Here is a 144179-nt window from a genome sequence, read left to right as displayed (position 1 = left end):
CATTTCATACGATCCATTTGTCCGTAATTGTCCCTCCCCGAATCCGCCACTGCTCCTACTGGACCTGTTCCTTCTCCTAGTTGCCAGCAAACCTGCCACCACCTCCAATTCCAGTTTCCCCTTAATTGTGCACTTTTTGGAAAGTTAGATTTGTCTTTAAGAATCTGGTCTCCTTTCATAATTTTTTTCAATCTTTAATTTACCATAGTTACAGTGGGCCCCTTTTGTTGCATTTTCCTGGTGGGCCCTTCACGCCCAAGTCCGATACTATACAGTATGTGTGTGTGTATACAGTATATGATACTAAACAGTATGTATGTGTGTGTGTATATACAGTGTGTGTATATATATATATAATATTTCATATAAATGTTTACATGTGTGTATGGTGGGGTGCTAGCATCAGCAAGTGTGTACATATTTGCCGAATCCAACAGCGATAGACTGACGGTGGGAGCCATTCGGCAGCATAGCCCTCGCTAACGATGCCGCCCGTCGGGCCTGCATGTAGGTCCTATGGGCAATGTTGTGCGGGAGTGCGCATCGTCAGCGACACAGCGGGTACACACTAGACAAAGTGCCCAATATGTCGTCCGAGCTGGCCGGACTGGATGTCATATTGTCTAGTATGTACCCGGCATAAAATTGGTGGTGGGATTATCTACTAGGGGGCACCAGCCAAAATTTTGCCTAGGGCACCAAAATGGCTAGGGCCGGCTTTGGTGGAGAGATTGTGCGGGTTGGAGGAGGGATTAGCAGTGGGGTAGTAGGACCATGGTGGGCTAGAAGAGAATGCGAGTATAGTAGTGGGAGAGGAGAGGGAGGAAGGCAGACAAAGGAGGGGAGATAAGGGAAGGAGAAGGTGAAGTAGGAGAGGGGAAAAGGTTAAAGGTGGAGGAAAGGGGCAGAGCAGAGGATTAGGTAGACACTGAGTGAGGGTGGAAGTGGAAGAAAACATGGTCATAGCGAGGTAGAGGTGGTTAGGCGGAGGAAAACTGGAAGAAGGAATAAAGTGTGAGTGACAGTGCAGGTAATTTGCAGAAAATCACGTCTGAATACAGTGGGTAAAAGGTGTCTGCATAATAACAAAAGTTTATTATTGTTTATTAAAAGTTTATTGTTTACTAAAAGTTTATTATGATGAGTGAATGTTATAAAATATACCCACACCTTGGAAATAAAGATATACAGAATATATATGTAATTTGATGACAAATTATTCTCTGCCACAATTCATATACATTGCAAAATATATATCCAGGGATTACCTGGTAATACATGTGGGGAACAGTGGCTAATTTTATTTTTGTCACAGAAAGAGTTGAGATATCTGGAGAACAATATATAACAAAGGAGATGACCTAAGGTTAATTAGTTACTACCATAATATCTACCTGTCATCAACATCCATAAAAGTATTTTATTACCTTCTGGTGGTCAACACACTATTACCACAATGTGAACAAAAGTGATTCATAATCAGAATAGACACATTAGAATATTTGGATGTGAAAGTGTAATAGACTATTCAACTACCTAGGTGTGTCATCATCTAAAACATATTTTTAATACCATCGTTATTTACATACATATTTATATATATGTGTTATAAAGCTCTTAGATAGTCAGATGAATAAGAGGAGATTCCTCTTAGTACTACCAGAGGTGTAGCATGTGTCCAGGGCACCCGGAGCACTTGCGTGCTCGGCCCCAGGGCTGCCATCAGAAATTTTGGAGCCCGGTACTCACAAAAAAGGCAGGCCCCCCCCTGGCGGAATGGGGGAAGAGGTGGGTGGAACTGTGAATAATATGGGTGGAGCACCAGCGGGGTGGGGCATAAATTGGTGCATATGTGGGGGGTTGGTGTTATTATATGCGTCAATCTATCATAATTTATGAAACTATACTGGGGCACAGGGCAGGGATGTTCACGTCCGCTTGTCCCGTAGAATCCACTGGGAGTACCTGGAAAAAAAATACTCAACTACATCCTGGCGCCGCTCTCTGTAGCATCTCTAGGTATTGGCAAATAAAACAAACAGAGTGACCCAGACCAGACACTACATTACTACATTAGCGGTGTATGTGTGTGACCACATACACTGCTAACCGGCTCCTGAATGCTCAGTGTGATCTGTCAGATGCCGGCAGCCAATCAGTGGCCGCTAACTGTACAGCTGATTGGCTGCTGCCGGCTCCTGACAGTTCACACTGAGCAGTCAGGAGCCAGTTAGCGGTGTATGTGGCCACACACATACACCGCTAATGCAAAGTGTCTAGTCTGGGTTAATCAGTTTGTATTTTTGCCAAGACCCGGATATGCTACGGAGAGCGGCGCCAGGATCTAGGTGAGTATTGTTTTTTTTTTTCAGGTACTCCCAGTGAATTCTATGGGACAAGTGGACATGAACATCTAGTAAGTATGTGTAAGTGGGATAGGTGTATGTATTAAAGTTATACTGTATATGATGTGTATGTACTGTGGTTATTTAACTATTTATTTTACAATGGGGGTACAGGTGCCGGCCGCCTGCTGGCACTTGTAGTTCCACAAGTGCAAAAGGGCAGGCATGCTGGAGCCTGTAGTTTCACTGTAAAATACAATGGGCCTGATTCAGACCCACTCGCGAGCGGCTGTCCGCTCGCAAGTGGGTCGATGTTATGGACTGAGCATGCGCACGACGGAGGGAGCTCCGTCGTGCGCATGCGCCAGACGCGACGAGCGAAGGAAAGTCCTTCGCTCGTTGTGTCCGATCAAAGGGGGCGTGCTGTCAATGTTGATTGACAGCACGCCCCCTTTGGTGGGCGTGCCGGGGGCGTGCCTCCCTGACGGGGGCGTTCCCACGGGAACGCCTCCCATCAAAATCCGGCCCACTGACATCACTAGTGATGTCAGTGGGAGTGATTTTGGCTCTGATAGAGCCAAAATCACTCCGGAGCTTGCGGTTGAAAACCTCAACCGCAGGCTCCGGCACGCAAATTTGATGGTCACGACCATCGCGGCCATCACAATGCACGCTCGTATAGCCTGTGGGTGGTGACCCACAGCTATACGAGCGTCCAGGAGGACGCTCCATTTTCATGGAGCCCGTCCCTCATTCAGAGCGTGCGCTCTGCTCAGAGCGTACGGCTCTGAATGAGGGCCAATAGTTTTTAACAATGTCCCCCATTATTACCCCCATACCCACAGTCCAGGGGTGCGGGGAAGAGCCCTGGGCTTCAGCCTAAGCCTGGGGTTTCGGGAGAGGGTGTACCCCTTCTTGGGGGGTCCCCACCTCCCCTGAGATTCCCAGCTTGGGCTGACTGGCTTAGAGTGTTAATGCTTTGGCCCTGGAGACTCGGTGATAGGGTCTCCTGGCTGTGGCATTACACCCCAGTCAGTTTGGGTCCGGTGCTGGTTTTAAATATAGGGGGGCCCCTATGCATTTTTCCCCTTATATTTAAAACCAGGACTGGCCCTGCAGCCAGGTGCTGGTTTCTAAATTACAGGGGAACCCTACTTGTTTTTTTCCCCGTAATTTTAGGAACCAGAACTGGCTGAGCAGCCCGGGGCTGGTTATGCTTTTGAAGGGGAGGGCCTACATCATATTTTTTTTTAAAATGAACCCTTCATTTAATATTTACAGGTAGAAACATACATGGATCACACTGATCTGTATATGTTTCTGCCAAACATGCAGCTCACAGGCAGGTGAATTGATTTCACAAATTATTATAGAAGTATTGTCCATTCTCATGAGAGTTTAGAAGCTCTCATCTTGGTAAATTCCCGAATCCTATCTTCACTAGTGATAAGTTACTCGAGTGTGGCCGATGGTGAAGTGAAGAGAGTTTGCTAACTCTCCAGAATTTTCCCGTTGCAAAGGAGATTTCTCTCCCGAGTTTGACATTAGTAGAGTGAAAAAAAAATGCCCAAATTCCCCAGAGAATACTAATTCAACCAAACTCGAATCTTAGTAAATGTACCCCTTCATGTAGGAAATCACATAGTCTGGAAGATGCCTGTTTGTGTAGGAATGTAACCAATGTCATTATCATACAACAACCCCCTGTCACACTAGCCCCCTCTCTCTTCAGCTCTGTCACACCCGGGTTGTGTATAGACCCCCTTCAGTAAAGGCCCCCATACATCAGCAATTGATTGCAGCAATCGTGCAATCGATTGAAAAAGAGAAAGATTTTTATATACAATCGATTGCAGATTGCATATGTGCCACAATCGATTGAAAAAGGGAAAAATCTTTATACACAATCGATTGCAAATTGCACGATTGCTGCAATCAATTGCTGATGTATGGGGGCCTTTAATGTACCTGGATGTGACATGGAGTGAGGGCAGAATTGCGGTGACCTTAAAGCGACTGCGACTCGTACATCGATGGCAAAGAACTATTGACTCTCTGTCATCCATGTTAAAACTATTTGACATCGGCCATAAACCATCAATGATTTTGAATCATCAATGGTCGATGGCCATCCCTAGTCTCACTAGAACAGCAGGAAGGCAGGACTGGAGCTGCTGCTCTATCCACACTTCCACAGCTCCTGCCAGGCTGGACACAGACCCGGCAGGCTGTCAACTATTTGACAGCTGTTTCCGGAGACTGACTTCAGGGCGCCCTCTGGCAAATTCAGAGCTCGTGCTCCGGTGAAACTGCCCTCCCTATGCCCATGAGTACTACAAATGGATAGACTTTGATTCAATCTTGGAATAATTGCTAAAATAAGAAAATAAACAGCACCGTCTCTTTTGTAATATTTTTCTTTTTTTATTGTCATTAGGAGAGTATGTAGGTAGTGCATAGTTTCTTTTAATCACAACTTTTTTTCTTCACATTCTTTCTTTCCATTTTATTTCACTGGATTTTACATAGTTGTAATTTTTATAAGAACAATAAAAGTTAGGTTTTAGAAGATTTACATTTGCACTGCTTAGGACAATTCTTCTTCTGCTCTTCTCAATTGTTATTAGTATTTAATTGTCAGACACCCCATATTGGAACGTAAAAGCATTTGTATTGATTCCAAATCAGGGGTTTGGACACAATAGATTACAGTATATCAAAACAACTATGCCAGTGCAGTTGGCAATCTATACAAATCTATTCTGATGTAAACATGCTGTGACCGTGTCATTCACAAACAACAAACAGGCCTGGAAAGGTGGGTACAGTAGGCCACAAACATACTTACCTACTATTTAAATGGCTCCTCTGGGAGATCCTGGATGGGGACATCCAGGTAGGGTTACCAGATCATCATTTTAATAGGAATATGAATTACACAGGTTCTGTTACTGATTAAAACTAGGTAATTGGAGAATTGAAGTCAGACAGCCACAGAATCTAAGTAATTCAGATGTGTCCCTTAAAGGGATGAGGTGACAACCCTACACCCAGGTGGGTGGTGTCAAGAATCACATAATTATGGCCCTGCCCCCACTGTACAATGCTGCCATCACTACATCATGCAGCAGGGCCACACTGATGCGATTAATGATAAATCACGGTATTAAGCCCTTGACCCGCCCACTTCATGGGATACTTGGTGGGAACCAGGAGATTGCTATAATCTCCCAGGAATCCAAGAGAGCTCCCCGAAATTATAGATTTTTCCGAACAATCTGGAGAGTAGGCAAGTATTCTACAGAGTCCTGGGTCCATGGTGACTGCAGGTGTGTCAAGTTGCTACTATGCACATAACTAAACATTTTTTCTCGGAACAGTACATACCATATACACGGTATTGCAATGCGCACGTCATAAAGCATTCTAGATCAACATTGTTAAAGAGTCTTTAATCTATAATTTCAGCCCAGTGAATAAGTTTTATAAAAAGAATACAAACTATTACTAGGTTAATTACTTTCAAAATAGAAAAATGCCCCCAAACTCAGTATGTCACAAGTGGTGTGTCTCTGGACCCCTGTATTTTCTGCAAATCATGAAGAAGAAAAAATTAACCCTTCTAACGATTGTTCTGCAGCATCAAACCAAAATCAATAAAGCTTATACCAAGCCACATATGCACAGCAGTTGTTGAAAAAGGCCGACATGGCTCCGCACACCACTGATCCCATCAGTTTTATAGACAGAGCACACAGCGTTAACTAACTCTGATGAATCCGGCTGCGCAGCATTAATTGAGAGCCCGGGGGACTAGCGCCCAGCTGAGACCAATTAGTTCCACCATATCTCAGCCTCGCACATTTTCCCTTGAACCGATTTGCAGGGAAGAAAGGCGACAGGTACGTGACAGCAGCAGAGGAGGGTGAGGACGGGTTCCAGATTGGTCTTGCAAAGAAAATACTTTGCATTTTCCTATATAAAAAAATAGTATAGATAATATGTTTATATATAAATAATCACATTGATAAAGATTGAAGTCACTAACCTAGCATTACCGGGGAAAACACAGTACTTTTAAAGGAAGAAAGTCCACCTTTGCCTGTTAACAAAATATACATATTTTACGAATATAAATAACGATCTCACATTTATTGTACACTTACTGTATTTTGATGTGTATAAGTCTACAGATCATTCTGTCCTGCAATTAGCAGTCAGCCAAAGTAGTTGTGCGACATTACAAATGGTTGTGCAACTTTTTTTCTTCATATATCAATCAATAATCTGCTTTGAATTCCAGATACCTGTGTTTGCATGTGGTCCTATAATATACACAAACTTATTAATCCTTTCCCTACTCCTTATAGAAAAAAAAGTTAGCATTGCATTGAATAATTGCTCTTATGGAATACTAGACTAAATAACAACTATAGTTAACAATTCTTGTGTGTATAACGGTGTGCTAGATTAAAGAAATCCATGATAAACTTCCACCATGCAATGTATTCCACAGCTACTTTGATGTTTGTCCTAATGGCCATGTTATTCAGCAGCTACTGTACCTTTACATTAGCTATTTGCTGAGAGCTACATTCGTTACATATTCAAATCCTGCTATTTAGTGACAACAAACAAAGAGCTGGATTCAGAGGTGGATGCAATTTAATTGCAACGTTGATGTTCACATAGTTGAGACATTATTTGCAACTGAGTATATATAAAAAAGTCCTGAAAACCCCTAAGACGCATGCATTACACAGTGTACACACAGAGAAGCTACTGCCATCGGCTCAGGCGGTATCAGATATGGGGAAGCAAAGTGATGGGCATTCCTGGGCAGTGACTGGGAGGTGGCCTGAAGTGAGTGCAAAAAAAGTCTCGTGAGCATGTATTTTGAATATCATGGGCGTGTGTGAATGCGGCTGCATCTACAGAGGCCATGATCAGATGAAGTAATTGCACTTGTCATAGAGCTGGTGCACGTATCGATAGTGCATGCGATGGTGGCGTAAGGAGAATCATCGGTGGTGTAACTGCTTGTTTAGGACCTACTGTAATTTTACTTATAAATAACGTGCAGTAGTTACCAAAAATATGTAACAGTTTGTTAAGTCACTGCTAATATTGGTGACATTGTATATTAATTGTTAGCATTTTGCAACAAACAACAAAAGTATACTTTTTTGCACAGGACAGCATATTTGTATCTTATCCAACCTAAACACAGCTCCAGCAATTATAGAATGAATGTAAGTATTAGCATCCTCTTATCTCGTTATTTTGCCCTTTTGGCCTTCAGAGACACCCCTTGAGCAACAGTCACTTGGCATATATTACACTGCACAACCTGTCTGGACACCCCTCAGTGTTTCACCCTCTTCAATGTGTTTTGTATCTCCTGACTCAAGGGCTATTACGGGACTTTCCACTACACATCCGCTGCTCACTACCCGAGCTTTTGCCTTTCACCATCGCGACCCATCTTGACTGTCATCTTAATTTTGAAGTAATTGTTCCAGGATATAAAACTGGTCCCCAGTCTAACCATTGTGTCACTCTAGCCCTACACTTCACACCCCATCTCTACCTTTCTGACTCATCCTGATTCAGTTATCTCTCGCAAACTTCTTTGTGAGCAAGTTGAAACCACTTGCTGGTTCACTGGACCAACCTAAGTGCTCTATTCTGACGCCACCACCTGATACCTACATTGATCCACAGATACAAGTAGTCATGACCAGTTGTGAGGTAGTTCAATCAGCTTTTCACATGGAGCTCTCCAAAGCAATAGCTGAACTAAAATTTGACATAGCCTCTCTATGCTCTATAATAGATCAATTAAAAATAAAAACGGACAATCTTTGTTGCTCTCTAGGTCGTTAAGATAAGGAACTGATAAGACTGCATGAAAATATTGAGTCCCTCAAAAAAAAAAAAAAAAGATCAAGGTGACTGGTCTCGATGCAATAACCTTCACATTTGCAATGTCCCAGAATCTGTCCTTGGCTCCACTCTTCCCTCTAAGACCTCTTTCAATACATGGTCCTGGACAGGGTCCACATAGCCCTTAGGGTGAGACCTGCAACAAATCAAAACCCATTGGATTTTGTAGTCCGCTTACACTATTATAAGTCTAAAGAAAAGAACCTTTCTTCTGTTCGGGGGACAGCTCAACCACTCCATTTCAGAACATGCAACTTCAAATATTCCAAGACCTAGTGCCTTCCTATATTCAAAACTAAGACACATTCAACCTATTACTAAAATTCTTCGACAACTCTACATACTCGTACTATACCGCTGAGGTTTTCCCTTTCAATTCCAAATCTTTGTTGCTAACCTTGGACCAAGAACAAGAACTACTCTTTAAACTGGATCTTCTTCCCGAACTCTAATCTTCCCCCTTGGTGGTTCTCTGAAACATCAATGCCCTGAACTCCCTCATCCTGAATTGTCTCAAGTGACCAGCCATCATGATCAAGACTTTGACCCACCATGACCTCCTTCCCCTTTGAACTACCCATCATCATCTGTTCAACATGAACACCTATAATAGTAATTCAACTGGTACACCAACCCAACAGACTGTCTTCATATTCTGAGCAGACTTATGTAGACTCTGATGAGACATATACTTTTTCTGTTTAGCTTTCTGTTGTTAGGTTAGAGGTTTTTTTTTTTTTTTTTTTACGTAACCCGGATACTGATCCACATTTGCACTATGGTCTTCTTAAAATGTTTTCCTTTCCTATAAATTTATTCTCTTGTAGGCTAATGTTATTTACTTATCTCTTCGCATTGCGGCAATATCAAGCTATGTGGCGACCATGGATTCTGTGAGGGACTGGAAAGATACACCCACACAGAGAAGAAAAAGGATGTGACTACACCTAAGGGCTTCCTTGTGTACAAAGCCCAGGTGAGGCTGAGGAAACAGACCAGTCAGGCTGTCAGAATAGACAGTCTAAGTGGGACTGTGGCAGCTATATAGCCCAGTGTGCCAGGAGGCCTGTGAGGTCCAGGAGGCCACTTTCCAGACTGCAAAGACCACAAATCTCTGACTGTGTTTGTGTGAAGCTGTAGCAGTCAAGCTGCAGGCCAGTGCCCATATCTGTATGGGGCAGGGAGGACCATAAGAGAGACTTTGTGGCAGCCTACCCAGGCCAGGAGACCATGTCTATACCTGTGAGAGACAGGACTATAAGAGACTGTTATGTTTGCAGACTAGCTGCCCTGTTAATCAGGGTTCAAGCAACGAGGTAGAATGGGGGTTAGGTTTTTGTCATTTTTGTTCCTGAATGCTGACAGTAAAGCTGTTTTGTTTATTTGCTGCATGTGAACCCTTATTGTGCAGCTAGAAACTGCACCACGACCCCTCTACCGAGCTAAATAACACCTAGAGCATCAAAGCATGTATTTACCACTCATAGGCAAACGCAGGGGGGTTTTACCATCTGCCTGGAAACCCCCCTCCCCAGCAAACACCATGACCACAATAGAAATAGTAATATAACAGAATGTTACTAGTGCTGCATGTTCTTCTCAGTATCACAAATGAAATAATTAGCACCACCTGTGGATCGTTTAACATGTATCAGCCAGTATTAAATAACCTGTGCACAAACTAGGAGATCTGGAAAACATGCACTGTTAGGGATGCACTGCTATAGAGCCCAATATGTACATATATGTCCAGGGCGGGTGTGGTATAAGAGATAGACAAAAATTAGTTAGACAATGTCTAGATCAGTGTTGGCTAACCTTGACACTCCAGCTGTTGTGGAACTATATATCCCAGCATGCCCTGCCACAGTTTTAGCATGCCCTAATAGCAAAACTGTAGCAGTGCATGCTGGGTTATGTAGTTCCATAACAGCTGGAGTGTCAAGGTTAGCCAACACTGGTCTAGATCTACCCCAGTTGTTAGACAGTCAATAGATCGACAGGTACAAAAGGTTGACACACTAAAGGTCAACATGTAAGAAGGTCGACAGATACCAATGGTCGACAGGGTCAAAAGGTCGACATGGAAAAGGTCGATACGAAAATGGTCGACACATTTTTAATGTTTTTTTTGCGTAAATACCATTCGGGCCCTTGCGGGCTCGCTTCGCTCGCCACGCTGAGGGCACGGTGGCTCGGTTCGCTCGCTACATGGATTTATTCCCCCTTCATGCCCACTTGGATGGTAGGGAATGACGTTGGATGGTAGGGAATGACGTTGGACACTGGCTCATCTTAAGTGCCTAACCCTAAACCTAAAAAAAAAGAATACAAAAAAATATGTTGATAATTTTTGTGTCGACCATTTTCATGTCGACCTTTTGACCATGTTGACCATTTGTACCTGTCGACCTTTTGTACCTGTCGATCTATTCACTGTCTAACAACTGGGGTCAATCTAGACATTGTCTAACTAATTACTGTCTATCTACAGTCCGGCACCCGTCCAGGGCAGTACTAGGTTCTTCTGCTGCTCATCCAGGCTCCCAGACTTGCTCCAATAGTCTGTAATGGTGCCCACATTTAAAATAAAAACATTCAGCTCAGGCAGGATGGCCCTACTGCTGCATTTAATATCTTATTGTGATCGCTGGTCCTGTATATGCTGGGATTATGCCACACAATATACTTTGTATGACGCATTTTAAAGCTGGTTAAGTACTAATTATGCCCTCTTCATGGACTGGCCACACTCGCTCTAAAATCAAGCATTTGGAAACCCCCTTCGAGAAAACCTGCGTTTGCCACTGCCACTGATTTCTAACTTTGATGTTGGTTCACACTGATTGTTTACCATTCATCCCCCTCTCTTCTGTCTTTAACTGTGATAATATGTAGATGCAGTTAGTCAGTCCATCTCTATATGTCATCCCCGTAAGCTTGGTGCCTTCTTCCTTTTCCCCCTTCCTTTCTCCCTCCCCCCATCCATTTAATCTCTTCACATTTGTCTCTCTCACACATCACCACCCTTCATCCCTTCCCTACCCCTTACCACCACCCTGCTTCTCGCCCCACTCCCACCCTCTGCAGATACAACACATTTATGTATCTTTGTTTTTAAGCGGAATCATTAATATGTAAGGATAAATTTACTAAAGTGAGAGTTTTTAGAAGTGGAGATGTTGCCCATAGCAACCAATCAGATTCTAGCTATTATCTTCTGAAAAGTGCTAGTTAAATGTTAACTAGAATCTGATTGGTTGCAAAGGGCAACATCTCCACTTCTAAAAACGCTCACTTTAATAAATTTACCCCGTAGAGTCACGTTCACAGTCTTTCTGGTAATTCTCAATTATGCCATCCCCCGCACACCCTTACTTCTTATAGCATTCTTCAAGTTTGTTTACATTTGCAATTACCCCTTCTCTGTGCCATCCCTGTCAGTGGCTTTTTTGTATTTTCTTCTTTCAGTCTTTTCCTCTTCTTTTCTGGATGGGCCTATATCTCATTTTCTGCTACCTGAATGATAGGTTCTCTGATCGATAGAGCTGCCTTCTTTTCTCCCCTGTCTTGGATCTAAACTTTTATCCATTAATGTCCTGGGAGCCTGCAGGAGGGAGAAGGTGGACATAGTTGTTTTACAGGAGACCCACTTTACCGGTGTAAACTTCCAAACTGTGCATGTGTCAAGTGTCATTACTGTTGCAGCTCACAGTGAGGATTTATTCGCAAAGTGATTGACAGGCAGGAACCGTTTGTGGGCGGCAGCGGCGAGGCGGCAACTCAAACGCAGTCACGTCATGATCATTTTCATGGCGTGTCATTGCCTGTGACTGTGATCCCATACATATGGAAAATGTCTCCGGTGATACTAAAAAGTCCAATAATCAACTAATCTATGACCGAGCTGCGTTTTTCTATGCAGTCGCTCGGATATGCAATTCTGCTAGTAGGCATCCCATTACAGACATTTGCATATTTTCGCACAGCCACTGCGTACAAATTTGCAGCTGCGGTGGTATAAGTGTACATTACTGAATCAGGTTCTATAAACCTTATACAAACCTTTTCTTCAGATGCAAATTAAATTTTCTGAAGTGAAGAAATAAAAAATTTCCTTATAAATGATGTTAGAGGCTATCTCTGTGCTATCTCTCATCAGTACCGGGACCATTTAGTGCCAGAGGCACTGGAGTCGGGCAGCACTAGGTTGCATTGCCGACTTGCTAGATCTTGTGCGGCTAAGCCTAACATGCACAGACACACAGACAATTATTAGAAAACAAACCAATTGATTTTTATTTTTTTTCAGCTCCAGAACATGGGCCCAGAGCACAGATTTATGACGACTGGAGTCGGGCAGCACTAGGTTGCAACTTGCGTTGGTGGCTGGAACTTGTGCGGTAATGCGGTTAAGCCTAACACACACGCACACAGAAAAATATAAAAGACAATTTGATTGATTTTTTTTATATATATATATATATATATATATATATATATATATATATATTATTTTTTGAGTCCAGAACTTGGGCCCAGATGGACACAGCACCAGCCCAGATGTATCTGCAGTTCTTCACCAGCCCAGATGGCTACAGCAGACAGCAAAGCACCAACCCAGAATGGATCAGCAGCACCAGCCCAGGACACAGCAGACACCCCAGATGGATCAGCAACAGCCCAGATGGACACAGCAGACAGCACAGTGACAGCACCAGCCCAGAATGGATCAGCAGTCATCAGCCCAGGACACAGCAGACAGCATCAGCACCTCTCCCAGCCCTACACTACCCACCCTCCTTGTTCAGTCTCCACAGCCGGACTGAAATGGCGTCCGTCGCGTGGTCCCTTATATACTACATTGATCATAGAGACGAAAGCGAACCGCGAGATTTCGTCTCTATGGTTTTGTGTCGATTTGAGAGATCCGAGTAAGGCGGGAACATCCGAGCTGGCTTGGATCTGACTCGGATCTGCTAAATTCGGGTGGGCTCGGATCTCTGAAACCAGAACCCGCTCAACTCTAACTATAATGTCTATATACCATGTTGAAAGAGGTTTTTTTCCTTTCCTTTATTTCAACACGGTTTAGATATATAGACATTATAGTGTGGTATTGCTGTGTAATCTATAGAGCAATGTTTTATGCCAGCAGCATCTGGTTACTAAACCTAAGACCTGGTTAAGTTGTTAGTAAGTGGTCTGACCTCCATCACACACCGCTGGCACCTTTATCAACACCTAAAGGATCTGCCAATAAAGGAATCTATTTACCATTGGTAGCATCATGCTGATGTACTGGTAACAGTATAATGACCCCACAATTTAACTTGCAAAAACCCTGCTCCTCTGAGATGGTTTTTCTCGAGGGCTTAACAAAACCAACATAAGGACCAAATTATATGTGCATGCGCTTATCAAAGCCTCGTCAATAGACTTCTATGGTCTTTCTACCTATGTCTGTCTGTTACTACCCAGTTTATTTAATATCAATATATAATATTAATAATAATCTCCTTGACAAAAACCCAGACACTAATCCAGCTACCCTGCTGCATGACCACCAGCATTAATCAAGTAAGAACGGTGGAGCATATATAAATTGGGAATGTGTTTAATATAAAGCAAGAGTAACAAGTGTGAGGGGCCTGATTCAGAGATGCACACATGCGTCAAACACATGATGGAATAGTGATGGCAGTCGCAGAGAGGATTTATTTGTGAAGTGAGTGACAGGTAGTTGGCGTTTGGTGAGGTTACGGAAGATGGTTAGAAAAAAGCAGGTGTGTCAGGATTGTTTTCTGGGGGCGTGCTCTAGTGAAGCTCAAGGAATTCGCAGCTACAGAAGCCCCATCTTAAGGTGCATACACACTAGACGATATGCTCCCTGAGCGATATCGTCTAGTGTGTCCCCGGCAGGGTGTGCTCAATGTCGTTCATGACATTGAGCACAGCCGCTGAACGATATCATTAACGATATCGTTCAGCGCCGGGCTCTCTCCCCCATTCCCTGACATGCAGCAACCTGACGACATCGTCAGGTTGGCCTGCATGTCAGCCCGATGAATGATGATGACGAACGACCCGCGGGAACGCGCGTCGTCGTTATCGTTCATCTTTTTGGGCTTAAAAATGGACGATAAAGTGGACGACTGAACGATAACGATATCGTTATCGTTCAGTCGTCCACTTTATCGCCCAGTCTGTGCGCACCTTAAGATGAGCTGCTCTGTCTCAGACAGCATAGGCTTGCTCAGAAGTTTGATGTGCGACCAATGTTTCCAATGTTCTTGCTTTTGTGGGCAGCAGAAGTCAGACGCCAGAGGTGGGCGTCTCAGTGCACAAGATGCCAGCTGAGACCTTACCATATTTTTACAAGTCTACTGCGTATGAAATTGCAGTCGCGATGGGATTTGTATGCATCTCTGAATTAGGCCCATTATACTTTCTTGTTAAATACCAGGCAACTCATCCGTTGGGGTCACATTTGTGCCAATATACCATGTTACTGAAAAAGGGTGGCCTTCTCATCCTTAGTCGCCAAGGCGATAAAACATTTTGGGGCCTATGTTTCAAAGGTACATCTATACTTGTAATGGTTGTGTCTGTACTTAGAATTTTTTTTGAGAAATGTACTCCTGTGTATGAACTATGGAGACAAAAAAAAAATAAATCAGAATTTTTGTTTGTCTTTCTGACTGTTTGTTCCGGCATCACGCAAAAAACAATGGGATGATATTTGGATTTGTGTTTTCAATATTGTATAGCTTAGTGACCTACAAAGAAACTGAGGTATGTATTATCCCAATGCGACATCAGGGAGAGGAGTAATAAAGGAAAAACCAAACGCTTGATACTCGGCACAAGCAGTGTGTAGGCTCCTCAAGCCAAAAATGACTAGATGTATATAAATATAATTTTTGGGGGACAAATATCATTTTATGAACTATGGAGACAATTTTTTTTCTTTTATTGGAATTTGCACAGGCTCCTCAAGTTCAAAATTACTGTATGTATGTGTGTGTATGTATATATATATATATATATATATATATATTGCACACCCTGAATACAAACAGTTATATAAGTATGCATATAGAAATATATATATGAAATATGCCCGCGCTCAGTTTTGCCCATATCATACATGGTACCAGCAGCATGACAATATTAATGCCATAAATGTATACAAAACAGAAAAACTTTTGCTACTGGCGCTAACCATAATATACTGCAAATTTATGTGTGTGCAGCAAATAAAACAAAGGGGATTTTGTCATGATTTGATCAAAGCATTTAAGCCTGCAGCCCAGCATCAAGGGACCCCATTTTTCTGCCAGTCCCTAACACTAGAATATATGCCCAGCACATTTGTTTTATTTGCTGCACACACATCTATTTGCAGTATATTATTGTTAGTGCCTGTAGCAAAAGTTTTTCTGTTTTGTATACATTTATGGCATTAATATTGTCATGCTGCTGGTACCATGTACGATATGGGTAAAAGCGAGCGCGGGCATATTTCTTTTCTGTTTTGTTTCAAAATTTTGCCTTGTGCTATCATGGCAGCTTTCAAATAAGGCTATAATATAAAAGGCCTAGTTGGGTGTGCTAATGGTCAGCCCCTGTATAGATGTGCCCCTCTGTATCTAGGAGGTGAGTACATTTAACTGCAATGTAATGCTGTGCTGGGCATATATGCTAGTGTTAGGGACCTGCAGAAAAATGGGGTCCCTTGATGCTGGGCTGCAGGCTTAAATGCTTTGATCAAATCATGACAAAATCCCCTTTGTTTTATTTGCTGCACACACATAAATTTGCAGTATATTATTGTTAGCGCCGGTAGCAAAAGTTTTTCTGTTTATTAATATATATATATATATATATATATATATAAAATAATGTATTTCTATATGCATACTTATATAACTGTATTCAGGGAGCGCAATATATATGTGTGTGTGTATGTGTGTATATATATATATATATATATATATATATAATATGATTTATTTAGCAGGAAAATCCAACTATATTTTAAGTACTAACCAGACAGCTTATCTTGAGTCATGAAGTTGCAGTATACATGTCATTCCAGTAGATGTCGCACCAAGACAAATACTACATATCATAGAGCCGCTGCTCATGTTTCTTGCAACCTTTCAGTGTTACTGAATGTAGGTTAAGTAGCCTTTACATGGCTTGCTCACAAGTTAGGAGCCTCGAACATATTTTTGTGTTAATTCCTGAAGGAAAAACTGCAAATATTGTTTTAAAAGACATTTTGTGATATATGTCTATGATATAAATTTACATCACAATATTAGATGCCACTACTGTCTTTGTAAAATTAGTTCCGCTGAGCAATACCAGACATCCACATGACGAAGCTGCCGGCAAATGCTAGTGATTCATAAATCCAGAGAATAAAAACAGTCATGTTAACCAGATTTTAAAATTCTCCTTATTTATTAATGGATGCAATATTTGATGTCCTTCGCTGGGTAATTCCCAGCGGCAGACATCGCAGTGGCTTTGGTATAATAGCTTTCCCAACATGGAGAAGCTTGCTAAAGCATATTCAAGAAGAACAGTGTTGGTATCTGTACCTGTTACTTTACTTTACATAGGGTGTAATACTGCCACTGTTGTTGTTGTGTTGGCAGAAGCACAACAATCATATTTTACATTTCTACCCACATCTGGATGATTTGTAAATCATCCATTTCCATCTGCTAATAAAACCAAATATGGGTATAAATCACAGTTGCCCTTTATACATGTCCTAAACATATATCAGCTATGGGAAATGAAAAACTACTATCAGACACTGAAATACTTGGCGTTTATGGCAGCTTTTTAAAACATCATTGATGTATTAGGGGCAAAGCAACAAACGCCCATTTAGGGCTTAAAGGAGTCTAAGCTATCAAACCCCAAATAGGGGCAAGTGAATATGAAAGGAGCAATTACTGTCAACTGTGCAGTCATATTGCGCACACACCACTAGGATCCAACCAAGTCATACGTCCCAATAATTGGATATCCAGGGAGTTTGGCCTGTGGTCCCCGAGCAGCTGTGCTTCCCCCAGGCTGTCCAACACGCACTGTTTAGGCGTGGCATCTATTCACTGTTTCCCCGCAGAGCATTGGTGTTTAAATGCCCGCGGGCCACTGTAGCACATGGGTGAGACGGCAAGGCAGTGTCCAAAAAGTGTGACTGTCCCTCTGAAATTGGGACGGTTGGAAGGTATGCACTAATTAATGTTGATGTTCTACTATGAAGGACCACCATATAATGGCATTTACTTTATAGCACTGTATGACTCCATATACCCCCATATAATCTGCATACATATAATACTACAGTTGGAAATAAGGGCCTCATTCAAGTCTGCATTTGCACGCAACCAGAAGATGTTTGTGCTGTGTGCATGCATATAAGTTGCAGTGTGCGTGCGCAAACCGGTCGCTGTGATCGTGAATGCGAACGCACCGGCTACGCAGACCCATCCGAACTGATTAACGGGAAGTGCCATTTGTGGGGGTGTTTGAAGAAATGCAGGCATGCCAGTGCGTTTGAACGTATTTACAGGGGCATACATAATTAAGCCCCTACGATGGCATACGCAGCCTGAACTCAAGACACCGACAGGAAGTTTAGCAATTTCTGAGACAATGTTACCGATGCTTTTGCTGACTTGCGGATGTATGTAATGGAATGTGAGCAGCTTTATACAGTGGTTGGTGTCTTGGTATAATGCTGCAATCGTATAATTTCGCAGCAAGCGGGTCTGTGTGATTGCAGACTTGCAATCGGTGCTGAATGATGCCCTATGCTCACTAGGGTTACTATTCATCATCACTTATGTGCCAATTACACATGTGGAAACACTCATTTCCACATGTATTTATAAGTAATGGGCCTATTCATTATTATGGGCCTGATCTGTCTCCTCCATATTCAGCACACATCGAAAACTGAAAGTTTGTGGCGTTCACTTCTGGGAACTGACGTTATCTTCGGATGGCGTTAGTCCCCGATGGCCGGCTCCTTCCTTTTGAAGGGAGTACTGGAGTGCAAAATGGGATCCCAATGGATCCCTCATCCTCCAGTGGCACACATACAAATGCCTGAACTCACTGAGGATCACATTAATACAGTATGGGCCTGATTTACAGTTGTACACTGATGCTGCCGCGGATGCATATGTATACGCAGCTGCTATGTGAAAATATGCAAACGGTGCAGTGGCCAGGGAATGTATTGTGACTCCTGCAGCTTTGCGAATCCAAGCATGTTGCAGCATCTGCTTACAAAGACGCAGCATCGATCACACATCATTCGATTGTCGCTGTCCTCAGTATGCCTATGGTCCCACAGAATAGTCATGAGAACTGATACGCTGGAGACATATTTCTTATGTACGGGATTGCAGTCGCAGGATGTGATATGCCCCCAAAACGGTCATGAGACGCCTGCGTTCTTTGGTGTCACTCCCCATTACCTCCCCCAAATGCTCCCTGACTGTCAATCAGATTACGAGTAAATTGTAGCTGCAAGTGTCTATGGTAATGTACCATGACGCATGCGCTGTGCTCAACTTCATCTAGTCTTATTTAACTGGTGAATCCTCTTCTCCCTCCCTGTTGAGAAGCTACATGCCAGATTGTATCACCCACTGTCATCTTAGCACCCATAATCAGCTGTGCTTTCCCCTGCACTTGGCGTGGTTCCCCTCACTACAGCCTAATTACAACTGACTTAACATATACATTGAATTGCGTCATCATGGCCCCGCCCCTGCCCACAATGCCGGTAATCTTGGCATTGCATAGTGGGGGGGGCTACTATAGCTGAACCCCACCTCCATCCGCCCCAGACCTGCCCACCTCTGCTGAGCCCGCTCCCTGCAGTACTGACCTGGGCACTGCAGGGGTTGGCAAGTATGATATACATATTAATTACACTGAGTGGTTTCTCAGTGCCCACATACCCCTCCCCTTTATATTTATAGATGTTCATCATCCTCCACTCCACCAGGGCCTCATGGCTCATGAAGGAGAAACCAGCACCCCATTAACAATGCAAAATGTAAACTTTGATCCATCCTCATAGTAATAAAAAATACAAGCCGTCTGAATGCATAAAAAGCGTAAAGACACTTATAGATCCCAGGTTTTATAAGATTTACATGTATACAAAGCTCACAATTCTTTTTATTTTTTTTGGATGTTTTGCATAGTCTGTTTAAAATGAGGACTTTTCAACTAGTATCTTCAAAAAAGCTACTGATAAAAATACACTACTGCTGGCCTCCAGCTTTCATCCACAACCCCTAAAAACAGTTTACCATCTTCACAAATAGTTCGAGCAGTGAGGATTACGTCAGACAGTAATGAGCTCCCGGGGGCTCTTGATAAAGTGGGACATAATTTTATCATTCGGGGATATAACCAGAAGGAGGTCCTTGATACGATTAAGAGATGCCTTGATTTGGACAGGAAAGACCTACTAGCTCCAGCTTGCAAGAAAGATCACACTGTCTTTTGTAGCACTTATTTGATTGCAGCAGGAGCCTTACGTAAGGCGATTTTTTTAAACATTGGCACATTTAGCAATCAGACATAAAGCACATTTAATAACAGCTGAAGTCTCCCCTTGTTGATAGACACAAACGGGAGCCTGCAGGTAATTCATTGGTTAAAAATTTGACTGTACTATACAAATTTTACAGTGTTTAATTGATACGATTTAAAACTGGACAGTGAAGAACAATGACACTCTTCTGAAATACTAATATATCAATTTGTACCCTGTGCTTTGGGATCACCTTTTGCATACTAGGATTCTTACCATTTGTTCTTTGCTATTTTATTGCTTTTAGTATCTATGGGCCAAATGTAATAGGTAGTCTGTTTTAGTAACAGTACAAACTCGCACTTTCTCGCACTTTTAAAAAGTGCGAGTTTGTACTGAAACTCGCAAATTCAATAGCCGGCAAACTTTTCAGCTCGAGGCTACTGCATTTGCGAGTTTAGGACTATGTAAACTGACACCTTTTAATGCGAGTAGCATTAAAAGGTGCGAGTTTTAGAAAAGCCATCACAGATCAGTGAGATCCGTGATGGCTTCTGTGTGTGTGTAAAAAAAACAAACGGGCACCCCCTCCCCAAAAGCATAACCAGCCCCAGGCTTTATAAAGCCTGTTCTGGTTCTAAAAATACAGGGGCCAAAATGCGTAGGGGGCCCCTGTATATTAAGAACCAGCACAGGGCTTTGTTGAGCTGGTCCTGGTTCTGGAAAATCAGGGGACAAAACGAGTAGGGGTCCCCTGAAAATTCCAGATCCAGCACCGAACTCTTTCTAGCGGGGGATAATGCCACAGCCAGGGAAAACCTCTCACCGGTTTCCCCGTCCTGACCGTTAGTCAGCCCTAGCCAGGGATCCCTGGGAAGTTGGGGACCCCCCCCAATAAAGGGGTCCCCCTCTCCAGGTCACCCCAGGTCTAGACTGATAGCCCGGGGCTATCCCCGGCACCCTAGGGCGGTGGGTGCCGGGTTGATAGTGTTAGTGTTTAGTGTAAATGAAAGGGTTAAATATTCTCTTTAGTCGTGGAACTAAACGTACCAGCAAGCCTCCCCCGCATGCTGGTATTTGGAGAACTACAAATACCAGCATGCAGGGCATTACGGGCCCCCTGCACTTGTAGTTCCACAACTAAAGAAATACGTAAAAAAAAAAAACACACTGTGAAAGTAAAAGTTTAATAAAACATACCTGCACACTCACGCTCACACATACTCACCAAGCATCCGAAGTAATCCATAGGGGTACCTGGAAAAAAAATCCATACTCACCTCTCCTGTGCGTAGATCACGTCCACTTGACCAAGTAGGCATTCAAGGGGTTAAAACAACAAAACCAGGGTACCTGATACCATGCCGGACTGAGCAAAGGTATGTGTTTCCACATACCTTTACTCCACGCAAATGACCAGGGCACACATGTGCCCCGTAATTGAAGGAGCCGCCAGCCAATCAGCGGGCATTTCCGTCGGAGCAGCTCGCTGATTGTCTGTATGCGGTCAACGTGTCTCCCCATTGACTTCAATGGGGAGAATTCTCCATTGAAGTCTATGGTGGGGACTGCTACATTATCATTAATGTAATCACAAGGTTCACCTCAAGTACCAATTACTTCCTATAGTACTGGTTATTTTTGGTAAAGAATCCTACTAGCAGTGGTATTCACAGCTAAAATACACATATAGCTTCATTTAACTTTGGAATTAGACCTCAAAGCTGCATAAACTATCCTCATTAATTATAACCTAACCTATAGGCGCAGATCCCTGCTTTTGTATTTAAATGTTACAGCTACTGTATGTTCCATCACTGAGCATGGTAATAGTAGGTACAATGTAGCTATCAGAGGCGATCAGTATATGTGACTGTGTGGTACATACTAGAAAATAATAATCTTTGATGTAGTAATTTTTAGTTTATTATACTGTTTTAACAATGTATGAATTAAAAAGTTTACAGTATTTGCTAAAAATTTGGAAAAACACTGGGCCTGATTCAGAGATGGACGGATTTGCCCAGCTGCACACAAGTGGCTGTGCAAATCCATCCATCTCCAATGCAAATGCAGAAGGAGATGTCAGATACCCCCTTGCTGCATTTGCAATCCCTGCATCGCAACCGATGTTGTAAACTTGGATCACCATTGCAACCAATGGTTGCTCCTTTGGTTAGGCTGAAGCTTCGCGCAGCCTGACCGGGTGCTGGTCACGTAAGAGGCCGGGAATCAGCATCCGTTGACGCAGACCCTGGCCTCCTCCCTCCTTGGAAACGGGGGCGACACGCCCCCATTTTCGGGGGAACACGACCAGGCACCATAGGCAAAACTAGAGATCTGGTAATGGATGGTCCCAGTTTTCGCACCATGTCAGACATTGGAATGAAAAACACCAGTGGCATCCATCCCCATGGTGTCACCCGATGCGGCGAGGCATGTTGTGCATGTGGAGTAGTGGGGCACCGCCAAAACGGGGCATGGCCTCGTGAATAGGGGGCATGGTCACTTGAGAAGAAGGAATGGCCTCACAGCCCATACCCCAGTGGTCTGGTGTGTGGAAGAAGTATGGGTGAGCACTGTGCAGTGCCGGCTCCCTCACACTGTCAGGAGCCGAGTGCTGCATTTAATACTATAGTGCAGCATCCGGCTCCTGTCACCTTGGTGTCAACCCTAGGTGGGTTTTTGGGACCCCAGTCAGCTTGAAAGTCTTTTCTTACCTATATGGTGGTTTCACTGAAATGGGGAACCTCTGAGGAATTTGAGCCTCACTGGGCAGCGTCTTCAGCCGGTATTCACTATTCATGTAGGAGATAACATTGTCTGGAAGATGGCTGTTTACGTAGAAATTTAACCCATGTCATCATCATAACCAAATAACATATACTGTAGTAACAGAAGCTTTTGTGCAGGAAAAATGTGAATTTCCCTGATCAAACTTCTGTGTCTCTCCTGGCTCCCCTGTGTTACTCCAGACCCCCCAATGTCTCCATCCCCAGGCCCCACTGTGATTCTCCAGGCTCTCTGTGTCTCTTTATCTCCAGGCCTCCATGTCTCTCTATCTCCAAGCCCCCTTGTCTATCTCCATCCCCAGGACCCCCTGGGCCTCTCCATCCCCAGGACACCCTGTGTCTCTCCATCCTCAGGCCTACCTGTGGCTCTCAGCCTTATTCCACCAGCCCAGCCCCAGTGTGCGTCTCTCTGCCCCTTTCCCCCGAACCCAGTGTGCACCTCTCAGCCCCAATGTGCATCACTCTTCTCCAGTGTGCATCTCTCATCTCCATTCCCCCAGCCCCAGTGTGCATCTCTCTGCCCCAAGGTGTATCTAAGCCCCATTCCCCCTGTCCCAATGTGCATCTCTCAGCCCTAGTGTGCATCCCTCTGACCCAGTGTGTCTCTCAGCCCCATTCCCCCAACCCCAGTGTGTGTGTCTCAGCCCCATTGCCCCAACCCCAGTGTGTGTCTCTCAGCCCCATTGCCCCAACCCCAGTGTGTGTCTCTCTGCCCCAGTGTGTCTCTAAGCCCCATTTCCCCAACCCCAGTGTGTGTCTCTCTGCCCCAATGTGCATCGCTCTTCTCCAGTGTGCATCTCTCATCGCCATTCCCCCTGGCTCCAGTGTGCATCTCTCATCCCCATTCCCCCGGCCCCAGTGTGCATCTCTCAGCCCCATCCCCCCGACCCGAGTGTGCACCTCTCAGCCCCAGTGTGCATCACTCTGCCGCAGTGCGTCTCTCAGCCCCATTCCCCCGACCCCAGTGTGCATCTCTCATCCCCATTCCCCCGTCCCCAGTGTGCATCTCTCAGCCCCATCCGCCCGACCCCAGTGTGCGCCTCTCAGCCCCAGTGTGCATCACTCTGCCCCAGTGTGCCTCTTAGCCCCATTCCCCCGACCCCAGTGTGCATCTCTTAGCCCCATTGCCCCAACCAGGTGTGCGTCCCAGTGTGTCTCTAAGCCCCATTTCTCCAGCCCCAGTGTGCATCTCTCAGCCCCATTCACCCGGCCCCAGTGTGCGTCTCTCTGCCCCAAGGTGTATCTAAGCCCCATTCCCCCTGCCCCAGTGTGCATCTCTCAGCCCTAGTGTGCATCCCTCTGACCCAGTGTGTCTCTCAGCCCCATTCCCCCAACCCCAGTGTGTGTCTCTCTGCCCCATTGCCCCAACCCCAGTGTGTGTCTCTCTGCCCCAGTGTGTCTCTAAGCCCCATTTCCCCAACCCCAGTGTGCGTCTCTCTGCACCAGTATAATTCTCAGCCCCATTCCCCTGGCCCCTGTCTGTGTCTCTCAGCCCCATCCCCTCGACCCCAGTGTGGGCCTATCAACCCCAGTGTACATCACTCTGCCCCAGTGTGTCACTCAGCCCCATTCCCCCGACCCCAGTGTGCATCTCTCAGCCCCATTGCCCCAACCAGGTGTGCGTCCCAGTGTGTCTCTAAGCCCCATTTCTCCAGCCCCAGTGTGCATCTCTCAGCCCCATTCCCCCGGCCCCAGTGTGCGTCTCTCTGCCCCAAGGTGTATCTAAGCCCCATTCCCCCTGCCCCAGTGTGCATCTCTCAGCCCTAGTGTGCATCCCTCTGACCCAGTGTGTCTCTCAGCCCCATTCCCCCAACCCCAGTGTGTGTCTCTCAGCCCCATTGCCCCAACCCCAGTGTGTGTCTCTCTGCCCCAGTGTGTCTCTAAGCCCCATTTCTCCAACCCCAGTGTGCGCCTCTCTGCCCCAGTGTAATTCTCAGCCCCATTCCCCCGGCCCCAGTCAGCCCCATTCCCCCTGGCTCCAGTGTGCTTCTCTCAGCCCCATCCCCCTGACCCCAGTGTGCGCCTCTCAGCCCCAGTGTGCATCACTCTGCCCCATTGCCCCAACCAAGTGTGCGTCCCAGTGCGTCTCTAAGCCCCATTTCTCCAGCCCCAATGTGCATCTCTGAGCCCCATTCCCCCGACCCCAGTGTGCATATCTCAGCCCCATTGCCCCAACCAGGTGTGCGTCCCAGTGCGTCTCTAAGCCCCATTTCTCCAGCCCCAGTGTGCATCTCTCAGCCCCCTTCCCCCGGCCCCAGTGTGCGTCTCTCTGCCCCAAGGTGTATCTAAGCCCCATTCCCCCTACCCCAGTGTGCATCTCTCAGCCCTAGTGTGCATCCCTCTGACCCAGTGTGTCTCTCAGCCCCATTCCCCCAACCCCAGTGTGTGTCTCTCAGCCCCAATGCCCCAACCCCAGTGTGTGACTCTCTGCCCCAGTGTGTCTCTAAGCCCCATTTCCCCAACCCCAGTGTGCATCTCTCTGCCCAATTCCTTCGACCCCAGTGTGCACCTCTCAGCCCCACTGTGCATCACTCTGCCCCAGTGTACATCCCAGTGTGTCTCTAAGCCCCATTTCTCTGGCCCCAGAGTGCGTCTCTCAGCCACATTCCCCCAGCCCCAGTGTGCATCTCTCAGCCCCATTTTCCCAACCCCAGTGTGCGTATCTCTGCCCAATTCCTTCGACCCCAGTGTGCACCTCTCAGCCCCACTGTGCATCACTTTGCCCCAGTGTACATCCCAGTGTGTCTCTAAGCCCCATTTCTCAGCTCCATTCCCCTGGCCCCAGTGTGCATCTCTCAGCCCCATTTTCCCAACCCCAGTGTGCGTATCTCTGCCCAATTCCTTCGACCCCAGTGTGCACCTCTCAGCCCCACTGTGCATCACTCTGCCCCAGTGTACATCCCAGTGTGTCTCTAAGCCCCATTTCTCCGGCCCCAGAGTGCGTCTCTCAGCCACATTCCCCCAACACCAGTGTGCATCTCTCAGCCCCATTGCCCCAACCCCAGTGAGTGTCTCTCTGCCCCATTTCCCCGGCCCCAGTGTGTGTCTCTCAGCCCCAGTGTGCATCACTCTGTCCCAGTGTGTCTCTCAGCCCCATTCTCCCAACAATAGTGTGCATCTCTCAGCCTCATTGCCTCGACCCCAGTGTATGTCGCAGTGTGTCTCTAAGCCCCATTTCTCTCAGCCCCAGTGTATGTCCCAGTGTGTCTCTAAGCCCAATTTCCTTGGCCCCAGTGTGCGTCTCTTAGCCCCATTCCCCCGGGGCTAGTGTGTGTATCTCAGCCCCATTCCCCCAACCCCAGTGTGTGTCTCTTTGCCCCATTCCACCAGCCACAGTGTGTGTCAGCGTCATTCCCCAACCCGAGTCACCCCAGCCCTGTGTTAACTCCACCCCCGCAGCCCATTGCAGTCAGCTCCAACCTTCCTCCCCAGCCTCCTGTGCAGTCAGCTCCAATTCCCCCCTCAGGACTGTACACAGCTCCAATCCCCCCTCCCCTCTCAGCACTGTGCACAGCTCCAATCCCCCCTCAGCACTGTGCACAGCTCCAATCCCCCCTCCCACTCAGCACTGTGCACATCTCCAATCCCACCCCCCAAGCACTGTGTACAGCTCCAATCCCCCCTCCCACCTTAGCACTGTGCAAAGCTCCAATCCCACCCCCGTCCCCCTTCCTGCAGTCGCTCCGTTGTTTTGCGGCTTTTGGGAAGAGCTGCTGCAGGGTATGCACAGCAGCTCCCCCGTGGCCATTTTTTTTTATGAAACTGGGCTAACAGGGGGTCCTGGGGAAGGAGAGTGACAAGGGGGCTTGGAGATAAAGAGGCACAGAGAGCATGGAGAACCACAGAGGGGTCTGGGAATGATGACATTGGGGGGTCTGGGGTAACAGGGGAGCCAGGAGAGACACAGAAGTTTGATCAGGGAAATTCACATTTTTCTACTTCAGGGTCCATGGGGGGTCCACAGGGTTGACCTTGGGGATATAGCTGGATCAGGATCCATGGGCACCACACAGTTAAGCTTTTAGCTCCCAGGATGCACTTGGGTCCTCCTCTATACCCCGCCCCCGAGCCACAGGTACCTCAGTGTAAGTTGGTGCCCGGCCGGAGTCTGTCACCGCGCAGGGGGGCTGCAGGAGCAGCCCTTAGAAGCTTTTTATTTTCTAATAGATTTTATTTATTTTAGTTTCTCTTTTTACTACACACGGCAGCGAAGGGCTGTCTGTACAGACGCCCATGCTGCCGCTCTGATCCCCGACTGGCGCCGCAACGCCAGTACTGATCTGGGGATCGCGGCGGGAGGCCAGAGTCCGTACTAGCCGGACTCTGTCTACCTCCCAGGGCTGCTGCTGGAGTCGCCGGGGATTCAGGTAAGCCGCGCGTCGCTACCTAGCGGCGGCGCGCGGAATGCCTTAAAATGCAGTCTTTTAGCCTCCGGTCCTAGGGACAGATCGGAGGCTGCTGGCAGTGGCGGCGGGTCCCCCCCATAACCCGTGGGACCACTAGACCACCAGGGATAACCGGCAAGCGGGAAGCCAGCATCCCTGGGGTTAATGGCCAGCCAGGGGAGGAAGCCTTCCCTGTTCAGCGGCTCCTCCCCTCAGCTCAGCGCGCTTTTCAGCCTGCATGTCTAGCGTCCCTGAGCTCCAGTTCACTCGGCCACTCCTCCTCTGAGGTCTCTGGCGGCCATTTTTTTCTACATGTGGCAGCGCAGATCCCTCAGGGAGCACGCGGACCGGTCCCCCTGTGTACCTCTCCCCTGTTATGACAGCGTACACAGCACTATAGCCCTCCCAGACACTGAGAGGGGAATTCAATTAGAGGCGAAAAGCCATATTCGCCTGTTTTTTTGTGAAAAATTCGCCTAAAAAAAAATTAGCCAAATTCAATTCCAGGACAATTTCGCCTAAGTGGAAACAATTCTCCAAAAATGATTCTCCAATCAATAGCTGGTGAAAAGAAATGCAAAATCTTTACTTTGGGGTGCAAACGTGGGGAAACAACTCAGACCCCTTGGGACAGCCCCCCAAAGGACAAATACGCAAAAAAAACAGAAACTAAAACCTAAGAACACCCCAAAAAAGACATATCATTTTTGGGGTGTAAATTTCAAAAGTGGGGGGATAAACATTAAAAGTAGCGAAAAAGACTTCTTGGGGGTCCACAAGTATGGGTCAGGTGTTTTTGGGATTGCAGGTGCATGCAGCAGGTGGATTTTTCCCCTTTTTTAAAAAGTTCACTTTAGAGACATAAAAACATGCTTGTACCCATTTTCAAGCACCCCAAATTTGACAGGAATTCTTATTTTCACCAAAAACTACAGCTTTATGCCATTCTTCACCACTTTTACAAAGACGCTAATAGCAAGCAATTTACACAACTTAAGTACGCAAAATAGCTTTATTAGGGCTATTAGTACACATCTATACTGATTCCCTATGTTAGAGCGTCTTTTTCTGGGGTACAGAATGATTTCCCCAATTCTTTCAATACTTTTCACCTGTTCCGTATTCGCCTGTTTCCGTGTTTGCCTGTTTTGCCATTGAATTAGGCGAAAAGCGGGGACGAGCACGGAATAAATTTGCCTCTGAAACAGGCGAATGAAGCGAACAGTCGGACAGGCGAAAACTTCGCCTCTAATTGAATATGGCTCTGAATCTGGGCGGTTGAGTGTATTCTAAAGGTGCAGTAAGTATTTCTTCCTGCATGGTATGTGACTTTTGCTAGTGCTGCTGTCTGTATTTTTCTCTTATTACTGTCAGCTTATATCTATCTCTTTCCTTCTTCCTTAGCTCTACAGGTGTGGAGGAGGGGCTTTTCTACTAACCTCACATATATAAATCAAGTATTTGTAAGGTCTGTCACATACAGTTGTGTGCTACACAGTGCCATATTCAGGACTGTTGTTCAGCACACAGGGAAGTGCAATTCTTTTTTCCTCTATTGCCATATATATTTTGTCTGTACATTATATTTGGTCATGTCTGAGGGTGAAGTTGAGCACTCCGGGACTCCAGTGTTGTTTTCCTGCAGGCGCTGCTCTGCTGGATTACATAGGGAAGAGGCATCTCTGGATAGCCTTTGTGAGCGGTGTCAGGTGACTCCTGGTCAATCCAGACCCCCTATGACACAGGAGCCACCATGGGCTATGTTTTCACAGGTGCTGGTGTCTCTGGCGGATCGCCTTGCGGCTCCGTCTGCTGTCCCTACGAGGACTGTGTCCCAGCCTACCATTTCCCATTCAAGGGGAACCCCGCAATTATTGCAGAGTTCCTCTGGGTCACAGACTGTGGACCCTTATTCAGGATTGCCTATCTATTTCAGGCCACTCCTGCTACACAACAGTCTGTGGTGCCTTTCCAGGCCAATGTGGCAGCTCCTCCACCATGGGTGGACGTGCTCTCCAGTTCAGTCCAGAGTCTGGCAGCTGCATCTTCGAATTTTCAGTCGATGCTGCAGAATGACAGGTCTGCAGGGGCGTCTAAGCGTGCACATAAGTTGCATGCGGCGCAGATTTCGGACACTGAGGGGTCCTCAGATGAGGGTGAGGTCCAGGACGACTCCAATTCGTACACCTCGGCTCAGGAGGTGGAATCTCGGTCGTCTATTAATGTACGAGCTCTGGTTAGAGCGGTGCGTGCCATTCTCCTAATAGAGGATGAGGCACCTGCTCCTAAGTCGAAATTCGCTAGTTTTAAAAAGACTAAGGTGACTTCGGCAGTGTTCCCCCTGTCTGATCAATTAACGGATCATATGGCGGTGGCTTGGCAGACACCCAGTAAGAGATTTGTGCCTCAAGAGGTTGGCTTCCAATTATCCATTCCCGGAGGCGCATTGTAGGAAGTGGGAAGCTCCACCGGCGGTGGATTCCCACGTCACACGCCTTATTAGGAGTGCTACGCTGCCAATACCGTCAGTTTCCTCGTTAAAAGATCCCACGGACAGAAAGGTTGAGGCTTGCCTTAAGTCTATTTATTCCCTCTCGGGAGCAATTGCTCGCCCGTCCATGGCCATTTCCTGGGTGGCTAAGGTAATTGAGGGTTGGGCCAATGCCTTAGAGGACACTTTTCCTGAGGATACTCAGGAAGTCCAGAGGGCATTACTAGGACAGATGAGAGATGCGGCTTCTTATATTGGAGAAGCTTCCTTGGACGCTAGTCTGCTAACCTCTAGGGTGTCGGCTGCGGCTGTGCATGCCCGCCACTCCTTATTGCTGAGGTCCTGGAGAGCGGACGCTGATTCAAAGAAGGGCCTTTTAATGGGGAATTACTTTTTGGTCCAGACTTGGATAGGATCGTGGATAGACTGGCTAAGTCCAAGTCGGCCCTTCCTGCAGCTGCAGCATCTGCCAAGGTCCGGAGTTCGGCTTTTCGGCCCTTTCGGGTTCAGAGTAAGGCAAGAGGTCAGTCTTTCCCGAGGCAAGCAGCAGTTAAGTCAGCCTCCAAGTCCAAGAAACAAGCTTGGAGTGCCAGGCGTCCCTCTTCCAAACAAGATAAGCCTTCCGCCTGATGGGACGGGCCTCCCTCCGACTTCTTCAATTCGCACAGAGCTGGTTCAATACCACCACTGATGCCTGGGTGCGAGAAGTGGTCTCCCAGGGGTACGCCCTGTCTTTTCGGCGCAGACCGCCTCACCAGTTTTTCTGCACAAGTCCTTCACAGGACATAGCCAAGGCTATGCTGATCAGGGAAGCTATAGACTCCTTGCTGACTGCAGGGGTCATTGTACTTGTTCCACAATCTCAGCGTGGGATGGGATACTATTCTACGCTGTTTCTGGTACAGAAACCCAATGGCTCCCATCGACCCATTCCAAATTTAAAGTCTCTGAACAGGTTTCTCAGGATTCCCAAGTTCAGAATGGAAACCTTGCGTTCCATAATTCTGGCTATGGAACCAGGGGATTACATGGTCTCCCTGGATATCCAGGACGCTTACCTCAATGTGCCGATAGCAACGTCACATCAGAGGTATCTGCGGTTCGCTCTGTTGCACCATCACTACCAGTTCCGGGCCCTGCCTTTTGGGCTCTCCACAGCGCCGAGGGTATTCACCAAGGTGATGGCAGTTATGGCTGCCCACCTTCGGAACCAGGGGGTACGGTTGTTACCGTATCTGGACGACCTCCTATTGCTGGCAAGCTCTCCGGAGGTTCTGCTGCAACATCTCCAACTGACGGTGGCTTGTCTGCAGACGCACGGGTGGTTAATAAATTGGAGGAAGTCATCCCTGATCCCATCTCAGCAGATGGTCCATCTGGGGGCCCTCCTAGACTCTCGTCAGCAGCGGATCTTTCTAACTTCTGAAAAGGTATCTTCCCTACAGTTGCGGATATGCAGTTGCCTGGATTGTGCCAGTCTTTCGGTACACTCGGCAATGAGAGTGCTGGGGTCCATGGTGTCGGCATTCGACTTGGTGGAATTTGCCCAGTTTCACTCCAGGTGCTGCAGAGGCTGATTCTAGCAAACTGGAACGGGTTGCCTTGCCGGATCCGGTCCCAGACGCTGGTGCTATCTCCGGATGTACGACAGTCCCTGAATTGGTGGCGTCAAACAGCTCACCTCCTAGAGGGTCGCCCCTTTTGGATCCCGGACTGGGTTCTGCTCACGACAGATGCCAGTCTTCGGGGTTGGGGGGGCGGTGACAGGCTCCTTGTCACTTCAGGGTCATTGGACAGCAGAGGAAGCGGCTCTCCCCATCAATGTTCTGGAACTAAGAGCCGTGTACAGGGCTCTGCAGTCGGCCGGCACAGCTCTTCACGGAAGGGCAGTGCAAGTGCAGTCAGACAACGCCACCACGGTGGCGTACATCAATCACCAGGGAGGAACTCGCAGCCGGGCTGCGATGGCAGAAGTGTCTCACATCCTAACTTGGGCGGAGTGCCACCTTCCAGCGATCTCGGCAGTCTTCATTCCCGGAATCCTCAATTGGTAGGCAGACTTCCTCAGCCGTTACGACGTGCATCCAGGGGAATGGTCGCTTCATCCAGAGGTATTCCAACTACTCGTGGACAAGTGGGGACTGCCGGAGGTGGACTTGATGCCCTCTCATCACAAGTACAAGTTGCACGTGTACGGGTCAAGGACAAGGGACGAAGGCGCCAGTCTGGAGGACGCTCTGTCGGTGTGATGGACGTTTCAGCTGGCATATCTGTTTCCTCCGATATCCCTTCTGCCTTGGGTCCTGCGCAAGTTCAAGCAGGACGGAGGCACTCTGGTACTGGTGGCCCCAGCATGGCCAAGACGTCCGTGGTACTCCAACCTACAGAGTCTGTCCATCGACGTTCCGTACCTTCTTCCTCAGCGGCAGGACTTGTTGTCTCAGGGGCCCGGCCTTTACCCGGATCTGGGTCGTCTGTCTTTGACGGCGTGGCTTTTGAGACGGCCGTCTTAAGGTCCCGGGGCTTTTCTAGTTCCGTTATTTCTACCATGCTGAGGGCACGCAAGCCTGCTTCTGCAAGGATTTACCATAGAGTGTGGCACACGTACTTTCAGTGGTGTGAGTCCAGAAACTATGATCCTCAGGTATTCAGAGTTTCAAGGATCTGGCTTTTCTTCAGTCGGGTTTGGACTTAGGTTTACGCCTTTCCTCTCTGAAGGTGCATGTGTCTGCTTTATCGGTTTGGTACCAACGTAGAATTGCTATGTTACCGGACGTACAGACTTTTTTCTAGGGTGTTCTCAGTATTCAGCCACCCTTTGTGCCTCCGGTGGCACCTTGGGATTTGGCGGTGGTTCTTCGAGTTCTGCAAGGACCTCCCTTTGAGCCTCTTGAGTCAGTTGACCTGAAATGGTTAACGCTTAAAACTGGGTTTCTCCTGGTTATTGCTTCAGCAAGGAGGGTTTCCGAGTTGGGGACACTTTCATGTAGTCCCCCCTTCTTAATTTTTTTCTCCAGGACAGAGCAGTGCTTCGCACTTGTCCTGAGTTTTTACCTAAGGTTGTCTCTAAGTTCCATATCAATCAGGAACTGGTGGTCCCAGCCTTTCAGTCCCCTGATATTACAGCAGGGAAGACTTCGTTGGAAGTTGTCCGTGCTCTCAGAGTTTATGTTGATCGGACTGTTTCTGTTCGAAAGTCCGACTCCTTGTTTGTCCTCTTTGGTTTTCATAAGAGGGGTTGGCCTGCTAACAAACAGACTTTGGCCCGTTGGCTTTGTTCTGTTATTAGGGAGGCTTATATACGAGAGCATTTACCTGTTCCAGCCTCTGTTAAGGCTCATTCCACTCGTTCTGTGGGCCCTTCTTGGGCTGCTAGACGTGGTGCCTCAGCTGTTCAGCTGTGTAAGGCAGCCACTTGGTCTTCGGTTCAGACGTTTCTAAGATTTTATGCGTTTGACACCTTTGCCTCTCAGGATGCATCCTTCGGGCGCAGGATTCTCCTTTCTGCACAGGAGCGTCCCCGCCCTTAGTTGAACTGCTTTGGGACATCCCCAATGTCAACCCTGTGACCCCCTATGGACCCTGAAGTAGAAAACAAGAGATATTTTAAGAACTTACCTTTGCTATCTCTGTTTCTACGAAGTCCATAGGGTCCACAGGGCGCCCGCCCTGACGCACCTGGCTTCAAATGGGCTGTGTTGCTGGTCACCGGTGTTTCCGTCTCCCTTTTCTGTGAGTATGGTTTCTTGTGTGTTCCAGTCTTCCTTCTCTCTGTTCCATATTCTCCTCCGACCTAGGCTGCTTACCAACTGAGGTACCTGTGGCTCGGGGGCGGGGTATAGAGGAGGACCCAAGTGCATCCTGGGAGCTAAAAGCTTAACTGTGTGGTGCCCATGGATCCTAATCCAGCTATATCCCCAAGTTCAACCGTGTGGACCCTATGGACTTCGTAGAAACAGAGATAACAAAGGTAAGTTCTTACCAAATCTCTTGTTTTTCCTGCACAAAAGCTTCTGTTACTACAGTATATGTTATTTGGTTATTATGATGACATGGGTTATATTTCTACGTAAACAGGCATCTTCCAGACAATGTGATCTCCTACATGAATAGTGAATACCAGCTGAAGACACTGCCCAGTGAGGCTCAAATTCCTCAGAGGTTCCCCCTGTTGCAGGGAAACTACCATATAGTTAAGAAAAGACTTTCACACTGGCTGGGGTCCCAAAAACCCGCTGAGGGGTGACACCAAGGTGACAGGAGCCAGATGCTGCACTATAACATTAAATGCAGCACACGGCTCCTGACAGTGTGAGGGAGCCGGCACTGCACAGTGCTCATCGTACTTCTTCCACACACCAGACTACTGGGGTTCGGGCTGCGAGGCCATTCCCCATTTTCAAGTGACCACACCCCCTGTCCATGAGGCCACACCCATTTTTTCGCCGCTACGCCGTGCGCGCAACATGCCTCCCTGACACCATGGGGATGGACGCAACTGGTATTTTTTTTCCAATGTCTGACATGGTGCTAAAACTGGGACCACCCATTACCAGATCTCTAGTTTCGCCTCTGCCAGGACACCCTACGTCTCTCCATCCTCAGGCCCACCTGTGGCTCTTAGCCTTATTCCACCAGCCCCAGTGTGCATCTCTCTGCCCCATTGCCCCAACCAGGTGTGCGTCCCAGTGTGTCTCTAAGCCCCATTTCTCCAGCCCCAGTGTGCATCTCTCAGCCCCATTCCCCCGGCCCCAGTGTGCGTCTCTCTGCCCCAAGGTGTATTTAAGCCCCATTCCCCCTGCCCTAGTGTGCATCTTTCAGCCCTAGTGTGCATCCCTCTGACCCAGTGTGTCTCTCAGCCCCATTCCCCCAACCCCAGTGTGTGTCTCTCAGCCCCATTGCCCCAACCCCAGTGTGTGTCTCTCAGCCCCACTGCCCCAACCCCAGTGTGTGGCTATCTGCCCCAATGTAATTCTCAGCCCCATTCCCCAGGCCCCCATGTGCGTCTCTCTGTACCATTCCCCTGAACCCAGTGTGCACCTCTCAGACCCAATGTGCATCGCTCTTCTCCAATGTGCATCTCTCATCCCCATTCCCCCTGGCTCCAGTGTGCATCTCTCATCCCCATTCCCCCGGCCCCAGTGTGCATCTCTAATCCCATTCCCCCTGACTCCAGTGTGCTTCTCTCAGCCCCATCCCCCGACCTCAGTGTGCATCTCTCATCCCCATTCCCCGTGGCCCCAGTGTGCATCTCTCATCCCCATTCCCCCTGGCTCCAGTGTACATCTCTAATCCCCAGTCCCCCGGCCCCAGTATGCATCTCTTATCCCCATTCCCCCTGGCTCCAGTGTGCTTCTCTCAGCCCCATTCCCCCGACCCCAGTGTGCATCTCTCAGCCCATTGCCAGAACCAGGTGTGCGTCCCAGTGTGTCTCTAAGCCCCATTTCTCCAGCCCCAGTGTGCATCTCTCAGCCCCATTCCCCCAGCCCAGTGTGCGTCTCCCTGCCCCAAGGTGTATCTAAGCCCCATTCCCCCTGCCCCAGTGTGCATCTCTCAGCCCTAGTGTGCATCCCTCTGACCCAGTGTGTCTCTCAGCCCCATTCCCCCAACCCCAGTGTGTGTCTCTCAGCCCCATTGCCCCAACCCCAGTGTGTGTCTCTCTGCCCCAGTGTGTCTCTAAGCCCCATTTCCCCAACCCCAGCGTGCATCTCTCTGCCCCAGTGTAATTCTCAGCCCCATTCCCCCGGCCCCCATGTGCGTCTCTCTGCCCCATTCCCCTGAACCTAGTTTGCATCTCTCAGCCCCAATGTGCATCGCTCTTCTCCAGTGTGCATCTCTCATCCCCATTCCCCCTGGCTCTAGTGTGCATCTCTCATCCCCATTCCCCCGGCCCCAGTGTGCATCTCTTATTCCCATTCCCCCTGACTCCAGTGTGCTTCTCTCAGCACCATCCCCCGATATCAGTGTGCATCTCTCATCCCCATTCTCCCTGGCCCCAGTGTGTGTCTCTCATCCCCATTCCCCCTGGCTCCAGTGTACATCTCTAATCCCACGTCCCCCGGCCCCAGTGTGCATCTCTTATCCCCATTCCCCCTGGCTCCAGTGTGTCTCTAAGCCCCATTCCCCCAGCCCAGTGTGTGTCTCTCAGCCCCATTGCCCCAACCCCAGTGTGTGTCTCTCTGCCCCAGTGTGTCTCTAAGCCCAATTTCCCCAACCCCAGTTTGCGTCTCTCTGCCCCAGTGTAATTCTCAGCCCCATTCCCCCGGCCCCTGTGTGCGTCTCTCAGCCCCAATGTGCATCACTCTTCTCCAGTGTGCATCTCTCATCCCCATTCCCCCGGCCTCAGTGTGCATCTCTCACCCTCATTCCCCCTGGCTCCAGTGTGCTTCTCTCAGCCCCATCCCCCCGACCCCAGTGTGCGCCTCTCAGCCCCAGTGTGCATCACTCTGCCACATTGCCCCAACCAGGTGTGCGTCCCAGTGCGTCTCTAAGCCCCATAACTCCAGCCCCAGTGTGCATCTCTCAGCCCCATCCCCCCGACCCCAGTGTGCGCCTCTCAGCCCCAGTGTGCATCACTCTGCCACATTGCCCCAACCAGGTGTGCGTCCCAGTGCGTCTCTAAGCCCCATAACTCCAGCCCCAGTGTGCATCTCTCAGCCCCATTCCTCCGACCCCAGTGTGCATCTCTCAGCCCCCTTCCCCCGGCCCCAGTGTGCGTCTCTGCCCCAAGGTGTATCTAAGCCCCATTCCCCCAACCCCAGTGTGCATGTCTCAGCCCCATTTTCCCAACCCCAGTGTGCGTCTCTCTGCCCAATTCCTTCGACCCCAGTGTGCACCTCTCAGTCCCACTGTGCATCACTCTGCCCCAGTGTACATCCAGTGTGTCTCTAAGCCCCATTTCTCCGGCCCCAGAGTGCGTCTCTCAGCCACATTCCCCCAGCCCCAGTGTGCATCTCTCTGCCCCAGTGTGTCTCTAAGCCCAATTTCCCCAACCCCAGTGTGCGTCTCTCTGCCCCAGTGTAATTCTCAGCCCCATTCCCCCGGCCCCTGTGTGCGTCTCTCAGCCCCAATGTGCATCACTCTTCTCCAGTGTGCATCTCTCATCCCCATTCCCCCGGCCTCAGTGTGCATCTCTCAGCCTCATTCCCCCTAGCTCCAGTGTGCTTCTCTCAGCCCCATCCCCCCGACCCCAGTGTGCGCCTCTCAGCCCCAGTGTGCATCACTCTGCCACGTTGCCCCAACCAGGTGTGCGTCCCAGTGCGTCTCTAAGCCCCATAACTCCAGCCCCAGTGTGCATCTCTCAGCCCCATTCCTCCGACCCCAGTGTGCATCTCTCAGCCCCATTGCCCCAACCAGGTGTGCATCCCAGTGCGTCTCTAAGCCCCATTTCTCCAGCCCCAGTGTGCGTCTTTCTGCCCCAAGGTGTATCTAAGCCCCATTCCCCCAACCCCAGTGTGCATGTCTCAGCCCCATTTTCCCAACCCCAGTGTGCGTCTCTCTGCCCAATTCCTTCGACCCCAGTGTGCACCTCTCAGCCCCACTGTGCATCACTCTGCCCCAGTGTACATCCAGTGTGTCTCTAAGCCCCATTTCTCCGGCCCCAGAGTGCGTCTCTCAGCCACATTCCCCCAGCCCCAGCGTGCATCTCTCTGACCCAGTGTGTCTCTCAGCCCCATTGCCCCAACCCCAGTGAGTGTCTCACTGCCCCATTCCCCCGGCCCCAGTGTGTGTCTCTCAGCCCCAGTGTGCATCACTCTGTCCCAGTGTGTCTCTCAGCCCCATTCTCCCAACAATAGTGTGCATCTTTCAGCCCCCTTTTGCCTCGACCCCAGTGTATGTCCCAGTGTGTCTCTAAGCCCCATTTCTCTCAGCCCCAGTGTATGTCCCAGTGTGTCTCTAAGCCCAATTTCTTTGGCCCCAGTGTGCATCTCTTAGCCCCATTCCCCCGGGGCTAGTGTGTGTCTCTCAGCCCCATTCCCCCAACCCCAGTGTGTGTCTCTCAGCTCCATTGCCCCAACCCCAGTGTGTGTATCTCTGCCCCAGTGTGTCTCTAAGCCCCATTTCCCCAACCCCAACCCCAGTGTGCGTCTCTCTGCCCCAGTGTAATTCTCAGCCCCATTTCTCCGGCCCCAGAGTGCGTCTCTCAGCCACATTCCCCAAGCCCCAGTGTGCATCTCTCTGACCCAGTGTGTCTCTCAGCCCCATTCCCCCAACCCCAGTGTGCATCTCTCAGCCCCATTCCCCCAACCCCAGTGTGCATCTCTCAGCCCCATTGCCCCAACCCCAGTGAGTGTCTCTCTGCCCCATTCCCCTTGCCCCAGTGTGTGTCTCTCGGCCCCAGTGTGCATCACTCTGTCACAGTGTGTCTCTCAGCCCCATTCTCCCAACAATAGTGTGCATCTCTCAGCCCCATTGCCTCGACCCCAGTGTATGTCCCAGTGTGTCTCTAAGCCCCATTTCTCTCAGCCCCAGTGTATGTCCCAGTGTGTCTCTAAGCCCAATTTCTTTGGTCCCAGTGTGCGTCTCTTAGCCCCATTTCCCCTGGGGCTAGTGTGTGTCTCTCAGCCCCATTCCCCCAACCCCAGTGTGTCTCTCTTTGCCCCATTCCCCCTGCCACAGTGTGTATCAGCGTCATTCCCCAACCCGTGTCACCCCAGCCCTGTGGTAACTCCACCCCCCCAGCCCATTGCAGTCAGCTCCAACCTTCCTCCCCAGCCTCCTTTGCAGTCATCTCCAATCCCCCCTCAGGACTGTACACAGCTCCAAACCCCCCTCCCCTCTCAGCACTGTGCACAGCTCCAATGCCCCCCAGCACTGTGCACAGCTCCATGCCCCCTTCAGCACTGTGCACAGCTCCAATCCCCCCTCCCCCTCAGCACTGTGCACATCTCCAATCCCACCCCCCAAGCACTGTGTACAGCTCCAATCCCCCCTCCCCCTTAGCACTGTGCAAAGCTCCAATCCCTCCCCCGTCCCCCTTCCTGCAGTCGCTCCGTTGTTTTGCGGCTTGTGGTAAGAGCTGCTGCAGGGTATGCACAGCAGCTCCCCTGTGGCCATTTTTTTTTTAAGAAACTGGGCTAATAGGGAGTCCTGGGGATGGAGAGTGACAAGGGGGCTTGGAGATAAAGAGGCACAGAGAGCATGGAGAACCACAGAGGGGCCTGGGAATGGAGACATTGGGGGGTCTGGAGTAACACAGGGGAGCCAGGAGAGACACAGAAGTTTGATCAGGGAAATTCACATTTTTTCCTGCACAAAAGGTTCTGTTACTATAGTATATGTTATTTGGTTATGATGATGACATGGGTTATATTTCTACGTAAACAGGCATCTTCCAGACAATGAGATCTCCTACATGAATAGTGAATACCAGCTGAAGACAGTGCCCAGTGAGGCTCAAATTCCTCAGAGGTTCCCCCTGTTGCAGAGAAACCACCATATAGTTAAGAAAAGACTTTCAAACTGGCTGGGGTCCCAAAAACCCGCTGAGGGGTGACACCAAGGTGACAGGAGCCAGATGCTGCACTGTAGCATTAAATGCAGCACTCTGCTCCTGACAGTGTGAGGGAGCCGGCACTGCACAGTGCTCACTCGTACTTCTTCCACACACCAGACTACTGGGGTTCGGGCTGCGAGGCCATTCCCCCTTTTCAAGTGACCACGCCCCTGTCCATGAGGCAACACCCATTTTGGTGCCGCTATGCCCCGCACGCAACATGCCTCCCTGCACCGGGTGACACCATGGGGATGGACGCCACTGGTATTTTTTTTTCAATGTCTGATATGGTGCTAAAACTGGGACCACCCATTACCAGATCTCTAGTTTCACCCTACGTCTCTCCATCCTCAGGCCCACCTATGGCTCTCAGCCTTATTCCACCAGCCCCAATGTGCTTCTCTTTGCCCCATTCCCCCGAACCCAGTGTGCACCTCTAAGCCCCAGTGTGCATCACTCTGCCCCAGTGTGCATCTCTCAGCCTCATTGCCCCAGTGTGCATCTCTCTGCCCCATTCCCCTGACCCCAGTGTGCGCCTCTCAGCCCTAGTTTGCATCGCTCTGGCCCAGTGTATCTCTCAGCCCCATTCCCCCGGCCCCAGTGTGCATCTCTCAACCCCATTCCCCCGGCCCCAGTGTGCATCTCTCAGCCCTAGTGTGCATCCCTCTGACCCAGTGTGTCTCTCAGCCCCATTCCCATGACCCCAGTGTGTCCCAGTGTCTCTCTAAGCCCCATTCCCCCAGCCCCAGTGTGCATCTCTCTGCTCCAGTATGTATCGAACCCCATTCCTCCTGCCCCAGTGTGCATCTCTCAGCCCTAGTGTGCGTCCCACTGACCCAGTGTGTCTCTCAGCCCCATTCCCCCAATCCCAGTGTGTGTCTCTCAGCCCCATTCCCCCGGCCACAGTGTGTGTCTCTCTGCCCCATTCCTCCAACCCCAGTATGCGCCTCTCAGCCCCAGTGTGCATCACTTTGCCCCAGTGTATCTCTCAGCCCCATTCTCCCGACCCCAGTGTGCATCTCTCAGCCCCAGTGTGCGTCCCAGTGTGTCTCTAAGCCCCATTTCTCTGGCCCCAGTGTGCGTCTTTCAGCCCCATTCTTCCTGCCCCAGTGTGCATCTCTCTGACCCATTCCCCCAACCCCAGTGTGCATCTCTCTGCCCCATTCCCCCAGCCACAGTGTGCGTCAGCGTAATTCCCCAACCCATGTCACCTCAGCCCTGTGTTAACTCCACCGCTGTAACCTTCCCCCCTGCCCCTTGTGCAGTCAGCTCCAATATCCCCAGCCCTTTGCAGTCAGCTCCAACCATACCCCCCAGCCCACTGTGTAGTAAGCTCCAATCCCCCCTCCCTCATCAGCCCCGTGCAGTCAGCTCCAATCCCCCTCAGTCCTGTGCAGTTAGCTCCAACCTTCCTCCCCAACCCCCTGTGCAGTCAGCTCCAATCCCCTCCTCAGCACTGTACACAGCTCCAATCCCCAGTGTGCATCACTTTGCCCCAGTGTATCTCTCAGCCCCATTCTCCCGACCCCAGTGTGCATCTCTCAGCCCCAGTGTGCGTCCCAGTGTGTCTCTAAGCCCCATTTCTCTGGCCCCAGTGTGCGTCTTTCAGCCCCATTCTTCCTGCCCCAGTGTGCATCTCCCAGCCCTAGTGTGCATCTCTCTGACCCATTCCCCCAACCCCAGTGTGCGTCTCTCTGCCCCATTCCCCCAGCCACAGTGTGCGTCAGCGTAATTCCCCAACCCATGTCACCTCAGCCCTGTGTTAACTCCACCGCTGTAACCTTCCCCCCTGCCCCTTGTGCAGTCAGCTCCAATATCCCCAGCCCTTTGCAGTCAGCTCCAACCATACCCCCCAGCCCACTGTGTAGTAAGCTCCAATCCCCCCTCCCTCATCAGCCCCGTGCAGTCAGCCCCACCCCCCTCAGTCCTGTGCAGTTAGCTCCAACCTTCCTCCCCAACCCCCTGTGCAGTCAGCTCCAATCCCCTCCTCAGCACTGTACACAGCTCCAATCCCCCCTCCCCTCTCAGCACTGTGCACAGCTCCAATCCCCCCTCAGCACTGTGCACAGCTCCAATCCATCCTCAGCACTGTGCACAGCTCCAATGCCCCCTGTCAATCATTGTCAATCATGCTGCGGCTTGGGGGGTCTGCAAGCGAGATCGCAGGACCCGTTCTGCACATGTACGCAGACAATCGGAGATGTACGTTCAGAACTGTTTCTAAGGCAGGCCTGTGTGATTCCTCTTAGTATCTAGGCTAACTGCCACCGCTTATTTTATGCTGCAATCCATATAATAAAACTCATGCCATGCATATTTTCAGCCATGTCTATGTTTATATCTATTTTTATGTTATATAACAACACTTCCAGATTAATTGCTGGACGATGTCTCATCTCACTCTGGCAGTGTGTATGCTTTACAGCAGCCAAGTGTTTTGGCACTTCGGTATTTGCAAATGTGTTGAACACTTGTACTTTTGAAGAAAAATCTTAAGGATCGATTTATAAAGACAAACTGACATCATTTGCAGAGCCTGAATACAAATATTTGCATGGTGCGTGCATGCTGATACAGATGTATCCTCATGCACATACCCTTCTTGTTCTATATGGCGCAAGATACCTGGTGCTACTTATAGTGTGGCTCCCTTATATTGGTCCTTAATCTGTTTACTCAAGTTAGTCGCACACAGCATCTGGCATGCAATAGCAGCACGAGTATCGAGGGTACATTGTACTCTTGTTGCACACATCTGTATGCTACTATTTTAGGGAAAATACTGTATTTGTGAAGGTATAATTCTCTATTTATGTGACATTCGAATTGGGACTGCTCTGCTTGCAGCTTAAATCATTTTAGACAGGAGCAGGTGCTACAAGGTTACATAACTATGGTTGCAATACCTGTAGAATTAACTAGGAAGTTTTGTAACCAATGGTGCCACGGATCCTCTCATTTACTAAAGCTGGGTATACACTAGGTCGACTTGATGGCCAACTGGCCATTGCGCCAACTGAGTGGCCAATTCAAGTAAGTATACACACTTACCGATCAGCTGCTCGACATGTCGCCCTGACGTCACAGTGCTCGACATGTCGCCCTGACGTCACAGCTGGGCATGTATTTGTATTTGCCTGCCAGCTGTGATGTCAGTCCCTGCAGCAAGTGTACGGGTGGTCGGCAGACTGCCTGTAAACACAGCCAGATGCACTGATATATCTGTAGACCATCGGTTGTGCTGCACAGCTGACGCGATATGTCTGTGAACAACATTACTACCAGACTTATTGGGGTACACACCCGCTAATTCGCTCACGATATATCGACCGGTCAGTTGAACCCAGCTTAACTCAAATATTGCTTACTGTTGCCATACTTGTCGACTCTAAAATTTTATTGATCTCGCTGACTCCCTGGAGAATCTAGCATTCTCTTTAATTCTCCTCTGGTCCAGGTGGATGCAACACAATGATAATGTCAGCTGTGTACGTGTGTCTGTATAGATATATTATTTATATATATATATATATATATATATATATATATATATACATTAGGGGTGAGAGGGTTCGGATTTCTGAAATTCGAACCCCCCCGAGCCCCCCCGATCCGAGGCTGATCCGAGTCAGGCTCGACTTTTCCCGCCTGACTCGGATCTGAAATCGAGGCAAAACGTCATCATCCCGCCTTCCGGGTCTCGCGGGTTTTGGATCCTATATAAGGTACCCGCGTCGGCGCCATTTTCTCACTCGGCTGTGGACAGTGAAGAGGGAGGGTGGGAGTTAGGGCTGGCTGGGCTGTGTAGTGTAGTGTAGTGTAGTGTAGTGTAGTGCAGTGTAGTATTGTGCTGTGCTGTGCTGCTGTTGTCCATAGGGGCTGTGTACACTACTTCAAAGTCCATAGGGGCTGGCTGGACTGTGTTGCGCAGTCAGTCGTCCATAGGGGCTGTGTCCACTCCATAGTCCTGTGCAGTGTCCCAGACCTAAAGGGGTGCTGTAGTGTTGTCCAGGGGGTGCTCTGTCCGTCAGGGGTGCTCCCCCCAAGTGCAAAAAAAATATATATTTTTTCTGTGTTTGTGAATTGTGTGCACTGTGGCTGCACGTGCATCAACAAAGGAGCAGCGCCAAGCGTGCGCCTGTGTCCCATAAGTAAAAGGCCGGCTGGCTTGTCCGTTAAAGGGTGCTGTAACCCCCAAAGGGCACTCCAAACAAAATAAAAATATATATTTTTTTGTGTTTGTGAATTGTGTGTGCAGTAGCCGCACGTGCATCAACAAAGTAGTGCCAAACGTGCGCCTGTGTCCCATAAATAAAGGGCCAGCTGGATTGACCGCTAAAGGGTGCTGTAACCCCCAAAGGGCACTCCAAACAAAATAAAAAAATATATTTTTTTGTGTTTGTGAATTGTGTGCGCAGTAGCCGCACGTGCATCAACAAAGTAGTGCCAAGCGTGCGCCTGTGTCCCATAAATAAAGGGCCGACTGGATTGACCGCTAAAGGGTGCTGTAACCCCCAAAGGGCACTCCAAACAAAATAAAAATATATATTTTTTTGTGTTTATGAATTGTGTGCGCAGTAGCCGCACGTGCATCAACAAAGTAGTCCCAAACGTGCGCCTGTGTCCCATAAATAAAGGGCCGGCTGGATTGACCGCTAAAGGGTGCTGTAACCCCCAAAGGGCACTCCAAACAAAATAAAAAATTTTTTTTTTTGTGTTTGTGAATTGTGTGCGCAGTAGCCGCACTTCCATCAACAAAGTAGTGCCAAGCGTGCGCCTGTGTCCCATAAATAAAGGGCCGGCTGGATTGACCACTACAGGGTGCTGTAACCCCCAAAGGGCACTCCAAACAAAATAAAAAAATATATTTTTTTGTGTTTGTGAATTGTGTGCGCAGTAGCCGCACGTGCATCAACAAAGTAGTGCCAAGCGTGCGCCTGTGTCCCATAAATAAAGGGCCGGCTGGATTGACCGCTAAAGGGTGCTGTAACCCCCAAAGGGCACTCCAAACAAAATAAAAAAATATTTTTTTATGTTTGTGAATTGTATGCGCAGTAGCCGCACGTGCATCAACAAAGTAGTGCCAAGCGTGCGCCTGTGTCCCATAAATGAAGGGCCGGCTGGCTTGTCCATTAAAGGGTGCTGTAACCCCCAAATTACACTCCAAACCAAATAAAAAAAATATTTTCTGTGTTTGTGAATTGTGTGCACTGTGGCTGCATGTGCATCAACAAAGGAGCAGCGCCAAGCATGTGCATGTGTCCCATAAGTAAAGGGCCGGCTGGCTCATTTCTTAAAGGGTGGTGTAACCCACAAAGTGCACTACTCTCCAGCAAAAATAAAAAAATATTTTCTGTGTTTGTGTGCGCCTTAGCCGCACGTATATATCAATATAACATAAATGGAGGACCAAACTTTCTCCGATAAAAATAAAATAGGGAAAGATCAAGAACCACTTCCTCCTAGTGCTGTTGCTGCTGCTGGGAGTTGTTCATCATCCCAGAGAGGAAGTAGGAACACCACCACTTTTACTAAACAATTGACCCTCCAACAGTCCCTAGCGAGGAGGATGAAGTACGACAGCAGTCATCCTGAAGCAAAACGTATAACTGAGGCCTTGACTGCTATGTTGGTGTTAGACGTGCGTCCGGTATCCGCCATTGGTGCAGTGGGATTTAGACAATTGATGGAGGTAGTGTGTCCCCGGTTCCAAATCCCGTCTAGATTCCACCTGCATCCTCAAAGCAGCAGCGATAAGCGTGCGTCTGTCTGTTAAAGGGTGGTGTAACCCTCAAAGTGCGCTCCACAAACAATAAAAAAATTCTTTTTTTTTCTGTCTTTGTGAAATGTGTGGGCTGTAGCCGCACCTGCATCCTCAAAGCAGCAGCGACAAGTGTGCGTCTGTCTGTTAAAGGGTGGTGTAACCCTCAAAGTGCGCTCCACAAACAATAAAAAAATTCTTTTTTTTTGTCTTTGTGAATTGTGTGGGCTGTAGCCACACCTGCATCCTCAAAGCAGCAGTGACAAGCATGCGTCTGTCTGTTAAAGGATTACATCGGTGACAGCATCCAAGTAGGCATGTCAGACAGTCCGTACCTGTACTGGCAGGAAAAAGAGGCAATTTGGAGGCCCCTGTACAAACTGGCTCTATTTTTCCTGAGTTGCCCCCCCTCCAGTGTGTACTCCGAAAGAGTGGTTAGTGCAGCCGGGAACCTTGTCAGCGAAAGTTGTAGGAGGTTGCTTCCACAAAATGTGGAGAAGATGATGTTCATAAAAATGAATTATCAACTCTTCCAGGGAGACCAGCCTCCAGAACGTACAGAGGGACCTGTGGTTGTGGATTCCAGCGGGGACGAATTAATACTCTGTGAGGATGAGGATGTACACAACACTGAAGAGGGTGAGGAATCGGTGGATGAGGAGGATGAGGATGACATCTTGCCTCCGTAGAGCCAGTTTGTGCAGGGACAGATTAATTGTCAGCTTGTTTTGTGGGGGCCCAAACGAACCAATCATTTCAGCCACAGTCGTGTGGCAGACCCTGGCGCTGAAATGATTGGTTTGTTAAAGTGTGCATGTCCTGTTTATACAACATAAGGGTGGGTGGGAGGGCCCAGGGACAATTCCATCTTGCACCTCTTTTTTTTCTTTGCATTATGTAGTGTTTGGGGCCTAGTTTTTCAAACTGCCATCCTGTCTGCCACTGCAGTGTCACTCCTAGATGGACCACGTGTTTGTGCCGCCCACTCGTGTCGCTTAGCATAGTCATCCAGCTACCTCGGTGCATCCTTTTGGACATAAAAACATTATTGTGATGTGTTCAGAATAGACTGGAAATGAGTGGAAATTAAGGTTATTGAGGTTAATAATAGCATAGGAGCAGAAAAACCCACAAATTCTGTGATTTTAGCTGTTTTTATGCTTTTTTTAAAAAAAAAATACAGATCCAAAACACAAAACCCAGAACCCAAAACACGGAAGGGTGGTTTTGGCAAAACCAATCCAGATCCAAAACACAAAGAAAGATCCAGATCCAAAACCAAAACACAAAACACGAAAAGTGGCCGGTGCACACCCCTAATATATATATATATAGTGTTTGAATTGTCCGGCACTCAAATGATAAACTCAACTGTCCAGGTGCCCCTCCTGCTGTAGTCCAAGTGATACAGGTATGGAATAGAGATAAAGGAATGGATGGCACTCCGGTGTAACACCAATAAATCAAACCACGCAGTGGTGGGTAGCCAACGTTTCAGAGGCTTTACCTCTTTTATCAAGACATCACAAACAAATACACTGAACAAATGAAATATATGGTCACTCACCAACGTGCATCGCTAAGCCTCACTCCCCGTCCAGGCGCCGATGACGTCATCAATCGCGGCAACCCGCTGGCATCACGGCAACCTGTGGGGGGCGTGGCTAAACCTACGTGCCCATCACCTAGACAACAAGATAAACAAACAGGACAAGAAGCTGGTATACAGATGTACAGAAATGCGCATGCATGTCATATGGAAACATGTACAATGATGCATTATAGTAACCTGATAAATGCAAATCTTCATGTCCAGCAGCACAATATCAGCGAATGGAATCATGGACATCACTGATAGAAAAGACTAATAGGCTGTAAAGGGGTCATGGGGCAAAACCGTGCCCTTCATTAAACGACCAACACTACCATAAGTGCTGACACATTAGAACAGGCTGTGTCAACTACAAAAAACATGATAATGACAGCATCTCATTAAGGCCGGATGGATGCACCGTATTCAAAACGTGGATCCATCTTGCCTCTTTCTGCAAAAGAATGCGGCCCCTATCCCCACCCCTCAGGCTGGGGGGACCCAATCTATCATCTTGTACCTTAAGGTACTCAAACCGTGTTTGGCATCACGAAAGTGCCTCGCCACAGGTTGCTCAGAGGGTTTGCCGTCTATAGCTCCTCTTATACTAGACCTGTGGAGCGCCATGCGCTCTTTTAATTGTCTCGTGGTCTTACCCACATAAAGGAGCCCACAGGGGCACCTAATGTAATAAACCACAAATTTACTCGAACATGTGAGAGGGAACCTTATCTGGAACTTTTTGCCTGATCTGGGGTGCACAAAGACTTCTAAATAGCTGCATGTAATGCAACCAATACAACGATAATTCCTTGCTTTACGAGTAAGAAAATGACTGCTTTTGGGGGATTTGAAGGAGGAGATGTCATTATGCACTACCAGATCTTTAATATTACTGCCACGTCTAAATGCTGGCATGATGGAAGTATTCTTCAGGACTTGTAGGGAGTCATCACCAGTCACAATAGGCCAAAGTTCTTTGGCTGATTTCATCAGCTTGCCACTTAAAGCCGTATAATCTTGTGTCCACACAAAGCGCTGGTTCCTGTTCTTAGTTTTGGTGGCAGGTTTCAATGCATTTATTCTGCCAACTGTCAAGGCTTTATTCATCGCTGATTTTAGGATTTTTGGGTGATAACCTCTAGCAAGGAATTTATTGGTCATCAGGTCCATCTGTATAATAGCATCATCCCTGTTGCTGCAAATTCTTATAATCCGCAAAAATTGAGAAAATGGGAGACCTTTTTTGGACGCTGAAGGATGATAACTTGAAGCATCTAGATATTTGTTCCTGTCAGTGCTCTAAGAATAAATTGAGGTTTCAATTTCAAAATCATTGTTAAGCCTGACCGCTACATCCAGGTAATGTACTTCCTTGAAACTGTAGTCAACTGTACTATTTCATCTCAAAAATTGTGAGATGATATAGTATAATGAGTCCCTTGCTGCAATGATCGGCCTTCCAGGAGGATTAGACGGATTTTTATGTAATTTCGGAATACAATACAGCACCGGTACTTTTGGAAAATCGATGACAAGGGAATCCTTAGTCTTCTGGGAGATGATACCTTCCATGACAGCTTTATGCAATATAGCATCCAGCTCAACTTTATATCTCATGGTAGGATCTGAAGCCAGTTCTTCATATACATTGATGTCCGATAATTGTCCATAAATTTAATTTTTATAGGTATCCAGATCCTGGATGACCACGCCACCACCTTTGTCGGTGGGGCGTATCACAATGCCTTGATAGCTGGCTAGGTCTTTCAATGCCTTACGTTCAGATAAGGACAAATTCGAGATGCTGGGATTAAACTCTGCATGTAATTTATCAATATTTTTGTCCATGCGAGTTTTGAAGAGTTTAATGGCCTGATTTGTGGACTTCGGTTCGAAGGTGGAACGTTTAAAACATGGTGTTTCTTTGACATTAGGGCCACCGTTATTGCCAAAATGCTCTTTAAGTGTAATCCTATGATGAAATTTGTGTAGGTCCACTTTGGCAGTAAAAGCATTAGGGGTATTAGTGGGACAAAGGAAAGCCCCCTATTTAGAACCCTTAGTTCATCTGATGTTAAATTGCGGGAACAAAGATTGAATACTATATCCTCCCTTTGCGCCCTTTTCTTCCACGTCCTCGTCCATTGTCCACCCCTCCGGGTGCGTTTGATTTTGGGGACCCAACCTGGGCCCTGGTGGTAACTCCTAAAGGGGGCTTCTGTGCAGCCATTTTTGGAATACCACCAGCACATTCTGTGTCACTCGAAGATGCATCCCCACTGGAGGTTTCTGTTTCAAAGCGATGTCTGTAATCAGGTCTCAAACGGGGTTTTCTGCTGGGTTGCTGACCTCTGTTATTCACCCAGCTGTAGACCTTACCCTCCGTGTAATCTCTATTGACCGTGTCCAATTTAGATTTTTTGAATTTTATCAGATCGGCTCTGTATTTATCCAATTGACTTGATAGCTTATTCAGCCAATCGTTGCTAGTATCCTCTTTGAACTGATCAATATATGTCCCTTCAAATAATGCGTTCTTTTCCTTAACCACAGTAATCTCCCTGGAGGATTCAGAAATAACTAACAGCATTAAATCAAATGAGCATTTGTTAAGTATTGCTGCCGATTTCCGGCAAAAATCCAGATTATAACGGCCTATAGTCGGCACGTTTCTAATTCTGAATCCCCGAGGGATCTTTTTGTCCCTGAAATAATCAGACAATGTAATCCCATGTAAATGAAAGTCAATTTCACGTTTTTTAAACCGTAACCACTGTGCAAACAATTGTTCCAATGTCTCTACACCTGCTGTACTTTGAAGATTCTCTTTAAACAGGATTTCTTCTGCATCAGATTCTGAATATGTGAATTGATCACCAATAGGTAAGGTAATATTTCTAAAGCCAGCAACTTCATCTTTGTCTGATATAGTTGTCATAACAAGAAAGGACTGCTAAAATCCTGGAGCAAAAGTGTTCCCCAGAAATGACAAACAGGGACAAACACAGCAATCCAACAAATATAGTCTTATGCAAACACATAGAAAGATGCTTGAAGTGACATACACTTTTGGTGCCTTGACTGGTCGCAAAACAATTTTGGGCGATATGTTAATATAGTGTTTGGATTGTCCGGCACTCAAATGATAAACTCAACTGTCCAGGTGCCCCTCCTGCTGTAGTCCAAGTGATACAGGTATGGAATAGAGATTAAGGAATGGATGGCACTCCGGTGTAACACCAATAAATCAAACCACTCAGCGGTGGGTAGCCAACGTTTCAGAGGCTTTACCTCTTTTATCAAGACATCACAAACAAATACACTGAACAAATGAAATATATAATCACTCACCACCGCTGAGTGGTTTGATTTATTGGTGTTACACCGGAGTGCCATCCATTCCTTTATCTGTATTCCATACCTGTATCACTTGGACTACAGTAGGAGGGGCACCTGGACAGTTGAGTTTATCATTTGAGTGCCGGACAATCCAAACACTATATTAATATATTGCCCAAAATTGTTGTGCGACCAGTCAAGGCACCAAAAGTGTATGTCACTTCAAGCATCTTTCTATGTGTTTGCATAAGACTATATTTGTTGGATTGCTGTGTTTGTCCAGTTTGTCATTTCTGGGGAACACTTTTGCTCCAGGATTTTAGCAGTCCTTTCTTGTTATGACAACTATATCAGACAAAGATGAAGTTGCTGGCTTTAGAAATATTACCTTACCTATTGGTGATCAATTCACATATTCAGAATCTGATGCAGAAGAAATCCTGTTTAAAGAGAATCTTCAAAGTACAGCAGGTGTAGAGACATTGGAACAATTGTTTGCACAGTGGTTACGGTTTAAAAAATGTGAAATTGACTTTCATTTACACGGGATTACATTGTCTGATTATTTCAGGGACAAAAAGATCCCTCGGGGATTCAGAATTAGAAACGTGCCGACTATAGGCCGTTATAATCTGGATTTTTGCCGGAAATGGGCAGCAATACTTAACAAATGCTCATTTGATTTAATGCTGTTAGTTATTTCTGAATCCTCCAGGGAGATTGCTGTGGTTAAGGAAAAGATCACATTATTTGAAGGGACATATATTGATCAGTTCAAAGCGGATACTAGCAACGATTGGCTGAATAAGCTATCAACTCAATTGGATAAATACAGAGCCGATCTGATAAAATTCAAAAAATCTAAATTGGACACGGTCAATAGAGATTACACGGAGGGTAAGGTCTACAGCTGGGTGAATAACAGAGGTCAGCAACCCAGCAGAAAACCCCGTTTGAGACCTGATTACAGACATCGCTTTGAAACAGGATCCTCCAGTGGGGGTGCGTCTTCGAGTGACACAGAATGTGCTGGTGGTATTCCAAAAATGGCTGCACAGAAGCCCCCTTTAGGAGTTACCACCAGGGCCCAGGTTGGGTCCCCAAAAACAAACGCACCCGGAGGGGTGGACAATGGACGAGGACGTGGAAGAAAAGGGCGCAAAGGGAGGATATAGTATTCAATCTTTCTTCCCGCAATTTAACATCAGATGAACTAAGGGTTCTAAATAGGGGGCTTTCCTTTGTCCCCACTAATACCCCTGATGCTTTTACTGCCAAAGTGGACCTACACAAATTTCATCATAGGATTACACTTAAAGAGCATTTTGGCAATGACGGTGGCCCTTATGTCAAAGATACACCATGTTTTAAACGTTCCACCTTCGAACCGAAGTCCACATATCAGGCCATTAAACTCTTCAAAACTCGCATGGACAAAAATATTGATAAATTACATGCAGAGTTTAATCCCAGCATCTCGAATTTGTCCTTATCTGAACGTAAGGCATTGAAAGACCTAGCCAGCTATCAAGATATTGTGATACGCCCCACCGACAAAGGTGGTGGCGTGGTCATCCAGGATCTGGATACCTATAAAAATGAAATTTATGGACAATTATCGGACATCAATGTATATGAAGAACTGGCTTCAGATCCTACCATGTGATATAAAGTGGAGCTGGACGCTATATTGCATAAAGCTGTCATGGAAGGTATCATCTCCCAGAAGACTAAGGATTCCCTTGTCATCGATTTTCCAAAAGTACCGGTGTTGTATTGTATTCCGAAATTACATAAAAATCCGTCTAATCCTCCTGGAAGGCCGATCATTGCGGCAAGGGACTCATTATACTATATCATCTCACAATTTTTGGATTTTTTTCTTCAGCCTGTAGTACAGCAGGAATCCACCTGCCTGAAAGATACTACCACATTTTTACTAAAATTACAATCTATGTCCCCACTGCCAGCACAACACCTGATGTGCACCATAGATGTGGTAGGTTTGTATACCTGCATACCACACAATAGAGGATTGGAATCCATCAGGCGCATTTTGAGCAACAATACAGCCTATACGGGTCCGGATATTGATTTTTTTATCACTCTTTTGGAGTTGACCCTAGCTAGGAATTATTTTATTTTTGATAACAAATTCTACAATCAACGGTCGGGATGCGCTATGGGATCTTGCGTGGCTCCTTCTTTCGCTAATCTCTTTATGGTGCAAGTAGAAAGGGATAAATTTTTCTCAGACCCTCAAATTGGACAGTACATTAAGTTTTTTTGTCACTATATCGACGACATATTCATCCTGTGGTCTAATGGAGAAGAATCATTTCTGAAGATGACTAACATCAATGAGAAAGATCCTGCGGTCAAATTCACATTTGACTACAGTTTCAAGGAAGTACATTACCTGGATGTAGCGGTCAGGCTCAACAATGATTTTGAAATTGAAACCTCAATTTATTCTTAGAGCACTGACAGGAACAAATATCTAGATGCTTCAAGTTATCATCCTTCAGCGTCCAAAATAGGTCTCCCATTTTCTCAATTTTTGCGGATTATAAGAATTTGCAGCAACAGGGATGATGCTATTATACAGATGGACCTGATGACCAATACATTCCTTGCTAGAGGTTATCACCCAAAAATCCTAAAATCAGCGATGAATAAAGCCTTGACAGTTGGCAGAATAAATGCATTGAAACCTGCCACCAAAACTAAGAATAGGAACCAGCGCATTGTGTGGACACAAGATTATACGGCTTTAAGTGGCAAGCTGATGAAATCAGCCAAAGAACTTTGGCCTATTGTGACTGGTGATGACTCCCTACAAGTCCTGAAGAATACTTCCACCATGCCAGCATTTAGACGTGGCAGTAATATTAAAGATCTGGTAGTGCATAATGACATCTCCTCCTTCAAATCCCCCAAAAGCAGTCATTTTCTTACTCGTAAAGCGGGGAATTATCTTTGTATTGGTTGCATTACATGCAGCTATTTAGAAGTCGGAGATACCTTTGTGCACCCCAGATCAGGCAAAAAGTTCCAGATAAGGTTCCCTCTCACATGTTCGAGTAAATTTGTGGTTTATTACATTAGGTGCCCCTGTGGGCTCCTTTATGTGGGTAAGACCACGAGACAATTAAAAGAGCGTATGGCGCTCCACAAGTCTAGTATAAGAGGAGCTATAGACGGCAAACCCTCTGAGCAACCTGTGGCGAGGCACTTTCGTGATGCCAAACAAGGTTTGAGTACCTTAAGGTACAAGATGATAGGTTGGGTCCCCCCCAGCCTGAGGGGTGGGGATAGGGGCCGCATTCTTTTGCAGAAAGAGGCAAGATGGATCCACGTTTTGAATACGGTGCATCCATCCGGCCTTAATGAGATGCTGTCATTATCATGTTTTTTGTAGTTGCCACAGCCTGTTCTAATGTGTCAGCACTTATGGTAGTGTTGGTCGTTTAATGAAGGGCACGGTTTTGCCCCATGACCCCTTTACAGCCTATTAGTATTTTCTATCAGTTATGTCCATGATTCCATTCGCTGATATTGTGCTGCTGGACATGAAGATTTGCATTTATCAGGTTACTATAATGCATCATTGTACATGTTTCCATATGACACGCATGCGCATGTCTGTACATCTGTATACCGGCTTCTTGTCCTGCTTGTTTATCTTGTTGTCTAGGTGATGGGCACGTAGGTCTAGCCACGCCCCCCACAGGTTGCCATGATGCCAGCGGGTTGCCGTGATTGATGACGTCATCGGTGCCTGGACGGGGAGTGAGGCTCAGCGATGCACGTTGGTGAGTGACTATATATTTCATTTGTTCAGTGTATTTGTTTGTGTTGTCTTGATAAAAGAGGTAAAGCCTCTGAAACGTTGGCTACCCACCGCTGAGTGGTTTGATTTATTGGTGTTACACCGGAGTGCCATCCATTCCTTTATCTCTCTCTCTCTCTCTCTCTCTCTCTCTCTCTCTGTCTATATATATATATATATATATATATATATAATATATATATATATATATATATATATATATACACACTGAGAATTTCTGTGTGTTTTTTTTGGAAAAAATATTAGAATGTTAAGTGGTGAATTGCTTACATTTCAATAAAAACTAGAAAAATAGGGGTGTTTCAAAACTGTTGACAGGTAGTCAAAACTGTTTATACTGTTAGCCAGTCACATTATTAGCCCTCGGAGTAGGACCATATTCAATCTGCATGCATTTCAACACTGATATCTATCTAGTTATCTTTCATCAATCTAAATTTCTTTTCATGTAACATTTATGTTAAAAGAAGCCAACCTTAAACTGTGAGATGTCATATCAACAGATAACTGACAGCTCCATACCAAACAATGACTTTTATACCAATTGTGAGTGACATCACAAAGGATGTTTACAATATTATCCAGTCACATGATCAGCCCACTGAGGTGAAAAATCACAATCTGACTGCATTTCATTACTGATATATATATCATTTAAGTAAAAATTTGGCTTATCTTACACTGTGAGAGGTCATTATTAACAAAAAGATAACAGTGTTTTCAGAGCACTGGCCTGAGATATCATTAAAATATAACTTTTAATTAATTGATTAAAATATTCTGTGTATAAAAGGTGAAATATTTAAAATAAACTACTTAAGTAGTAAGTAGAAGGGATCTTTATTTTGTCCTCTACTGTTTTAAATGTAAGTAAAAAACTTACTAAAGTAGTATCTCAGACCAGTGCGCTCAAAACACTGCTATTTTTTGTTAATACTGCTGTTCGACTACAGTGAGTGGCACCCTCTCTATAACATGCTGAATTTGATCAAATTAATTTTGGTATATTTAAGAGAGGCAGGATCTGCAACTGGTGCGGCTGTTTCCTGTGTTGTACTATGAGAGGTCATCTCAGCAGATACAGCTGATAACTGACCGTTTAGTCCCAAACATTGACTTTAATATCAAAGTAAAGCTAAATGATGTTAGGTTTTTTTATAATGTCAGCTAGTCACATGTTCAGCCTACTGAGGTAATAAAACTCAACCTGCATGCATCTGAAATCTATCTTTCTATTTATCTCTATCTAATTAAAATATTTTTTATATAACATTTAGGTTCCAATAAATTTATCTTACACTATGAGATGCATACCAAGCAATGACTTTTATACCAAAGCTTAGTGATGTTTATTATGTTAGCCAGTCACATGATCAGCCCAGAGGTGATAAATCAAAACCTGATTGCATTTCAACACTGATATACAGTCAGGTGCATAAATATTGGGACATTGTGACAGCTCTTTGGATCTCATATTGAGAGTCGACAGCAACTGATTCCTAATGCAAATGTCACACCTAGAATCAACTCCAGACCTTTTACCTGCTTAATTGATAATGAAATAACGAGGGAATAGCCCACACCTGTCCATGAAATAGCTTTTGAGTTGATAGTCCCATTACTTTTGGCCCCTTAAAAAGTGGGAGGCACATATAGAAACCGTTGTAATTCCTACACCGTTCACCTGATTTGGATGTAATTACCCTCAAATTAAATCTGAAAGTCTGCAGTTAAAGCACATCTTGTTTGTTTCATTTCAAAGCCATTGTGGTGGTGAATAGAGGCCAAAATATGAAAATTCTGTCAATGTCCCAATATTTATGCACCTGACTGTATATCTATCTTCTGCTGGTATCTATCTTTACATCTTTCTACTATATATCTAAAAAATAGGCTTACCTTATATCTGAATGTGACTGTTCATAACATCTTATTGAAGGCCTGCATTACGGTTGGTCTGTTCAATGGTCCTGTCAAGTGTCCCTCAAGAGGTATAAAGAATACTAGAAAAAGTAAGAAATACTTTGAGAATAATAGTACAAAATTATGAAAATAGAGCATGAATGATGTTTATAAAATAGAATTACTTATTGAATTAATAGAATTAAATACTACAGTCAACACCTGTAAATGAAACACTATCACTGTTAGAATACATGTTCAATATTGTCAATCTAATTTATAGTGCCATGTTACTGCTATAAACTTTAAAATGAATGTTAATATGTACAGTAACAATGTACAAAAGGAGTACTACTAGCACTTAATTTGTATAATGTTTGAGATGTCATTTCAGCAGATAACTAACCAGTGACTTTTATATCAAAGCTAAATTATATCACAAACATTTTTATTATGTCAGTCAGTCATACAATTGGCCTATTGAGATAATAAAACTCAATCTGCATGTATTTTCGACACCGAAATGTATTTATTAGCTTAGAATTATTTATCTATCTAAAATTATTTTCATATAACATTTAAGTGAAATGTCATATTAGTAGATACAATGGATAATTGACAGTTCCACACCATGCTGTAATATAAAAGTTGAGTGATATCACTATGAATGTTTAGTCCCCAATATTAATAAGTCACAATCTGCTTGCATTTTGCGAGTGATTATCAATCTATCTAATATTTATGATCAAATAGGCTTATCTTACACTGTGAGATGTCAAATTAGCAGATACAGCTAGCAACTGACAGTTCTATACCAAGCAGTGATTTTAATCCCAAAGCTGAGTGATATCACAAAGTTTTTTTTTATTATATTAGCAAGTAATAGTATAAGCTTATTGAGGTGATAAAACCAAACTGTGACTTTTATTGCACAGCTGAGTGAAGCTTACCTTACACTGTAAGATATCATATCAGCAGATACAGCTGATAAATGACTGCTCTAAAACAAAAATCTTTTTAAGATGTTAGCCAGCCACATGATAGGCCTACTGACGTGTTAAATCACAAAATGCCTAAACTTCACCACTGATATCTATCTATCTACTATCTATCTATCTATCTATCTATCTAGGTTAAAAAAAAGTCTACCGTACACTGTGAAATGTCGTATCAGCAAAGCATTGACTTTAACACCAATGTTGAGTGGTATCACAAAGGCTATTTATGATGTCAGCCAGTCACAAGATCAGCCCACTGAAGTGATAAATCACTACTAAATAGTAAATCTACCTTTTGGGGTCTCTAATACTAAACAGAGACACCAAGGGGTAGATTTACTACAGCTTCTAAAACACACAAGTGGATGTGTTTGCTTATAGCAACTAATCAGATTCTATCTATCAATTTCTAGGATGCAATAATGAAATCATAGCAAAAATCTCCAACCATCACGTGTAAGCAGTACCCGCCTCCCCCCCTTGGTGCTCCTAATTTCTACTTATTTATACTAATTTTGCCAGTGAGTCTGAATGAAAATTACTCCTAGCAATACTCTAGCAGGAACAAGTGGTGTCTTACTGCTTTGCCTGTCAGTCCTGCATGAATCTGTTCACTGAAGGGTATATATACTAAAGATCAATGTAAAATTGATTAAAGTCGATTAACCGATGTTTTGTATTTCTTAGTAAATGTGTGATTTAGACCCAGAAACACAACACCGTTGTTGTTCAATTATTGTCGAATTTTAAGTCAAATCAATTAAATTCGACCTTTAATAAATATACCCCTTAGTCTTCCAGCTCTATTAGTTATATCAATAGAGTACCATAAAAAGAGCTACCTGATTAAGGTATGCTGTCTGTTACATCTGCCAGGTTGTCCCAGCATTTGTCTAAAGGTAGAAGGGGGATGTAGTTATGAGACTGGCGGATCCCGACAGAGGAAGCCCCGGATCCCGACAGAGGAAGCCCGACAAGGCACTTAAGATAAGCGTCAAAATACTGACACCTATCTTAATCCCGATGCCAGAACACAGAAGGACGGCAGCCAGAACGAGGTAAGTCCGGGACACCCTTAGTGTTAGCCACAGGGGGGGAGGGTTAGGTTTAGATAGCGTAGCGGGGTTAGCGTTAGGTTTTGGGGGGGAAGATAGGCTAAGGCACCCCTAAAGGAAAGGGTTAGGCACCACTGGGGGGGGTTTAGGCACTAAGGGGGGAGGGTTAGGTTTAGGCATGACGGGGGGAGACTTAGGTTTAGGCACTAACGGGGAGGGTTAGGCTACAAGAAGGGAAGGTTAGGGGGTGAACAGGGGAGGGAAGTATACCAACCATTGGGATGCCGCTGTCGGTATTCTGACAGGAGGCATCCCAACAGCCAGCATTACATATTGATTCTGTAGAAGGGAGCCTAACCACCATATACAACCAAATGCTGACATACATCTTACATCTGGTATGCGCACTACCTCAATGGTTGCCTAAATGCTCTATTTAGGCTAGTTACTTAATATTTTATATTGAATATTGTCTATTTTCCAACATTGTTTTCTTTTGTATCTGCTCAGTTTGAGCTGAATTCTTTCCATTTGCTCAGTTTGAGGCATAGACCTGTGTTTATATTCCAGTACTTCAATAAATAGTTTTAAGTATAACACACTATTTGAGGTTCCCCTTCTATCCCTGCATGGTATCACCCTGGAGAACCACTGACTGATTATGACTATGATATTCACAGATGAACCACATCTATTTGCTACATTCTGATGCACCTATTTAATTAAGGGAAGAATCTATTCATTTAATCAACTAAATTATTTTAACACCATGTGGATAACGCCAAGTGCACACTTCCAACTATCCTTATAGTAGCTTCCACACTCTGGACACTTCAGACCCTTATTTTATTCATTTCTGAAATTATTTCACCAATTTATTCCCATTTCTATAACTAGTTATACCAATAGAGTACCATCAGAAAAAAAGAGATATATGTCTACCTTAATTACTACAGCTCAATAGCACTGCATGGGAGACACATATCTTGGCATTGTGTGTGTGTATTACACAACTGAATATCTCAGCTGCTGAATGTTATGGTAGTGCATCTTGTCACTGGCAACAGGGACATACCCCCAAGAAAGGGAGAGAGGGGGTGTAGGAGAGAGAGGTGGTGAGGGGAGAAAAACAGAGGAGAGTGGAGGAAAGAGACAGACAGAGAGAGATGAGGGGAGAGAAAGAGAAAGAGGGAAGAAGAAATAGAGAGATGAGGGGAGAGATAGAGGTGAGTAGAGAGAGAGAGAGAGAGAAGGAAAGATGGAGAGAGACAAAGGAGGAAGAAAATAGGGGCAAGAATAGGGGAAAATGAGAAGACTAAGGGAGGAGGTTTTTTTTTAATAATCTATCACCAAGGGCATCATACAACATTATGTTAGTAAGCAGGGTGCATAATTATATCACAAATCTGCAGCTTACTAAAATTCATCCAAATCTGGAACGCTCATAGCTGCCTATTTAGTATCTCATTCCCATGTCAGTCACTCTAATGAACATGTAATCAGGTAGTTCAAGCATAATTACTCATAACACAATTACTTTAATCATTTTACCAAATCTGAACATTTCATTACCAATTCCCTTCACTTAGCATCATGCTAGAACAGTATCACATTTTACTGCAATTCAGAAGACAACCTCTATATTCATTAGGAACCATATATCATGAGATGTATTTAAATGTTACCCCAGTTAAAGGCAATACAGCAGGAGAGAGAATATAATAGATCAGGGGATCTCATGTACAATTCTCAAATACCACCAACATGACCTGTTACTAATACTTGAGAGTTGGAATTGAGAACCACTTTAATTGATAATAGAGGACTAGAAGAGATTGTGGGTATGGCAGCAGTTTTCTTGATGTTAGCTATAGATGTAGGTCCTGGATGACATGTCTCTATTAAATGTATAGCTTATGTCTAAATACATCATTTCATTTACACATATTGGATCATTTTGAACATTCTTAACTAATCTCCCAGAATGTCCACGAGGCCCCAAATTTCAGGAAGTTCTGCCGGACTTTCAGAAGAGCAGGTCACATTCCCATATTCACTGCAAATAATATCTTGGCCAAGCCTCAGCGGGGAGGTCATAAATGTTGGCATGTATGATTCAGAGGCCATGCGCATTAGAGTGATGCAAAGCTGTAAAAAGCATAATAAAGCGTTTTTCTCTTTTGTTCCCACCTTTTGCACCAAAGTACTGTCATTTGCATCACGGCAAAAAGCTTTAATAGCCAAGATGGTGGCTACTGTGAAAGTGCCCAGGATGGCTCTGGATGATGTGTAGGTTGCAGAATTCCATGCCTATAATATTTTAGTCATATAAATCATAGGAGTGCAGTAAATACAACACAAACATGAAGCATAAGATGATATATTAGATTAAGCTACAAGAGATAAAGATTGTGTAACCATAAATGTGCTCAAAAAACGGATGGTATAAATTACATTTGTCTGTAGATATCCATTTGCATAGTCTCGGTGCATAAAATGCACCTGAATGATGGTAAGTAGGAAATACAGCAATGCGTTTCAATTTTCAAACTGTACAAATATGATTCATGCTTGGGGGGAATTAAATTAGCAACGGATCTAACGCGATATAATGCATAGTTTCCAGGTCAAGTGTCCAGAGCTATGCAATTACCGTGCACAGTAAGACCATGGTCAGGGGTGTAACTAGACTTTAGGTGGCCTCATAGCAACATTTTCAAGGGCCCCCCCTGCTCTCTCACCTTCCAATCCGCACTCCCCCAAACTCCTTCCCTCCCCATCCATGATTTCCTCCCCATCTGTGATTTACCTCTGCTCCGTGGCTATGTACTCCTTCAGCAGTGTGCTGCGCAGGGCAGCCACATCTCCTCTCCCAGTCAGCTCCATATTTCTCCACTGACTGATGCTGGGAGGAGCCTTGCTGAGCCTGCTGAGAATCTCCGGATCATAGCCATGCCTCCTCCCAGTATCAGTCAGTGAGGAAAGATGGAGGCGGAGCCAACCAGGAGGGCAGATGTGCTTGCCCTGCACAGCGCAGCACACTGCTGCTGAAGGATAATGTGACGGCTGGCCTGGTACCATGGGTGCAGGGTAGTGGCGCAAGTTCATGCCAGGTGACCGGAGGCAAAATAGATGGTAGTGCCCCCCCTCACCCTGTAGGCTGCAGATTGCTACAGACCTAGCTGTGTGTCTCTAGCTATAGCCAGCCCCCAGTGTCTATCCAACCATCCCCCAGTGTCTCTCCAGTCAGCTCTCCTCTGTATTTCCTGCCAGCCTCTCTGTCTTTTCAGCCAGCCCACACTGTCTCACCAACCAGTGCCCCTCTCTGTCTCTTCAGCTAGCCCCCACTGTCTCTCTTTCCATCCTCCTCTGTCTCTCCAGCCAGTGGCCCTAGTGTCTCTCCAGCTAGCCTCCCTCTATATCGCCAGTCAACCCCCATTGTCAGGCCCCTCTGTCTTACCTGCCAGCCCCCCTCACTCTGTCTCTCCATGCAGCAACCACTGCCTATCCTACCAGTTCCCCCCTCTGTTTCTCCAGCCAGACCCCATTGTTTCTCCATCCAGTCACCAATGTCTCAACAGCCAGTTCCCAGTGTGTCTTCAGCCAACCCCCACTGTATCTCCAGACAGCACCCATTGTGTCTCCAGCCAGTTCCAATTTTTTCTGCAGTCAGCCCCTGTTGTGTCACCTGCCAGCCCCCCTCTCTCTGTGTCTACAGCCAGCCTCCACTGTCTCTCCAGCCAGCCCCTGCATCCCTCCGATTCCACTTACCTTCTCCTGGGTCTTCAGACTACATTTTCTTGCTCCTCTACATGCCATACCTTCTAAAGGCAGCGCCGGCAATTGGTCCAATAAAGATTTTTTTTGTTTATTGCAACTTGCAATAAACAGAACACTTTATTGCACTGCCACCAGCCACCGATGGTTGAGCCTGAAGAGGAGACAATGGCTCAACAGACCCCACAAATAGATCCACCAATAACCGCTGGCAGCAGTTATAGATGGATTTATCTGTGTGCCCATGCTGCCCCCCTGACAGCAGGCTCCACTGCCTCCGCGAGTTCCTCCACTACACAGTGCTGTGAGGCATAATGCTAACGATTACACCATCCGTACTGCTGTGTCTTTTATGAATAAACTTAAATTAACAAAAAATAAAAACCATACATCAGACAATGAATAGTTTCTGTTAATCAAAACCTACAATAAAATTAAAATAACTTACATCTTTGCCTTTAGTGTTGAAAAAAATATATATTTATTTTGGTAGCACTGCAGGTGTATCTAATCTATCATAAAGACATCATTAGACTACCATGCTCTTTAAATATATCATGACAGAGTCATATATATATACAGTCAGGTGTATAAATATTAGGACATTAACAGAATTTTCATATTTTGGCCTGTGTTCACCACCACAATGGCTTTGAAATGAAACAAACAAGATGTGCTTTAACTGCAGACTTTCAGATTTAATTTGAGGGTAATTACATCCAAATCAGGTGAACGGTGTAGGAATTACAACGGTTTCTATATGTGCCTCCCACTTTTTAAGGGGCCAAAAGTAATGGGACAAACTAAACAATCCTAAATCTAACTTTCACTTTTTAATACTTTGTTGCAAATCCTTTGCAGGCAATTACAGCCTGAAGTCTGGAACACATAGACATCACCAGACGCTGGGTTTCATTCCTGGTGATGCTCTGCCAGGCCTCTACTGTAAATGTCTTCAGTTCCTGATTGTTCTTGGGGCATTTCCCTTCAGTTTTGTCTTCATCAAGTGAAATGCATGCTCAATCGAATTCAGGTCAGGGGATTGACTTGGACATTGCATAACATTCCACTTTTTAGCCTTAAATACCTCTTTGGTTGCTTTTGCAGTATGCTTCGGGTCATTGTCCATCTGCACTGTGAAGCGCCATCCAATGAGTTCTGAAGCATTTGACTGAATATGAGCATATAATATTGCCCGAAACACTTCAGAATTCATTCTGCTGCTTTTGTCAGCAGTCACATCATCAATAAATACAAGGGAACCAGTTCCATTGGCAGCCATACATGCCCATGCAATGACACTACCACCACCATGCTTCACTGATGAGGTGGTATGTTTTGGATCATGAGCAGTTCCTTTCCTTCTCCATACTCTTCTCTTCCCATCACTCTGGAACAAGTTGATCTTTGTCTCATCTGTCCATAGGATGCTATTCCAATACTGTAATGGCTTTTTTAGATGTTGTTTGGCAAACTCTAATCTGGGCTTCCTGTTTTTGAGGCTCACCAATGGTTTACATCTTGTGGTGAACCCTCTATATTCACTCTTGTGAAGTCTTCTCTTGATTGTTGACTTTGACACATATACACCTACCTCCTGGAGAGTGTTCTTGATGTGGCCAACTGTTGTGAAGGGGTTTTTCTTCACCAGGGAAATAATTCTACTGTCATCCACCACAGTTGTTTTCCGTGGTCTTCCGGGTCTTTTGGTGTTGCTGAGCTCTCCGGTGTGTTCTTTCTTTTTAAGAATGTTCCAAACAGTTGATTTGGCCACACCTAATGTTTTTGCTATCTCTCTGATGGGTTTGTTTTGATTTTTCAGCCTAATGACGGCTTGCTTCACTGATAGTGACAGTTCTTTGGATCTCATATTGAGAGTCGATAGCAACTGATTCCAAATACAAATGTCACACTTAGAATCAACTCCAGACCTTTTACCTGCTTAATTGATAATGAAATAACGAGGGAATAGCCCACACCTGTCCAAGAAATAACTTTTGAGTTGATAGTCCCATTACTTTTGGCCCCTTAAAAAGTGGGAGGCACATATAGAAACCGTTGTAATTCCTACACCGTTCACCTGATTTGGATGTAATTACCCTCAAATTAAATCTGAAAGTCTGCAGTTAAAGCACATCTTGTTAGTTTTATTTCAAAGCCATTGTGGTGGTGAATAGAGGCCAAAATATAAAAATTCTGTCAATGTCCCAATATTTATGCACCTGCCTGTATATATATATATATATATATATATATATATATATATATATTAGCACTGTCTGGATGCATATCTAATCCATCTTAAAAACATTAGTGAACTATCTTAACACTATATTGCTCTTTACATTTATCATGACAGAGTGATATACTTTGCTCTTGAAATATATCACTCTGTCTTCATAGGTGATCTGTAATATGGAAAATGTAGTGCCACCCCCAAGCACCCCCCCCCCAGCATCTACACCCCCCCCCCATCCCTCCAGAGGTCTTGCACTTACTTCTTTCAGCCACTCTCCGCTTATAATCTGCTCTTCTAACACCCAGACCACTCCAGGGTCCCTCTCCAAACAGTGACAGCCGCCTCCTCTCTGCATGCACGCTCGGCTGCACTGTCTCCCGTTCCGGCTCCTCTATCAGGCTCACGGTCGGATGTCACATGACGTCCGCAGCTGAGGAGGGAGTCCAGTCACGGAGGAGGAGCGCCGCTGATGCTAGTCGGTGATCCGCTCGGCAGCTCCAGTCCTCTGTGTTACAGGCAGCAGCAGGAAGAACAGTGACCGATGGAACGGGGGACAATGGAGTAGGTGCCCCCTTCAGGCCTGGAGCCTGGCGGCAACTGACTCCATTGTCTCCGGCAGTTCCGTTTTGGTTGGTCTGCTTCAGGGCATCACATTATAACACATTTTTGCTTTTTTGCACATTTTAACACTTTTACTGTTTGTTTTTATTATATTTGTAATTTCGTTTCTCTATCCTATACATGCAGCAGCAGCTGCTCTTACCTTTCTTACTTTACACTTCACTTTTCTCATTAGATCGATGCCCTGGGGTGGCTTGGCTGAGCTGGTTTGGGGGTGTCCTGCGCTCTGGATTTGAACACTAGTATGTTAGGGACCTACCCTACAGAAGTTACCTGGGTATGGTGGGTAGGCCCATAACCTTGGCCATGATTATGCTAAAAACCTCTATTTATTGCTAAATTTTATTGCATAATGTATTTATATATAATCAGTATTTTGGAGTTGTGCACCTGTGATTTGTCTGTTTCTGTGCCTGAAAAAATAAAAACAATAGGTGTATTTGGGGGGGTTGTTAACATGAAGAAAAGTTCAGGCACATGGCCAATAATAGTTGTGAATGAAGGAAAGTGTAGGTGTGATTATTATTAAACTTTATTTATAGGGCACAAAATGAGGTCCACAGCTCCGTGCAGAGGCAAAATGTACTGTACCTATTACTTCCCCGTCTGCCAGGATGATGAGAGAATATTATTAATGTATAACATATAAAATATATTGTAGCTATACATAAAATTCAGTCATTTTACACATCTCTGTCTAGATATTGCACCTCTAAGGAAGAGAGAGTGCTTTGTTCTTGGTGATATTAAGAGTGTATCACTGTTTAGTATATTCATGTAATTTTTGGACAGTGTATAACAAACAGTTTGTAATCCAATTTCCCTGTGGCCTAATACCATTAAATGAGAACTCACAGCATAAGTATCTGTTCAAATATCCACAGTACTCTTCAAATCCTTCCGAGTTTATGGCATATGAGACATTAATATACATGGCTATGATAGAGCCAGTGAGGGTTGTTATGGACACAGGACTAAACGAGAGCATCCACATCCTCTCTGATAGGGCTATACATTGCCAAGAATCCTTTAAACTGCAATCACATCCCCCACACTGAGCCATCGGTCTAGAGATTCGGTTCCACCGAGGTATAAATGAATTCTGTTTGTTCCCTTAACTGACATGGAAATGCAAAATGTGGTTAATGTGAAAAGAAGCCATTTATTCCCTGGGCAAATTCACCTAAACCTGAAGCAATTTAAATTTCCATTCATTTTATAAGTGGCCATTGATGTAATGTATTGTAGAGATCACATTATTTAAGGTGTTTGGGGGGGGGGGGGTTGAATTTGTTTCTCACCATAGCCATTGGAATGGTAGTGCTGTTTTAGCTGTCAAAAGGACATATTACAGGTTGCATAGTGATGTTTGTTTGGCCTCTGTGGCAGGTAGAAGGTTAATAAGATGTCCATCCGAAGGGTTTGAAATGCAGAATAGCCAAGAAGTGTAAAGAGCTTTGCTCCACATGATATCCTTTCATTTCCCACAATGCATTGTCAAAATTTGGCTGCTATAATATCTTGTCCAAATGGTTCAGACTTCATTGTTAGGGAAAAGCCTTTGCATAACATGCCAGAATTATTTTGGGAAGCTGATGTATTTATCCTTCTGCCTATAAAACAAGTTCCAGGCCTGTATGGATATAGGGGACGGGCTGGATCTGTAGTCTGTGAGCATATAAAAGTCTTGGTATCCGGTCAGAAGGTCGTCACTAACCATGTTGGCATTCTTCATGTCTACAACATAATGTCAACATGGTTCAAACTGTCCTATTAACATCATCAGGATGTCGACATCTGAACTGTCACTGTATAAAATATCGACAGTCTGAGGATACCGACAGTTAGGGTTAGGCTGCATGGGGAGGTTAGGGTTAGGCTACGAGTGGGGGATGTTAGGGTTAGGCATTAGGGTGAGGGTTAGGGATTAGGCTTAGTGGGGAAAATACTCACTGGAGCGCCACTGCTAAGCCATCGCCACCGGAACTGCGCCTCATGTGCCCGCAGGAGCCCAGAAGAAGACACCGGAGCTGAAGCAGGCACCAGGATAATGTAAGACACTGCTAGAGCACCAAGAACCATTTGTTGAAAATTCATCATGTCAACATATCATCCATGAATCAACCAGAAAAAAAACCCAGGCGCTTTTAGAGTTAAAAAACAAATTATCTCCTAACGACTGAAATGAGGTAGTCAGCCTCATAAGAGAAAAAGTACAATGTATAAAAGCAGTCGTGGTGGTAATTTGAAAAGAATTAAGTATCCAAGTCAATACATAGGTTCTAAACCTTAAAGGTTTTTATTAAGAGAAATAAATAAATCATACACAAGGTATTTGACATATATAACAAAATAAATAATAAAACAATACCTGTTAAATCCAATTATAACAACCTATTATGGTAGTGTAGCAATACACGTATTGTTAATTGTAGAGCCCCTGCTGTTTTAGTGGGTAAATGTGGCAGGATATCCAGAAATAAAGGGCAAAAATAAGCTCCAGCATGTAATGAAGGGGGGTAATTGGGAGAAGGGAGAGAACAATCGGAGGAAGTTAATCACCCTCAAAAACTCCCTATTGGTTGTACTCAACTTCAGTGGAGTAAGATGTAATTTGTTGGTGAAACGGAGTTATTAAACAAGGGTGCAGATGATCAGTACCTCAATCCGTCCTGTCTGCTCCAGCAGAAGCTGCGGGTTGAATAACAAAGGAACCCTCCGTGTGAGCTCCTATGCTCCAGCAAAATAGTGAGTAACTTCCAGATATTTCTCAAAGTCACCTTCTGCTCCCAAAATGTTAAAGCGTTACCATCAGGTAAGTGAGCCGTCTCCGTCCTCTGTCTCCGTCCTCTCTACTCGCGCCGGCTCAAATGAATGTGCAGGCACGGGTGTGGAGTGTAGTCGCCGATGTCTGTAGGCGATAGACTTGCGGAGGTTTCAAATCTGGAAAGGCCGATTTTCCGTGGAGAGATGACAGTGAGAGCTGGATCCTGACAGTCCCTAGGGGTACAGGTGATAGAGGCAGTACCTACGCGTTTCGACATCACAAACGTCTTTGTCAAGGCAGATGCATTGTGGTACAATTCTAAAGCTTATATAGTGTTCTAAAAGCGTTAATTAGTTGCAGCTTGATCTAATTCAAACTAATTGACTTGGATACTATGTTTCCCTGAACAGGGAAAGCAATGAGAGATATTTTTAGAGGAGAGAAGCACAACATACTGAGTGTGAGGATTTCTTTATACCAATTAAATATATAGTAGTATTTAAACCACCTATAAATTACTCATAATACACAATATTTATATCCATTTTCATTCTAATTTCCTCTATATGTGTATACATTTATATTCACTTCCCATCATGATAAACTCAAAGGGAATTTATTTCTCTAAAGGAATAATGACAAGCATAAACAATAATAAACTCACTCTGCTATCTAATAAGAATAAAAATAAATTGATTAATCAATTGACCTATTTCTTTACCCAATGGGTTAAATAATCCATTTTACTCATACTTAAATAAGGTAAACCCTTACTTATATATTCTCACCTTACATTAACACAAAAATTTAATTATACCATATTTTTCTCTAAAACGGAATCTAAAATTCCTTGGGACCCTATATTTTGTTTTTATTATTACTTCAGATTACAGAAAACTATATACTAACACAATACCTATATGATACTGGCACAAATAGGAGGAGAGCACAAATGAAGTAATGGAATATAGTGAGAAATTTACTAATCTTACATTACACAGAGTAATAAAGGGAATATGTAAATAAGTTACATCCATCAAAAAAGAAGAACCCATCAAAGTAGCAGGGGAATGCACCCATATATACTATCTTAGATGTTAAAACACAGTATTTAGTTCTATTTGTTCGTTCAATCCATCTGGAAGCAAGCTGTTCATATTAAATATCCAGAAGATTTCTTGTTTACAAAGGCGCCTGAAACGATCCCCTTTTCTCAATGTAGAGGGGATGGTTTCTAGTCCTATAACTCTCAAGGTAGACACTTCACCTCCATGTCGTTCAGTAAAATGTCTTGAGACGCTATGTAAGGCACTCTTCTTAAGGATATTTCTCCTATGTTCGAGAAATCTTTCTCGTAGACATCTGGTCGTTCTTCCTACATATCTAACATTCTCACAACTACAGGTGAGTAGGTATATCACGTATTTAGTGTTGCAGTTTATAAACTGTTTTATCTGAAAGATCTTATCTTGTCCCTTAATACATGTTGTTTTCTTATTCATAAATTGTAATACAAGTAATACACTTGTGTGTTCCACACCTATGTGAACCTAAAGGTTTTATGGGTAGCCAATCTATCCCTATCTTAGGGGGTTTCTTAAACGGTCCAGTTTTAAGTAGACTGGGAGCTAAAATATTTTTGAGAGACTTATTCCTCCTATTTATTATCATGGGTTTATCAGGGAGAATGGATTTTAATATTGAGTCATATTTTAACATATGATAATTTTTCTTGATTATTTGATTAATTTTACCCGAAGATTCATTAAAAGTAGAGACAAACGCCAGTTGTCTTTCTTTCTCCGTATTAAGCCTCTCTCTTTTTCTTGTTTTCAAAAGATTTGTCCTATCCATAATAGCCACCTCCTCATATGCTTTTTCCAATATTTGAGAGGGATAGCCTTTTGCTTCAAAATTCCTACATAAAACAGAGGCTTGTTCCTTATAGTCCAAAAAATTGGAACAATTCCGTCTAATCCGCATAAGTTGTCCTTTAGGAATATTAGTTTTCCGTGGTAAAAAATGACAACTTTGGAAGTGTAAGTAGTTATTAGAATTTACCTCTTTACAGTAGTTTTTCGTAATAATTTTGTTATCAATAACTTGTAGGGTTAAATCGAGGAAATTGACACAATTCCTACTATAAGTGTAAGAAAAAGAAAGATTAAAGTGATTGGAATTAAGTGATGAAACAAAGGACTGTGCGCTAAGAAGATCCCCATCCCAAATTATAAAAAGATCGTCTATGTAGCGGCCATAGAAAACCAGGTTCCCCCCGAACCCACCACCCCAAACATGTTGGGATTCAAATTACCCCATGTAGAGGTTCGCGAAGCTCGGGGCGAACCTGGTTCCCATGGCCGTCCCAAGCACCTGTAAGTAAAAAGTGTCAGTAAAAAGAAAATAATTGTGCGTAAGAATGAAACGAATAGCATTTAGAATGAATTTCTGATGTTGGACTTCTAAGGTTCCATCCTCCAAAAGACATTTTGACACCGCATTTATCCCCAACTCATGGGGGATATGTGTGTATAGCGCTTTAACATCAAGTGTGAGAAAGGCATACTTTTCATTCCAAATTATTCCTTCAATACAATTAAGGAAATGTGTGGTGTCTTTGAGGTGGGACCTTAGACGTGTAACATGAAGTTGAAGAAAAGAATCCACATAATGTGATAGACTGGAAGTAAGTGAATTAATACCAGAAATAATAGGACGCCCAAGAGGTGCAGTAAGAGATTTGTGAATTTTGGGCAAATAATAAAAAATAGGGGTGACAGGAAAAGGAACTAGTAAGAATCGGTGAGTTTCCTTCGAGATAACCCCTTGAGTCAGGGCCTCCTCCACCAGAATTTTAAATTCTTCCAAAAATTGATTTGAAGGATCTTGATTTAGTTTCTGGTAGAATGTAGTATCATCCAATTGGCGTAGGGCTTCGAGGGTATAGTCCTCACGATTAAGTAGGACTATACCCCCTCCCTTATCTGCCTCTTTAATTACAACTGAGTTATCTAGGCTCAATTCACGTAGTGCTATTTTCTCCCACTTATTGAGATTAGAGTTCCTAGATTTAAATTTAGAGCACAGATCCTTAAAGTCATTTAAAGTGGTCTTATAAAAGCATTCAATACTTGCACTTTTATTTTTAATAGGGAAGAACTCAGATTTAACTTTAAAGTGTTTATCCTCTCTTATATCAAATAGTTTTAACATCTGATTTTCACTATCATTCTCCTCCAATAGTTCTTCCAAAATCTCCAACGTATGTCTGTCTCCATTATCTAACAATATGGGTTGACAGTCTGTATCGATTTTATCAAATTTTTTATTAGCAAAATATCTCTGTCTACATAAATTTCTAATAAACCGATTTAGATCTACATATAATTCAAAAATATTAGGACCCACAGAGGGTGAGAATTTCAAACCTTTAGAGAGAACTAGTTTTTGTTTCTCACTTAATACTTTCCTTGATAGATTAAAAATAGATTTACATTCTGTATTAGGACCTTTCTCTAATTTCTCTGATTTCTTCTTCTTTCCTCCCCTCTTTCCTCTAGTGGGTCTGAGATTCTTCTCCTTTTTGGAGTGGTCAGCACACTGTAATGGTTGCTTATATCTACTTGGGGGGGATGAAATTGGGTCCCTAAAAAAAACCCATGATTGATGGTTTTAAATTCTTGCAAATTTTTTCTCTGAGTATTTTTCGGGACTGCCCCCAAATTTTTTCCAATATATGGACGAAAATTTCCATGACCTTTTGTCCTCATTTCAGAGGTTTGTTTAAAAATCTCAGATCTATCTTGCTTATTAGGACTATTATATCTAGGGGGATATGACCTATTTTGGTAAAATCGGTTCCTATCATATTCTCTCCTTTCTCTGTGGGATTTTAATCCCTGTTGATTATTAGCTCTCAGTGCTTTTTTATACGTTCTCACTTCACCTTTTTGATAATCTTCACTATCCCTCACATATTTTTTCTTTTTATTTTGAATAGTGATTCTTTCAAATTCCATCAATTTTTTACCAATTTGCTCATCTTTTTCCTTAAATCCTATATTGTTTTTATAATGTTCAATTTTCTGTCTCTGAATCTCTATATCACTCTTAGTTTCCTCAAATTTCTTCATCCTATAGCGTATAATTAAGGATATAAGTTCAAGTGAGCAAGTATCTAATAAATTATTCCATTCTCCAAATAGTTCTGTATCATTTTCAAATATACATGGTTTATTTAGCCGTAGCCCTCGGGGTACCATCTTTGCATCCCTATATTTCTTCAAGTTAGTCGCATCTAGCCAGTGTTTAATTCATTTTTCAACAGATTCTCTAATTTATACATTTCTTTCAACCAATTCATATTATTCTCACAGGGAACATCATGGTTTTCCTCGGACACTATATCACAGAATAATGCTTGTCTCCTCTTTGTTCTCTCATCCAAATTAAAACAACTCATACTAGCAGCCATAGGTACAGACTTGAAAACTATGAAACAACCAGAAAAAACACCCAGGCGCTTTTAGAGTTAAAAAACAAATTATCTCCTAACGACTGAAATGAGGTAGTCAGCCTCATAAGAGAAAAAGTACAATGTATAAAAGCAGTCGTGGTGGTAATTTGAAAAGAATTAAGTATCCAAGTCAATGCATAGGTTCTAAACCTTAAAGGTTTTTATTAAGAGAAATAAATAAATCATACACAAGGTATTTGACATATATAACAAAATAAATAATAAAACAATACCTGTTAAAAACAATTATAACAACCTATTATGGTAGTGTAGCAATACATGTATTGTTAATTGTAGAGCCCCTGCTGTTTTAGTGGGTAAATGTGGCAGGATATCCAGAAATAAAGGGCAAAAATAAGCTCCAGCATGTAATGAAGGGGGGTAATTGGGAGAAGGGAGAGAACAATCGGAGGAAGTTAATCACCCTCAAAAACTCCCTATTTGTTGTACTCAACTTCAGTGGAGTAAGATGTAATTTGTTGGTGAAACGGAGTTACTAAACAAGGGTGCAGATGATCAGTACCTCAATCCGTCCTGTCTGCTCCAGCAGAAGCTGCGGGTTGAATAACAAAGGAACCCTCCGTGTGAGCTCCTATGCTCCAGCAAAATAGTGAGTAACTCCCAGATATTTCTCAAAGTCACCTTCTGCTCCCAAAATGTTAAAGCGTTACCATCAGGTAAGTGAGCCGTCTCCGTCCTCTGTCTCTGTCCTCTCTACTTGCGCCGGCTCAAATGAATGTGCAGGCACGGGTGTGGAGTGTAGTCGCCGATGTCTGTAGGCGATAGACTTGCGGAGGTTTCAAATCTGGAAAGGCCGATTTTCCGTGGAGAGATGACAGTGAGAGCTGGATCTTGACAGTCCAAAGAGGTACAGGTGATAGAGGCAGTACCTACGCGTTTCGACGTCACAAACGTCTTTGTCAAGGCAGATGCATTGTGGTACAATTCTAAAGCTTATATAGTGTTCTAAAAGCATTAATTAGTTGCAGCTTGATCTAATTCAAACTAATTGACTTGGATACTATGTTTCCCTGAAAAGGGAAAGCAATGAGAGATATTTTTAGAGGAGAGAAGCACAACATACTGAGTGTGAGGATTTCTTTATACCAATTAAATATATAGTAGTATTTAAACCACCTATAAATTACTCATAATACACAATATTTATATCCATTTTCATTCTAATTTCCTCTATATGTGTATACATTTATATTCACTTCCCATCATGATATTTACATATTCCCTTTATTACTCTGTGTAATGTAAGATTAGTAAGTTTCTCACTATATTCCATTACTTCATTTGTGCTCTCCTCCTATTTGTGCCAGTATCATATAGGTATTGTGTTAGTATATAGTTTTCTGTAATCTGAAGTAATAATAAAAACAAAATATAGGGTCCCAAGGAATTTTGGATTCCGTTTTAGAGAAAAATATGGTATAATTAAATTTTTGTGTTAATGTAAGGTGAGAATATATAAGTAAGGGTTTACCTTATTTAAGTATGAGTAAAATGGATTATTTAACCCATTGGGTAAAGAAATAGGTCAATTGATTAATCAATTTATTTTTATTTTTATTCTTATTAGATAGCAGAGTGAGTTTATTATTGTTTATGCTTGTCATTATTCCTTTAGAGAAATAAATTCCCTTTGAGATTATCATGATGGGAAGTGAATATAAATGTATACACATATAGAGGAAATTAGAATGAAAATGGATATAAATATTGTGTATTATGAGTAATTTATAGGTGGTTTAAATACTACTATATATTTAATTGGTATAAAGAAATCCTCACACTCAGTATGTTGTGCTTCTCTCCTCTAAAAATATCTCTCATTGCTTTCCCTGTTCAGGGAAACATAGTATCCAAGTCAATTAGTTTGAATTAGATCAAGCTGCAACTAATTAACGCTTTTAGAACACTATATAAGCTTTAGAATTGTACCACAATGCATCTGCCTTGACAAAGACATTTGTGACGTCAAAATGCGTAGGTACTGCCTCTATCACCTGTACCCCTTTGGACTGTCAGGATCCAGCTCTCACTGTCATCTATCCACGGAAAATCGGCCTTTCCAGATTTGAAACCTCCGCAAGTCTATCGCCTACAGACATCGATGACTACACTCCACACCCGTGCCTGCACATTCATTTGAGCCGACGCGAGTAGAGAGGACGGAGACAGAGGACGGAGACGGCTCACTTACCTGATGGTAACGCTTTAACATTTTGGGAGCAGAAGGTGACTTTGAGAAATATCTGGGAGTTACTCACTATTTTGCTGGAGCTTAGGAGCTCACACGGAGGGTTCCTTTGTTATTCAACCCGCAGCTTCTGCTGGAGCAGACAGGACGGATTTAGGTACTGATCATCTGCACCCTTGTTTAATAACTCCGTTTCACCAACAAATTACATCTTACTCCACTGAAGTTGAGTACAACAAATAGGGAGTTTTTGAGGGTGATTAACTTCCTCCGATTGTTCTCTCCCTTCTCCCAATTATCCCCCTTCATTACATGCTGGAGCTTATTTTTGCCCTTTATTTCTGGATATCCTGCCACATTTACCCACTAAAACAGCAGGGGCTCTACAATTAACAATACGTGTATTGCTACACTACCATAATAGGTTGTTATAATTGTTTTTAACAGGTATTGTTTTATTATTTATTTTGTTATATATGTCAAATACCTTGTGTATGATTTATTTATTTCTCTTAATAAAAACCTTTAAGGTTTAGAACCTATGTATTGACTTGGATACTTAATTCTTTTCAAATTACCACCACGACTGCTTTTATACATTATATCATCCATGAATGTTGACATGGTCACTGTCAACATGCTGGGCTTGTTGATAGTTCGACAATGTCAACATTCACATCTAGACATGATAACTGTCAACCAATCATACCCGTCCCAAAGTCTTCATTCTAGACTTCAGCATTATTTGGCATTCTGTTTAAAGCATGGAGGGACTGCATGCATACCTCCTAATTGTCATGACTAAGATTGGACAGTCTTGATTTTGTGGCTCAATCCTTCCTTCCAGATCTGGACAGTTTTGCCCCGATTGGGCCGGAAGTTGGGAGACACAGTGTGTACCACTCAGTGCTTCTCTACATTACAGAACAGTGGTGACGGGTGTCACTCCTACCTACAATGCTGTGAACTGAAAACAAATGGTCCTTTTAGGGCAGAGGAATGAAACAAGGAAAAGAATAGGGAAAAAGACAGGGGATGTTCAAACACATCAGAAATGCTGCCCACGGCCCTGTGATGCATGTCCACACCCCCTTCATAGGACACGTGCAACAGAAAATATTGTGTAACTATACAGCCACATACAGATACAGAAAAAAAGAAATGTCCCCCCTACAAAACCACTAACTAAACACCTGGGCATGTACCATAACGAGTTATGTAACGTGGGTTATCCTTGTCGTAAAGTGAATACACCCCAACATGGCCAGCACCTCAATTCCCTTGGGTTTAAGAACCTCACAATCGGGGATCCCCAAGCCCTGACAATCATTAACTTTCAGAGCTTGCTGGTGCTTGTACAACTATAAGTACCAGACCCTGACTGTCAGTGTCCACTGGAACTTGAAGTCCTAAATGTTCAATAACAAAAACTGTGAGATCCTAGTTAAGCTGCAATGGAATGAAAGGAATGGACCTGTCTAGCCAGAGTGGTTTGCTTCAAGAACCCATAATAAATACCAGATCTATTTACAGCTATACTGAGAAGTGGTTACTTATCTGAATTTTAGTTATGCCACCTTTACTGCAGTGCTCCCATTATGTTATGGCTGATTTGGCTTAAACATGTCATTTTTGCCACAGGTGCCAAGAGGTCTGAAGACACAGGGCCTGATTCAGAGTTGTATGCTGTTAGCATTGCTAATGCTGTAGGAGGCATCTGAGGACAAAAGACACCCCCTGAGGGCATTGCAGTTCTGAGTACTGCGTCCGAAGCTACTCTGAATGGTCATTGCAGCTCTGTAGCAGAGGCCAGTAGTCGGAAGATGCAGACAATGGCCTCGTCACTCCCAGAAAACAGTGGCGCCATGCCTCCATTTTCTGGAACGCTGTCGCCACCCACAAGGTAGTAAATTGGGTGGTGGGCCATGAGCTGACCCACCAAGCAAAGTGTGAACTGAGTCCAGTTTTCTAGTGTGTTAAATAATGGTGAAGACATTTTCTCCTGCCTTTTTCAAAGGATAATTTGATGCATAACACCTCAGTCACTTTGTGTTTCCTCACTGCAGTTGTTTGTCTCTATGGCTTGTATTCCATCCTCATGTTTACCCTATTTAGTATTTATATGTAGCCCCCTGTCACTGTGTATGGTGGTGTGGTGTGCAGTTGGACATACACTTCTTACTGACACTGTTACCCTGGCTAGCTCTTGTTTGTGTGTGTGCCGATGACCAGTGGGTCCCCACACATGCAGGTGTACAGCTATATTTAAGGTGGACACAGATGTACACAAATACATGGTGATGCAGTGCAGTTTTAAAAGAACATGCTCAATAATACAGTATGTACAGTACTCTTCTCACTCCAGTACATATTTTAGCTGTAGTTGTAATCACAGTTCCATGTAAGTTACAGACTGGTATAAAATGTGTGTCACATATCATTCTTCTGGGTACAGTGGTTACACACATCCAGTTGCATTCCCTTGTAAGCCTCCCCTGTTCTCCATCTGCAGGCATTGCCTCTGGTCAGCCTGGCCACTTACAGCTGTGTGGGCTGTAACACACTCTGGGAGAAATGTACTAAGCCTTGGATAGTGATAAAGTGGAGAGAGATAAGTGTGAGGTTCTGGTTTTGTTGTGGACCCGGGGTGGTATAAGGAGCAGACACTGAAGCTGATTTAAAAATAAATGTGGAATTTTTAATAAGTGGTTTGACAGACACGAAAATGGCAAAACAGAAAGTCCGGGTTTAGCACTAAGTGCACTTGGGAACTGTAGTGATGCAAATTGGAAAAACTCCAGGTAGTGACAACAGAAGGTAATCCAGTATTCTGGGGTTTGTGAAAAGAACTGCAAATTGGGGTGAATTGCTGATTGAGGTGAGTGGCAGGCTGAAGTGAATTAGCAGACTTGAAGTGATTCCTGGCAGAAACAATAATGTCCAGAGGAAATGCAAGTGGAGGCAGGGTACAAGGTAAATGACTGACACAGGTACTCAGGCAGTGGGAGAGGCAATAGGAGGAGGCAGGGGTATCCAGCAGGGTTTAGGAGCAGGTTCAGGTATAGCAGACTTGGCAGAATCCAACAGGCAGGCAGACTAGCTCAGGAACTCTCTCAGCTCTCGCTGAGAAACACGTTGCACTGGCAATGAGAGGAAGCTCGGCACTTCCTTAAATACCCAGTGCCGCACTGTGAGAGGCCAGAGAGAGCATGTGACCCACCAGGATAGGGCAACTAAGTCACATGACCTGGAGGCAAGATGGCGGCGCCCATGCCAGAACGGAACAAAAGCACTGCCAGACCTAACAAGCACAGAGTGACAATATGCCCAAACAGGAATACGTACAGCCAATGCTCCCCGCCAGGCACCAGCACCACCGCCACAGCATCCTCACAGGTATAACCCGCCGACCACCATGCCAAGAAACGCTGGTCGTGACAATAAGGTTCCAGCCAATCAGCTCCTATCTGCCATGTTACAGGCTGTGTTTGAAAAATGACAGCTAGGAGCTGATTGGTGTGCTCTCTGCCCCTCCAGTAATCTTACACACCGCCTTCATGCAGTACTATGCAGCCTCGCTGCCTCTGGTCAGCACTTGTCCTTCTCTCACAGGATAGGAATTGTACTAAGCCTTGAGAGAGATAAAGTGGAGAGAGATAAAGTATGAACCAATCAGCTGCTAACTGCCATTTTTCAAACACAGCCTGTAAGATGATGGTAAGGAGCTGATTGGTTTGTACTTTATCTCTCTCCAAGGCTTAGTTTATCTCCCCCAGGGATGACTATTCTTCTCCACTCAGACTCTGTGGGCTCTCGCATTGTAGGTGTTCCCATTTTGATGACAGGAGGCCCTCTCTTCACTGGGGCTTCCTCTTCACATGCTATACACCTCTTGCTGTAAGACCAGGAGAACCCAGAACCTCCTCCTTTGGATCCCCAGCAACTGATGACTCCCCTGTCTGTGGCCCTCTCAGTTCTGGAGTTTTCCAGTGTCCAAACTCACAGACCTGTTAGGCTCCACTCCCTTTACCATGCCTAGTGCCTCATCTCACTTGCAGAATTCTTCTGTGACCGCCGTCATGCCCCAAGGGGCGTGGCCTAATGCAGGAGGGCTAGTGCGAAATGCTCCAGAGGGGGCGCTACATATATCTTATAAGGTTTTGGCCCTAAATCTTTTGTATTCTGAGCGCCGGCATCCCAACCACCGGGATTTAAACAACATCCTGTTCATAACCATTTGATTTGTTTCTAAAATATGTGTTTACTATTAGGCATCAAAACCTTTTCTAATGCAGCAGATACAACTCTCCATCTCACGTATGAGAGATAACAAGCATTTGCTTAATTAAACATGCAAAGAAAAGCATAATATATGTATTGATGCATAATTGTATTGTTAATCACTGTAGGATGCTGTGGATACCATGTGGTGTGATATAAATAAAAGTTAATAATATACTGTATGCACAAGCAACAAAGAAAGCTCCATTCAGCATCATCAGTGCATTCGCAAACAATCACAGGCAACCACCATCATATGCTGCTGTTTGCACCTGCCCTTGACCATCTGTAGATAATATGGATTTTTCAGGAGAATACGTGTTTCTGTGTCCGAAACATTCCCTAACTGTAATTTACTTATGTTAGAATACTCTTTCCCTAACCAGTCCGATCTTTCCAGGTGCAGGCTGGCGATAGCCCCAGAATCACGCAAATCTGCATATCGTGCACCCAGAATGATGCACACAATGATTCATACAAGATACTCCAGACGAACTGGGATAGTACTCACTCTGCATCAAGCCGATTATGAGCAGACATTTAGGGCCAAAATTAGACGGCAAAATCACTACATTGTATGACAGAATTAAAACGGCAAAACCCAGAACATTAAAATTAGCTATTAATCTTTCAATTACGTTTGTTATTTTTATTTGGGAAAGTACTCTACTTTATTATCAATTTTATGACTAATACTATAATACTCATTTGAGAATATTATTTTTATATATATATTATATATATATATATATATATACATATATATATGTGTGAGGAAAGAGGGAGAGAGAATTTGTTTATTTGTGTAGTGCTCGGTGGCACAGCTCTCTCTGTGCTGTGCAAATTGATCTGAATGACTGTAATGATATGAGATGTATGGTGGTGGCAGACTACCCATCCTAGGCTATTTTTATGACATGTTTCCTGCAGGTACCCACAGATTTGTGGCTCCAAAGACTTTAACCGCATTGACCAAATCTACTATATATATATATATACTAGGGGTGAGCGGGTTCGGATTTCTGAAATCCGAACCCCCCCGAGCCCCCCCGATCCGAGGCAGATCCGAGTCAGGCTCGACTTTTCCCGCCTGACTCGGATCTGAAATCGAGGCAAAACGTCATCATCCCGCCTTCCGGGTCTCGCGGGTTTTGGATCCTATATAAGGTACCCGCGTCGGCGCCATTTTCTCACTCGGCTGTGGACAGTGAAGAGGGAGGGTGGGAGTTAGGGCTGGCTGGGCTGTGTAGTGTAGTGTAGTGCAGAGTAGTGTTGTGCTGCGCTGTGCTGCTGTTGTCCATAGGGGCTGTGTCCACTACTTCAAAGTCCATAGGGGCTGGCTGGACTGTGTTGTGCAGTCAGTTCTCCATAGGGACTGTGTCCACTTCAAAGTCCTGTGCAGTGTCCCAGTCCTAAAGGGGTTCTGTAGTGTTGTCCAGGGGGTGCTCTGTCCATCAGGGGTGCTCCCCCCAAGTGCTAAAAAAATAATATTTTTTCTGTCTTTGTGAATTGTGTGCGCAGTAGCCGCACGTGCATCAACAAAGTAGTGCCAAGCGTGCGCCTGTGTCATAAGTAAAGGGCCGGCTGGCTTGACCGTTAAAGGGTGCTGTAACCCCCAAAGTACACTCCAGTCCAAACCAGAAAAAAAAATATTTTCTGTGTTTGTGAATTGTGTGGGCTGTAGCCGCACTTGCATCCTCAAAGCAGCAGCGACAAGCGTGCATCTGTCTGTTAAAGGGTGGTGTAACCCTCAAAGTGTGCTCCACAAACAATAAAAATATTCTTTTTTTTTCTGTCTTTGTGAATTGTGTGGGCTGTAGCCGCACTTGCATCCTCAAAGCAGCAGCGACAAGCGTGCGTTCTGTCTGTTAAAGGTTGGTGTAACCCTCAAAGTGCGCTCCACAAACAATAAAAATATTCTTCTTGTTTTTTCTGTCTTTGTGAAATGTGTGGGCTGTAGCCGCACCTGCAACCTTAAAGCAGCAGCGACAAGCGTGCGTCTGTCTGTTAAAGGATTACATCGGTGACAACATCCAAGTAGGCATGTCAGACAGTCCGTACCTGTACTGGCAGGAAAAAGAAGCAATTTGGAGGTCCCTGTACAAACTGGCTCTATTTTACCTCAGTTGCCCCCCCTCCAGTGTGTACTCCGAAAGAGTGTTTAGTGCAGCCGGGAACCTTGTCAGCGAAAGGCTTAGGAGGTTGCTTCCACAAAATGTGGAGATGATGTTCATAAAATGAATTATCAACTCTTCCAGGGAGACCAGCCTCCTGAACGTACAGAGGGACCTGTGGTTGTGGATTCCAGCGGGGACGAATTAATACTCTGTGAGGATGAGGATGTACACAACACTGAAGAAGGTGAGGAATCGGTGGATGAGGAGGATGAGGACGACATCTTGCCTCCGTAGAGCCAGTTTGTGCAGGGACAGATTAATTGCCAGCTTGTTTTGTGGGGGCCCAAACGAACCAATCATTTCAGCCACAGTCGTGTGGCAGACCCTGGCGCTGAAATGTTTGGTTTGTTAAAGTGTGCATGTCCTGTTTATACAACATAAGGGTGGGTGGGAGGGCCCAAGGACAATTCCATCTTGCACCTCTTTTTTTTCTTTGAATTATGTACTGTTTGTGGCCTAGTTTTTCAAACTGCCATCCTGTCTGCCACTGCAGTGTCACTCCTAGATGGACCATGTGTTTGTGCCGCCCACTCGTATCTCTTAGCATAGTCATCCAGCTACCTCGGTGCAACCTTTTGGATATAAAAACACTATTGTGAGGTGTGAGGTGTTCAGAATAGACTGGAAATTAGTGGAAATTAAGGTTATTGAGGTTAATAATAGCATAGGAGCAGTGATTTTAGCTGTTTTTATGCTTTTTAAAAAAAAAAATAGAGATCCAAAACCCAGAACCCAAAACACGGAAGGGTGGTTTTGGCAAAACCAATCCAGAACCCAAAACACGGAAGGGTGGTTTTGGCAAAACCAATCCAGATCCAAAACCAAAACACAAAACACGAAAAGTGGCCGGTGCACACCCCTAATATATACATATATATATATATATATATATATATATATATATATATACATATATATATATATATATTTAGGGGGTTTTCCTATTTTCCTAAAGTGTGTCCAGACCTCTGCGTGAAGGCGAGCTGACATTCAGGCTAGATTTGTTGCCAAAGAAAATGCCCTATGCCAACTCGAATGCTTGTAACTGATTGCCAGTGAGCACCTCTGACTGGTGGTGTTTACAAAAGGTGACTTACAACTCAGACAGATATAGAGCAAAGGAGACAGTACCACGGAAGAAGACCCTTTTGGAATAGCTGTTATTCACAAAGATAATATAAATTAATCTTGTATCAAGCATTTTGTCTGTAGGTGAGGTACAGTAAACTGGAGTCTGTGAATTTCTTTGAGCTGTCTCCACGTACAGTATGCACTCATGGAAAAATGAATCATTCCCCTGAGATGGCTTTGTATCCAGTCCTCATCATTGCCCTTAGGCACTACGTGACACAAGCTAATTCCTGAGGATAGGAATTACTCATATACACTACATACAGTATACATGATTTAATTAATCATGCATATAATTTTGGAAGACAGACTTTAATTCTTATTATTCTAAGGTCCTATGAGTGTTAATTTGTATTTATTTATTCTGATAAATTTCACAGAAGAGTGTTTTCTCTTACAAACATACTGTATGATGAACAGCATGAGCCTGACATGTAGTCTGCAGCACTGTGCTATGGGTCTGATACATGCAATTTAATCCAAACAGAGTGAGCTGCAGGATATTGTACTGAAAACATTATGGTGACTATCAGGCATTATGTATTTATATTTAGTAAAATCCATAATTGCCATGTCATTCAGAATATGTGAAATACAGTAAAAATATGTATGTACCTCTTATTAGGGTCAGGTGAATTGGTTAATTATAGTCATCTCCCCACCATTTATTTTATATGTGTGCTTATTTCTATTAATTGTGAACTTGATCATTCATATTATCTTCACAAATGTACAGTCTTATGTTATGGCATTACTTGTAGCAGCACTGATCTGTAGCTAGTTAATAAAGACTATACTATCTGGTTGAACTGTAATGTAGTAGTATATATAATGGGGAAACCAGTGCATCTACTTACTGAATCTAAAAAGTTGAATAGGTAAAGTCAAATAACTGGTCTCAAAGATTGCAATGAAACTACTCACAAATTAACTAAAGTATAGGTTCTCAAACTCGGTCCTCAGGACCCCAAACAGTGCATGTTTTCCAGGTCTCCTCACAGAATCAGTAAAATAATTAGCTCTACATGTGGATTTTTTAAAATGTGTCAGTGAGTAATGAATACACCTGTGCTTCTGCTGAGTGACCTGCAAAATGTGACCTGTGTGGGGTCCTGAGGACCGAGTTTGAGAACCTCTGAACTAAAGAATAGATATAAGTGAATACTTATTTAATGTGTCTTTTATAACGTGATGATAGTGCCTTGAAAGATACCTTTACATGCTTACCTACTTACCTCTCCATGTGAGCAGGGTGCGTCAAGTGATTTTGAGTATCTCGGCGTGCTGTGACCTTATTTTGGTTTAAATAAGGACCGATACATTGTCTCCTTTCTCTTTTTTTTATATATATGTTATTCCAAACCATCGATGAGGAACGAGAAAAAGGATTTGGATGGACAGATTTGTTTAAACTCATCTTCTATGTCTCTCTACGTTTCTTGATTCATAGATGGTTTGATACTGTAGTGTACTATTGAATTCTTCTAGCGCTTATATCTGTGGCAGCCACGGTTGCGCTTAGGCTTGGATCCTTATATTGTTGTATTATAGATACAAGTGGGGCCATATAATGCAGCCAAGATTGACCTATTTTATATAATTTGTCTGGGCAGTCCCTATCGGTATAGGTTATCTTCTTGTATGGAAAAAAGGTGATAATTTGTTGAAGCAATTGGGCATGAGATGAAGCTCTAGGGAGAGCTATCATAGAGCCACATCGTCCCTTGGTAGGTATAAAAACTCTTGTAACTCTCAAACGTGGTTTGAAAGTGATAGGATGCACACATTTTAGGAGGTACCTTGATATTGTATATGTTTTATCATTTGTTACCAATAATCAGCAAGAACATGGCATACACTAACCCAGTGGTTCCCAAACTGTGTGCCTAGGCACCCTGGGGTGCTTTGGGACACTTGCAGGGGTGCCTCGGGTTGGTGGTCTAGCACAAAATCAGATTAATTATGGTCAATGTAATTTAAATATGTGGACAAACAGAAGTGCAAACCTGTCCACCACCACATAACTGAGCCTAAGGATGTCAGGTTAGCACAATTTACTTTTCTACATTTTTTTCTGAATTTCTCAAAGTACAAACATTTGGCTTAGGGGTGACGTGAAATCATTGCTGATATTCTAGGGAGCTGTCATTCAAAAAAGTTTGGGAACCACTGCACTAACCAACAAAAGTTAACTCTCGAGGCAGCATGGATATCTACCAAAAGTGGAATCAGGGTCTGTTGGGGGATCACATAAGATGTATAGTCACTCACCATATACACTAAAATGGAAGCAGTCAATATTTTTTTTGCTTATTTTGTATACTTATTGCTCCTGCTCAGACATAGAGGGGCTCATAATAACCATCTATATAATATCTGTCTGTCTGTCATGTGTCCAACATACAATGCACAATGAGAACATAATCCACCACTCCAATGATTCCCACTGCGCAAACGACGGAACAGACCTTTGCCTGATGACTGTTGGGAAGGAGAGGTATATATAACGGGGAGGGGGCAGGACAGAGTAGGGGGTGGCACTGGACAGATTGAGGGTTGGAGCGGTGGGAGGACAAAGGTGACCCGGCATACACTGGGTCCCTTTACTAGTAATAATTCAGAAGCTATAATTTTTCATGTGAGAAATTGAAAGTATCAAAGCATTTTATTAAAAAATAGGCTTACAAAATCATGAAATATATGCACAATTAAAGACAGCAAGTATCAGCTTCAGAGACGAACCCACAATCAATCAACCAGAAACAGCTAGTTAGTACTGGTGACTGTCAACATCATAAGTGTGTTATACACCAGTATTCGTAAGTGACATGGCTACGGAGAGGTGTACATGTGTCCTATCAAGAAAATGGTAAGTTTGATGTGGAAGTACAGATGTGTCCTCATTTAACTAGCGTTTTAAGGCCATATGTTGCAAGACTATTGACGCTAAACCCCAGGTGGCAATTCCTGTTCTTTTAGTACTTTTCCAGAAATGTAGCATTTTATTCACACCATAGCTGCACACTAGATTAGTACATTTGTAGTAAAGGAATTGGTGTAAAGTCACAGATTAAGCATAACGATAAGTGGCAGGAAGCATGGTGCAGTTACTCAGATAAGAACTTTGGACTCGATTCAGACCTGTTCGTTAGATGCATTCGCTCGATCGATGTGTATGCAAATTGGGAAGGCAGGAAATCGCAAGGCATTAGCACACCCACTATGTCTTGGCGTGCGATCGCTTTGTGTATGCAGACGCCCACCAGCATGTCTTAAGGCGCCCACTTGGGCACGTCATCTCCAGGAAGTGTATGCAACCATCGGTACATCGGGTACCATCGGATACGATCGAAGGGCTTGATGCAGACCACACCCTACTGCAAGCACTGCGAGCACTTCAGTGTAAAATCCAGTACTATGATGCTCCACTCCCCCGTTATTAATGGCCAGCCCCTGTCACCACCCACAAACGGCTTCTCCTGTCACTCACTCTGCTGGGCAGTCTATGCGCAGCGAGCGAATGCTTCCCGATCACTCGCAGTGCTTCGCGCACTGCGATGCTTATGCATGCGCACAATGCGAACCATCGGCAGCTACAAGCGTACGTAGCCTAGCGGTCTGAATCAGGTCCTGTCTTTTGCCTTATGCACCCAGATTAGAGACTTGAGCCGCACACATAAGTACATAAAATGCCAGTACCAGTAGTCAGTGTACCCTGGCATTGTACTTTTGTCACATTACTGAAGCGACTAAGACTCATACTTTGGGAAAAGTCTCTGCCAGGATGCTGGGCGAGGTTAAGTCGCAATATCCGTGGCACGGCAAATAGGAGTATTTGGCATACTATGATCAAAGATGTATGTGGACACCTATGTAATTAGGATTCCCTTGTTGACAGTAGTTAAATATGCCCTGATTAGTCCAGACTGATGTGTTATTAATGACCAGTCTTACTAAACAAATGAAAATGACAGCATGTTAATGAAGTAATGCGAATTGCTTGGGGTTTTATATACGTATTGTGCATGTTGTCCTTAGTCCTAGCACAAAGTCTATCTGTAGGGCAGCTGGTCAGTCGTATGTGTAATTTACTGCATGGTGAACCAGAAGGTCATTCTGCATCACACTGTTCTCCACCGTTAGTAGTGGAAATATTCATGGATGTCCCAAGTCGTCTACTGCTCTCCAGTTATTAATCAACCTTTCCGGCTCACGACACAGACATTACTCAGACTTAAGAATTTCCCTTGAGCACCAACACTCAGTGGGAAAACTGAAGTCAATTTTCCATGCTTGCCAATGGTAATACGATACTGTTTACAGATGTAGGAGTAAGTGCAAATAAATGTTTTTTTGCTAAATGAGGAGGTATATAAGAAATTATAATTATATATCAACAGTACAATGTTGGGAATACTCCTAACCTACTATAGAATATACGGAAAGTAGAAATTAACAAAACTATGCTTTATAAAACTTTCCTAATACTAAAAACATTATACTTGATTTCAAATACTGTATATAATATATACAAGACAACAAATATACATTTTACTGTATGTTACATTATTACATACATAAAAAAAAGTCCCAACTGCATCGGTAACAACCCATAACACAACTCAAGGTAGTCAGGTACTATCTACTTATTATCCTGAGTGCCTGTAATGCTTACAGTGAATAGTCACCACACGGACGGTACATCATCATACACACTGGATGTACTGATTTTGTTTTCTACATATACTGTAGCCTAAATAAATCAATCGGTCAGGCGCTTTCTTTTAGATCACAGAAAACCATAACAAACAACAATGTCAAATTCAACGTCTTTATGGATCAATCCAGCATAATTCGCCTCAATGGCCTGTTTGGTGTTTCTTCTATCTTCACAAACTCACATATAGTGAAACACCATTTATTTTAATTAAAAAACACACATCCACCATTGGTGGGATAATCAGCGTACCAGAAAGGATGGTGTAATAGGTACACCAGCAAACGCATAAATCAGCAAGGTTTTAATCCGGACATAAAACCTGTCATGGCATAAACTGGTGCAATCAATCCTTCCATACACGGTATTCTCTGGTTTGTCTGTTCCCACCAATGCGTTTCAACTCATAGGGGTAAATTTACTAAAGTGAGAGTTTTTAGAAGTGAGTTTTAGAAGAGATGCTGCCCATAGCAACCAATCAGATTCTAGCTATTATCTTCTAGATGGTGCTAGTTAGTTAAATGTTAAGTACAGTAGAATCTGATTCGTTGCTATGGGCAACATGTCTTCTAAAACTCACTTCTAAAAACTCTCACTTTAGTAAATTTATCCCATACAGTATTTTTCAAGGTGTGCTTTTCTGCTGGACTGAAGTCCCTTTTATCCCCCCACATTCCCTGTCATTGGTTGATTACAGGAAGTGATCAAAACATCATAATAAACGAAACACAGACTTACCTTTTATAATGGGCAGATTGCGCTTCCTGGTAATCTAACATATACTGGCATTTGCTCCAGCTTCTTATTAAAACAATACAAAAACCGGAGTGACAATAGTCACTTATGATATCGGTGTCTCTCTTGGAATGCACCCTTTTCAGGGACAGTTTCACTATGGGGTCTATTTACTAAGCAGTGTTAGGAGAAGTGAAAAGTGATAAGGTGCCAGCCAATCAGCTCCCAACTGTCATTTTTCAAACACAGCCTGTGAGATGGCAGTTGGAAGCTGATTGGCTGGCACCTTATCACTTTTCACTCTTCACTTTTCACTTCTCCTAACACTGCTTAGTAAATAGACCCCTATGTCATTGATTGCTCTCATATCACCTGATTCACGGGTGATGCACGTGTGGATTGCTCCACAGAGCAATTTGAATCCGTAGTCTAACAGTCTTAAAGAAATTTGCTAGGTTGTACTGTAGTCATAATTAATAGTAATAGTATCATCTTTAATAAGCAGTTTCTTATAGCTGTTTCACTATTGTGTAAATGTAGCAGTTTTGTGTTACTTTTTAGCATCTAGTAATATGGTTGCATTAATCATGAGTAACAATGTCACTATATTAATAGGTAGCTTGAGATGTATACCTAATAATTTACAATTAGTAATTAGAAGCCTGGGTACAGCTGCAAAATAAATTATATAATGATTGGCACTTAATAAGCAGCTATTGAACCAGCCATAGTGCTATTAAATGTAGTGAAAAGCAATATTTAAAGATTAAGGGGCCTATTCATGATGTTAATTATCGGGGTCCGAATGGACCCCGATAATTAACATTCTAACTCGCCACGGCTACCGGAGCAATTCAGCATAACTCCAGCGCGGTGGCAGCTGATGTGAAATCAGTTGCCCCCACGAGTGGCTTCACTGCTCCTTTCGGAGCAGTGAATCTTTGCACTGCTCCTATCAGAGCAGTGACGGTGGTGCGTGTGCGCGACCTACAGGTCACGCTTGCATACACGAGCCCCGAAGTCCAGCGAAAGGATCCCTTCTCGCAACCCGGACCTTCTGCCCATAGGGAAGAGCAGGTATCGATCCACAAGCGGGGGTATTCGCCATCTGAAGATGGCGAATGCTCCCGCAGTCAAGCTCCGAAAATATAATATTTTCGGAGCTTGATTAATTTTCACAATTGCAGGTGAAAATGTGCTTTTTCACCTGATTTTGTGAAAATTAAGTGATGATGAATAGGCCCCTAAATAGATAAAATAGTATAGGAACCAGTTCATAAGGTACATATAAAGGTATTTATATTTACCTTTATATATATATATATATATATATATATATATAGGTAAATATAAATACCTTATATTGGTTTACATTGGAAAGCAGGGTATTTAGATATACTATGGTTTGTGTTTGGAATAATATACAAAAAATTAAAAATACTATTGTAAATTCATCAAAATGGAGCATTTCTTATAAAGATGTTTTATTGCTTTAGGAATCCCGTTGTGTTTCAAATATCACATTAATGACTTAGAAATGTAAGAGTGATCCTTTCCTTACATTTTGTTGGCATCTATAAGGTTAACATTAGTACATATCGGAGGCGCCATTACATTGAGTAATAAGTCTGGGCAGCTTTACACTTTTTTCTCCTGCCAGCGCCCCCATCCTCCTTGCGTGACATCATGTGTTCGGGGTTGGGGCTGACATCATGTGTTCGGGGTTGGGGCTGACACTAAATAAGAGCTGCTCAGGCTCTTATTTAGTAGCCTACAAATCGAGACAGTGAATTATGTAACCTGTTTGAATAAGCTTGGTATAAATTGAGTACAATTTAAAAAAACGCCCCTAAACTATCTCGGAAACCATTTTGGTCAAAACGCATTGGCCCTATCATTGTTTCTGGATGCCAGTACGTCATCTGTAACACCCAGTTTCACCATCTACTGTATCATACAGACTGTGCAATACCTATTGATAATCAATATGGTAGTCAAATTGAAGCTATTTAAGGATTATCTAGTTTATATATGTATTACTGTGGGGGGTATTCAATTAGCCGCAGGGTTTACCCCGAGACTAACTTCTGGACAGAATCCCTGCAACACGGGGAAAGGCTATTCAATTAAATAGCCTTTTTCCTGCGCCGAAAAGTCGGGACTCAAATGCGGAATCAATGAATTTTTTCCCAGCGCGCGAGCCCGATTTGGGGCCAAATGTAATAGGTTGTCTGTTTTGGTAACAGTACAAACTCGCACTTTCTTGCACTTTTATAAAGTGCGAGTTAGTCCTGCAATTCACAAATGTAATAGCCTGCGAACTTTCAGCTCAAGGCTACTACATAAATATGCGAATTTAGGCGAGTTTTGGACTATGTAAACTGACACCTTTTAATACGACAAGCATTAAAAGGTGTGAGTTATACAGAAGCCATCACAGATCAGTGAGATCCTTGACGGCTTCTGTCTGTATTTTAAAAAATAATTGATGTGCAGCCTCTCACCAAAAGCATAACCAGTCCCAGGCTTTATAAAGTTCTAAAATACAGGGGCCAAAATGCGTAGGGGGCCCCAGTATATTAAGAACCAGCACAGGGCTTTGCTGAGCCAGTCCTGGTTGTGGAGAAATTTTGAACAAAATGAGTAGGGATCCCCTGTAATCTCCATAATCAGCACCGGACTCTAGCCAATACCTGTAGTTCCACAGGCAAAGAAATACTTAAAAAAAAAAAACAACACACACACCGTGTCAGTAAAAGTTTATTATAACATACATGCACACTCATACTCACTATCACACATACTCACCTACAGTAGTATCCCTGATGACACAATGTCCCCTTGTCCAGTAGGATTCCATAGGGGTGCCTTTAATAACCGCTACATTGTATCCAATGATGTAACTGCAAGGTTCACCTCAAGTAACCTTGTGGTTACATCATTGGATACAATGTTGCAGTTCCCACCACAGACTTCAATGGAGATTTCTCACCATTGAAGTCTATGGTGGAGACAGGCTGAATGCACACAGCTAATCAGCGAGCAGCTCCGTGCAGACGCCCGCTGATTGGCTGGTGCCTCCTGCAATGACTGGGCACACGTGGGCCCCAGTCATTCGCGCGGATGAAAGGTATGTGGAAACACATAACTTTCCTCCTGTCAAGCATGGTTTCGGGAATTTTCGTTTTTTTTTTTTAACCGCCTGGATGCCTACAAGGAACGAAGAAGACCTGAACTACGCATAATAGAAGTGAGTATGGATTTTTTATTATGGGTACCCCTATGGATTCCTACTGGACAAGGGGAAATGATGTCATCAGGGATACTAGGTGAGTATGTGTGATAGTGAGTGTGCATATATATATATATATATATATATAGAGTTGTGAAAAAGTGCGAGTTTACCACAAAACTCGCAATTTACCAAAACAGACAACCTATTACATTGGGTCCACGTTGTTTCTTCCGCGGACTTTACCTCACACCTCCATGAGCTGCGAGGTTCAGTCCAACTGCAGGGACTCGCTAATTGAATAGCTCCGGCGCTGGAATTAGCCGAAGGGGTAAACCCAGCAGCTAATTGAATGTGTGTTGAAACAAATATAAATGGTATTACAATATCAAGTGATCTTTCTATCTCTGGGCACCATATGGATGTGACAAATCTATGGAGTGCAGTGTTTGGAGGTGGAAATCTATGGGAAGAAAAATAAAAATACTTTTATGCCTGAATTGTCTTTAATTCCTGTAAGTGTACTACCTTTAGAGAAATGGGATTGTTAAATATTTTCCTCTCCTATACACAGATGTCACTGTAGAATTTCCAAAAGAAGAGGAAGAGATTGCATATAGAGAAAGACACTGTACAGGCTCAGTATAGCCCTTCTGATGTTTAGTGAATGCATCAGACAAAATGTACAGTGTCATTCCTCTGTAGCATCAAGAAAATGCAGCCTGAGTATAATATACAAATGTGCCTATAACTTCAGCAAGGATAGGGGTAATATAAGGGAAACTTACACTGGCGATGTTTATAGAGCTGGCTCCCTTCTACTGTTTGTCATCATGTGGTAATACACAGAGGATGACAAATGAGAGACAGGGCTGAAATTTATGAGAGCCAATAAAATAACCGGCGGTTATATCACAGTATGATACTGTTTAAGTGTATGACTTACTAAGGTATATACAGTATTTCACATCTTGCAGCAGTTACTGTTGTTTGTTGACTTTTTATAATTTTTTGATTTAGAGAACTCCTAATCATTTTATTACATATTAAAAGTTATGTTTTAAAACAGCCATTCTTCTTATAAGTGTGCCCCCACACAGAGGCCCTGATTCAGAGCCGGGCGCTCTGACAGAGCGCTCGCTCTGAATCAGGGCCGGGCTTTTTTTTTTTAAGAACGGCCTCCTGGCCACTCGCATAGCTGTGCGTGACCCACAGCTATAGTGAGCGGCCAGGAAGATGGTCGCGATGGTCAAGACCATCGGGCTTGTGACGAGACGAAATCTCTCCCACTGACATCACGAGTGATGTCAGTGGGGCCGGCCCCAAATGGAGGCGTTCACATGGGAACGCCTCCATTTGGGCAGCCACTCCCCTGGCCCGCCCACCAAAGGGGGCGTGCTGTCACTCAACATCGACAGCACGTCCCCTTTGATACGAGACCCGGAGCGACGGATTGCCCGTCGCTATCCGGGTCTCGTGCATGCGCACAACGGAGCCGGCTCCATCATGCGCAAGCACACTGGCCCACCATTGACCCAGTTGCGAGCGCACAGAACTTTCGACCAGGTCAGAATCAGGCCCAGAATCCCATTCTTCCTCTTCTTTTGGAAATTCTACAGTGACTATGCATGGCTCAGGGGAGCACCACTCACTAACCAGTATAACTACCAGTGTAATTACATGGAGTAGGTTGGGAATATAACCATTCTAGGTCTGGTCTAGGAGAATTTGACTTATATCACATTGAATACTGTACGCTACCAACCACTTGTTTTCCTGTGTGTGGACTTGCCATCAACACCCCTTTTTTGGTACTTTATACAGCTGTGTCCTCATACACTATTGCTGCAGTCACACAAAACAGCCCTTCTTGGCACACAAGGTCCCATCTGACTTGGCTTGGGCCAAGCATCGTTTTCGCCTGAAAATGCATCATATTCGCAATCAGATATGACAATTCGCTCCAGGAGACAGCACTGATTTATTTTCATATGCGAAACATATATGTGTGTGACTTAATCTGTCACTGATGGCACTGTCACAGTGTCACCATCCACCTGTATACTTACAATGGGCTATGATGACTTCTGAGAAGAGTCTTATATGTGATACTTTCAGGTGTTGGAACTTGATCTAACATACTGTAACTCTTGATACTGACGCTTCATGGTGGTTTGAGCTCTGAGCACGGTGTCCGTCAGTGGACTTCATGAAAGTTTGAAACCTGTATACGAGCGTAAAATATCACTCTACTGTTTTCAGATTTAACTTCAATTGAAGAGACACAAAATTATATGGCAAATGGTGATGAGATTCTACATTAAAAATAGGAAAAAGATAATTTGCTTCCCTGGAGGTATGAGGGACGTAATACAGGTAGCTTGAGGTCAAACAGTCCTTAGGTCGGTAGGTCGGTTAGAGATGCAGACATTAACAGACAGGGTATAGGAACAAGCATAGCCAAATTCTGTCTTAAGAGTCTGATACACAGGATAATTACACCGTAGTAACATGAGGAGCAAACAGGGACTGAGTCAAGGTCCAATACATAGAAAGGCAGTTTCAGGAGTCGGCAAAATCATAGTTCACTAAACAGAGCTGGGTTGGTGCACAGAAATCACAGAATTAACAGCATGCCAGAGAGTAGTCAGGTAGCAGTAGCCAGAATAGCAGGAATTGCACAGTACGCACAGGTAGAGAATACAAGAGCAATCACCTATCACTCACTGTTAGTAAAGAATCTATTTTATAATACTAGGGTGTGGGGATGAAAGTTCAGAAATAGTGATACAAATAGCAGACAGTACATTTAGGGCAGAACATGAATAGAACTTTTGAAGTAAACTGGAAACTATCCTTGCCAGTTGTTACTTAATTATATGTTATTAAATAGTTATACTTTATTTACATCTATATTAGCTTCTCAGGGCAATTTGCACATCCTTTACACATGTCCTATAATACTAATGCATTAATGGATAATTTCTCAGAAAAGAGTGTCTTTATATTACCCCCATGAGGTGGCAATCTTATTTCTTCTAATCCATTTGTGTCAGGGCTATATTACACCTATTGCTATAGAAATGTCTATCTACAGGACTTTTTAATTTCATCATTTAAACTAAACATTGTATACTTATTCTATGGTCATTAATTCTTATTTTATTTGATCTCAAATCAATTTGAGTGTACCTTGCGTGTTCTGTAACTGTGCACGCTCTGGAACCAAAGGTAAGCAAGGACAGGTGATGCAGTCCTAAGCATTCCGCTTACAAGTGAAGATTTGTAACAGGGCTGTAATGAGGCATTCTCACATAGCCTACGTTCAATAGAAGCATATAGATGCACTGCAGGACGAAGCGTAAATATGCATGTTTGCAGGCATATCTTTTGTATGGAGTATACGGCTGGTGCACCAAGATAATGATGGTTAGGAGCAAACCAAGAATACGATAACATACCTCCCAACTGTCCCGCATTCAGCGGGACAGTCCCGTTTTTCTGGGACTGTCCCGCCCACGGGCCACAGTGTCCCGCGGTTGGGGAGAAGTTGGGGGAAGCATACACCGCTGCTCTGCTATGCAGAGCAGCATGTATGCAGAGCGAGAATAGATACTGTGCGCATATGCACAGCATCTATTCACAGCATGAGGGGAAGCCTGGGAGCAGCCCAGCATATCGGAGATGCTGGGCACGCCCTTTAGTGAGGTAAATGGGGGCATGTCACAAGGACACGCCCCCTTTACAATCAGGCCATGCGCCTCCGGCGTGCGCAAGTCCCGACTCCCCAGGGGAAAAAGTTGGGAGGTATGCGATAAAGGTGTATATTTCACGTCTGAGGGTTGGTTTGGGCTGCAACAGGCGTAGGAGATTGAAGAGAAGACTTGGAAGGTGTGAATCTGAAACTTGAAACACAAGGAAGGGAAAAAATGGAATAACGGGTCGCACCAAGGCTATTATATTTGCAGAATTACCCTGTTAATGGTCTGTATTTCTCTTAATTATTTATTATCTTCAGGGGTGCAACTCTGGGATATAACCATATTACATAAACCACGAGAGAGAAAAAAGAATCCCCATATGAGTGCACTGATTCTTGCAATTAATCAACTTAAAATATAACCTTTATTAGAATAATTTAATAACCTCTTAGTGGTAAGAGTAAAAACACAACAAAATATACAACAAAAAACAGATTTAAAATAGTATGTAAAATACTAATAGGTGCTCAGTCATGTGTGCTCTAATTGTAGGTACTCAATGGTATGCCAAATATGTTGACTATAATCAATATGTATTGGTGCCTAATAATAAGTATGAAAATGAATTCTAATAATACATAAATAGGTCACCTAAATGTTTATATGTCCCTCAGTATCGCATATATATTAGCTACCTGTATGGAGTGCATAATGCATGAGCTAACAAGCTCTCTTAAAGTATTTATTATAGTCTGATATACAGGTATGACATTTATACAGGTATGACATTTATAAAGATCTTCCCACAGTATCAATATATTATATTAATCCATAATATGGACATGCAAAAAGTACTGCATGGCTACCTATTATTAAATATCCGGGACTCATGTAACGAGTCTATTATGATGAAAGGCTGCCGCGTGTACTTGCAGCACGAGCGGCTTTACAGCTGGATCCCGCACTCCCTCTGCCGCGTATACTGGCAGGGTGAGCGGCTAGTCAGCTAGAGCCCTTGTTCCTTCTGCCTCGTGTACTGGCAGGGAAAGTAGCTAGTCAGCTGGAGCCCGCACTGACTCTGCAGCGTAGTGCGGCTGACAACTCCACAGCAAATCAACTAGTATCGTACATAACGTGGGACATATAATGACAATGTTTAGCTAATTTCAATCTCCATCAACATATTATAAGGCAACATTTTTAAGACACATTAGTACTGGCACATCAAACGCCTGACGCGCGTTTCGCAGTGCTTTTTCAAAAGGCAGACCAGAACCCATTTCCTGATACTTCTTAAATACCAACATCCTCCTATCAGTCTTAATAATGACATGATTGACATATTAAAAAGCCAATCACAGGGTAGAAAAAATGACCTAGTTCAGACTGAATATATTGTATCCCTTGGAAAAACCTGAATTAGATACAATTTAGTAACTATGCTGTTAATACAATATCATTTAGTAGATAACTCAATATATCTCCTACTCCCTTCCACTATATATATTATATTAGAATTCAATAATGTTACTATCTATTAACATAAATAAAAATTAATACATCATAAATAATTATTTTTATTTCTAATTATAAATAAATGTAAATATATCAATGTTAATCCAACACCATAAAATGTATAGTAGTGTATTGTTCAATATCTTAAATAATAACTATCCTAATTAAATAAGATTTTTTAATTATATATGTTATTAATAAAATAACTACCACCTATTAATAAAAATCCATCCGTCTGCATGTATCCACTCATGCACATGTATAATAATACCCATACATGTGTGAATACTTATATAGATATAAAAATATAAAAATCTCTTCATAAATCAGTGCTGTAAGTGACTAGTGTATAATAATAAAAACCGTTCTACTGATACTAAAATATAAATGTGTACTTCATTATAAAGTGATATATAAAATATAGTATAATAATGTGATTATAACACTTATATCTCTATATTCAAAAATAAATTTAAATGTAATGTGAAACCATCAATAATTGTGAATAAACTATGTAAAAAACAAACGTGTTATACTGTGATAAATCGAAACATAAATAATTATACTCCATATTATAATATAAAACTAATCCACTATGAATAGTATAGCCAACCATTCAATATAATAATGGAATGTCCTATGATGTAAATATCTCTTAAATCATCCAATATTCTCCAAATGATATCAATATAGATTTACAGGAACATAGAATAGTTAATACTCTCATTCATTCCTTTCGGGTATACGCTATCCAAGAGAAAAATCAACCTAGTTTCTCTACGTAGCAATTCCTGCACTAAATTGCCTCCTCTCAGGCCAAGCTGCACTTTCTCAATACCAAAGACTTTCAATCCACCACTATCACCTTGATGATGTCTTAAAAAGTGTCTGGCCACACTAGTCAGGGTTTTCATTCTCTCCACATCTCTTCTAGCATTTCTAATATTATAGACATGCTCCAGAACCCTGGTCTTTAGTTGTCGTTTCGTCATGCCTACATATAATTTCTGACAGGGACAAATAAGACAATATATTATTCCATGTGTAGAGCAATTGAAGAAATCACCAATCTTCCAGTTTTTACCAAATTTGTCTACGACCTGTTCTTTCTTGATCATATAAGTACAGGCGCTACAATGTCCACATTTGAATGTGCCTATAGTTTTTGTTATATTCTTGATCTTCTGTCTTAAGAAGTGACTATGTGACAAATGATCTCTCAGATTTCTGGATCTTCTCCAGCTCACCTGGATTTGTTCTCCTATATGTTGGGCCAAGTCATCATCAGTTCTTAATACATGCCAATGTTTTTGTAAGGCCTCTTTTATTTCTTTCCACTGATTACAATATGTACCAATGAATCTAATAGGCTGTGACTCTTTGGAATTCTCTTTATTCTTGGGATAGATCAAACAATCCCTCTTAGTCTTTCTGGCTTCATAATATGCTTTTTTTATGATAGTATTGCTGTATCCTCTCACCTTAAGTTTAGACCCCAGTTCTTCAGTTCTCTTCTCAAATGTACTATCCTCAGTACAATTTCGCCTCATTCTTAAATACTCCCCTCTGGGAATATTATTTTTAGTGGCAGGAAAATGTGAACTTTGAAAGTGCAGTATACTATTCGTTGCCGTAGGTTTCCTATAGATGTCTGTTGTTAATTTACCATCTTCATTAATTTGGATGGTTAGATCCAAACAGTTCACTTTTACCTGGTCTATTTCTGAGGTCAGTTTCAAGTTAAGCATATTGATGTTTAGTTTGTCTATAAATTCCTCCAGGATATGTTGTTCACCTTCCCAGACAATCAGAACATCATCTATATACCTCAGCCACAGCAGTATGTTATCCGTATATCTCATATTCTCTTCAATAAAAACCACCTCACGCTCCCACCAACCCAAATATAGATTGGCATACGTCGGGGCACACGTCGATCCCATAGCTGTGCCCCGCACCTGCAGATAATACCGCTCATTGAACGTGAAGTAATTTTTAGTTAGAATAAATTTCAACAATTCCAAGAGAAAATTGTTAAATTCATTATCTCTCTCCATGTCGAGAAAATACTTGACTGCTCTCAATCCATATTCGTGGTTGATACTGGTGTATAGGCTTTCAATATCACAAGTCGCCAAGATAGTATGTTCTTTCACAGTTACATTCTCAATCTTCCCCAAGACATCCAAGGTATCCCTAAGATAAGATGGCAATTGGGTGACATGTTTCCTAATGTGCTTATCAATAAAAATACTCGCTTTCTCACCCAGGCTGTTAATTCCTGACACTATCGGTCTTCCTGGAGGTACTTTATCACTTTTATGCACCTTTGGCAACATGTAAAAGGTAGCAATTTTAGGATTGTCAACCCACAAATAATCAAAATCAGCTTTAGTTAAGATCCCTTCCTTATATCCTTTTGTAATCAAATTCTGATACATAATAAGGAAGTTCTGTGTGGGATTGAAAATTAACTCTTTATAGCAAGAGACATCTCTCAATTGTCTGTATGCTTCATCCAAGTTCATGCCTTTAGGCCATAGTACAACATTGCCACCTTTGTCTGAAGGCTTAATTTCGACATCATCCCATTCCTGGATTTCTTTCAATGCTTGATACTCTTTTTTATTCAGATTATACGTTCGCTTAGATTTCTCTAAGGAGATTTTGTCCATCTCCCTCGAAACCAACTTGAGATATGTCTCAACTTGTGGACATATCTTTATATCAGGTATAAAGGTGGATTGTTTTTTCAAAATCGGTCTCTTATCCCTTGGTTCTGATGGCTCACCCGAACTCTCTTGTAATAACTCTTCTAGTGTTTCTATTGCATTACATTCTTCTATAGACATGTTGGTCTCTTTATCATATGGATTTCTATTCTTAAAAAACTTATAAAGGAGTAACTTTCTCACATAGAGATTAAGATCTTTTTCAATTTCAAATCTGTAAATATTACTGGTGGGAGAAAAGGATAATCCTTTGTTCAAGAGGGAAATATGTTCTTCTTGTAATACTTTATCTGACAAATTGATAATTCTCAAATTGTCTATGACCTTCCTTAGTATTTGTGATTCCTCCTCTGTCGTTTCGGAGCATCCTCCCACTTTTTCTTTGTTTCTTTTCGTTTTAGATCTCTGACCCCCTCTCCGTATCTTCTTTCTCTTAGGGCTTCTTCTATAGAGTCGCCACCCTTCCCTAAAAAATTCTGTCTACCAAACGATGTTCCTGCAATCTCACCATCAGAGGAATCAATTTCAGAGGTGGTATAATTCAATGATATCTCCTGTTTATCTCTCATCCTCTTATTTGTATTCAACCATTTAAATACCTGATTTTGAGCATAGTCATTTTTATCTCTAGAAAATTTTCTTTTTTTCATTTCTATAATATCTTTTTCTGATTGATCTATCTCATTCTTAAATTTTTCAAAAGTTTTTTGAAACTTCTCTATCCCTTCAAATGCTTTGAGTTTTTCTCCCAATGTTTCAACCTCTTTGGTATATTTCTCCAACAATATGGTGTCATGCTTAACTATAATCTGCATTATTTCCTTTGAGCATTTAAGTAATACTGCTTCCCATTCCTTCTGTAGTTCCTCCGTCGCTAATTCATATGCTGGAAACATTTTGGGTCTTAGCCCGCGTGGTGTTAAATTGTGTTTAAGATAGCTTTCCGTGGTTGTTTTATTCCAAAATAATTTGGTTTGTTTAATCCACAGATGTTTCAATCTGTATAAATCATCTAACCAATTCTCAGCAATTCCTAGTTGTACATTATCCCAAGAAAGCTCATCTTTATTCCCATACATTTGGGTATGTCTGTTTCCTATTTCACGTCAAATACTGAAGGTGGGATTACTCATGTGTGTAAAGGACACTTTAGTATATTAATCTATATTAGAGTAGGGTTCGGTATTTTTAGTTATATATTGGATACAGGTACTGGTCTTATATTCTTGATGTATCAATACATATATCTCACTCAATAGTGATCACTGCTGCTTACTATAAAAATACACAATTTAAATAACACCTCGTGCTGTACCCTATATACTGTGATAGAACAGTTCATCAATAACTTGAAACACAAGGAAGGGAAAAAATGGAATAACGGGTCGCACCAAGGCTATTATATTTGCAGAATTACCCTGTTAATGGTCTGTATTTCTCTTAATTATTTATTATCTTCAGGGGTGCAACTCTGGGATATAACCATATTACATAAACCACGAGAGAGAAAAAAGAATCCCCATATGAGTGCACTGATTCTTGCAATTAATCAACTTAAAATATAACCTTTATTAGAATAATTTAATAACCTCTTAGTGGTAAGAGTAAAAACACAACAAAATATACAACAAAAAACAGATTTAAAATAGTATTTAAAATACTAATAGGTGCTCAGTCATGTGTGCTCTAATTGTAGGTACTCAATGGTATGCCAAATATGTTGACTATAATCAATATGTATTGGTGCCTAATAATAAGTATGAAAATGAATTCTAATAATACATAAATAGGTCACCTAAATGTTTATATGTCCCTCAGTATCGGATATATATTAGCTACCTGTATGGAGTGCATAATGCATGAGCTAACAAGCTCTCTTAAAGTATTTATTATAGTCTGATATACAGGTATGACATTTATACAGGTATGACATTTATAAAGATCTTCCCACAGTATCAATATATTATATTAATCCATAATATGGACATGCAAAAAGTACTGCATGGCTACCTATTATTAAATATCCGGGACTCATGTAACGAGTCTATTATGATGAAAGGCTGCCGCGTGTACTTGCAGCACGAGCGGCTTTACATCTGGATCCCGCACTCCCTCTGCCGCGTATACTGGCAGGGTGAGCGGCTAGTCAGCTAGAGCCCTTGTTCCTTCTGCCTCGTGTACTGGCAGGGAAAGTAGCTAGTCAGCTGGAGCCCGCACTGACTCTGCAGCGTAGTGCGGCTGACAACTCCACAGCAAATCAACTAGTATAGTACATAATGTGGGACATATAATGACAATGTTTAGCTAATTTCGATCTCCATCAACATATTATAAGGCAACATTTTTAAGACACATTAGTACTGGCACATCAAACGCCTGACGCGCGTTTCGCAGTGCTTTTTCAAAAGGCAGACCAGAACCCATTTCCTGATACTCCTTAAATACCAACATCCTCCTATCAGTCTTAATAATGACATGATTGACATATTAAAAAGCCAATCACAGGGTAGAAAAAATGACCTAGTTCAGACTGAATATATTGTATCCCTTGGAAAAACCTGAATTAGATACAATTTAGTAACTATGCTGTTAATACAATATCATTTAGTAGATAACTCAATATATCTCCTACTCCATTCCACTATATATATTATATTAGAATTCAATAAATGTTACTATCTATTAACATAAATAAAAATTAATACATCATAAATAATTATTTTTATTTCTAATTATAAATAAATGTAAATATATCAATGTTAATCCAACACCATAAAATGTATAGTAGTGTATTGTTTAATATCTTAAATAATAACTATCCTAATTAAATAAGATTTTTTAATTATATATGTTATTAATAAAATAACTACCACCAATTAATAAAAATCCATCCGTCTGCATGTATCCACTCATGCACATGTATAATAATACCCATACATGTGTGAATACTTATATAGATATAAAAATATAAAAATCTCTTCATAAATCAGTGCTGTAAGTGACTAGTGTATAATAATAAAAACCGTTCTACTGATACTAAAATATAAATGTGTACTTCATTATAAAGTGATATATAAAATATAGTATGATAATGTGATTATAACACTTATATCTCTATATTCAAAAATAAATTTAAATGTAATGTGAAACCATCAATAATTGTGAATAAACTATGTAAAAAACAAACGTGTTATACTGTGATAAATCGAAACATAAATAATTATACTCCATATTATAATATAAAACTAATCCACTATGAATAGTATAGCCAACCATTCAATATAATAATGGAATGTCCTATGATGTAAATATCTCTTAAATCATCCAATATTCTCCAAATGATATCAATATAGATTTACAGGAACATAGAATAGTTAATACTCTCATTCATTCCTTTCGGGTATACGCTATCCAAGAGAAAAATCCACCTAGTTTCTCTACGTAGCAATTCCTGCACTAAATTGCCTCCTCTCAGGCCAAGCTGCACTTTCTCAATACCAAAGACTTTCAATCCACCACTATCACCTTGATGATGTCTTAAAAAGTGTCTGGCCACACTAGTCAGGGTTTTCATTCTCTCCACATCTCTTCTAGCATTTCTAATATTATAGACATGCTCCAGAACCCTGGTCTTTAGTTGTCGTTTCGTCATGCCTACATATAATTTCTGACAGGGACAAATAAGACAATATATTATTCCATGTGTAGAGCAATTGAAGAAATCACCAATCTTCCAGTTTTTACCAAATTTGTCTACGACCTGTTCTTTCTTGATCATATAAGTACAGGCGCTACAATGTCCACATTTGAATGTGCCTATAGTTTTTGTTATATTCTTGATCTTCTTCTGTCTTAAGAAGTGACTATGTGACAAATGATCTCTCAGATTTCTGGATCTTCTCCAGCTCACCTGGATTTGTTCTCCTATATGTTGGGCCAAGTCATCATCAGTTCTTAATACATGCCAATGTTTTTGTAAGGCCTCTTTTATTTCTTTCCACTGATTACAATATGTACCAATGAATCTAATAGGCGGTGACTCTTTGGAATTCTCTTTATTCTTGGGATAGATCAAACAATCCCTCTTAGTCTTCCTGGCTTCATAATATGCTTTTTTTATGATAGTATTGCTGTATCCTCTCACCTTAAGTTTAGACCCCAGTTCTTCAGCTCTCTTCTCAAATGTACTATCCTCAGTACAATTTTGCCTCATTCTTAAATACTCCCCTCTGGGAATATTATTTTTAGTGGCAGGAAAATGTGAACTTTGAAAGTGCAGTATACTATTCGTTGCCGTAGGTTTCCTATAGATGTCTGTTGTTAATTTACCATCTTCATTAATTTGGATGGTTAGATCCAAAAAGTTCACTTTTACCTGGTCTATTTCTGAGGTCAGTTTCAAGTTAAGCATATTGATGTTTAGTTTGTCTATAAATTCCTCCAGGATATGTTGTTCACCTTCCCAGACAATCAGAACATCATCTATATACCTCAGCCACAGCAGTATGTTATCCGTATATCTCATATTCTCTTCAATAAAAACCACCTCACGCTCCCACCAACCCAAATATAGATTGGCATACGTCAGGGCACACGTCGATCCCATAGCTGTGCCCCGCACCTGCAGATAATACCGCTCATTGAACGTGAAGTAATTTTTAGTTAGAATAAATTTCAACAATTCCAAGAGAAAATTGTTAAATTCATTATCTCTCTCCATGTCGAGAAAATACTTGACTGCTCTCAATCCATATTCGTGGTTGATACTGGTGTATAGGCTTTCAATATCACAAGTCGCCAAGATAGTATGTTCTTTCACAGTTACATTCTCAATCTTCCCCAAGACATCCAAGGTATCCCTAAGATAAGATGGCAATTGGGTGACATGTTTCCTAATGTGCTTATCAATAAAAATACTCGCTTTCTCACCCAGGCTGTTAATTCCTGACACTATCGGTCTTCCTGGAGGTACTTTATCACTTTTATGCACCTTAGGCAACATGTAAAAGGTAGCAATTTTAGGATTGTCAACCCACAAATAATCAAAATCAGCTTTAGTTAAGATCCCTTCCTTATATCCTTTTGTAATCAAATTCTGATACATAATAAGGAAGTTCTGTGTGGGATTGAAAATTAACTCTTTATAGCAAGAGACATCTCTCAATTGTCTGTATGCTTCATCCAAGTACATGCCTTTAGGCCATAGTACAACATTGCCACCTTTGTCTGATGGCTTAATTTCGACATCATCCCATTCCTGGATTTCTTTCAATGCTTGATACTCTTTTTTTTATTCAGATTATACGTTCGCTTAGATTTCTCTAAGGAGATTTTGTCCATCTCCCTCGAAACCAACTTGAGATATGTCTCAACTTGTGGACATATCTTTATATCAGGTATAAAGGTGGATTGTTTTTTCAAAATCGGTCTCTTATCCCTTGGTTCTGATGGCTCACCCGAACTCTCTTGTAATAACTCTTCTAGTGTTTCTATTGCATTACATTCTTCTATAGACATGTTGGTCTCTTTATCATATGGATTTCTATTCTTAAAAAACTTATAAAGGAGTAACTTTCTCACAAAGAGATTAAGATCTTTTTCAATTTCAAATCTGTTAATATTACTGGTGGGAGAAAAGGATAATCCTTTGTTCAAGAGGGAAATATGTTCTTCTTGTAATACTTTATCTGACAAATTGATAATTCTCAAATTGTCTATGACCTTCCTTAGTATTTGTGATTCCTCCTCTGTCGTTTCGGAGCATCCTCCCACTTTTTCTTTGTTTCTTTTCGTTTTAGATCTCTGACCCCCTCTCCGTATCTTCTTTCTCTTAGGGCTTCTTCTATAGAGTCGCCACCTTTCCCTAAAAAATTCCGTCTACCAAACGATGTTCCTGCAATCTCACCATCAGAGGAATCAATTTCAGAGGTGGTATAATTCAATGATATCTCCTGTTTATCTCTCATCCTCTTATTTGTATTCAACCATTTAAATACCTGATTTTGAGCATAGTCATTTTTATCTCTAGAAAATTTTCTTTTTTTCATTTCTATAATATCTTTTTCTGATTGATCTATCTCATTCGTAAATTTTTCAAAAGTTTTTTGAAACTTCTCTATCCCTTCAAATGCTTTGAGTTTTTTCCCAATGTTTCAACCTCTTTGGTATATTTCTCCAACAATATGGTGTCATGCTTAACTATAATCTGCATTATTTCCTTTGAGCATTTAAGTAATACTGCTTCCCATTCCTTCTGTAGTTCCTCCGTCGCTAATTCATATGCTGGAAACATTTTGGGTCTTAGCCCGCGTGGTGTTAAATTGTGTTTAAGATAGCTTTCCGTGGTTGTTTTATTCCAAAATAATTTGGTTTGTTTAATCCACAGATGTTTCAATCTGTATAAATCATCTAACCAATTCTCAGCAATTCCTAGTTGTACATTATCCCAAGAAAGCTCATCTTTATTCCCATACATTTGGGTATGTCTGTTTCCTATTTCACGGCAAATACTGAAGGTGGGATTACTCATGATTGTAAAGGACACTTTAGTATATTAATCTATATTAGAGTAGGGTTTGGTATTTTTAGTTATATATTGGATACAGGTACTGGTCTTATATTCTTGATGTATCAATACATATATCTCACTCAATAGTGATCACTGCTGCTTACTATAAAAATACACAATTTAAATAACACCTCGTGCTGTACCCTATATACTGTGATAGAACAGTTCATCAATAACTTGAAACACAAGGAAGGGAAAAAATGGAATAACGGGTCGCACCAAGGCTATTATATTTGCAGAATTACCCTGTTAATGGTCTGTATTTCTCTTAATTATTTATTATCTTCAGGGGTGCAACTCTGGGATATAACCATATTACATAAACCACGAGAGAGAAAAAAGAATCCCCATATGAGTGCACTGATTCTTGCAATTAATCAACTTAAAATATAACCTTTATTAGAATAATTTAATAACCTCTTAGTGGTAAGAGTAAAAACACAACAAAATATACAACAAAAAACAGATTTAAAATAGTATGTAAAATACTAATAGGTGCTCAGTCATGTGTGCTCTAATTGTAGGTACTCAATGGTATGCCAAATATGTTGACTATAATCAATATGTATTGGTGCCTAATAATAAGTATGAAAATGAATTATAATAATACATAAATAGGTCACCTAAATGTTTATATGTCCCTCAGTATCGCATATATATTAGCTACCTGTATGCCTAAGGTGCATAAAAGTGATAAAGTACCTCCAGGAAGACCGATAGTGTCAGGAATTAACAGCCTGGGTGAGAAAGCGAGTATTTTTATTGATAAGCACATTAGGAAACATGTCACCCAATTGCCATCTTATCTTAGGGATACCTTGGATGTCTTGGGGAAGATTGAGAATGTAACTGTGAAAGAACATACTATCTTGGCGACTTGTGATATTGAAAGCCTATACACCAGTATCAACCACGAATATGGATTGAGAGCAGTCAAGTATTTTCTCGACATGGAGAGAGATAATGAATTTAACAATTTTCTCTTGGAATTGTTGAAATTTATTCTAACTAAAAATTACTTCACGTTCAATGAGCGGTATTATCTGCAGGTGCGGGGCACAGCTATGGGATCGACGTGTGCCCCGACGTATGCCAATCTATATTTGGGTTGGTGGGAGCATGAGGTGGTTTTTATTGAAGAGAATATGAGATATACGGATAACATACTGCTGTGGCTGAGGTATATAGATGATGTTCTGATTGTCTGGGAAGGTGAACAACATATCCTGGAGGAATTTATAGACAAACTAAACATCAATATGCTTAACTTGAAACTGACCTCAGAAATAGACCAGGTAAAAGTGAACTTTTTGGATCTAACCATCCAAATTAATGAAGATGGTAAATTAACAACAGACATCTATAGGAAACCTACGGCAACGAATAGTATACTGCACTTTCAAAGTTCACATTTTCCTGCCACTAAAAATAATATTCCCAGAGGGGAGTATTTAAGAATGAGGCGAAATTGTACTGAGGATAGTACATTTGAGAAGAGAGCTGAAGAACTGGGGTCTAAACTTAAGGTGAGAGGATACAGCAATACTATCATAAAAAAAGCATATTATGAAGCCAGGAAGACTAAGAGGGATTGTTTGATCTATCCCAAGAATAAAGAGAATTCCAAAGAGTCACAGCCTATTAGATTCATTGGTACATATTGTAATCAGTGGAAAGAAATAAAAGAGGCCTTACAAAAACATTGGCATGTATTAAGAACTGATGATGACTTGGCCCAACATATAGGAGAACAAATCCAGGTGAGCTGGAGAAGATCCAGAAATCTGAGAGATCATTTGTCACATAGTCACTTCTTAAGACAGAAGAAGATCAAGAATATAACAAAAACTATAGGCACATTCAAATGTGGACATTGTAGCGCCTGTACTTATATGATCAAGAAAGAACAGGTCGTAGACAAATTTGGTAAAAACTGGAAGATTGGTGATTTCTTCAATTGCTCTACACATGGAATAATATATTGTCTTATTTGTCCCTGTCAGAAATTATATGTAGGCATGACGAAACGACAACTAAAGACCAGGGTTCTGGAGCATGTCTATAATATTAGAAATGCTAGAAGAGATGTGGAGAGAATGAAAACCCTGACTAGTGTGGCCAGACACTTTTTAAGACATCATCAAGGTGATAGTGGTGGATTGAAAGTCTTTGGTATTGAGAAAGTGCAGCTTGGCCTGAGAGGAGGCAATTTAGTGCAGGAATTGCTACGTAGAGAAACTAGGTGGATTTTTCTCTTGGATAGCGTATACCCGAAAGGAATGAATGAGAGTATTAACTATTCTATGTTCCTGTAAATCTATATTGATATCATTTGGAGAATATTGGATGATTTAAGAGATATTTACATCATAGGACATTCCATTATTATATTGAATGGTTGGCTATACTATTCATAGTGGATTAGTTTTATATTATAATATGGAGTATAATTATTTATGTTTCGATTTATCACAGTATAACACGTTTGTTTTTTACATAGTTTATTCACAATTATTGATGGTTTCACATTACATTTAAATTTATTTTTGAATATAGAGATATAAGTGTTATAATCACATTATTATACTATATTTTATATATCACTTTATAATGAAGTACACATTTATATTTTAGTATCAGTAGAACGGTTTTTATTATTATACACTAGTCACTTACAGCACTGATTTATGAAGAGATTTTTATATTTTTATATCTATATAAGTATTCACACATGTATGGGTATTATTATACATGTGCATGAGTGGATACATGCAGACGGATGGATTTTTATTAATAGGTGGTAGTTATTTTATTAATAACATATATAATTAAAAAATCTTATTTAATTAGGATAGTTATTATTTAAGATATTGAGCAATACACTACTATACATTTTATGGTGTTGGATTAACATTGATATATTTACATTTATTTATAATTAGAAATAAAAATAATTATTTATGATGTATTAATTTTTATGTTAATAGATAGTAACATTTATTGAATTCTAATATAATATATATAGTGGAATGGAGTAGGAGATATATTGAGTTATCTACTAAATGATATTGTATTAACAGCATAGTTACTAAATTGTATCTAATTCAGGTTTTTCCAAGGGATACAATATATTCAGTCTGAACTAGGTCATTTTTTCTACCCTGTGATTGGCTTTTTAATATGTCAATCATGTCATTATTAAGACTGATAGGAGGATGTTGGTATTTAAGGAGTATCAGGAAATGGGTTCTGGTCTGCCTTTTGAAAAAGCACTGCGAAACGCGCGTCAGGCGTTTGATGTGCCAGTACTAATGTGTCTTAAAAATGTTGCCTTATAATATGTTGATGGAGATCGAAATTAGCTAAACATTGTCATTATATGTCCCACGTTATGTACGATACTAGTTGATTTGCTGTGGAGTTGTCAGCCGCACTACGCTGCAGAGTCAGTGCGGGCTCCAGCTGACTAGCTACTTTCCCTGCCAGTACACGAGGCAGAAGGAACAAGGGCTCTAGCTGACTAGCCGCTCACCCTGCCAGTATACGCGGCAGAGGGAGTGCGGGATCCAGCTGTAAAGCCGCTCGTGCTGCAAGTACACGCGGCAGCCTTTCATCATAATAGACTCGTTACATGAGTCCCGGATATTTAATAATAGGTAGCCATGCAGTACTTTTTGCATGTCCATATTATGGATTAATATAATATATTGATACTGTGGGAAGATCTTTATAAATGTCATACCTGTATAAATGTCATACCTGTATATCAGACTATAATAAATACTTTAAGAGAGCTTGTTAGCTCATGCATTATGCACTCCATACAGGTAGCTAATATATATGCGATACTGAGGGACATATAAACATTTAGGTGACCTATTTATGTATTATTAGAATTCATTTTCATACTTATTATTAGGCACCAATACATATTGATTATAGTCAACATATTTGGCATACCATTGAGTACCTACAATTAGAGCACACATGACTGAGCACCTATTAGTATTTTACATACTATTTTAAATCTGTTTTTTGTTGTATATTTTGTTGTGTTTTTACTCTTACCACTAAGAGGTTATTAAATTATTCTAATAAAGGTTATATTTTAAGTTGATTAATTGCAAGAATCAGTGCACTCATATGGGGATTCTTTTTTCTCTCTCGTGGTTTATGTAAGGTGTGAATCTGGGTGGCTTGGGCCAGGACTTCCTCACGTATTGCTGTGAGGAGGTAGAGGAGCTGCAGAGGATGATGAGCCCGAAGGCGAGAACAAGAATGAAATGTCTTTATTTTAAACATCAGGTTGGAATGATAATTGGAGATGATAATACTGAATGAATGAGCAGAATTGGATTAGGACCAATGATACTGGATTGAGAGCTGGATCGGTTTGAGACCGATGTTTATGATTCGAAGAACTTGATGGATTTGAATCCAATGTTGAAGAATTGATGAACTTGATCGGTTTGAGACCGATGTTGAAGAATTAAAGAACTTAATTGATATGAGTCGGATATTAATGAATTGATGAACTTGATCGGTTCGGACCAATGTTGATCAATTGGAGAACTTAATTGATAAGAGTCCGATGTTGATGAATTTAGGAACTTAACTGATATGAGTTCAATGTTGGAAGCATCGGATGAGACCGATGGTTGGAGGGATCGGCTGGAACCAATGGTGGCTGTAAGAACAAGTTTCAGTGGTAAAAACCAGACTGGTGTGCAAGATGGTATAGGAGACTTGTTTACCAGATATAGGAACTGGATATAATGGATTTTGACTGTTCAGATACAGAGTACCTGGGAGCTCAGCACTGAGCAGTAACCTGAGCCAAAATCACTCCAGGACTTGCAGCAACGAGACCCTACCACAAGGGTCTTGACCACAAGGGTCTTGAACATCGCGACCATCTTTTTGGCCGCTCGCATATGCTGTGGGTGGTCACCCACAGCTATGCGAGCGGCCAGGAGGCCGCTCCATGTTAAGGTAGGAGGGCACTGATTCAGAGCGAGCGCTCTGGTCAGAGCGTTCGGCTCTGAATCAGGCCCAGAGGCCAATCTGGAAATGGGATTTATATGGGAGGATCCCCAGGGATCAGCTGGACTGGGAGCAGCTCTCTGAGTGGGTAAGAGTGTCAGGTGACAGAGTCCAACATGGCTACGCCCATATTGTTATTTAGGAGGGAACTCTGTAGTACAGCTTGTGTGCCATCATGCTGGGAAGACACGCTGTGAGCAAGAGGCTGCGGAGAGCCATCTCCATGCTCAGTAACAGGACACTGAGCGGACGGGACAGAAGCAGCACAGACAGACCTCAGCACCAGCTGGGAGCGATGTGCAGCGTGAGCGGACCTCTGTGCTATCCTGGACATGTACCAGAGCGGTAAGAAAGTGGTTTTAATAGTCTGGAGCGTGGCAGTATAGAAATCTGCATACGGATGAATATATACATTTCTTTCCACGCAGTAATCTCACCCCTCCTTGGATTTACCTAATACATTCTTGCATTGAACACTTTCTGTACAAAATTATAAAGCACTGCATTATCCTTTCTTAACTCCCTCTGGCTATAATCAACTCATTATGCTGTAAATCATTAGTGACTCCAGGCAAAGAAAACTGTCAATATGTAGCATGTTATCCTTTTACTATGTGTCTGTGTGTGTATAATATATATACATATATATATATATATATATACATATATATATATATATATATATATATATATATATACAAAATGGAACAGTCCGGCACTCAGGACAATCAATCGGAAAAATATATATAAATGCCAAAAGTCATGGAGTCATGGGGGTTTATTTACTAAAGTAAGAGTTTTTAGAAATGGAGATGTTGCCCATAGCAACCAATCAGATCCTACTTAACATTTAATTACACTTTATAGAAGATAATAGCTAGAATCTGATTGGTTGCTATGGGCAAAATCTCTACTTCTAAAAATATCTCACTTTAGTAAATATACCCCATGGAATAGATGCCTAGTATCGTGTAAGACCTACTTTAAGCACGAAGTGCAGCAATTCCACAAGTGGACGGAAGACCACTGGAGAGAAGCTTCATACAGATCCCTGATATTTGTAGATGCAGGATCTTGGATGCAAATGAACCTATCCACCACATCCCAGAAATGCTCAATTGGGTCCATCTCTCCAGAATGCTCCTCGCCTCTAAAAAACTTGGGACCAATGACATGATGCATTATCCTGCTGGAATATTCCATCGTTGTGGGGGTAAGTGACGTCCATGAAGGGCAGCAAATGGTCATCAAGCAATGCATCATAGTGGTTACCGGTCAATGACGTGTTCAGACGGACCAGCGGACCCAACCTATTCCACATGCACAGACCCTACACCATTATGGAACCACCACCAGCCTGCACAATGCCTTGTTGACAAGTGGGGTCCATGGCCTTATGGCAGTGATTCCCAACCTCGGTCCTCAAGGCACACCAACAGTCCTGGTTTTAGTGATATCCATGCTTAAGCACAGATGGTTAAATCAAAATAACTGAAGTATTAATTAAGTCACCTGTGCTCAAGTATGGCTATCCTTAAAACCTGAACTGTTAGTGTGCCTTGAGGACCGTGGTTGGGAACCCCTGCCTTATGGAGTCTGTAGCACAACCGAAGCACTGACCTGCTGGATATGTGAATGCTACCTGCTGCATTGAATGTGGATGTGATTTGAACCAGTGTTGCTTGTCTATTACCATGGACAATTCTGGCCAGATGCCGCTGGTCACAATCATAAGCACCTGTGACTAGCCACTGTGCGGTGGCTGGTAATGCCTGCCATGAGGCATTCTCGGGACACACGTGACACAGTAGATGGAGGATTGTTGAATGTCTGCACAACTTCAGAAATGTCCAATACGTAGGGCACCCACTATCATGCCCTGTTCGATAATTTATGTCGCCTAGGCATGAGCAGCCTAGCTGGTGTTCAAACTGACTCAAAAGATACATTATCAGATTACAACTGATGCAGGTATGGGCTTTTCCAAGGATATACTCCTATATATAGATCTATGTTGTACATAAAATATGTGCATAACTTGGAGCTATATAACCATCAATACTTTTCCCGTTTCTGGAGATATTAATAGTTTTTCTAAAATATTTATCTTCCAATAACACATAGCAACTGTACCAAAAAACTCACTATTTTAATAGTATTTTTTAATCACAATTGAAGGTGGTCACTTAAGACTGTTACAGGTGAAGCAGAGCCTGTATCATGCTTCAACACATACTTCAATAAATACTGTACCTAGGCAGCTCACTAATAAGTTCAAGAACAAAATCATAAAAAGTGATTTTTATAGTCCATCCCTACGAATCATGTGTTATAAAGATGAAAGTTACAATGATGGTGTTGCGCTAATTGATGTTGTAATTAATCATAAGCAAATAGTTAGCATGGCAGAAAATAAATTCAAGACGCCAAATTAATGTATCTGACATAAATTTTATAAATATACAGTAAACATGTTAATAAAATAATGAATATAACATATAAAAAATACAATCTATATAATTAAGAAGTCTGTACAGACTAATTTAATGTCAATAGAGCAACTGTCTCACTTAGTAGTAGTCCTCTACTAAGTGAGACAGTTGCTCTATTGACATTGGACATTACTTTGTTTCCACGGAGAGCCACGAGCGCTATTCAATCATGCTGTGACGGTGCCCGCAGGTTGCAATAAAGACGGAGAAAGGTAATAGGCGGTCCCATGTTGACTTTATTATAGCCTTAGGATTTCCCCGTTTGAGGATAACCTTATCCATCAGCCTGTTGGTTGAGAGACACCATCAATTGCTACACCTGTTGGACAATACAGGTTGGATTAAAAGTGCGCTCCAATAGCGCGGAAACTGTTTTTTAACACTTTCTTATATTTTACATCTTTAGATCAATTTAGTGCTACCCCACGTTAAAGACCCGGATGTCAGAATAAAGGAGGTTTTAAGGACTCTCATTTGTGGATTTTGGTCCGGTGAGAAATGTCAGTTTTTTATATTGATCACAATTCACATGATCTTTCTTTTTTCAGTGAATCTGCTATTGCAGGTTTAAAATTAGGAATCAGTAGGTTCTTTTGCAAAGTATGTAGATTAGTCTGTACAGACTTCTTAATTATATAGATTGTATTTTTTATATGTTATATCCATTATTTTATTAACATGTTCACCTTTATATATATATATATATATATATATATATATATATATATAAAATTTATGTCAGGTACATTCATTTGGTGTCTTGAATTTATTTTCTGCCTTGCTAAGTATTTGCTTATGATTAATTACAATATCAATTAGCGCAACACCATCATTGTAGTTTTTGTTTATGATCATCAGAAGTTGATTTTTAATTGGGTTTACACAGACCCATAGGTGTTTGCAGCTGTGATATATGATTCAAATTTAGCTTTATTAGCGCCAGGCTGATACTTTTGGTTGGATAAAGATGAAAGTAACAATATGATCTTATAGACTTGAAAAATATGTTACCTGTGGCCTGTCCCTATCTGGAAAATACATTCTAAGGGATATTAGAGCCCATCATACCTGAAACTTTATAAAATTAGTTAATCTGAATAATAAGCGAGAAAGTGTGTATGTGTGTCTGTCTGTTTGTCCTTTATGCACAGCTAAAGTTTTGTACCTAGCTCCAGCAAATTTGGCATGGTGGTGTAGTTTGACCAGGATTAGGTTTTTGACTGTTTCAAGTTCGTTAGGTCCATGGAGGTCTATATGGTGCCCACTAAGTAGGCCGCGGAGTGTCTGATTGAACATTTTGGTTTAAGCAAGTTCGCTCAGGATGTCTTCTAGTGCCTAAAACTGCACTGATGTGAAGGCACAGGCTGATATGTACCAGTAGGGGGCAGGCAGAGCTCCAATGGAAGAGCAGTGAGTCGGAGGATCAACTGTCACACTGCACCTGCACTGACAGTCACTAATTTCCTACAAGCACATTTTCATATGCCATGCTCTCCAATGTTGGTCTGCAATGTAAGAAATTAAGGCTGTAAATGTACTTAAGGTCCATTTTTCAATTTGAGAAAGACCAGGTATCCCACATAGTGTAAAATATTTGCCAAGTCCAATATATAAAGTAGTATGTAATTCCAGCTGCACTGTGTTGCCTGGATAAGTGAATTTGGATAATTATAAAGCAATTCAATAGTAAGCAGAAGTGCAGCCAAGAGAACTGCTGTAATGGAGAGCCTGTAGGATTGATATAACTACCACCATACCCAAACTGTGTGGAGGAGGATGAGGACTGACTGGCCATCAGTCCAAGGACATTTTGTCTTGTCCTCCAAATAAGTGTCTGTGGTTTCTGAACTGGATTAGGACCCACTCCTGGCCTGCAATCTCTGCACACTGAAATGACCACAAAATGCTGCATATAGCACCTCTTTATGCAATCTCTAGTAGTAGATAAATCAAGTGGATTGGGTATCCTCCTCAGTAAGTTATATGTAAAGCTTTCTGTAGCTTAATTTCTGAAATCTGCCTTCTGGGAGTCATGCTTGACTTCTCCCTGTCATTCACCTACCATATTTTGCGCCTCAAACACTCTTGCCATTTTCATCTCTGTACCATTTACAGGATCCACTCCTTTCTTACCCTGGTAGCCAGTAAAACTATAATCCCCCCTTTGATTAATGTAACCTACTCTTTTCTGGTCTACCCACTTTCATCTTGCCCCTTTTCATCAGAAAACGGCATTCGCCACCAACTCATTCTGTCCAGAGGAGTGTCCTGCTTCCGTCATGTCTCTGCCCATCATGCTGAGCTCATTCTAGCTCAAGTTGCCATTCCCTGTCCAAGGCTACCTCTAGGGTATCTGACAAAACTTTAATGGGTACATTTACTAAAGTGAGAGTTTTTAGAAGTGGAGATGTTGCCCATAGCAACCAATTCGATTCTAGCTATTATTGTCTACAAGGTGCTATTTAAATGATAAGTAGAATCTGATTGGTTTCTATGGGCAACATCTCCACTTCTAAAAAAATCTCACTTTAGTAAATTTACCCCGGAGAGTCAGTCAGCAGACCTCTGATGTCAGGGAGTTGCAAAACCTTAACTTGATGCTGCCCTTTTTGACTGCAAGATGCTGCAGATTATCAGGTCCCTTATCCTTACCTCAGCATGTGTGTTTGATCTACTGTGTACCAGACCCTGCCTGTTCCTGATCATCTGTGACTCTGACCTGTTTGCCTGTTTCTCCAATAACAAACCTGGGCTTGTGATATAGACCTTCAGCTAGTCTCATTGGATCCTGAATCTTTACCGGGGTACCCCCATGGCTATCCCCATTGTGGCTGCATCACCCCACACTATCCCTATCCCCCAGCCCCATCGCTGCTCAGTCTATCTGTCCAGACCCCGCCATCACCCTGCCCATACTTACCTCGGAGCCTGGTCTCCTCTCCGAAGTCTGTCCCGTCTCCCTCAAAGTGGGAGCTGTTGTGGCACACACCCCAGCTTCCAATGCATGTTAATTGAGGAGATGAGACAGACCTTACACAATAATTACGTAGATGAATAATTGTGTAGCTGGTGTAATTATCGAAATTGCTCCCCTTGTACCTATGCAATTTTTCATGTTGTATGTACAAATGTGTCCTCTCTCATCTAGCTTCAATATGCCATGCAGCGTGATATGCCTGGTGTGAGTGAGCCGCCAGGTCCCATGCAACTCTTCTGGCATCGGGCATATTGTTTCTACAGAAAATGCACTTAATCTGCAATACGATGCATCAGGAGACTGTAATGATTCATTTGATATGTGACACTTGTATATGTATGTGTAGCTGAGAATCAGGGGTCTATTCATCATCCCTTAATTTCCACAAAAGTAGGTGAAAATTAAAATATTTGTAGAAGGGGCCATTAATCATCTGTGTAACTCAGGCGATATCACTGATATCTCCTGGTTACAAGTCTGCCCCGCTAATTTCCATTATGTAATTCATCAAGCTCCGAAAAAGCATTTTTTATGGAACTTGATGGTTTTACTGTATGCCATTGTGATATGGCACACAGCACCGAAATGTGTTTACAAGCTGCCTTTTACACGGAGGAGAGGAAGCAGACACCGGGGGAGGGGATGCGCTGCAGGCAGGGGCGGATTGGGCATTACATTTTGCGGGGAATATCCCGGTGGGCCGATTGGTTGTGGGGCCGCTTGTCATTTGAGGCCCCGCCCCCCCGATTCGCGTCACTCAGTCGGCTCCTATGTGTTTTACACAAGGAGCCCGGCTGCCTATCAGTACTGCCTGGCCGCGCGTCTGAGCCTCTCTCGCGAGAAGAGAGGCCAGCGTATAGTCGGTGTCAACAAGGAGGAGTGAGGTGAAGTGGCGCGGGACCGCGGGTGACAGCGTGGCTGCAGTGAGGGTAAGTTGCGGCGGGGATGGGGGGCCGGTCAGAGCAGTCTGTCAGCCTGATCACATCCTCTCCACTCTCCCCTCCCCAGGCTGTGAAGTGTCATGTTTAAGTTTCATTTCACAGCCTGGGGAGGGGGCAGAGTGGAGAGGAGACAATCGGGTTTGGCTGCAGTCTAGGGAGTGATAATCTGTCTGTGGAGGAGGGGGGGTCTGATATACTAGGGGTGGAGATGATGATCTGTCTGTGGGGGAGGGGGGTCTGCTGTATTAGGGGCGGGGGAGATGATGATCTGTCTGGGCAAGGGGGGGTCTGCTATACTAAGGGCTGGGGAGATGATCTGTCTGGGGATGGGGGTCTGCTAACTTAGGGGTGGGGGAGATGATCTGTCTGGGGGAGTGGGAGTCTGCTATACTAAGGGCGGGGGAGATGATGATCTGTCTGGGGATGGGGGTCTGCTACATTAGGGGTGGGGGAGATGATCTGTCTGGGGGAGGGGGGTCTGCTATACTAAGGGCGGGGGAAATGATGATCTGTCTGTGGAGACGAGGCGGTTTGATCTGTCTGGGGAGGGAGGGTATTCTGTGCTAAGGGGAGATGATCTGTGTGTGAGAAAGAAGGGCTATTCTGTGCTAGGGCAGGAGGATGCCACTGAGGAGACGCAGGATGATGGCGCTCGGGAGACACAGGAGGATGGCACTGTGGGTGGATGGTGCCGGAGTGAATTGGGGGTGGCACTGGAGAGGCGCAGGGTGATAGCGTTGAATAAACACACGAGAGGGGATAGGTTGGAGACACACCAAGGCGGTGGTGCTGGAGACACACATATAGGACGGTAGGAACGCTGATACTATTAGAAGAAAACACTGGGGCACAGTAATCTTCAGTAAGATAACAATTCTAATGAAACCATATTCTGATGTAAATGGAACCAAAGGAGCAAATATATTTTATTAATATAAAATTGTTTGATATGGGAAACCCACATTTATTATCTGGTTGAACCTCTGTTGCGTGATAATAACATTGGTTTTATTGGGACACATACAGACGGCTTCCAGACCATGGGATCTCGTGCATGAATAGCATATACCAACTCAAGACAGTGCCTGTCCAGGGAGGATCAATTTCAGAGATTCCCCGTTGCAGAGAAATCATATAGGTAAGAAAATACTCATTCACATGCTTGATGTTCTTAGTCACTGGAGAGAGGGACTGTGGGCATACCCATCAGCTCCTGGAGCGGTAGGCATGGCCCCAGTATGACTATGACTGAAACAGGGGGAGTGGCTTGCGGGCATGGTGTTTCGCATTAGGCCGCACCCCTTTTCACGAGGCCACACCCAATTTTTCAACGCGCACACCGAGGGCCACTTTCACAGATTTTTCCAGGGCCACTTTCAATTCCCAATCCGCCCCTGGCTACAGGGAGGGAGTAGACACCGGGGGAGAGGATGCAAAAAGTATCTATCTTTCCGGTACAGATACTTATGGAGAGGAGGAATTATGAATTCCTCTGGGAATTAGGAAGAGCTCCATGCGAGTTCTAAACCTAATTATATCCAAATAATTTTAAGCAGTCATGAATAGACCCCTAAAAACAGAACGTGGTGTGCTGTGGTCGTTGTATCGTAGCACTTCACATGCTGATTGAGAGATTAATTCACACACAGATATACAAGTGTGAGTTATCAAATGAATCAGCATAGTCTCCTGGTGTGCCCTAGTTGCATCACATTGCGACTTAGGCCCGTATTCAATTTGTAGTGAAAAGCCAGAATCAGCGAAAAAAATTTGCCAATAACGTCATTTCGCCAGGCAGAAAAGTATCGCCATATTCAATTGAAAGACTTTCCGCCTAGGTGGAAAGTCAATGCAATGTAATAGGCGGAAAAGTTTCGCTTATGAATAGCAGGCGGAAAAAAGTGCAGAATTGGGGTTTTGGGGTGCAACGTTGCGGGAACCCCCTTTCAGCCTTCAGACAGTCCCCCAAAGGTAAACTGCATCAAAACATTTTTTTTTTTAAAAACTTAAGAACACCCCAAAAAAATCACTTTGAATTTGGGGACGGGAAAAAAAATTTTGGATTACAAAGTTAAAAACTAGAATCGACTCCAGGGGGGTCCCCAAGTATGCCCCAGGTGTATTTTTCATTGCAGGTGCTTGCGGCAGGTGGATTTTTCACAATTTTTTAAACTTAACTTTACCAACTTTTAAATATGCTGGCCCCCATTTTCAAGTACCCCAAATTTGCTGGGATAAGTTATTTTCTGCACAAAAAACTCCTGAATACTATTCTTCACCACTTATACAAAAACGCTATTTAGCAGCTATTGAGCCCGTTTAAAAACACCAAATACCTTCAGCAAGCCAAATCGGGGGTAACCATAGCTAACCCCCATGTCAGAGCATCTTTTGGGGGTGTCAGGCTGATTTCCCCAAAACTGACATGACTTTCCACTTGTTTAAGTTTCGCCGGGTCCCGTTTTCGCGTACTTTCAAATTGAATACAGGGATACACGGGTCTGCTGAAATTGAATACGGCCTATTTGAAATATCCCCGTATTCAATTACATTGACTTTTCACCGATGCGAAAAGTCAATGTAAAAAACGAGGATCATTTTTCGCCAGCCTTTAGCAGGCGAGAAAAAAATGCAGAATTGGGGTTTAGGGGTGGAGGCTTAAAAAAATAGCCTGCACACTTGGGAATAGCCCCTTAAAACGAAATATGCAAAAGAAAGTAAAAAACAAAAAAAATCGAAACACCCCTAAAAAATCATTTAAAATATTGGGGAAAAAAAAAATAGGGTTTAAAAATAGCGAAATAGGTTCAAGGGTATTATGTAAGTATGCATCTGGTGTTTTCTAGAATAGGCTATTGGCGGCAGGTGCATTTTGACCGATTTTTAAAAAAATGTGTTTAGGGACTTAAAAAATATGCTAGTACCCATTGCATGTACCCCAAATTTGATGGGACTACTTTTAAAAACGAAAAAAAAAAGCTAAGTGCTGCATCACTTCTTGTCGGGAAAAAAACACCTGCCACGGCTATTTAAAAACCAGACTTTCTTCTGCAGGCAAAAATGGGGGTACCCATAGTGATCCCCCAGGTCTGGACATCTTTAGGGGGTCCTACAATTATTTCCTGAAAATTCCCGTATTTTTTTGCCGATCCAAGTTTCGCCTGTTTCCGTTTTCGCCTACTTTGGAATTGAATACGGGGAATAGCGGGCACGCGCGCGATACTTTTCTGCCTGGAAAACGGGAAGGAGGCGAAAAGTCCAGCAGGCGAAAAGTCTCAAATTGAGTACGGGCCTTAGACACATTTTCGGCATCGCGACCATCGGGGCTTACGACGAGACCCTAGGGTAGGGTCTCCCTTGTCGTAAGCCCCGGAGAGCTTCTGGCTCTGTCAGAGCCGGAAGCTCTCCACTGATATCACTAGAAATTGTGAATTGCACCAACTGGTTATTGTACCAATATGGTTCTGTAAGTAATACATTTGAATAGTATGGCTGTGAAAAACAGGGAATGGACATACTGCCCAAATACCAAGCACAATTTGGACAGAGCTCTCAAATCGTGTTGGTTACAATTAAATCAAAACAGTTGGGATGTATGGTATAATGTCTTTTTTTCAAAATACCTAGTAATCTTTTAGAAATATTATCTTAAAGAGTCAAGAGAATACAAATAAAATAAAAAATTACATATAAAAAAGGAACTATACTATATAATTGGTCAATATTAACATATGTCAGAGATATTTCAGGGGATACATATTTAAAAACTACAGCTTGGACTGTGCAATAAAAATTAGTGATAGCTGGCAACTGTGCCCAATAATAGTATTTTTAGGTGGGAATATATATAATAGGCCTTCTTCATTGTATCAGTCAGTGGGAGTCAGAAAAAACATTGAGAACATTTCCTATTATTTGCTTCCTTCTGCTATATGTACACATAAAACTATTTGCTTTTATTTTCTCTCTGTATTATAAAGATGCAATGTCTGCTGAAATCCATTTTTGTCAACATAAGCACAAAAGTGTATATATAGACATTGTCAGAATTTTAAAAACACTTTGAAAATGGCATATTTATTTAATATTAACTTTACTAATGATGCAACAGCAAGCTAGAGGTTTCCAGTATAGTGAAGTGATATGATGTGCACTAAGGGGCCTATTCATTAAACGTAAAAATTCAATGGAGATAATTAGCTTTAGAACTCTCATGGAGTTCTAGCTAATTATAGGTGGAATTCATCATTCCACCTCTCCATAAGTATCTATTCCGAAAAGCTGTCATTTTTGCGATGACAGCTTTTTGGGAAATAGATACTTTTCCCTCTCTACACTACCTTATCGCGTCTGGAAACAGTGCTGCTCATGCGCTGTTACATCTGTAAAACCAGTGCATGCGCAGCACTGCCTACAGATGCGGTAAGTTTCGTACCCCCCCACCCCCCTCCGCTCACCTTCCCCCCCCCGACTTACCTGTCCGCGCAGCAGCCTCTGGCTCCGTCCTGCTGGTGTGTCATGTGGTTTCCCAGCAGACCACATGACAGATTAGAAAAAAATATATATATTTTTTTCTTTTTCTAAACTTTCTTGTGCTCTGCTGGGGAGCACACATGACAGACCAGCCTCCGGAGCCTGAGGACGGAGCAGAGCGCCGGAGGGACTCGTCGGGGGACCTGCACACGTGGATACAGGTTAGTGGATTCTGCTATTCGCCACCTCACAGTGGCAAATAGTAACTGCATCAAATTCCGAAAATTGATAATTTTCGGAATTTGATGATTACCATAATTTCCACATCCCCATACTAATGTATGGGGAGTGTGGAAATTAACGCAGGGGGACTTAGCAAGGAGATATCTGTGATATCTCCTGTGTTAAGTCTGTTCATGAATACCAAAATAACGTTATTTAAGGAAAATGTCCTTAAAAACGTTATTTTAGTGTTGATGAATAGGCCCCTAAGCCTGTGGAAGAAATAATATTGTGATAACAGTAATAGTATAAAACTGAAAGGACATTTTTTTCAATAAAATAAAAAGGGGACAGCTAATTAGCCAAATACACTCTATAACATATATCTATTTACTTATTATTATTTATTACCAGTTACTTATATAGCACACACATATTCCGACTATAACACTCAACATACTCCAACTTTCTGCCAAATTGGTATATTTACTAAAGTGCAGGTATTTAGAAATGTAGATGTTGCCCATAGCAACTAATCAGATTCTACTTAACATTTACTTTATCTAGCACCTACTAGAAGATAACAGCTAGAATCTGATTGGTTGCTATGGGCAACATCTCCACTTCTAAAAAACATACTTTAGTAAATTTACCCCAAAAAGTCATTATCCACAGTAGGCTCAGCACTCTTCAAGCAGGGCACGACCTAACACAGAACCACCTGCACCCATTTATTCCTGTACCCACCAGTAGCGTATGCAGTCTGGGGGGGGGGGGGTCTGAGTACCCATAAACCCCCCCTGACAGACTGGAGTGCAGGCAACGTGTTCTTAAGCTCCACCCCCTCACTGCAATTTTGTCACAATTTGCGGGTCAATATGGAGGAGGCGGAGCCAATATGATTTAATTAGATATGAGTCATTTGGCTCCACCCCCTTCCGATTGACCGCGAATTGCGGCAATTTGCTGCGAGGAGGCGGAGCTTAAGAACATGGTGCAAGCCTGCTAGATCCTGTCTCTAAACAAAAAGTGTGGTGGTTGCTCAGATCAGCTTAATGACTTAGCACAGGTGCTTGTAAAGGGCGGGGTTTACACTGAACAAAGAAAAAAGGGATTTGCTCTTCAGCACACTGTAGTAAAATCAACAAAAAATACTTAAATCCTAGATAATAATAGAGATTCAGAGGTATTAGTTACATACATTTGCAAATATATGAATAAGCGCCAGGCCAATCATCAAGGCTCCTCTATACTAGCGTCCCTAACATTAAGGGGTTCACGTCCGAGAAGCAGGGTACCCCAAAAAATTCCAGCCAAGGACCATCCCCAGGGCATCACACGAAAAGGGGAAAAAAGGTGACAGTGAAGTGTAAAGGATATATGTGTAGGGATAAATCAATAAGTGTTGGCTTTGAAATGAAACAAACAAGATGTGATTTAACTGCAGACTTTCAGATTTAATTTGAGGGTAATTACATCCAAATCAGGTGAACGGTGTAGAAATTACAACGGTTTCTATATGTGCTTCCCACTTTTTAAGGGGCCAAAAGTAATGGTACAAACTAAACAATCCTTAATCTAACTTTCACCTTTTAATACTTTGTTGCAAATCCTTTGCAGGATTTGCAAACTAAACAATCCTTAAATTAACTTTCACTTTTTAATACTTTGTTGCAAATCCTTTGCAGGCAGCCTGAAGTCTGGAACGCATAGACATCACCAGACGCTGGGTTTCATCCCTGGTGATGCTCTGCCAGGCCTCTACTGCAAATGTCTTCAGTTCCTGCTTGTTCTTGGGGCATTTTCCTTCAGTTTTGTCTTCATCAAGTGAAATGCATGCTCAATTGGATTCAGGTCAGGGGATTGACTTGGCCATTGCATAACATTCCACTTTTTAGCCTTAAAAAACTCTTTGTTTGCTCTTGCAGTATGCTTCGGGTCATTGTCCATCTGCACTGTGAAGCACCGTCCAATGAGTTCTGAAGTATTTGACTGAATATGAGCATATATTGCCCGAAACACTTCAGAATTCATTCTGCTGCTTTTGTCAGCAGTCACATCATCAATAAATACAAGGGAACCAGTTCCATTGGCAGCCATACATGCCCACGCCATGACACTACCGCCACCATGCTTCACTGATGAGGTGGTATGTTTTGGATCATGAGCATTCCTTTCATTCTCTTCTCTTCCCATCACTTTGGTACAAGTTGATCTTTGTCTCATCTGTCCATAGGATGTTGTTCCAGAACTGTAATGGCTTTTTTAGATGTTGTTTGGCAAACTCTAATCTGGTCTTCCTGTTTTTGTGGCTCACCAATGGTTTGCATCTTGTGGTGAACCCTCTATATTCACTCTTGTGAAGTCTTCTCTTGATTGTTGACTTTGACACATATACATCTACCTCCAGGAGAGTGTTCTTGATTTGGCCAACTGTTGTGAAGGGGTTTTTCTTCACCAAGAAAATAATTCTTTTGTCATCCACCACAGTTGTTTTCCGTGGTCTTCCGGGTCTTTTGGTGTTGCTGAGCTCTCCGGTGCGTTCTTTCTTTTTAAGAATGTTCCAAACAGTTGATTTGGCCACACCTAATGTTTTTGCTATCTCTCTGATGGGTTTGTTTTGATTTTTCAGCCTAATGATGGCTTGCTTCACTGATAGGTACAGCTCTTTGGATCTCAATTTGAGAGTCGACAGCAACTGATTCCAAAGGCAAATGTCACACCTAGAATCAACTCCAGACCTTTTACCTGCTTAATTGATAATGAAATAACGAGGGAATAGCTCACGCCTGTCCATGAAGTAGCTTTTGAGTTGATAGTCCCATTACTTTTGGTCCCTTAAAAAGTGGGAGGCACATACTGAAACTGTTCACCCGATTTGGATGTAATTACCCTCAAATTAAATCTGAAAGTCTGCAGTTAAAGCACATCTTGTTTGTTTCATTTCAAAACCACTGTGCTGGTGAATAGAGGCCAAAATCTGAATCCCAATATTTATGGACCTGACTGTATGTATGTGTGTATGTATATATGTGTGTTTGTATGTACATATGTGTGTATATCATATATGTATATACAAATATATAAATATATATACAGATAAATATAGAACCCCCCCCATAAAAATCCTGCGTTTGCTCCTGCCCACTATCTCCTGTTACTGTTGCACAAAATACTCACAAACTATGAGGTCTAAGGGGTATATCTACTAACCAGCGAGTTAGATTTAAAATGGCACTACAAATAAATGCTAAGCAATTCCGATTTATCAATTCTACTGCGGTTCTAAATCTATTGTTTTTAAGTGTGTTACACATTACAAACTATTACATACAGCCTATAGTTTGGTAATGTTAGATATGATTTGGACTCCATAGTGCATTTGAGATGGCTATTTCATACAACTGTCTTTACAATTTAATTTCGAGCTGTATGAATATATAATCATGCCCACAACCACAGGGTGTGTGTAAGTAAGAATTGTGGGAGTAGACAAGTATGGTTTCATACACATTCCGAGAGTGAAATTTAGGGGTGAGCGGGTTCGGATTTCTGAAATCCGAACCCCCCCGAGCCCCCCCGTTCCGAGGCCGATCCGAGTCAGGCTCGACTTTTCCCGCCTGACTCGGATCTGAAATTGAGGCAAAACGTCATCATCCCGCATTCCGAGTCTCGCGGATTTTGGATTCTATATAAGGTACCCACTTCGGCGCCATTTTCTCACTCGGCTGTGGACAGTGAAGAGGGAGGGTGGGAGTTAGGGCTGGCTGGGCTGTGTAGTGTAGTGTTGTGCTGTGTAGTGTTGTGCTGTGCTGCGCTGTGCTGCTGTTGTCCATAGGGGCTATGTCCACTCCTCCAAAGTCCATAGGGGCTGGCTGTGTTGTGCTGTGCTGCTGTTGTCCATAGGGGCTGTGTCCACTCCTCCAAAGTCCATAGGGGCTTGCTGGACTGTGTTGTGCAGTCAGTTGTCCATAAGGGCCGTGTCCACTCCAAAGTCCTGTGCAGTGTCCCAGTCCTAAAGGGGTGCTGTAGTGTTGTCCAGGGGGTGCTCTGTCCATCAGGGGTGCTCCCCCCAAGTGCAAAAAATATATATATTTTTCTGTGTTTGTGAATTGTGTGCGCACTAGCCGCACGTGCATCAACCAAGTAGCGCCAAGCCTGCGCCTGTGTCCCATAAGTAAAGGGCCGGCTGGCTTGTCCATTAAAGGGTGCTATAACCCCCAAAGTGCACTCCAAACAAAATTAAAAAATATTTTCTTTTTATTGTGAATTGTGTGCACTGTGGCTGCACGTGCATCAACAAAGGAGCAGCGCCAAGCGTGCGCCTGTGTCCCATAAGTAAAGCGCCGGCTGGCTTGTCCATTAAAGGGTGCTGTAACCCCCAAAGTGCACTCCAAACGAAATAAAAAAATACTTTCTGTGTTTGTGAATTGTGTGCACTGTGGCTGCACGTGCATCAACATAGGAGCAGCGCCAAGAGTGCGCCTGTGTCCCATAAGTAAAGCGCCGGCTGGCTTGTCCATTAAAGGGTGCTGTAACCCCCAAAGTGCACTCCAAACGAAATAAAAAAATATTTTCTGTGTTTGTGAATTGTGTGCACTGTGGCTGCACGTGCATCAACAAAGGAGCAGCGCCAAGCGTGCGCCTGTGTCCCATAAGTAAAGGGCCGGCTGGCTTGTCCGTTAAAGGGTGCTGTAACCCCCAAAGTGCACTCCAAACAAAATAAAACATTTTTTTCTGTGTTTGTGATTTGTGTGCACTGTGGCTGCACATGCATCAACAAAGGAGCAGCGCCAAGCGTGCGCCTGTGTCCCATAAGTAAAGCGCCGGCTGGCTTGTCCATTAAAAGGTGCTGTAACCCCCAAAGTGCACTCCAAATGAAATAAAAAAATATTTTCTGTGTTTGTGAATTGTGTGCACTGTGGCTGCACGTGCATCAACAAAGGAGCAGTGCCAAGCCTGCGCCTGTGTCCCATAAGTAAAGGGCCAGCTGGCTTGTCCATTAAAGGGTGCTGTAACCCCCAAAGTGCGCTCCACAAAAAATAAAAAATTCTCCTTTTTTTTTCCTGTCTTTGTGAATTGTGTGGGCTGTAGCTGCACCTGCATCCTCAAAGCAGCAGCGACAAGCGTGCGTCTGTCTGTTAAAGGGTGGTGTAACCCCCAAAGTGGGCTCCAAGAAAAATAAAACATTTTCTTCTGTGTTTGTGAATTGTCTGCACTGTACGTGCATCCTCAAAGCAGCAGCGACAAGCATGCGTCTGTCTGTTAAAGGGTGGTGTAACCCCCAAAGTGGGCTCCAACCAAAATAAAATAATCTTCTTTTTTTCTGTTTGTGTGTGAAATGTATGCGCAGAAGCCGCACCTGCATCCTCAAAGCAGCAGCGCCAAGCGTGCGTCTGTCTGTTAAAGGGTAGTGTAACCCTCAAAGTGCGCTCCACAGAGAATAAAAAATTATTATTTTTTTTTCTTTCTTTGTGAATTGTGTGGGCTATAGCCGCACCTGCATCCTCAAAGCAGCAGCGACAAGCGTGCGCCTGTCTGTTAAAGAATGGTGTAACCCCCAAAGTGGGCTCCAACAAAAATAAAACATTTTCTTCTGTGTTTGTGAATTTTCTGCACTGTATGTGCATCCTCAAAGCAGCAGCGCCAAGCGTGCGTCTGTCTGTTAAAGGGTGGTGTAACCCTCAAAAGTGTGCTCCACAAAGAATAAAAAATTCTTCCTTTTTTTTCTGTCTTTGTGAATTGTGTGCACTGTAGCTGCACGTGCATCAACAAAGGAGCAGCGCCAAGCGTGCGCCTGTGTCCCATAAGTAAAGAGCCGGCTGGCTCATTTCTTAAAGGGTGGTGTAACCCACAAAGTGCACTAGTCTCCAACAAAAATAAATAATTATTTTCTGTGTTTGTGTGCGCCTTAGCCGCACGTATATATATCAATATAACATAAATTATAGGACCAAACTTTCTCCAATAAAAATAAAATATGGAAAGATCAAGAACCACTTCCTCCTAGTGCTGAAGCTGCTGCCACTAGTCATGACATAGACGATAACATGCCATCAACGTCGTCTGCCAAGGCCGATGCCCAATGTCATAGTAGAGGGCACATACAATCCCAAATGACAAAGTTCAGGAAAATGACCTTAAAAAAAACATTTAAATTATCTGAGGAGAAACGTAAACTTGCCAATATGCCATTTACGACACGGAGTGGCAAGGAACTTCTAAGGTCTTTCCCTATGTTCATGACTAGTGGTTCAGCTTCACATGACGATGGAAGCCCTCCTCCCGCTAAAAAAATCTAATGAGTTAAGCTGGCAAAAGCACAGCTAAGAACTGTGCGTACTAAGAAGATATCATAAATCCCCAAGGAGAGTCCAAGTGTGGTGGTGGTTGCGATGCCTGACCTTCCCAGCACTGGACGGGAAGAGGTGGCTCTTTCCACCATTTGCACGCCCCCTGCAAGTGCTGATAGGAGCACCCACAGTCCACTTGCTGATATGCAAATTGAAGATGTTACTGTTGAAGTACAACAGGATGAGGATACTGGTGTAGCTGGCGCTGAGGAGGAAGTTGGCGAGGAGGATTCTGATGGTGATGTGGTTTGTTTAAATCAGGCTCCGGGGGAGACAGTTGTTGTCCATGGGATGAAAAAGCCCATCACGGTCATGCCTGGGCAGAAGACCAAACATTCCACCTCTTTGGTCTGGCAATATTTCTATCCAAATCCGGACAACAACTGTCTTGCCATATGTACCATATGTAAAGGTGAAATAAGTAGGGGTAGGGACGTTAACCACCTAGGAACATCCTCACTTATACGGCACCTGCAGCGCGTTCAAAAAAAGTTACTGTCAAGTTCAGAAACTTTGGCTAAGACCGTAAGCAGTCCAGGGACACCTAAATCCTGTTGTCCTGTTGTATCCAAGCGCCTGCAAACCACACCATCAACTCCCTCCTCGTCTATTTCCTCCTTAGTCAGGATCAGATGTAATCCTGCAGGCCATGTCACTGGCATGACTGACTCTCCTATCCAGGATTCCTCCGGAGGATTCTGCATTGCTACGCCTACTGCTGCCGCTGCTGCTGTTGCTGCTGCTGGGAGTCGTTCATCATCCCAGAGAGGAAGTAGGAACACCACTACTTTTACTAAACAATTGACCCTCCAACAGTCCTTAGCGAGGAGGATGAAGTACGACAGCAGTCATCCTGAAGCAAAACGTATAACTGAGGCCCTGACTGCTATGTTGGTGTTAGACGTGCGTCCGGTATCTGCCATTAGTTCAGTGGGATTTAGACAATTGATGGAGGTAGTGTGTCCCCGGTTCCAAATCCCGTCTAGATTCCACTTCACTGGGCAGGCGATACCGAGACTGTACAGAAACGTCAGAAAAAGTGTCCTCAGTGTCCTGAAAAATGTGGTTGTACCCAATGTCCACTTAACCACGGACATGTGGACAAGTGGAACAGGGCAAACTAAGGACTATATGACTGTGACAGCCCACTGGGTAGAAGTATCACCTTACGCAGCAACAACAGCAGCGTCACCAGTAGCAGCATCTCAGAAACGCCAGTTCGTTCCAAGGCAGGCTACACTGTGTATCACCGGTTTCAGTAAGAGGCACACTGCCGACAAACTCTTAGAGTAACTGAGGGAAATCATCGCCCAGTGGCTTACCCCACTTAGACTCTCCTGGGGATTTGTGATATCTGACAACGCCACCAATATTGTGCGGCATTACATCTGGGCAAATTCCAGCACGTCCCATGTTTTACTCACACAATAAACTTGGTGGTGCAGAATTTTCTGAAAAGCGACAGGGGCGTGCAGGAGACACTTTGGGTGTCCCGAAAAATTTCTGCCCACTTTCGCCAGAAATTCAGTGACTGCGTGCCGAAGAGTGGAGCGCCAGCAAACACTCTTGAACCTGCCCCGCCATCACCTGAAGCAAGAGGTTGTGACGCGGTGGAACTCAACCCTCTATATGCTTCAGAGGATGGAGGAGCAGCAAAAGGCCATTCAAGCCTATACATCCACCTATGACATAGGCAAAGGAGGGGGTATGCACCTAACTCAAGCGCAGTGGAGAATGTTTTTCCGTGTTGTGCAAGGTTCTCCAGCCCTTCAAACTTGCCACATGTGAAGTCAGTTCAGACACTGCCAGCTTGAGTCAGGTCATTCCCCTCATCAGGCTATTGCAGAAGCAGCTGGAGAAAGTGAAGGAGGAGCTAAGATGGGGCGATTCTGCTCAGCATGTGGGACTTGTGGATGAAGCCCTTCATTCGCTTTGCCAGGATTCCAGGGTGGTCAATCTGTTGAAATCAGACCACTACATTTTAGCCATCGTGCTCAATCCTAGGTTTAAAGCCTATGTGGTGTCTCTCTTTCTGGCCAACACAAGCCTGCAGAGGTGCAAAGACCTGCTAGTGAAAACACTGTCAGGTGAAGCGGAACGTGACACGTCAACAGCTTCTTCATTTTCTCCCGCAACTGGGCCTGCCAGGAAAAAACTTAGGTATCCTAAGCAACCCGCTGGCGGTGATGCAGGGCATGCAGGACCAAGTTTGGACATCTGGTCCGGACTGAAGGACCTGGCAACAATTTCTGACATGTCTACTGTCACTGCATATGATACTGTCACCATTGACAGAATGGTGGAGGATTACATCGGTGACAGCATCCAAGTAGGCATGTCAGACAGTCCGTACCTGTACTGGCAGGAAAAAGAGGCAATTTGGAGGCCCCTGTACAAACTGGCTCTATTTTACCTGAGTTGCCCCCCTCCAGTGTGTACACCGAAAGAGTGTTTAGTGCAGCCGGGAACCTTGTCAGCGAAAGGCGTAGGAGGTTGCGTCCACAAAATGTGGAGAAGATGATGTTCATAAAAATGAATTATCAACTCTTCCAGGGAGACCATCCTCCAGAACGTACAGAGGGACCTGTGGTGGTGGATTCCAGCATGGGACGAATTAATACTCTGTGAGGATGAGGATGTACACAACACTGGGGATGAGGACGACATCTTGCCTCCGTAGAGCCAGTTTGTGCAGGGACACATTAATTGCCAGCTTGTTTTGTGGGGGCCCAAACGAACCAATCATTTCAGCCACAGTCATGTGGCAGACCCTGGCGCTGAAATGATTGGTTTGTTAAAGTGTGTATGTCCTGTTTATACAACATAAGGGTGGGTGGGAGGTCCCAAGGACAATTCCATCTTGCACCTCTTTTTTCTTCTTTGCATTATGTACTGTTTGGGGCCTATTTTTTCAAACTGCCATCCTGTCTGCCACTGCAGTGTCACTCCTAGATGGGCCACGTGTTTGTGGCGCCCACTCGTATCTCTTAACATAGTCATCCAGCTACCTCGGTGCAACCTTTTGGACATAAAAACACTATTGTGAGTTGTGAGGTGTTCAGAATAGACTGAAATGAGTGGAAATTAAGGTTATTGAGGTTAATAATAGCATAGGAGCAGAAAAACCAACAAATTCTGTGATTTTAGCTGTTTTTATGCTTTTTAAAAAAAAAAATACAGATCCAAAACACAAAACCCAGAACCCAAAACATGGATGGGTGGTTTTGGCAAAACCAATCCAGATCCAAAACACGAAGAAAGATCCAGATCCAAAACCAAAACATAAAACATGAAAAGTGGCCGTTGCACACCCCTAGTGAAAATGAGACTCAGGAGTATATTTACGTAGTGTTAGGTTGTAAAACCCGACACTCACGATCGTGTTTATGCCCAGAAAAGGTAGTGCTGCTACTAGCGACAATATCGGGCAAACACAAAAGCCCGACAATTTCGTGAATGAATCCGAGTCTTCATAAATAAACCTGTGTCTTTACATAAATAAAGCCGAATTTTACTACCCGACACTTCGTAAATGAATCCCCTAGTCTAGCAACATTTCAGAGCTACTGAGTCTAAACCACTTTTCACAAGAAAGGTTGAGTCTCATTTTCACTCTTCAATTTATATATTTATTTACATTTATGTATATTAATAGCTGGCAAAATTTTTGAGGATTTGTCTGCTTTGTTCACTTACTTCAGAAGAAGAGAGCAGACTATTGGCAGAGTGCTAGTAAGCAGTGGTGGATTTTACCCCCAGTAAAATTTACCACTCTTCCCTGAACCCCCAAGTCCCTGGCCCCACGACAGCACTGGTGGTTCCTACCTTCCTCCTGTGGTTGTTATAATAAAAGCAGAAGTAGCTTACCTTTGGCTGCACTTTCTGGTAATCACATTTCACATAGGCAGTCCCAGAGGAACGGGTTCTGCCTCCCTGGGATTGCCATTAGCAGATAGAGAGCTTCCAATGGGAAGCCTCTTCTGCTTTTATTATAGCAGCCTTATTTGGCATCTAGGGGCTCCAGCCCTTAACAGCCGATACCGTTTTTACTGTGCATGTTCAAGCCTTGTGTAGGTTCTTCCCTCATTCTTTATTCGGGTTGGGTATGAAATCCCATCTGTAGGGATGCCGCTGGTCAGAATACCATCAGCGTCATCCCAACAGACAGAATACCGACACCCATAGAGAACAGCGGTGAGTATTTTTCTAACTCCTATCCTAACCCTCCTGCCTCTGTGCCTAACCCTAACCTCCCCCCCTAGTGCCTAAACCTAACCTCCCCACACCCTAAACCTAACACTCCCTCATCATTGCCTAAACCTAACTTCCCCCTCACCCCCCCGTGCCTAAACCTAACATCCCCCTCCCCCTCCCCGCACCCTAATCTTAACACTCCCTCCCCAGTGCCTAACCCTAACCCCCCCAAGTGCCTAAACCTAACATCCCCCTCCCCCCACCCTAATCCTAACACTCCCTCCCCGATGCCTAACCCTAACCCCGCTACCTAACCCTAATCTCCCCTTAACACCACGATACTTACCTTCAGGATGCCGGTGGTCGGGATACTGGTGTCGGAATCCCGACCTGTCGGGATTTCGGCACTGGTATACAGACAGTCAGCATCCCGCATGCCAGGATGCCGACTACATCCCCTTTACTCTAGTGTGCTCAATGTATAGGGGCTAGGCAAGGACCGTGGCAAAGGGATGCTGCAGCCCAGGCAGCCCCACTACAGGAGGCAGATAAGAACACTGCAGCTAGTAATTAACCATTCTCAAAATGTTATACTGAATCCCAAGTACACTGCACAGTGAGCATTGTAGGCTAAGTTTTTTGCAGCACATGCTCAAGTAGGTAAACTCATGTCAACCCTGCAGTAAAGTAAAGGTGTAAACTACCACTTCACTTTTCACCCAGAGAAGCTCTTATTGGAGCAAAAGTCCCATCAAAAGGAGTATTGGTAATAAATTAATTTTCATCGAAGCGGGAAGCAGCAATAGGAAGTTACAGATTATGGGGTCCTCACTATCATCAGTGATGTCTTGGCCTGTGTCCATTTTTTTTTAAGAATAGATAAGTAGTGTTTCACATGTCACAAGAGTTAACACAAAAGCAGTAGGTGCTAAGACAAGCTGTGCCTGGGAAGGGTTGAACAGGCAGTTTGTTTAATGAAGGATTCATAGTAAAAACTGAGCTGTTACTGCTACAGATTGATCTGCTACTTATGTTCCTGAATAATGTCTGTCAACGGCAGAGAAAGCAGAGTCATTGCAGGCAAACTGGCTGGTGTATGTGTCCATTTACTGTTATACTGTATCCATCACAGCTTCTGACAATCTCAGTACAAGAAGACTGTGACACTAAGGTGCTCAGTAGGGTTCATTTCTTTACCTTGCCCTAAGGTGGAGCATTTAAAATGAACCTCAACAACAATTTAACAACTAGCTTTTTTCTGCCTGATGCAAGGTAGACAATGAAGCAAATTTTTGGTTGATTGATTGATTGGTTGTTATGGATTAGTGCAAATTTACAGATGAGACCTTTGGCAAAACAAACCTAAAACCTAAAATGCACAAACAAAATGGCCTAGGGTCTTATAAACATACATAGAATAAACAATTTTTGGTCTATTGTCTCAGACATGCACATACGCTAAAGGTCATTTAGGGGGTCCTGTATATTACTTAGACGTTCAAAATATAGACACGATAAAGTCGACATGTACAATCTGTAGACACCCAAAAGGTCAACATGGTCTACTGTATATGTTGACAGTCAATATGACAGTCTAGTTGGATGGATAAAGAAGACTTTATGTGAGGATCATCAGTTATGTTTATGTGAGCATTCATGTAAGCACCTTGTTGTTTGTTTACTTTATCACTCCTCAGTGACTATTCAATTAGTCAGAAGAGCACTTTCATACAGATATCATTTTGTACCTTTACTATGATCACGTGTATTTTTTATGTGAAAAAGTACATACTGTAATAGTACGTATTAGACCATCATTTGTTGGTTTTCTCTTTTTGTCATGATATACATCATTGGAATTTGCATTATGAGAAGAAAACGTCTGAGTGACAGAGAATTTAATAACATATGGCCCTTTATTCTATTTGGAACTGCTTATAGCGCATGTATAGTCTATATATTTTTCAAATTCTGTGCATTCATATGAGTTGGTGACTCATGTTTACAGATTGCTAGCTGCTTCCAGTTGTTACACCAAGGGGATTGATATTTATTGTTTGTTCTACACTTTCAATGAAATTAGATTAAAATATTGTACTGTTAATTCCAGATGCATTTATATCTTAAATAAACCATGTCAGTAAACCCTGGGAACACAAACTAATATGACTTCCAGATTCAATTTGACCTCTTACCAGGTAATTCAGGGCATTGCTTTTGAAACCTGCCATCCTACAGCACCAGGTTTCAGCCTCTTCAGACCAGTTATCGGATCTACTGCCCAGTCTGAAGGTACGGTAGGATAATAGGCCTCCCAGTGCCAGGAAGTCGATTCTCCTCATGCAGTTCAGTGTCAAAACTAGGCCTGCACTCACTCCTGAGGCCTTTGAAGCTTTCACGCCCAGAAAATCATCGAGGATGCCATGGCATACACTTCAGAACCCCACCGAGACAGGGCCACATGATCTAATTATCTTTGGTAAATAAAAATATATTTTGGCGGCCCTCAGTGGAATAAATCCTCATATTTATATGTTCTTATTGCATTTCATTTAAAGTTGGGACTGGAACTGGACTCTTGACATGCATAATCTTCATATTCTGAGATCTGGGAATTGTGGTGTCTTATTTGCCATACAAACAATAACAAATTTTATAAGCACAAAGTACAAATACTACATAGTATCTATAAATATACTAATTACAGGTTTTGCAATCACTCTGGTTACCAACAGAAGCTATTTGTTATTACGGTGGTGATCAATTAAATATTTAATGGAGAATAGAATACCATATATAACTGGCGTTTTTCACTGACTGTGGACCTGACTCAGAGTTAGTAACAGAGTAAGAAATAGCAAGTAATATTGTACCAGACAAGCCATGTTGCAATGTAAGGGGTACTAATATATACATTTATTTTGCATGTGGGCTAAATACTGCCTGCTTTTGCATGAAGCCCACAAATGCTGGACAGCTTTATTCTTACACTGTAATTTAGATATCAGTTTGGACACCGCCCCTCCCAAATCTAAATCTCTCTGCACATTTTACATCTGCCCCACCTGCAGTGTAACATGGTTTTACCAACATGCAGTTACTTGATTTTTCTTACTCTATTCCCAAATCTGAATCAGACCCTGTATCTCTCATAGATTTTCAGTGAGACAATTGAGAGATTTTGCTATATTTTCATCTTTAGAGAAACTACAGTACATACAAACTGAAACAATATTGACACTGACATTTACTATGTGACTATTCTTTCTTTGGAATATTTGACACGTTATCTTTTCTTGACCATTTTAGTCAAATAAGAATTAATATATATGTTACATTTGTCTGTCTTTACTTTGCTCATATATATTTTAAGTGAAAAATAATAAAACAACCCAAGTTATGCACATATACACACATACAGGCAGGGTTACACATAGAGATATACTGCACACATACATACAGACAGGGTTACATATAGAGACATATACACACACATACAGGCAGGGTTACATATAGAGACATACACACAGGCAGTGGCGTCACAAGGGGGGTGCGGGCCGCACCGGGTGTCACCCTCCAAGGGGGTGACACCAAAAGCTGCACAGTTCCCCTGCACACAGCTGTCCGCACACCCCCCACCACCACATAGCTGAGCTGCCCGCAGGGCCGCCGAGAGGGGAGCGGCCCTGAGGGCAGTAGCCGCTGCAAGTGGCTATTGGTTTGCCGCTCCCCTCTCGTCGGCCCAGACTGTCTGTGGACACAGAAGGGGGGAGGCTGTCTGGAAACACAAAAGGGGGGTTGGCTGTCTGGGGACATAGAAGGGGGGCTGACTGTCTGAGGACACAGAAGGGGGGGCAGGCTGTCTGGGGACACAGAAGGGGGGCTGGCTGTCTGGGGACACAGAAGGGGGGCTGGCTGTCTGAGGACACAGAAGGGGGGGCAGGCTGTCTGCAGACACAGAAGGGGGGCTGGATGGCTGGGGACAAGTGCTATTTTCTGTGTGGGGAGAAATTTTATTTATCTCTGTGAGGGAGCGATGTTATTAATCTCTGGGGAGCAATGTTATTTATCTCTGTGGGGGAGCAATGATATTTTTTCTATTGGGGAGCAATGCGGTTTTTTCCCTGTCGGGGGCGACTGATGGTGAACCTTGAAAATGTTTACAGGTCTTGCTGTCCCTAATCCTATGGATATGTTAATGTTATTAATTCATAACGCAGTCTTTTCATTTGAGACCACGCCTCTTATCGTGAAACCACATTTACTATCTTAAGCTTTTTGTGTGTGGGGGGGCGTATTTTGGATGTTCGCACTGGGAGCTCCAGCCCCTAGAAATGGCCTGCCGTTGTGGCTGCATGCAGGGGTAGCCTCTCTGGGCCAGTCCAATGTCTGGTCTGGACTGCTACTGTTGTGTTGTGTAGCTATGCCATCATAGTTAGTGCCCGCTATATCTCGCCGATGTGGAGCTACAGCTCTCACGAGATGATGATGTCATTATGTCCTGAGTCTCCCTCTCTCTCTGCTCCTGGCTCCGGCCGCAACTGGGAGACAAGTGACAGGCTGCAGGTTGTGTGGGTGGTGGCCACGGCAGTCGCTTGCTGGATAAGTGTGTAACACAGTGGTTATAGATATTGTAACAAAACATCTTGTTTGTCACCGCTATCCAGCAGTGTATTCTGGGTTAGTAGTGCAGCAAGTCTATTGTGTGTGTATGTATATATATATATAGACATATATACAGACATAGATGATAGATAAATAAAGATATTTATATGTATATCAGTATTCTCTCTACACTTAATTTCTCAGGTGTTTTGCCCAGCAAAATGCACCTGTCATCTGGCACTTTGATGTGGCCCAGAAATGGACACTGGGAAAACATGCAAGACTTATTGTCACAGTGCCAGGCAGTGTCAGACTGGAGGGCAGAGCAGATACCTCCCCCAGTGTAAAAGGAAGGGCGCTTTGTTGCCGGCAGGAACAGACGCCAGTGAACAGTGGGATTCCTGCGACCACTCTCTGCGTTTCAGGGGCCGTGTGGTGTGTTACTGGGCCTTCTCTGTAGTCAGTAAATGGTGCAGTTTCTGGGCTGCTAACTGTGTCCAAATAAAAATTGGTCAGTTTCTGGGCACTGTTAAAAAATCTATTTGTTTCCAAAAAGCCAGTGGGCAGTATATAGTCAGCTCTTAAAAAATCCTGACCTATGAGTGGGTGCTACTCACATGCTAGACACAACCCCAAAAAGGTGCAGCCATTCTCCCAACATCTCCAGGGGATCCCCGGGAGTTTGCTGTACAAGGGCCCAAGATTTCTCTTGGCAACCTTGTGTACCCACACTCCCCCCCTACATTTGCTGCTGCCACCACAATCCTGCCTGCACCCACCAGTCCGCTCTCCACTACCACCCCTACCGCACAATTGGGAAGGGTGTGGGTGGACAGGGGGCAGCTGTATTTTGGTCCAGTCCGTCAGACCGTCCTCCTTCTGTACTCATAATGCAGGGCATGACGTCATCACGCCCGTCTGGTGTGCCCAGCATTCTGAGAGGAGCACTGCAGAGTGAGTGCTGGACTGGTAAGAGGGGAGAGAGGACCTCATTCAGAGTTGGTCGTTGCGGCCACTCAGTCGTACGCCACCGATGTTCGCTAAACTACGCATGCGTAAAATTCGCAATGCGCGTGCACAAACTAGCTATTACGATCAGAAATTGCTCTCTCCTTGAACACAGCCAGGTAGTTAGTTTGAGTGACAGGATGAGGCGTTTGTGGGTGGTAACAGGGGAAGGTGCTTGTGAACGAGGGAGTCGAGATCCGAACTCAGGCGTGCCTGACTATGCAAACGACGTTTTATGAAAGTGCATAATTAACTAAGTAGTGTCATGGCACATGTGACATGGGAGGTTTTTACACTGACTAGATCGTAGTGCTTAAGAGAGGGTATGGTCAACCTTAAGCTCAACAAGCAGCTCCAATGGTTCCCGATGGTCTCGATTAATCCTTATATGCCCGGAGATGACGTGTAATGCGAACAAGAAGGGGGCGTATTTTTAGTCTTACGGCCGCATCCTCCCCTCACTCGTCCAGCTAACAATCCCATCTTAACGACGCAACTTGCAAGCACTTCATTTGCATATCCGTCCCCTTTTACCTTACGACCGTGCGACCGCAACGACCGACTCTGAATGAGGTCCAGAGTGTGGAGCTGCGCACCTTTGTCATGATTTTTTTTTTTTTGGTGGAGGGGGGGTGTCACCTTGAGTTACAGCACGGGTGACACCAACCCTAGTGACACTTCTGCACACAGGCATGGTTACACAGAGACCTACACACACATACAGACAGGGTTACATATAGAGACATACACACATACAGACAGGGCTTCATATAGAGACATACACATACAGACAGGCAGGGTTACAAAGAGATACACACACAGGCAGGGATATATATAGACATATACACACACATACAGGAGAGTTACATAAAGAAACATATACACACATACAGGCAGGGTTACATATAGACATATACACACACATACAGGCAGGATTACATATAGAATAGACATATACACACACATACAGGCAGGATTACATATAGACATATATTAACACAGGGTTACATGCAGAGACACACAGAAAGGTTACATATAGAGATATACATACACACACACATACACAGAGTAGAAGACATAAACAATGTGCTCCCCTCTAGTCTCACCCCCTCTCACCATGATGTGGAGCCTCCAGCAGTTCCCTCATCCTCCATGCTGCCTGAACTGAATAGATGAACAAGCTGATGTAGCCCCATCCCCCTGTTCAGGTCAGAGGAGCATGTGTGCTGGGCTCCTCCAATCAGGGCTCAGCACACACTTTTCTGACCCCCAGGTGTCTCACCATAGAGAAACAGCAGGAAATGGAGCTACAGTGAGTACTATGCACAATCATTGCTAGTTCACTGGAGTGGCCCTGGTGGTAGCAGGCAGGCACCAGACCCCGCAGGACCACCGGGCACTTGGTGGCCTCTTCAGTGTGGCACTCTATGTGACTGCATATCCGGTGTAATGGTCGGCCAGAACTGCACCTGGATGATTTACATATGTAGGCTTCCAGCAGCATGCCACACAGCTGTCCACCAGCAGCCAAGCCTTGTGACATAGGGGTGCTTCTCCTTCATCTGACTTACTATAGCCAACTTCAGCCCTGGCAAACTGAGGATGAAGCTACAGCTAAGACCCTACCCAACCACTTCCCATTGTAACCTACAGTATGTAGTACACCAAGGATGGATGCTTTGCCTCGCATTTTAGTAGGATGTACAGTCCATGCATGTATGGTTACATGAGTATCTTGTATCCTGATCTCCTATTATATATTTCACCACTTTGTTTCACATGTCCACATACTGCACTTATTGCCTACTGTAACCTATATAGTGCAGTGAGCATGGCTACCTCATCTGGTTTTCTTGTGGGTTGGATGAGCAATTGCATGGATCTGATCATTCTGTAAATAACTTTTGTTTGCTCTCTCACTTTAGTAGTCTGTAGTTCCTCCATTATGTGTCATCTCTTCAAGGCATTTTGTATTCTGCCCAGTGTAACCCATGTTGTGCGCCCAACATGGCTGCTTCATCTGATACATCTGTGGGTAGGATAAAAAAATCAGTGGCACTGAAGACTCAGTCGGTCTTTTGTATCATTTTCTTAGCATTTTGTACTGTACATCTTGTTGCTTTTTATATTGTGTAGAATTCTTATATTTTCTATATCACTTTTTGTATTCTATATTATTTTTAACCCACCCAATGTATTAATTGTAGCGCACTTCCTTCGTAATATGGTTTCTTTTATGCAATTTCAAAGCAATTTCAGTCTATTTGAACAAAAGCGCTATATATAATAATCACTATATATTATTTAATAATAAATAATCACTATTATAATTATTCATGACTCATATCTAAAAAATACATCTTAGGTTTTGGTGGTCTTTAAAAACTGGTATCTGGTTTCTAACTGCACCCAGTCCCTGCTGATGTTAAGAAAGCCCCATTGCAATATACTCATGCCTTGCTGAGCTTTACCAGCTAATCTCGCAATGACTGGTAAGCGAGATGTGATAGTCAGGCTGCACAGTGAATGAGTATGAAGCTGCATAAAAATTGATTGCAGAGCAATGGGTGACAATTTATTTATGTATTTAGCACACACAGCTCTAGCTCACCTATGCGATGAAGTAGAATATAGTAGAACCACATCATAAGAAAGCCCTCAGGGAAACATGATTTCAACATGGACAGGTCTTGCATGATTAGGATAACCACTACAGTATATCACTACAGCAATGTGTTAATGTCACTTCCAGAGCAATAGTAAAGAAATCATCTTTCATAAGCATTCTGCAATGAAGTGCTGGGAAAGCAGCTCTTCAACAAGTGTAAAGAGCAATGGGAGAACCAATGCAGAAGAGATGCTTCCATCATGTTTCTCAGATTAGTTACAGATCATATACAAATTAAATGATATATGCATTTAATATTCAAGCTCAATTAAAGTTCAGATTCTTCTAGTAGTAATGGTACCATGTAGTGATAGAAGGATCATACAGCTGAAGCATCCAGTGGGTAGCGAATATTTTTGTAACTGAGGAAGAGGTGTAACTTCATCCCAGTTGACGGAGGGGGCCCCTCTCTGCCCAGCAGTGGAACTACAGAAGACATTGTACCAGCACCAGGCAATAGAGGAGATGCTCAGAGGCAAACAGGACTGAGCCATGGGGTCCCAGTGCTAGAAGGTGGCTCCTTGATCCTCACTCCTTTTATCTCAGCCAGACTAGAAGTGGAGGCAGGCATTAGTATGCACATCCATTATAGAAACGAGCAACATTTTCTAAACTGAATATGTACCAGCTTATGTATCTGACCACAATATTTTTCATATTTCATAAGCAGGATTTAACCTTAAAGGCCCCCATACATCAGAGATTGATTGCAGCAATCGTGCAATTTGCAATCGATTGTGTATAAAAATCCTTCCCTTTTTCAATCGATTGCAGATTGCAGAATTGCCACAATCGATTGAAAAAGGGAAAGATTTTTATACACAATCGATTGCAAATTGTACAATTGCTGCAATCAATCTCTGATGTATGGGGGACTTTAGTATTCCTAGTCATAAATCAACCCCACTTCAAACAGAATTAATTAACTGTTTCACACCAGATCTATTCATAGACTCTAAATCCAGAGAAATGTTAATTTGCAAAAACAGTTTACAAAGCAAGCGGAAATCATAGTTTGTATCGCTAGAACCTCACACGCTTCAACCAAACAATCTGTTTTGCTGCAAAATTCTATTTGCATTAAATTTTGCCACAAATTTGCTCATCTGTAGTCCATTCCCATTTAAAAATGTGATATTAAGTGCGGTAATTGAAAGGGAGTATACAGCTTGCAAGCTAAGCCTTGTGGTAACTCTGCAAACGATTGAAAAAGGGAAAGATTTTTATACACAATCGATTGCAAATTGCACGATTGCTGCAATCAATTGCTGATGTATGGGGACCTTTACTTGTCTCGAGGGCAGTCTCTCTTATAAGAACTTTATCTGGTCACAATACTTGGGACTGCTCACGCCATAACACTTTTCTTTTTATACACTTTGTATTCACTTGAAAAATAGAATACATTATTCTATAAAAGAGTGAAAATGTTGTTGCAAATGAGTCTATAAGGACTCATTTCCATCAACATATTCACTCTTTTAAAATGAAAGCGACATGGTTTTTATACAACTAGGGCTGATAAATAGTTTAGTGCAAGTTAGATTACATACCTCTCAACTGTACCAATTTCAGCGGGACAATCCCATTTTACAGGCACTGTCCCACCCATGGGCTGCAGTGTCCTGCAGGCAGGGTGAGGTTGGGGAGGACACTCTCACAACGCTGCTCTGCATAGCTGAGCAGTGGTGACTGGATCTATACTTTGCCGGCTCTGGAAGAGGCTGGGGGCTGTCCAGAAGCTCCCAGAGTGCCGGGCAAGCCCCCAGCATGACAAAAACGGGGTGTTTCTCATTTTCTGCATTTAACGTGAGGCCCTGCCCCGCAAGTGTCCCTCTCCCCAGGGTTCAAAAGTTGGGAGGTATGAGATTAATTGACACATCTTGCGTAGGTTGGAGCGCATGCATATACCAATGATCCAGAGTCATGCAACTCTGTAGCATCGCCATTTCATAGGAAGGGACGTAACAGACTGGTAACTGGGCATAGAAGGTGTGTTGAAGAAGTTGCAGGCTATGCAGAGTTAGGTAAATGTGTTAAACTAAGCTTCTTTATTAGACACTGTGTCAGTGTTAGAAGTATTGTGTCAGGATCCTGCCAAAGAAAAAAAAAAAAAACACAATGTGCTCCACATGATTTGATCCTCTAAACTGCAGGCCAGAGTCCTTGCCAGTTGAGCCACAGCACTTGCTGTAGGTTCAGTCCTCTGTTTAGTATTCTTAAACATCTTGCATTCTGCTGGCTCCCCGCCCACTTCCTGGTTACAGCCAATATCCTGCAGGCTTTTGGTATTTAAGACAAGTAGTAGTCAGTACACTCAACACTGGTTATTTTGTCTGTTGATCTGTGAGACACCTGTCCTGCATTCTGCTGTTCTGACTGATTCCTGTTAATGACCCAGAATGTTCTGACCTGCTTTTGATCTCCCACTGTCCTGACCTTGGCCTGTTTACCAACAACACTCTCTGTCTGCTGCATGCCCCAAACTTGTGCCATGATTTGTTTACTGTTGATTCTGCTGCCTGCCTTGATCTCTGACACAGCTACAAACTTCAGCACACCAGTCTGTGTCCTGCCCAATTCTATTCCAGTCATGTTCGGTACTTAACTGGGTGTCAGCAGCAAAGTCCAAACTTCCTTGCATGGGTCCCTGGTGAAGACCTGGGACTCCAAGCTAGGTAGTGCCATACCGAACTCTGGTGAGTTATATATAACAGTGAGTAGTACAAATCAATTTAAAAAAAGGTGAATATTAAAATCAAGCCCTTGTTCCAATTAAAATCCTCCAACCATAGGGCACAGATAAACTTTATCTTGGCACCGTTTTACATGGTGCCAAGATTCTAGGAAACTATACTCCAGCCTCGACTGCAAGAACTGTTAGAAAGTGTGGTCCAATTACTACTGTGAGCCATTGCTGTATGCACCCGGCATTAATGTGTATACTAATGGTAGTAGGGGAGGGGAAGAGGTCACAAATCTGAAATGTTGGTTTGTGTGTAAGATGTTCTCCACTTTACAATATATTTTACCTGTCTTTTCCTCACTCAAATAGTACATACAGTAGCTCTATCACTCTATCCCCATTATTTATTTTATTAATGTTGCTGGCACTGATGTTTAGCCAATACCCAACTATAACATTTCATGGGTCTATCCACAGAAGATGCTGTAAAGGAAACTTGGCCACTGTATGCTCCCACTTAAAACTAGCCACTCAATAATCAATATGGCCACGCTCATGGGAAGACAAATCAAATGAGATTTGTCTCCTTAGGCTGAGTTTCTGAATACCTTTGGCTGCATTGCAGTGTTTCAATGTGATCAGAAAATGACAGCACGCACAGGTTAATTGCAGTCATTCTCTGACTACATTTTCTACCATGCATGATAATATTCATAACGATTTTAATAGAATCATTATTTTGATTAGTGTTGCTTTGGGCAAAATGACTTTATAGGGGCACACAGTTAAAAGATGAAGCTCAGACCATGCACATTTATTTATACATTTTTTTCAATGCTGTCTGCCTTAATCTATTCTTCAGATTTTTATTTTAATTGCACAAAGCTTCGTATATAACATTAAAAACAGTTTGAAGGATAGTAATGTTCAGTATACGTTGTATATTTGTTGGTAATTTTTTACAATCTCTTCTAAAGTGAAAATGCTACAGATTGGAGCAAAAACAGTATTGGGTCCTGTCAACCCTTATATCCCAGAATGCCTAGCTTCATCTTCTGCTTGGCTGCTCAGTCTGAAGTGCACCTGCTTGCTTATTCATGCAAAATGAAAGTTTTACCCAAGCCAGAATCTCACTGCCCTCTCCATCTGAACTGCCATTAATCTACTACTCCCTTATATCAATTAGATACTCTCTTATTCTTAATTACTGGGGGCGTGGGGGTAGAATGACTGTATGCAAGCTATGAAAATCATGATGTTATCACATTATAAAACATAGACAATGAAATAAAGAGCAACTTTTCATTCAGCAGTCCACTCATTGCAGCCAATTTAACCTATACGTGACCGCTAACACTCACATAAAATGATTTATAAGAAAAAAGTGTCACTCCAAGACTCACATAATAACAGTAAATATACATGTCCAAAATAAACTTGTGTCCATTTTTGTGTATATACATACACCTCAGTGGTATCATCAAAATTGCAGTACCTTCAAATAGATCACATCTTCCAGATCTCCAAGCTGGTGCACAGGTGTATTCATTACTAGAGTAACATTTAAAAGGGGTCCTGAGGAACGAGTCTGAGAAACACTGAAATATTCTTCAAAGTGGAAACAAAAGTGATATAATACTAAAAAAAAAAACACACACACACCTACGAGGGGTGTACAATAAGTTTCTGGATGTGCAATGCATAGGTAGAGTAGACACAATCTGACTGGTTGTGAACTGTAATATCTGACTAAAGTTCTTCTGAAATTTCAGTGCACAGAACCATATATAAGCAGCACTGCACACCAAAGAAGTCAGCTTGTTCACTTCCTTCACAAACACGTTATGGACAGAGGACACTGGAGAGTCATGATCTTCTATGACTACAAAAGTGGTCTGCGATCGCAGGGGAGTTTTGACTGAATACGAGTTGCTTTTGTGGAGGAAGCACCATCCAGAACCACTGCATTTGAGTGGTTTGCAGAATTTCGGCGTGAGAGACGGTCCCTGGAAGATGAGGAGTACTGCGGCCAACCTGTGTCTGCCATCACCATGGACA

Source organism: Taudactylus pleione, unplaced genomic scaffold, assembly GCF_031769625.1.
Source record: "Taudactylus pleione unplaced genomic scaffold, aTauple2 ptg000256l, whole genome shotgun sequence".
Taxonomy (NCBI): Eukaryota; Metazoa; Chordata; class Amphibia; order Anura; family Myobatrachidae; genus Taudactylus; species Taudactylus pleione.
This window is presented reverse-complemented; position numbering follows the sequence as displayed.